Raw genomic sequence first — 144,179 nt, forward strand, 5'->3', positions numbered from 1 at the left:
ATGGGGGCTGGTGGTGCACGTGAGGGGGGTTGGAGGGAGGCGTAGCGTGTGAGGGTGGTTGGAGGGAGGCTTAGCGTGTGAGGGTGGTTGGAGGGAGGAGTAGTGTGTGAGGGGGATGGAGGGAGGTGTAGCGTGTGAGGGGGGTTGGATGGAGGCGTAGCGTGTGAGGGTGGTTGGAGGGAGGCTTAGCGTGTGAGGGGGGTTGGAGGGAGGTGTACTAGGTGACGGGGGATTGAGGGAATTGTAGCGTGTGAGGGAGGTTGGAGGAATGTTTAGAGTGTTAGTGGAGTAAGGGGGACATGTAGCGTGTGAGGGAGGTTGGTGGGAGGTGTAAAGTGTGAGGGAAGTTGGAGGTAGGTGTAGCGTGTGAGGGGGATTGGAGGGAGGAGTAGCATGTGAGGGAAGTTGGAGGGCAGTGTAGCGTGTGAGGGAGGTTGAAGGGAGGAGTAGCGTGTGAGGAGGGGTGGAGGGAGGAGTAGTGTGTGAGGAGGGGTGGAGGGAGGTGTAGCGTGTGAGGGAAGTTGGAGGGTGGTGTAGAGTGTGAAGGGGGTTGGAGGGAGAAGTATCGCGTGAGGGGGGTTGGAGGGAGAAGTAGCACGTGAGGGGGGTTGGAGGGAGGTGTAGCGTGTGAGGGGGTTGGAGGGAGGAGTAGCGTGTGAGGGGGTTGGAGGGAGGTGTACTAGGTGATGGTGGATTGAGGGAGGTGTAGCGTGTGAGGGAGGTTGGAGGAATGTTTAGAGTGTTAGCGGGGTAAGGGGGACATGTAGCGTGTGAGGGGGGTTGGAGGGAGGAGTAGCATGTGAGGGAAGTTGGAGGGAGGTGTAGATTTTGAGGGGGGTTGGAGGGAGATGTAGCGTGTGAGGGGGGTTGGAAGGAGCTGTAGTGTGTGAGGGGTTTGGAGGTAGGTGTAGTGTGTGAGGGGAGTTGGAGGGAGGAGTAGCATGTGAGGGAAGTTGGAGGGAGGTGTAGATTTTGAGGGGGGTTGGAGGGAGATGTAGCGTGTGAGGAAAGTTGGAGGGAGGTATAGCGTGTGAGAGGGGTTGGAGGGAGGAGTAGTAAGTGGGGGAAGTTGGAGACAGGTGTAGCGTGTGATGGGGTTGGAGGGAGGAGTAGCATGTGAGGGGGTTGGAGGGAGACGTAGCGTATGAGGGAGGTTGGAGGGAGGCATAGTGTGTGAGGGGGGTTGGAGGGAGGAGTAGCATGTGAGGAAAGTTAGAGGGAGGTATAGATTGTGAGGTGGGTTGGAGGGAGGTGTAGCGTGTGAGGGGGTTGGAGGGAGGAGTAGCATGTGAGGGGGGTTGGAGGGAGGTGCAGCGTGTGAGGGGAGTTGGAGGGAGTTGTAGCGTGTGAGGGGGGTTGGAGGGAGGAGTAGCGTGTGAGGGAAGTTGGAAGGCGGTGTAGCGTGTGAGGGGGGTTGGAGGGCGGTGTAGCATGTAAGGGGGGTTGAAGGGAAGAGTAGCATGTGGGGAGGTTGGATGGAGGAGTAGCATGTGAGGGGGGATGGAGGGAGGTGTAGTGTGTGAGGTTGGAGGGAGGTATAGGGTGTGAGGGGGGTTGGGAGGGAGGAGTAGCGTGTGAGGGGGGGTTGGGAGGGAGGAGTAGCGTTTGAGGGGAGTTGGGAGGGAGGTGCAGCATGAGGGGGTTCGGAGTGAGGTGTAGCATGTGAGGGGTTCGGAGTGAGGTGTAGCATGTGAGGGGGTTTGGAGGAAGGAGTAGCATGTAAGGGGGGGTTGGATGGAGGTGTAGCATGTGAGGGGGGTTGGAGGAAGTTGTAGCATGTGAGGGGGAAGGAGGGAGGTGTAGCATGTGAGAGGGATTGGCGGGAGGTGTAGCATGTGAGGGGGGTAGAGGGAGGTGTAGCGTGTGAGGGGGGTTGGAGGGAGGAGTAGTGTGTGAGGGGGAAGGAGGGAGGAGTAGCATGTGAGGGGGTTTGGAGGGATGAGTAGCATGTGAGGGGGGGAAGGAGGAAAGATTAGCGTGTGAAGAGGGTTGGAGGGAGGTGTAGCATGTAAGGGGGGGTTGGAGGGAGGAGTAGCATGTGAGGGGGGGTTGGAGGGAGGAGCAGCGTAAGGGGGGTTGGAGGGAGGTGCAGCGTGTGAGGGGGTTTGGAGGGAAGTGTAGCGTGTGAGGGGGTTTAATGGAGGCATAGCGTGTGCGCAGGTTGGAGGGAGGCATAACGTGTGAGCAGGTTGGAGGGAGGCATAGCATTTGAGGGGAGTTGGAGGAAGGTGTAGTGTGTGAAGGGGATGGAGGGAGGTGTAGCGTGTGAGGGCAGTTGGAGGGAGGTGTAGCGTGTGAGGGGGTTGGAGGGAGGAGTAGCGTGTGAGGGAAGTTAGTGGGAGATGTAGCGTGTGAGGGGGGTTGGAGTGAGGAGTAGCGTGTGAGGGGGGTTGGAGGGAGGAGTAGCGTGTGAGGGAAGTTAGAGGGAGGTGTATCATGTGAGGGGGGTTTGAGGAAGGTCCAGCGTGTGAGGGGAGTTGGAGGGAGGTGTAGCGTGAGAGGGTTGGAAGGAGGAATAGCATGTGATGTGGGTTGGTGGGCAGTGTAGCATGTGAGGGGGTTGGAGGGAGGAGTAGCATGTGAGGGGGGTTGGAGGGAGATGTAGCATGTGAGGGAAGTTGGAGGGAGGTGTAGATTTTGAGGGGGGTTGGAGGGAGATGTAGCGTGTGAGGGGGGTTGGAAGGAGCTGTAGTGTGTGAGGGGTTTGGAGGTAGGTGTAGTGTGTGAGGGGAGTTGGAGGGAGGAGTAGCATGTGAGGGAAGTTGGAGGGAGGTGTAGATTTTGAGGGGGGTTGGAGGGAGATGTAGCGTGTGAGGGGGGTTGGAAGGAGGTGTAGTGTGTGAGGGGGTTGGAGGTAGGTGTAGTGTGTGAGGGGAGTTGCAGGGAAGAGTAGCATGTGAGGGAAGTTGGAGGGAGGTGTAGATTATGAGGGGGGTTGGAGGGAGGAGTAGTGTGAGGGGGTTGGAGGGAGGAGTAGTGTAAGTGGTTTGGAGGGAGGAGTAGTATGTGAGGGAAGTTGGAGGGAGGTGTAGCGTGTGAGGGGGGGTTGGAGGGAGGTGTAGCGTGTGAGGGAAGTTGGAGGGAGGTGTAGCGTGTAAGGGAAGTTGGAGGGAGGTGTAGATTATGAGGGGGGTTGGAGTGAGGTGTAGATTATGAGGGAGGTGTAGTGTGTGTGAGGGGGGTTGGAGGGAGGTGTAGTGTGTGAGGGGGGTTGGAGGGAGGTGTAGCGTGTGAGGGAAATTGGAGGGAGGTGTAGATTGTGAGGGAAGTTGGAGGGAGGTGCAGCATGTGAGGGAAGTTGGAGGGAGGTGTAGCATGTGAGGGAAGTTGGAGGGAGGTGTAGATTGTGAGGGGGGTTAGAGGGGGGTGTAGCTTGTGAGGGGGGTTGGAGGGAGGTGTAGTGTGATGGGGGTTGGAGGGAGGAGTAGTGTGAGGGGGGTTGGAGGGAGGATTAGCGTGTGAGGGAAGTTGGAGGGAGGTGTAGATTATGAGGGGGGTTGGAGGGAGGAGTAGCGTGTGAGGGAAGTTGGAGGGAGGCGTAGATTATGAAGAGGGTTGGAGGGAGGAGTAGCGTGTGAGGGAAGTTGGAGGGAGGTGTAGATTATGAGGAGGGTTGGAGGGAGGTGTAGTGTGTGAGGGAAGTTGGAGGGAGGTGTAGATTGTGAGGGGGGTTGGAGGAGGGTGTAGCATGTGAGGGGGGTTAAAGGGAGGAGCAGCGTAAGGGGGGTTGGAGGGAGGTGCAGCGTGTGAGGGGGTTTGGAGGGAAGTGTAGCGTGTGAGCAGGTTGGAGGGAGGCATAACGTGTGAGCAGGTTGGAGGGAGGCATAGCATTTGAGGGGAGTTGGAGGAAGGTGTAGCGTGTGAAGGGGATGGAGGGAGGTGTAGCGTGTGAGTGGGTTGGAGGGTGGTGTAGCGTGTGAGGGGGTTGGAGGGTGGTGTAGCGTGTGAGGTGGTTGGAGGGAGGAGTAGCGTGAGAGTGGGTTGGAGGGAGGAGTAGCGTGTGAGGGAATTAGTGGGAGATGTAGCGTGTGAGGGGGGTTGGAGTGAGGAGTAGCGTGTGAGGGGGGTTGGAGGGAGGAGTAGCGTGTGAGGGAAGTTAGAGGGACGTGTATCATGTGAGGGGGGTTTGAGGGAAGTGCAGCGTGTTAGGAGAGTTCGAGGGAGGTGTAGCGTGTGAGGGGGTTGGAGGGAGGAGTAGCATGTGAGGGGGGTTGGTGGGCAGTGTAGCATGTGAGGGGGTTGGAGGGAGTAGCATGTGAGGGGGGATGGAGGGAGGTGTAGCGTGTGAGGGGGTTGGAGGTAGGAGTAGTGTGTGAGGGGGGTTGGGAGGAAGGAGTAGCGTGCGAGGGGGTTGGGAGGGAGGAGTAGCGTGTGAGGGAAGTTGGTGGGAGGTGCAGCGTGAGGGGGATTGGAGGGAGGTGTAGAGTGTGAGGGGGGTTGGAAGGAGGTGTAGCGTGTGAGGGGGGTTGGAGGGAGGTGTAGTGTGAAAGGGGTTGGAGGGAGGTGTAGTGTGTGAGGGGGGTTGGAGGGAGGAGTAGCCTGTGAGGGAAGTTGGAGTGAGGTATAGATTGTGAGGGAAGTTGGAGGGAGGTGTAGCGTGTGAGGGGGTTGGAGGGATGCATAGCGTGGGGGGGGGGGTTGGAGAGAGGAGTAGTGTGTGATGGGGTTTGGAGGGAGAAGTGTGTGAGGGGGTTTGGAGGGAGGTGTAGAGTGTGAGGGGGTTGGAGGGATGCATAGCGTGTGAGCGGGTTGAAGGGAGGCATAGCGTATGAGGGGTTTGGACAGAGGTGTAGTGTGTGAGGGAGGTTGGAGGGAGGCGTAGATTGTGAGGGGGTTCGAGGGAGTTGTAGCATCTGAGGGGTTGGAGGGAGGCGTAGAGTGTGAGGGGTTTGGAGGGAGGTGTAGAGTGTGAGGGGGGTTGGAAGGAGGTGTAGCGTGTGAGGGGGGTTGGAGGGAGGTGTAGCGTGAAAGGGGTTGGAGGGAGGTGTAGTGTGTGAGGGGGGTTGGAGGGAGGAGTAGCCTGTGAGGGAAGTTGGAGGGAGGTATAGATTGTGAGGGAAGTTGGAGGGAGGTGTAGCGTGTGAGGGGGTTGGAGAGAGGAGTAGTGTGTGAGGGGGTTTGGAGGGAGAAGTGTGTGAGGGGGTTTGGAGGGAGAAGTGTGTGAGGGGGTTTGGAGGGAGGTGTAGAGTGTGAGGGGGTTGGAGGGATGCATAGCGTGTGAACGGGTTGAAGGGAGACATAGCGTATGAGGGGTTTGGACGGAGGTGTAGTGTGTGAGGGAGGTTGGAGGGAGGCGTAGATTGTGAGGGGGTTCGAGGGAGTTGTAGCGTCTGAGGGGTTGGAGGGAGGCGTAGAGTGTGAGGGGTTTGGAGGGAGGTGTAGCGTGAGGGCGGTTGGAGGGAGGTGTAGCGTGAAGGGGGTTGGAGAGAGGTGTAGCGTGAAGGGGGTTGGAGGGAGGTTTAGCGTGTGAGGGAAGTTGGAGGGAGGTGTAGATTTTGAGGGGGTTGGAGGGAGATGTAGCGTATGAGGGAGGTTGGAAGGAGCTGTAGTGTGTGAGGGTGTTGGAGGTAGGTGTAGTGTGTGAGGGGAGTTAAAGGGAGGAGTAGCATGTGAGGGAAGTTGGAGGGAGGTGTAGATTTTGAGGGGGGTTGGAGGGAGATGTAGCGTGTGAGTGGGGTTAGAAGGAGGTGTAGTGTGTGAGGGGATTGGAGGTAGGTGTAGTGTGTGAGGGGAGTTGGAGGGAAGAGTAGCATGTGAGGGAAGTTGGAGGGAGGTGTAGATTATGAGGGGGGTTGGAGGGAAGAGTAGTGTGAGGGGGTTGGAGGGAGAAGTAGCATGTGAGGGAAGTTGGAGGGAGGTGTAGCGTGTGAGGGAAGTTGGAGGGAGGTGTAGATTATGAGGGGGGTTGGAGTGAGGTGTAGATTATGAGGGAGGTGTAGTGTGTGTGAGGGGGGTTGGAGGGAGGTGTAGTGTGTGAGGGGGGTTGGAGGGAGGAGTAGATTTTGAGGGGGGTTGGAGGGAGGAGTAGCGTGTGAGGTAAGTTGGAGGGAGGTGTAGTGTGAGGGGGGTTGGAGGGAGGTGTAGTGTGAGGGGGGTTGGAGGGAGGTGTAGTGTGAGGGGGGTTGGAGGGAGGTGTAGAGTGTGAGGGAAGAGTAGCGTGTGAGGGAAGTTGGAGGGAAATGTAACGTGTGAGGGGGGTTGGAGGGAGGTGTAGTGTGTGAGGGGGGTTGGAGGGAGGAGTAGCGTGTGAGGGAAGTTGGAGGGAGGTGTAACGTGTGAGGGGGGGGTTGGAGGGAGGTGTAGTGTGTGAGGGTGGTTGGAGGGAGGAGTAGCGTGTGAGGGAAGTTGTGGGAGGTGTAGTGTGAGGGGGGTTGGAGGGAGGTGTAGAGTGTGAGGGAAGTTGGAGGGAGGTGTAACGTGTGAGGGGGGTTGGAGGGAGGTGTAGTGTGTGAGGGGGGTTGGAGGGAGGAGTAGCGTGTGAGGGAAGTTGGAGGGAGGTGTAGTGTGTGAGGGAAGTTGGAGGGAGGTGTTGTGTGTGAGGGGGGTTGGAGGGAGGAGCAGCGTGTGAGGGGGGTTGGAGGGAGGAGTAGCGTGTGAGGGAAGTTGGAGGGAGGTGTAGTGTGTGAGGGAAGTTGGAGGGAGGTGTTGTGTGTGAGGGGGGTTGGAGGGAGGAGCAGCGTGTGAGGGGGGTTGGAGGGAGGTGTAGCGTGTGAGGGGGGTTGGAGGGAGGAGTAGCGTGTGAGGGGGGTTGGAGGGAGGAGTAGCGTGTGAGGGAACTTGGAGGGAGGTGTAACGTGTGAGGGGGGTTGGAGGGAGGTGTAGTGTGAGGGGGGTTGGAGGGAGGTGTAGAGTGTGAGGGAAGAGTAGCGTGTGAGGGAAGTTGGAGGGAAATGTAACGTGTGAGGGGGGTTGGAGGGAGGTGTAACGTGTGAGGGGGGTTGGAGGGAGGTGTAACGTGTGAGGGGGGTTGGAGGGAGGTGTAGTGTGTGAGGGGGGTTGGAGGGAGGTGTAGTGTGTGAGGGGGGTTGGAGGGAGGAGTAGCATGTGAGGGAAGTTGGAGGGAAATGTAACGTGTGAGGGGGGTTGGAGGGAGGTGTAGTGTGTGAGGGGGGTTGGAGGGAGGAGTAGCATGTGAGAGAAGTTGGAGGAAGGTGTAACGTGTGAGGGGGGTTGGAGGGAGGTGTAACGTGTGAGGGAAGTTGGAGGGAGGTGTAACGTGTGAGGGAAGTTGGAGGGAGGTGTAACGTGTGAGGGGGTTGGAGGGAGGTGTAACGTGTGAGGGAAGTTGGAGGGAGGTGTAACGTGTGAGGGAAGTTGGAGGGAGGTGTAGAGTGTGAGGGAAGTTGGAGGGAGGTGTAACGTGTGAGGGGGGTTGGAGGGAGGTGTAGTGTGTAAGGGGGGTTGGAGGGAGGTGTAGTGTGTGAGGGGGGTTGGAGGGAGGTGTAATGTGTGAGGGGGGTTGGAGGGAGGTGTAACGTGTGAGGGGGGTTGGAGGGAAGAGTAGCGTGTAAGGGGGGTTGGAGGGAGGTGTAACGTGTGAGGGGGGTTGGAGGGACGAGTAGCATGTGAGGGGGGTTGGAGGGAGGTGTAACGTATGAGGGGGGTTGGAGGGAGGTGTAGATTATGAGGGGGGTTGGAGGGAAGAGTAGTGTGAGGGGGTTGGAGGGAGAAGTAGCATGTGAGGGAAGTTGGAGGGAGGTGTAGCGTGTGAGGGAAGTTGGAGGGAGGTGTAGATTATGAGGGGGGTTGGAGTGAGGTGTAGATTATGAGGGAGGTATAGTGTGTGTGAGGGGGGTTGGAGGGAGGTGTAGTGTGTGAGGGGGGTTGGAGGGAGGAGTAGATTTTGAGGGGGGTTGGAGGGAGGTGTAGCGTGTGAGGGAAGTTGGAGGGAGGTGTAGATTGTGAGGGAAGTTGGAGGGAGGTGCAGCATGTGAGGGAAGTTGGAGGGAGGTGTAGATTGTGAGGGGGGTTGGAGGGAGGTGTAGCTTGTGAGGGGGGTTGGAAGGAGGTGTAGTGTGAGGGGGTTGGAGGGAGGAGTAGTGTGAGGGGGGTTGGAGGGAGGAGTAGCGTGTGAGGGAAGTTGGAGGGAGGTGTAGATTATGAAGAGGGTTGGAGGGAGGAGTAGCATGTGAGGGGGGTTGGAGGGAGGTGTAGAGTGTGAGGGAAGTTGGAGGGAGGTGTAGTGTGTGAGGGGGATTGGAGGGAGGAGTAGCATGTGAGGGAAGTTGGAGAGAGGAGTAGCGTGTGAGGGAAGTTGGAGGGAGGTGTAGTGTGAGGGGGGTTGGAGGGAGGTGTAGTGTGAGGGGGGTTGGAGGGAGGTGTAGAGTGTGAGGGAAGAGTAGCGTGTGAGGGAAGTTGGAGGGAAATGTAACGTGTGAGGGGGGTTGGAGGGAGTTGTAGTGTGTGAGGGGGGTTGGAGGGAGGAGTAGCGTGTGAGGGAAGTTGGAGGGAGGTGTAACGTGTGAGGGGGGGTTGGAGGGAGGTGTAGTGTGTGAGGGGGGTTGGAGGGAGGAGTAGCGTGTGAGGGAAGTTGTGGGAGGTGTAGTGTGAGGGGGGTTGGAGGGAGGTGTAGAGTGTGAGGGAAGTTGGAGGGAGGTGTAACGTGTGAGGGGGGTTGGAGGGAGGTGTAGTGTGTGAGGGGGGTTGGAGGGAGGAGTAGCGTGTGAGGGAAGATGGAGGGAGGTGTAGTGTGTGAGGGAAGTTGGAGGGAGGTGTTGTGTGTGAGGGGGGTTGGAGGGAGGAGCAGCGTGTGAGGGGGGTTGGAGGGAGGAGTAGCGTGTGAGGGAAGTTGGAGGGAGGTGTAGTGTGTGAGGGAAGTTGGAGGGAGGTGTTGTGTGTGAGGGGGGTTGGAGGGAGGAGCAGCGTGTGAGGGGGGTTGGAGGGAGGTGTAGTGTGTGAGGGGGGTTGGAGGGAGGAGTAGCGTGTGAGGGGGGTTGGAGGGAGGAGTAGCGTGTGAGGGAACTTGGAGGGAGGTGTAACGTGTGAGGGGGGTTGGAGGGAGGTGTAGTGTGAGGGGGGTTGGAGGGAGGTGTAGAGTGTGAGGGAAGAGTAGCGTGTGAGGGAAGTTGGAGGGAAATGTAACGTGTGAGGGGGGTTGGAGGGAGGTGTAACGTGTGAGGGGGGTTGGAGGGAGGTGTAACGTGTGAGGGGGGTTGGAGGGAGGAGTAGCGTGTGAGGGAAGTTGGAGGGAAATGTAACGTGTGAGGGGGGTTGGAGGGAGGTGTAGTGTGTGAGGGGGGTTGGAGGGAGGAGTAGCATGTGAGAGAAGTTGGAGGAAGGTGTAACGTGTGAGGGGGATGGAGGGAGGTGTAACGTGTGAGGGAAGTTGGAGGGAGGTGTAACGTGTGAGGGAAGTTGGAGGGAGGTGTAACGTGTGAGGGGGTTGGAGGGAGGTGTAACGTGTGAGGGAAGTTGGAGGGAGGTGTAACGTGTGAGGGGGTTGGAGGGAGGTGTAGTGTGTGAGGGGGGTTGGAGGGAGGAGTAGCGTGTGAGGGAAGTTGGAGGGAGGTGTAACGTGTGAGGGGGGTTGGAGGGAGGTGTAGCGTGTGAGGGGGGTTGGAGGGAGGAGTAGCGTGTGAGGGGGGTTGGAGGGAGATGTAGTGTGTGGGGGAAGTTGGAGGGAGGTGTAGTGTGTGAGGGGGGTTGGAGGGAGGTGTAGTGTGTGAGGGGGGTTGGAGGGAGGTGTAGTGTGTGAGGGAAGTTGGAGGGAGGTGCAGCATGTGAGGGAAGTTGGAGGGAGGTGTAGATTGTGAGGGGGGTTGGAGGGAGGTGTAGCTTGTGAGGGGGGTTGGAAGGAGGTGTAGTGTGAGGGGGTTGGAGGGAGGAGTAGTGTGAGGGGGGTTGGAGGGAGGAGTAGCGTGTGAGGGAAGTTGGAGGGAGGTGTAGATTATGAAGAGGGTTGGAGGGAGGAGTAGCATGTGAGGGGGGGTTGGAGGGAGGTGTAGAGTGTGAGGGAAGTTGGAGGGAGGTGTAGTGTGTGAGGGGGATTGGAGGGAGGAGTAGCGTGTGAGGGAAGTTGGAGGGAGGAGTAGCGTGTGAGGGAAGTTGGAGGGAGGTGTAGTGTGAGGGGGGTTGGAGGGAGGTGTAGTGTGAGGGGGGTTGGAGGGAGGTGTAGTGTGAGGGGGGTTGGAGGGAGGTGTAGTGTGAGGGGGGTTGGAGGGAGGTGTAGAGTGTGAGGGAAGAGTAGCGTGTGAGGGAAGTTGGAGGGAAATGTAACGTGTGAGGGGGGTTGGAGGGAGGTGTAGTGTGTGAGGGGGGTTGGAGGGAGGAGTAGCGTGTGAGGGAAGTTGGAGGGAGGTGTAACGTGTGAGGGGGGGTTGGAGGGAGGTGTAGTGTGTGAGAGTGGTTGGAGGGAGGAGTAGCGTGTGAGGGAAGTTGTGGGAGGTGTAGTGTGAGGGGGGTTGGAGGGAGGTGTAGAGTGTGAGGGAAGTTGGAGGGAGGTGTAACGTGTGAGGGGGGTTGGAGGGAGGTGTAGTGTGTGAGGGGGGTTGGAGGGAGGAGTAGCGTGTGAGGGAAGTTGGAGGGAGGTGTAGTGTGTGAGGGGGGTTGGAGGGAGGAGTAGCGTGTGAGGGAAGTTGTGGGAGGTGTAGTGTGAGGGGGGTTGGAGGGAGGTGTAGTGTGTGAGGGGGGTTGGAGGGAGGAGTAGCGTGTGAGGGAAGTTGTGGGAGGTGTAGTGTGAGGGGGGTTGGAGGGAGGTGTAGAGTGTGAGGGAAGTTGGAGGGAGGTGTAACGTGTGAGGGAAGTTGGAGGGAGGAGTAGCGTGTGAGGGAAGTTGGAGGGAGGTGTAGTGTGTGAGGGAAGTTGGAGGGAGGTGTTGTGTGTGAGGGGGGTTGGAGGGAGGAGCAGCGTGTGAGGGGGGTTGGAGGGAGGAGCAGCGTGTGAGGGGGGTTGGAGGGAGGAGTAGCGTGTGAGGGAAGTTGGAGGGAGGTGTAGTGTGTGAGGGAAGTTGGAGGGAGGTGTTGTGTGTGAGGGGGGTTGGAGGGAGGAGCAGCGTGTGAGGGGGGTTGGAGGGAGGTGTAGTGTGTGAGGGGGGTTGGAGGGAGGAGTAGCGTGTGAGGGGGGTTGGAGGGAGGAGTAGCGTGTGAGGGAACTTGGAGGGAGGTGTAACGTGTGGGGGGGGTTGGAGGGAGGTGTAGTGTGAGGGGGGTTGGAGGGAGGTGTAGAGTGTGAGGGAAGAGTAGCGTGTGAGGGAAGTTGGAGGGAAATGTAACGTGTGAGGTGGGTTGGAGGGAGGTGTAACGTGTGAGGGGGGTTGGAGGGAGGTGTAACGTGTGAGGGGGGTTGGAGGGAGGTGTAACGTGTGAGGGGGGTTGGAGGGAGGTGTAGTGTGTGAGGGGGGTTGGAGGGAGGTGTAGTGTGTGAGGGGGGTTGGAGGGAGGAGTAGCATGTGGGAAGTTGGAGGGAAATGTAACGTGTGAGGGGGGTTGGAGGGAGGTGTAGTGTGTGAGGGGGGTTGGAGGGAGGAGTAGCATGTGAGAGAAGTTGGAGGAAGGTGTAACGTGTGAGGGGGGTTGGAGGGAGGTGTAACGTGTGAGGGAAGTTGGAGGGAGGTGTAACGTGTGAGGGAAGTTGGAGGGAGGTGTAACGTGTGAGGGGGTTGGAGGGAGGTGTAACGTGTGAGGGAAGTTGGAGGGAGGTGTAACGTGTGAGGGAAGTTGGAGGGAGGTGTAGAGTGTGAGGGAAGTTGGAGGGAGGTGTAACGTGTGAGGGGGGTTGGAGGGAGGTGTAGTGTGTGAGGGGGGTTGGAGGGAGGTGTAGTGTGTGAGGGGGGTTGGAGGGAGGTGTAACGTGTGAGGGGGGTTGGAGGGAGGTGTAACGTGTGAGGGGGGTTGGGCGGAAGAGTAGCGTGTAAGGGGGGTTGGAGGGAGGTGTAACGTGTGAGGGGGGTTGGAGGGACGAGTAGCATGTGAGGGGGGTTGGAGGGAGGTGTAACGTATGAGGGGGGTTGGAGGGAGGTGTAGATTATGAGGGGGGTTGGAGGGAAGAGTAGTGTGAGGGGGTTGGAGGGAGAAGTAGCATGTGAGGGAAGTTGGAGGGAGGTGTAGCGTGTGAGGGAAGTTGGAGGGAGGTGTAGATTATGAAGGGGGTTGGAGTGAGGTGTAGATTATGAGGGAGGTATAGTGTGTGTGAGGGGGGTTGGAGGGAGGTGTAGTGTGTGAGGGGGGTTGGAGGGAGGAGTAGATTTTGAGGGGGGTTGGAGGGAGGTGTAGCGTGTGAGGGAAGTTGGAGGGAGGTGTAGATTGTGAGGGAAGTTGGAGGGAGGTGCAGCATGTGAGGGAAGTTGGAGGGAGGTGTAGATTGTGAGGGGGGTTGGAGGGAGGTGTAGCTTGTGAGGGGGGTTGGAAGGAGGTGTAGTGTGAGGGGGTTGGAGGGAGGAGTAGTGTGAGGGGGGTTGGAGGGAGGAGTAGCGTGTGAGGGAAGTTGGAGGGAGGTGTAGATTATGAAGAGGGTTGGAGGGAGGAGTAGCATGTGAGGGGGGTTGGAGGGAGGTGTAGAGTGTGAGGGAAGTTGGAGGGAGGTGTAGTGTGTGAGGGGGATTGGAGGGAGGAGTAGCATGTGAGGGAAGTTGGAGGGAGGAGTAGCGTGTGAGGGAAGTTGGAGGGAGGTGTAGTGTGAGGGGGGTTGGAGGGAGGTGTAGTGTGAGGGGGGTTGGAGGGAGGTGTAGTGTGAGGGGGGTTGGAGGGAGGTGTACAGTGTGAGGGAAGAGTAGTGTGTGAGGGGGGTTGGAGGGAGGTGTAACGTGTGAGGGGGGTTGGAGGGAGGTGTAACGTGTGAGGGGGGTTGGAGGGAAGAGTAGCGTGTGAGGGGGGTTGGAGGGAGGTGTAACGTGTGAGGGGGGTTGGAGGGAGGAGTAGCATGTGAGGGGGGTTGGAGGGAGGAGTAGCATGTGAGGGGGGTTGGAGGGAGGTGTAACGTGTGAGGGGGGTTGGAGGGAAGTGTAGTGTGTGAGGGGGGTTGGAGGGAGGAGTAGCGTGTGAGGGAAGTTGGAGGGAGGTGTAACGTGTGAGGGGGGTTGGAGGGAGGAGTAGCGTGTGAGGGAAGTTGGAGGGAGGTGTAACATGTGAGGGGGGTTGGAGGGAGGTGTAGTGTGTGAGGGGGGTTGGAGGGAGGAGTAGCGTGTGAGGGGGGTTGGAGGGAGGTGTAGTGTGTGGGGGAAGTTGGAGGGAGTTGTAGTGTGTGAGGGGGGTTGGAGGGAGGAGTAGCGTGTGAGGGAAGTTGGAGGGAGGTGTAACGTGTGAGGGGGGGTTGGAGGGAGGTGTAGTGTGTGAGGGTGGTTGGAGGGAGGAGTAGCGTGTGAGGGAAGTTGTGGGAGGTGTAGTGTGAGGGGGGTTGGAGGGAGGTGTAGAGTGTGAGGGAAGTTGGAGGGAGGTGTAACGTGTGAGGGGGGTTGGAGGGAGGTGTAGTGTGTGAGGGGGGTTGGAGGGAGGAGTAGCGTGTGAGGGAAGATGGAGGGAGGTGTAGTGTGTGAGGGAAGTTGGAGGGAGGTGTTGTGTGTGAGGGGGGTTGGAGGGAGGAGCAGCGTGTGAGGGGGGTTGGAGGGAGTAGCGTGTGAGGGAAGTTGGAGGGAGGTGTAGTGTGTGAGGGAAGTTGGAGGGAGGTGTTGTGTGTGAGGGGGGTTGGAGGGAGGAGCAGCGTGTGAGGGGGGTTGGAGGGAGGTGTAGTGTGTGAGGGGGGTTGGAGGGAGGAGTAGCGTGTGAGGGGGGTTGGAGGGAGGAGTAGCGTGTGAGGGAACTTGGAGGGAGGTGTAACGTGTGAGGGGGGGTGGAGGGAGGTGTAGTGTGAGGGGGGTTGGAGGGAGGTGTAGAGTGTGAGGGAAGAGTAGCGTGTGAGGGAAGTTGGAGGGAAATGTAACGTGTGAGGGGGGTTGGAGGGAGGTGTAACGTGTGAGGGGGGTTGGAGGGAGGTGTAACGTGTGAGGGGGGTTGGAGGGAGGTGTAGTGTGTGAGGGGGGTTGGAGGGAGGAGTAGCATGTGAGGGAAGTTGGAGGGAAATGTAACGTGTGAGGGGGGTTGGAGGGAGGTGTAGTGTGTGAGGGGGGTTGGAGGGAGGAGTAGCATGTGAAAGAAGTTGGAGGAAGGTGTAACGTGTGAGGGGGATGGAGGGAGGTGTAACGTGTGAGGGAAGTTGGAGGGAGGTGTAACGTGTGAGGGAAGTTGGAGGGAGGTGTAACGTGTGAGGGGGTTGGAGGGAGGTGTAACGTGTGAGGGAAGTTGGAGGGAGGTGTAACGTGTGAGGGAAGTTGGAGGGAGGTGTAGAGTGTGAGGGAAGTTGGAGGGAGGTGTAGAGTGTTAGGGAAGTTGGAGGGAGGTGTAACGTGTGAGGGGGGTTGGAGGGAGGTGTAGTGTGTGAGGGGGGTTGGAGGGAGGTGTAGTGTGAGGGGGGTTGGAGGGAGGTGTAGAGTGTGAGGGAAGAGTAGCGTGTGAGGGAAGTTGGAGGAGGTGTAACGTGTGAGGGGGGTTGGAGGGAGGAGTAGCGTGTGAGGGAAGTTGGAGGGAGGTGTAGTGTGTGAGGGGGGTTGGAGGGAGGTGTAGTGTGTGAGGGGGGTTGGAGGAAGGAGTAGCGTGTGAGGGAAGTTGGAGGGAGGTGTAACGTGTGAGGGGGGTTGGAGGGAGGTGTAATGTGTGAGGGGGGTTGGAGGGAGGTGTTGTGTGTGAGGGGGGTTGGAGGGAGGTGTAGTGTGTGAGGGGGGTTGGAGGGAGGTGTAACGTGTGAGGGGGGTTGGAGGGAGGTGTAACGTGTGAGGGGGGTTGGAGGGAAGAGTAGCGTGTAAGGGGGGTTGGAGGGAGGTGTAACGTGTGAGGGGGGTTGGAGGGACGAGTAACATGCGAGGGGGGTTGGAGGGAGGTGTAACGTATGAGGGGGGTTGGAGGGAGGTGTAGTGTGTGAGGGGGGTTGGAGGGAGGTGTAACGTGCGAGGGGGGTTGGAGGGAGGTGTAACGTGTGAGGGGGGTTGGAGGGAAGAGTAGCGTGTGAGGGGGGTTGGAGGGAGGTGTAACGTGTGAGGGGGGTTGGAGGGAGGAGTAGCATGTGAGGGGGGTTGGAGGGAGGAGTAGCATGTGAGGGGGGTTGGAGGGAGGTGTAACGTGTGAGGGGGGTTGGAGGGAAGTGTAGTGTGTGAGGGGGGTTGGAGGGAGGAGTAGCGTGTGAGGGAAGTTGGAGGGAGGTGTAACGTGTGAGGGGGGTTGGAGGGAGGAGTAGCGTGTGAGGGAAGTTGGAGGGAGGTGTAACGTGTGAGGGGGGTTGGAGGGAGGTGTAGTGTGTGAGGGGGGTTGGAGGGAGGAGTAGCGTGTGAGGGGGGTTGGAGGGAGGTGTAGTGTGTGGGGGAAGTTGGAGGGAGGTGTAGTGTGTGAGGGGGGTTGGAGGGAGGTGTAGTGTGTGAGGGGGGTTGGAGGGAGGTGTAGTGTGTGAGGGGGGTTGGAGGGAGGTGTAACGTGTGAGGGAAGTTGGAGGGAGGTGTAGTGTGTGAGGGGGGTTGGAGGGAGGAGTAGCGTGTGAGGGAAGTTGGAGGGAGGAGTAGTGTGTGAGGGGGGTTGGAGGGAGGAGTAGCGTGTGAGGGAAGTTGGAGGGAGGAGTAGTGTGTGAGGGGGGTTGGAGGGAGGTGTAACATGTGAGGGGGGTTGGAGGGAGGTGTAGTGTGTGAGGGGGGATGGAGGGAAGAGTATCGTGTAAGGGAACCGCCCCTATCCATAAGTTTGATGTCATAGCCACCATCATTATCAGTGCGCAATTTTCTCCTGCCCTATTCATAGTACAAGTGATCTGTATGTGAATCATTGGGTGGGAAATGCGCCCTGGTCTCCGGAGCGTGCGCAGTTGGAAAACACAAAATAGTCATGCGCATAATTGCCTTGCACTGCATCTTTCTCTCACTGCGTACATAAACACACACACATGAAATAGTGACAGCGTTCGCCCTTTAATTTAAAATGTTGCTGCTGTTTTATTCAGTGCATGCTAACATCGCGTATTGTGCGTTGGAGTTCAGGGGAGTATTAATTAAGGCAAAACAATGAGGCCACAAAGATGAAATTAAAGGAGGTATTAAAAGCTGAGTGCGTAGATAGGAAGCGGGTTATTTTTACCAAGAACAACTGCTCAATGCGCTGTACAGCTCCTTATAATTGCTCCCCTGGAAGACACGCGGTGATTATAACTGGTCGGCACCTTATCTTAGTAATAACCGACCAAAATCCACCAAAGGGATCTGAGTATTCTCATTCTGTCCCGTTACTGTGCCACATGTCCTGTGAGTGTGTGCCACCTGCTGGAGGATTGCGGGTAGTACTGCTATGCCACCTGGCCTATCTACCACACCATATATATCCTGACACAGAACTAAGGATCAAATAGGGTTGAGGTTACCGAAAGGATGAATAAGAGGAAGACCAGATGGTGGTTCTTGTCTGCCGTCACATTCTATGTTTCTATATTATCATTGTCCTTTATGTATATACTATAGCAGCAGAATATTACATAGGGTTTAAGAGGAAATAATGACATCAATCTCTGCTCCAGATATTTAGCGACGTGGAGCAGTTATGTAGGGTAGCAGATATTAACCCTCCCTGGTACTAAACGTCGTCCCTTCCTAAAGGTAGGTACCGATATGTGGAAACCTCTTGGAAACCTCAGGCAGGAAGGCCTTTGTGCGCTCCAACATTTCATTAGAGTGCAAGAACCACAAGTTCCAGAAGACATATTGTAGCATTCCTTCTATAATGGAAAAATTAACCAGTAATCCACAATTTCTATTGTAACAGATGGGTGTTCATACAGCAAGTTACATGTTATAACCGGGATGCGGTCATGTGCACAATCAATACAGTGATGATATAAATATGTAGGGGGGAATTAATGACCAGTTTTCCAGGTAGGTCTGAAATCATCATATCCAGCCCCGATCAGCTTTGTATCGCACTGTAGGAGTAAGCCCTGGGCTGCGCCCAGACTGGAAAAATCATTTGATCGTGAGGGAGTTGCGAACGGATTTGCAGATGTCCGCTGTCTGGCAAATTTTTCGGACGGCCAGAGCCGCCCATAGGCATAGGCAAACTAGGTAATTGCCTAGGGCATTTGGTATGCCTAGGGGCATCAGCAGCTTCTGCTTATTAAAATGATATGCAGCATGCCTATATTCTGTGTGTAACATTTCATATGCAGATACAGCCACAGTCTCACACAGTATATAGGCATGCTGCATACCATTTTAATCAGCAGAAGCTGCTTGTACATCGTAGCCACATAGCAATGCAAATAAGATGCATTTTCATAAAAAAAGGTGCCCAACGTTAGCATAGGCAAGATTTAGGAGGACACATCTGTATTCAAGCAGAGGCAGAGGTCACAGTGTTAGTGGCAGTGTGAGTGCTGTGTGCGGGTGGGTTGGTTGTGCAGTAGTGTTCGGAATATGTGTAGGGTGCATTATGTGTGTCATGTAAAAATGCATTAATAATGTGTAACATATGTGTAAAGGGCCACTATGTGTGTCATTATGTGTATAAGGGCATTAATAATGTGTGGCATATGTGTAACAGGGTACTACTATATGTGTGTCATTATCTGTATAGGAGCACTAATAATGTGCAGCAAATGTGTAGGGGGCAAAATGTGTCATTATGTGTATAAGGGCATTAATAATGTGCAGCATATGTGTAAGGGACATTATGTGTAAAAGGGCATTAATAAAGGTTGTCATAATGTGTAGGGGGCACTATGTGTGGCATTATGTTTATAAGGACATTAATGATGTGTCTCATATGTGTAAGGGGCATTACTGTGTGGAATTATGTGTATAAATGCATTACTAATGTGTGGCATTATGTGTACAAGGTGCTCTACTATGTGGCGTTGCATATAGAAAGGGCATTTTACTGTGTCGTCTAATGTGAATAAAGAGCAATAGGGTGTGATGTAATGTGAATAAGGAGCAATTCAGCGTGATGTAATGTGAATAAGGGGCTCTACTGTGAGGAGTAATGTTTATAAGGTAAAGTGATACTACTGTGGGATGTAATGTGAATTATGGACACTATCGCATGATCAAATGTGAATAAAGTTGCAGTACTGTGTGGCGTAATTTGAAATGGGGGTACTATTGTGTGGCCATGCCCCTTGCCAGCAAAAACACACCCCTTTTTGGGCTGTGCGCCAAATGTGCGAACTGTTCCTATTTAAAATATAGGGGGTACAAACACCAAAATAAGGACTGTTATGGGTGAGGGGTGATGGTGCTGGGAAAGAGGTGCAAGGTCAGAGGCGGAACCAGCGATGGTGCTAGGGGGCACCAGACAAAATCTTGCCTAGGGCATCATATTGGTTAGGCCTGACTCTGCGGACGGCGTACACATGCATTCGCACACTTGCACGAGGCGGGTTTTCACTATCTATGGGTGGCAGCTATCTGATCGCAGACTGCTGCAAAATCACAGAGGAGCGATCAGGTCTGAATTAACCCCCATATCCCTTCGAGTCAATTAGGTACTGTAACTTTCCATAACGAAGTCGAGTGTCTAAAATTCTTTCCACTTCAAATTCTGTAACCCTCTTGGTTTGCACTTGAGGGCCCATAGGAACCAGTGACTGGAAACAATTTAGAATTAGTGGTTTAAATAGTGAAATATGGAAGGTATTGGAGATCCGGAGAGATGGTAGGAGCAGGGGTAGATACGCCACTGGATTGACCACTTTGGAACTAGGAAACCGTCCAATAAATCTCAGAGCGAATTTCATGGACGGAACTCTCAAACACAGATTTCTGATAAACAGCCACACTTTATCACCATCCTGTAAAGAAGGTACAGCAGAAAGATTTCTTCAACGTTTGAAGGACTTTTCTCCATATTTGAGTGAAACTCTAGGCAGTTGCTTGAGCCAGTGGTACGTCCAGTGTAGAGAAAGACAAAAATTCTGGAACCTTAGGATGATGGCCATACACCACGTAGAAAGGAGTTACCTGTGATGACGAGTGGTAAGCGTTGTTGTGAGCGAACTCTGCCCAAGGAAGCAAATCTGCCCAATCAGCCTGAGCAGAGGATATATAAAGTCTTCAAAACGTCTCCAAGTCCTGATTCACTAGTTCCGTCTGGCCATTACTTGGGGATTATAGGCTGACAAGTACTTAAGTTTTGCTTGGAACGACGTACAAAGTGGTTTCAAGAAACGGGCTACAAACTGCAGAGCTGATGGAAGACCTTTTCAGGGGAATAAAGTGGGACATTTTTGAAAACCTGTCCACAATCACCCATATAGTCTTAAACCCTCTGGTACTGGTAATTCGATGATAAAGTCCATGGAGATGTTTGTTCAGGATCTCTGAGGAATTGGTAGCAGATGAAGTGGTCCCATAGGAGCTTTGTGAGATGTTTTGTGCTGGGCATACTTGGTGCAAGATGTCACAATGCAATCGTAAAGTTGGCCACCAGTATGACTGTTCAATGAATTCTAGGCTCCTTTGAGAGGGTTGCGGTTAACATGCCGGCTGTTGGGATCCCAGCATTCAGGATATTGCAGAATTATGCCGAAATCCCGACAGCCGTCAATACCGACAGCCGGAATACCGGCACAACAGGGCTATTCCCACTTGTGGGTGTCCACAACACCCACAGAGTGGGAATAGATCCTGTGGCGAGCGCTCGCCCCGCTGCCAGCACTCTGGCGGATGGGATGCCGATGTCAGGACATCGACAGAAGACATCCTGTCCACCGGCAAATCGTATGTATTCCTTTTGAGATCCCATATGTCCTGCGAAATGGGAAGCATAAGCCCACTGGATCAGTTTCTTTTGAAGTTGCAGATCTACGAAAGTCTTCCCCGGGGGAGGATTCAGAGACACTTGAGTAGATGCAAAGACCGCCGGGTTGAGGATTAAATAGACTTCTTTGGACTCTTTCTTCTCATTTTGTGAGAGATATTGAGAGGCATATGCCTTGGTATTCTGATGACCTGGACAATGGACAAGTTTAAAATCAAGTCGAGTGAAGAATTGAGAACAGTGGGCCTGGCGAGGAAACTGGCATTGACTTTAGGAATAACGGATTCTTATGACCGGTGTAGATGGTTATGGGAAACTGTGCCCCCTCTACCAAGGAGCGCCACTCCTCAAATGCTACCTTGATGGCCAGAAGCTCCTTCTCCTGTATAGGGTAATTTCTCTCTGCAGGAGCGAACTTCCTGGAGAAGAATCAGCAAGAATGGATATTGTTGTCAGAAGCCTTCTGGGATAACATGGCCCCCACACCTTCAGATGATGCATCAACTTCGACCAAGAAAGGTCTGCTGGTATCTGGTTGATGCAGTACATGGAGCGGAGATGAAAGCATGCTACAAGCTGTGGATGGCTGCTTTGGCTTCAGGAGATCATGGAGATGGGTTGGCTCCTTTGTGAGTGAGTGCAGTTATCAGCGCCACTAAGGGAGAGAATACTCGGCTGAATTTGCGATAATAGTTTGCAATGCCCAGGAACCGCTGAGTGGCTTTCAATGAGGAAGGTTCAGAGCAGGAAGTCATAGTTTTATTTTTATTCGGGATCCATCTGAAGGTTTGTACCGGACATAATATACCCCAGAAAGGTAATGGAAGGCACCTCGAACACACACTTCTCGATTTTACAAAAAAGGTGATGCGCTCTTAATCGACGGAGAACTTCCTACACATGCGGATGATGGAGAGAGACTTCAGAGGAGAAGATAAGGATATCTTCCAAGTACACTACCACGGATTGATAGAGTAGGTCCCAGAATATTTAATTTACGAAATGTTGGGAAAACAGCGAGAGCATTGCTGAGACCAAAAGGCATCAACAGATATTTGTAATGGCCATCCCTTGTATTGAATGCTGTCTTAGACTCATGTCCAGCTCTGATGCGGATTCATTTGCATGGTCCTCTGAGATACAGTTTAATAAATATTCTAGCCCCTTTGATGCGGTTGAACAGTTCCATGATTGATGGTAGTTGATATCCACTCTTGGTCGTGTCAAAGTTGAAAAATATTACAGAACACACATCACGTACAAACTGCACACACATGCCCACTGCGCGTGCACTTGTTCTGCAGTGCGTGCACATGTACGCACTTTGCGTATGGTCGCTCCCGCGGTCCTGTGCATCGGCGCGTGGTATGGGTATTTACGGCAGAGTTTGTGTATGCATGGAGGGCCATCAGAACACATTACATATTTAATCCTAATAGTGCACAATTTACACATAGTCTCCTTGCACCACATCAGAAAGTTATAGCTGTTTAAATGGTTGCAGAACAAAGGGATTCACCTTTACAGGATAAGAGGGGACAGACTAAGGTTATAAGGTGGTATTTGGTATCCAGCTGTAGGGTATTTTAAGGGCAACATTCCGGTGTTGGTCTGAGGAAGATCGCATGTTCGTGCGGATAGTTATGTGCAGAAGCAGAATATAGATATAAACTGTATTTACTGTATATTATGTATGCGGCGGGAATACAGAGGAGACCACCCACAAGAGCAGTTGAGAAAGACATCGCCCACCTATTCAAATCAACCTATGACCTCTCCTGTACTGTAAATGACCATCCCTGTGTCCAATGGACAAAGGGATTACAGTATCCATTGTATTGCTTTTGGAAGAATTGTATAAATAAAGCCTGCTGCAGCCCGGCCACACACAAGACTCACCAAGTTACCTATCAGATGACCGGGGACCGGCCGGGTTGCGCAAGCGAATCCACTCACGTATGTACATTGACTGTAGCCATTATTCTGTTATATTGTCTTGTATTGTAGTGTATAATTTGTATTGTAAACCCCCTTTCAGAAATAATCCACTGTCGGAACCCAGCGGTAAAATCACAATTGGTGTTGTGTCCTCATTGCCCTGCTGAGGTTTAAAGTGTACTATTATTGCATAGCATTGCTGTAGAAGGTTTAAAGTGTATCTCTGGGTGTGTATGCGCTGTGAGTACTTTGTACCGTCAGCGCGGCGTGTGTACGCAAAGTCCGTACACTACGGAACCCTTTAACGCTAATAGCGTAAAAGGTGCGTAGTGTGAATTAAGTATAGCTGCCGCAGCGGCTAAAGGTTTAAAGTGTATTTAAGGTGTGTTTAAGGTATAGCTTTCATTCCTGTAAAGATAATCAGCATTATCAATTGGGGGCATCATCCGGTTTTCCACATTTTTTACTGCTTAATAGGTCACAAGCAGACTTACTCTATCAGCATAAGAGTGGACAGGGATCCTACGTATCCTTTTCTTGGTCGGTGGAGACACTGAAAACCCTACTTAATTGCTGATTAGATGGAGTCTGCTCTGTATGGTTTGTAGAGATGCTGGTAGAACTCGTACGGTAAGCAGGAAAAAAGCTATTTCAAATCTGTGAAAAAATTTTTGGCGCCAAAAAGCGTACACAGCACCCATACTCTTTGCATACTCTCTCACATTGTTGCAAAACAAGTTTCAAATAAGTCATGTTGTGTTTGATTCAGACTGGATTGTTTATCTGTTAAGTAGGGTTAAAAGTACATTTAAAAGTTGCTGCATAGCATTGATATAGTTTTTATGTTTAACTCAGGCCTAAAATAACTTCAGGTGCTTGCATGGTGTGTGATTTCTTTGTGACAAAGGAAGCCGCATGGTCTGTCCTCCATTTTGGACTAACCACATGGCCTGTCCACCATTTTGTGTAACCCTCATGGATGTGGAAGGGGGAGGAGCAGCGGCCATTTTGGGAAGGTCATTTTTCTAAATGGCTGATTTTCAGTCTGCTCAAGAATAATCAGCTTTCCTTGGTCACATGAAACACGATTTATGAGTTACCAATGCATTATTTCACCCATGCCATAGTCAATTACAAATAGTTTCAATGGGGCCTAGTCAAAGTTAATAGTAAGATGAATACTTGATGTAAGAATTACACACAGATAAAAACAGTTTTTTTTTCCCTTCTGCCTCTAGGATTCAGTTAACTCTGCTTGCTATAAGATAGCCATCGAAATGCAAATTAACCTGTGTAACTGCTTTTACAGGCAGCCAAAAGCACACAGCATTGATATGCAAATTAGAAGCACTAAATGGGTAAATGAGTTTCATAGGAGACCAGTGAATTATACATATATATAATATTATAATTATGTGTATATTTATATCAGTGTATGTTCTGCAAGATAGCTATCCAATCTGAATCATATCATTTAAATGATTGATTATTGCTAGAGTAAGTAAGCGTAAAGACACAAACGCAGTTCTGCATAAAGGTTTATACAGAAAGAAACTGTGTGGCGTGTTAAGTGAGCGATTATAGTTAATATTGCTCACATTTATAGAAGTTGTGTGATCTGTTTTATTGCATACGCACATTGGTATACATGCTATGGAACGTGAGGACAGCGTACAAAAAGCCCCCCCCCAAAAAAACAAAAAAAAACCTGCACGCAGCGCAAGGCCGCACACGTGGCATAGATGTACGCACGGTTGCGTAATTACGCAAGCTTGCATAGCGTTGTGTGCGCATAATAAAACCACACGATAGTTCGTTTAGTTTAAAGGTGGGACAGTAGCCACGCTACAATAGCACAAAATTGCCCAGTTTCCAAAGTTTAGTATAAAACTATTGTTTACTGTATTGCCTCTGGGAGTAAAGCTGCTTGTCTGAATGAATGATAATTTTCTGTACAGAAAAACCAAAGTGTAATTGAGTGAGCGAACATAGGAGCGAGTGGAAATTTGAACCCCGGAATTTGGAATCTCGTTGTGTGGTACATCAAGTGAGTGGAGACTTGGTGGCGTGAGGCGGCTGACTCACGTTAGTATAACGTTTAATACGTAAGTCGTGAGGAGACTTACACAGGTGCGTGGTAGGGAATTGTGAATTATGAACTGTGTGACCCATGTAGTTTTTTTTTTTTATACGCTCCGGCTGAGGTTTCGCAGCCTGAAAATCGATTCCAGTGGTCGTACGGCAGATAAGTAACAAGTACCTATACGCTGTGCGATTGGACTGCGTGTTTGTGGGTGCGATATATAGCGCAACGTGATATCCTTTTTACGAGCTTTTGCGTAAAATCGCGGTATCATCAGCGCTGTATAGAGCATACGCAAGCGTGATTTGTGTATAATGAAGTGCATAGGGAGTTTTCGCTGGTCTCTCTCAGGAAAATCTCCAACGGACGATACTTTACTGGAAAGGGTAAGTTATTCCTAAAAACTTCCAGTAAATATAGGTCACATAGGGCCCTAAGTTGGGTACATTGCCTTCGCTATCGACAGTGTATGGTAGTACTGGCCAACGTGGGCGGTGAGCGGGTGAAGAGCGCTCTGAGAACTTTCACCGTTACCTTATATTGAGTATTTTGGTGTTTGTGGGAAAAGGCCCACAATTATGGGAGCCAGTTGCTCAAGTAAGGGACGTTTAACCAGGGTAGAGCCGCGGCCCATGGGGTCAGCGGAGTTTAAAGGAAAAAGTATTGAAGACTTTTTGTCTGAATGGGAACGTGTGACTGACAAAGATAGGGAACCATTCCCTAAGGTGGGCAGCTTTGAACCAGAGGTACTGCAGAATGTAGGCAGTAAAAACAAATTCGCAAAACAGGTTCAAGACCTAGCGGGAATGAGAACACAAACACACCAGTGTCGACACAGGTCGAAGGGGAAGAGATGGCTACAGTCAATGATATATCCGTAAACGATAGTAGTATGCAAAAACAATGTCTTAACCCTAATTTTTGCAAGATGTATCCTGTTTTGAAGTCTTTTCAAGGTTATAGGTCACAGGAAGATGAAGGATCCAGCCAAAAAGCAGCTCTCCTCCAAGCAGTCACTTTGCAGGACAATCAGGTGGGGCCTGTCCAACCAGGTAGTGCAGTAACAATATTTCCCAATGAAGGAACTGGTGAGGTCACAGCTACCGGTAAGTGTGAGACAGTTCATTGCACAGAGACAACAACACCACACAATAAACCGATTAGGAACGGAATGGTAGGATTACACCCTGTCTTGGAAATAGTAACTCCCAATAGGGGAACCGATAGTCAGGGAATAATCCTCACCAGGAATAATGCAATGTATTGCCCGTGGCCCAGAGATGAGCTGCGATCAATCATTTCAGAATTCCCCGACCCTCGGAAGCATTTAGCCAGATGTCAGAAATTTATCAGAGATCTGGGTAATGCGTATGAACCGACAAACCAACATTGGCGGATATTTTTGAAAGCGTGCCTACCCCCTAATATTGACACCCAAAAATGTATCACTGATTGTAGATTAGAGTCGGATAGTCTTATGACTGACAAACACAATCAGGAGAACTTAGAGCAAATTAACAGGCAACTAGAGTTGTATTTCCCCACAACTGTTAAGTGGAGAAGAATTTTCTCCATAAAGCAGAGGGAAAATGAAATGACATCTGAATATTTCCATCGGGCCCTGCAAATAATGGATAGATACATTGGGGTATCAGATACAGGGAACGATGCGAATTACAGGGAGGTGGCTGTCTCTGTGCTAATGGACGGACTCGATAAGACAGTAAGGGACAGAGTACAAACATCTTTGCCTAATTGGAGAGGGGTCACAGTAGCTTGCCTTAGGGGATGCAGTCAAGATGCCGCCGGCCGGAATCCCGGCGGTCGAAATACCGACGCCGGAATCCCGAACGCCACAATCCCGACATATTCTCCCTCCGTGGGTGTCCACGACACCCATAGAGGGAGAATATAATAGTGTGCCGAGCGTAGCGAGGCACCGTGCCCGCAGCGTGGCGAGCGAAGCGAGCCCCCAAGGGGCTGCGTTCCACTCGCCACCCCTGTCGGGATTGTGTGGTCGGGATACCGGCGTCGGGATTTCGACCGCCGGGATTCCGGCCGGCGGCATTTAGTACTGATCCCTGCCTTAGAGAGTGCGCAATTGTACACCACAAGAATATTGTTAGGCGTAGAAAACAACAGGAGGAGAGGCTGAGGATTGAAAGTATACAGGCTCTTACACCAAAGTCTCATCAGCCTAAACCCCAGACCCATGCTGTTTGGAAAAGACCGAGAACATGCTACATTTGTAGGAAGGAAGGGCATTTTGCCAGAGTTTGTAGGTATAGTAGAACACATAGTCAATATAGACCCCTAGACAGAGAAAACAAGCCACGTTATTAAACACATAGACGGGATCAAGGGACATATAGTAAGGAATCACGATACAGTATAGAAAAACACAGATTCGGTTAATGGGAAGAACAGAATAAATGCAACTTTACCCTTTTGACAGAACTTACTGGGGTTAGGAGGAGGCCTCTAAACTTCTGCTTCTCTCTCTAGCAGAAGTGACCTCTAAGTAACTTAACAGGAGTTTTGTTAGAGATGGTAAACATATTGAGTGCTACCACCCAGGAAGCACAAAATATGTTAGATACCCACGAAGACTAATGTTGCATTTCACTGTTTTAGATGCATGTCCATCACAGGTAGAGGAAATTATCTCAAAGATACCGGGTTCCCTATGAACTTAGAATGGACAGGACACTGGATTGATGGCTGGGATAGTCCCAGTAGAGATATAACACACATAGAATTTTTTTAAGGGGAACAGACCGATTAGGGAATCATTCCCCGTAGTGCCCAATCCAGATGTCAAACTTTGTAAAATCTTCTTGGCCTTTACAAGCTTACCTGTTACTAAACTCTATGTGATTTGTTTTCAAAGCTCCCCCTTCATTTCTTACGTTCACTGACAGGATTATAGTTCAAACGCTACATGCCTACTCAGTCTTTCAGAGCTCTGCCCAAATCCAGTATCTCACCAGCATAGGGACACCAGTATCAGTGTGCCTGGTCATGCACAAAGGGTGGAGAATGGGAATACTGGTGAAGGGAGACTGTGCATAGATACCGATATACATGATGGTGTGACAGCCTGATGGTGAACGCAAATCCGACAAATTTTCTTTTTATTATTTCCCCTCTCTTTTCACTTTCCACAGATGGTTTACTCCACACAACTGATAATACACAACAGTTAAACACAATTGAAATGCAAAATTTGTGTTCTCTCCAGGAAAAGGCGGTCTGGAGGTCAAAGGGGTAGGGCCAGGAGTCCTCAGGACTCTGGACAGGTGGACACGGTAAGCCAGTGGCCCCCAGAGCATATCTTCCAAGCTTAGCTGAGGCGGCACACGGTCTGACTCATCTGGGTAAAGAGGGTATGTGTAAGCTGGTGAGAGCCTACTGGTGTGCGCCAGGATTCTCTTCTCATGCGGGTAAGAGAGCAATGACATGTCTTACTTGCTTGAGGAAGAATATTGGAAAGTCAATACCAACAGAGCCATCCCATATCCCTCCGACAGACGGCCCTTTTCAGGTAATACAAATTGATTTCATACAGTTACCACCCTGTAGGAATTTAAAATATGTGTTAGTCTGTATTGATGTGTTTTCCAATTGGGTAGAAGCGTTCCCTGCTGCCACAAATACTGCTACGTTCACTGCAAAGAAAATTGTGCAGGAATTTGTGTGCAGATATGGTATCCCTAGAATAATTGAAAGCGATAGGGGTACCCATTTTACAGGTGAAGTCTTTCAGGTTATGTGCAAACTGATGGGAATTAATAGTAAGCTGCATACTCCGTACCGACCACAGGCGAGTGCGAAGGTGGAGAGAATGAACAGCACTATTAAGAACAAGCTGAGCAAAGTGATGGCTGAGACTGGATTGTTGTGGCCAGAAGCTTTGCCACTAGTGCTGTACAGCATCAGAACCACTCCCAGGTCCCCCCTTAACCTATCATCCTTTGAGATTCTTTTTGGCCGACAACCTCATGTAATGATTGACCCCCAGGATGATTTGAAATGCAATAACAAAGTGACTGTAAAATATTTGGTTAGGATGAGCCAGCAGCTGAGGAATCAGAATAGAAATCTAAAGCTGGTGATTCCTGACCTACCGAACAGTAATTGTCATGACATTGAACCTGGGGATTATGTAATGATTCGAAATTTTCTACGCTCAGGTTGCCTCATTGACAGGTGGGAAGGACCGTACCAAGTCTTGCTAACCAGCACGACAGCATTAAAGGTTGCCGAAAGAGAGACTTGGGTCCACTCGTCCCACTGTAAGAAGGTCGCTGACCCGGAGAGAACCCGTGACAAAGAGCAGAGTGTAGAGAACATCGTATCACTGGAGTGTCTGTTCCGGGAAGGTTGAGAGGCAGGACTGTTGAGACGGCACCTGAGCGCGGAGAACAACAAGACCAGAGGCGGTTGTCGCACCAGTTTTTTTATTTTCTCCATCCCCCACTACCCTCCTTCTCTCCTTCTTTTTCTCCCCCTTCTTGTTTCCCTTCTCTTCCCTTAACAAGATGGACTTACCCCAAGAGACTGCATTCCGGGTTCTCCTGTTAATCCTGATGTTGACCAGGACAGTCTGTTTTGGTGAGGGTCCCAGAGAGGTCAAGAAAGGATCTGGAATGGGTTCTGATGGCGAGGATGGATTTGTAGAATCTCAAGAGCAACACATCACTCGAGCAAAGGCGAGTATCAGAAAGCGATCTGGTAGTCAGGGAGCTCGGAGGCACTGTGAAGGGTTATTGTCTGAGGAAAATTGCATTTGTAGGAATTGTGAGAACATAGTCGAGGATGGGTGCATCCAAAGATGTCAGTCCAGCCTTAATATCAACATGGACCGTCATGCATTGAGTGATTACCACTCACTAGTGGGTAAGGTCTTAAACCAGACAGAATGCTGGGTGTGCTCACAAGTACCTCAAGGTCAGAGCAAGTCAGGATTAGTACCGTACCCTTTAGCAATAGATGAGGTACTCAAATTACGGGGTGGGAGACCGGTGGACAAGAAATTCAATATTTCTAGGCCCCCTAGTTTGAAGCTCCACCAGTATCATGTAGATAGATCCTTATTATGTTTCAACATTTCCAATTACCGAAAACCGGGAAACTGGGAAGTGACGTGGAATAACCAGACAATGACCTTTTCACACAGAGCTGATAGGATACCCATAGACTCTGAACTTGTACGCCAAATAGCCAACAGTGGGAGGTATTTTCGGTATAGGTATACTCGAGGATGCAAGACCATGTGGGTTGGAGAAGTATCACCAGGGTACTGTGCTCATATCATCCAGCCCGATACTTGTACTGAGCAGATGGGAGAACTAGGGATGGGGTTTTTCACTTGGAAAGTTTGTGATATGGTAATGTCATATTCTGTCCCCTATGTTCTCCCCGATGACGCCTATTTCATATGTGGGAGGAAGGCGTATAAGTGGCTTGCCCCAAACTCAGAGGGATTGTGTTATATTGGAAGAGTGTTGCCAGAGGTCATGACCATAACCCATGATAAGATGAAAGATGTTCACCGCAGTGCTCAGGCTCCTTATACTCATACTCACTATGAACACATCGTCAAGAGACACCTCATAGAGAGGACAGAGCACGTAGCCTCTGATTTGATCCACGAATCCACCGGGATTCAATTCCTTCTTGCATTAGACATCACCGTACTGCCAGAGGAATTATAAATTATAGGTACATCCATGCGCTAGCGAACTTGATAGATAATATCACTGAGATGTATGACGACACCTTCAGGTATTGGGAAGGGAGTTACAAGCTTACAAGACAGAACTGATCCAGCACAGGATGGTCCTCAATTATATCACAGCCGTGACGGGTGGGTACTGTGTCACTTTGGCAACTCAGTATGGTGTGAAGTGCTGCACGTATATTACAAACAGCACTGACGACCCCACAGAGATTATCGATCTAAAGATGGATGATATATTGCAGTTGAAGTGGGAGTTCCGGAGGAGACACAACCTTACCCTGACCGCTGTGGGTAATGAGCTGACCGGCTGGGTCTCATGGTTGAACTCACGAAATTGGTTCTCAGGATTAGGAGATTGGGCTCAAAATGTTATTATGAGTGTAGGAAAGTTTCTCCTTTGTATCCTGGGAGTCATCATAATTATTGGCTTGATATTTAGGTGTGTTCGAATTCTGACGCGGCGCAAGCACGGCACAAATTTGATGAGTTTAAGGAGCGAGGGCATTGTTACAGCAGCAGATTTAATTTACGACCCATCCATAGAGACAGTGTTATGATGAGGATTGCAAATGAATTCCATGGCCTGTTTCTTTCACCCGTTTTTCCTTTGTCTCCCCCTCTGCCCAGATACACCCATCCGGAAAAGACATCAGCCCTACCCAAGAATGTTCATGAAAATGTTATGTGAATGTATTTTAGATATGTGTCTTATCTTCATCTCTACAACCTTCAGTTAATGACACACATAGTCGACAGGTGATATCCACATATACTAGCACTCACATATGTTCCCCCCTCCATGTATCATCAACTAAATGTGCACCCCATTTGTTGGAACAAGAAGCCGAAAAGAGCTCGGTAGTGTTTGTTGGCCCACTTACAGACCCTTAATACGGGATAAGAAGGATATAATGTATACTTCGCAATACCTCAAAGCTTATCTAAAACATATACGGCACGATGATACATGCCCCTCAGACATGGATTCATACATACATGCTTTTTACTATCCCACTAGGTAATACATTTCCCGCCTACAACTCTCCTCCGACCATCCAATCGTCTGTAGATATTGTATTGAAATTTTTCTGTTTAGCGATTAGATAGTGGCAGTTATTGGTGACTGCCAAAGGGTGGACTGTCAAAGTCGAAAAATATTACAGAACACACATCACGTACAAACTGCACACACATGCCCACTGCGCGTGCACATGTACGCACTTTGCGTATGGTCGCTCCCGCGGTCCTGCGCATCGGCGCGTGGTATGGGTATTTACGGCAGAGTTTGTGTACGCATGGAGGGCCATCAGAACACATTACATATTTAATCCAAATAGTGCACAATGTACACATAGTTTCCTTGCACCACATCAGAAAGTTATAGCTGTTTAAATGGTTGCAGAACAAAGGGATTCACCTTTACAGGATAAGAGGGGACAGACTAAGGTTATAAGGTGGTATACTGTAAAAGTGCATTCCTGTGTCCAATGGACAAAGGGATTACAGTATCCATTGTACTGCTTTTGGAAGAATTGTATAAATAAAAGCCTGCTGCAGCCTGGCCACACACAAGACTCACCAAGTTACCTATCAGATGACCGGGGACCGGCCGGGTTGCGCAAGCGAATCCACTCACGTATGTACATTGACTGTAACCATTATTCTGTTATATTGTTTTGTATTGTAGTGTATAATTTGTATTGTAAACCCCCTTTCAGAAATAATCCACTGTGGTGTCGGAACCCAGCGGTAAAAATAAGATTTTACTTACCGGTAAATCTATTTCTCGTAGTCCGTAGTGGATGCCGGGGACTCCGTAAGGACCATGGGGAATAGACGGGCTCTGCAGGAGACAGGGCACTTTAAGAAAGAATTTGGATACTGGTGTGCTCTGGCTCCTCCCTCTATAACCCTCCTCCAGACCTCAGTTAGAGAAACTGTGCCCGGAAGAGCTGACAGTACAAGGAAAGGATTTTGGAATCCAGGGCAAGACTCATACCAGTCACACCAATCACACCGTAAAACTCGTGATGCAACCAACATAACCCTTATTTAAGCAATAACTATATACAAGTATTGCAGAAGAAGTCCGCACTTGGGACGGGCGCCCAGCATCCACTACGGACTACGAGAAATAGATTTACCGGTAAGTAAAATCTTATTTTCTCTAACGTCCTAGTGGATGCTGGGGACTCCGTAAGGACCATGGGGATTATACCAAAGCTCCCAAACGGGCGGGAGAGTGCAGATGACTCTGCAGCACCGAATGAGCAAACACAAGGTCCTCTTCAGCCAGGGTATCAAACTTGTAGAACTTTGCAAAGGTGTTTGAACCTGACCAAGTAGCTGCTCGGCAAAACTGTAATGCCGAGACCCCTCCAGCAGCCGCCCAAGAAGAGCCCACCTTCCTTGTGGAATGGGCCTTAACTGATTTAGGCAGCGGCAACCCAGCCGCAGAATGAGCCTGCTGAATCGTGTTACAGATCCAGCGAGCAATAGTTTGCTTTGAAGCAGGCGCCCCAAGCTTGTTGGAAGCATACAGGATAAACAAAGATTGTTTTCCTGACCCTAGCCGTTCTGGCTACATAAACCTTCAAAGCCCTGACCACATCTAGTAACTCGGAATCCTCCAAGTCACAAGTAGCCACAGGCACCACAATAGGTTGGTTCATATGAAAGGATGACACCACTTTTGGCAGAAATTGTGGACGGGTCCGCAATTCTGCCCTGTCCATATGGAAAACCAGATAGGGGCTTTTATGTGACAAAGCCGCTAATTCTGACACATGCCTAGCTGAAGCCAAGGCTAATAGCATGACCACCTTCCACGTGAGAAATTTTAACTCCACGGTTTTAAGTGGCTCAAACCAGTGTGACTTCAGGAAACTCAACAGCACGTTAAGATCCCAAGGTGCCACTGGAGGCACAAAAGGGGGCTGAATATGCAGCACTCCCTTTACAAACTTCAGGAAGAGAAGCCAGTTCTTTTTGAAAGAAAATGGATAGAGCCGAAATCTGGACCTTAATGGAACCCAATTTCAGGCCCAAAGTCACTCCCGACTGTAGGAAGTGAAGGAAACGGCCCAGCTGGAATTCCTCCGTAGGGGCATTCCTTGCCTCACACCGAGCAACATATTTTCGCCATATACGGTGATACTGTTTAGCCGTCACGTCCTTCCTAGCCTTTATCAGCGTAGGAATAACCTCATCCGGAATGCCTTTTTCTGCTAGGATCCGGCGTTCAACCGCCATGCCGTGAAACGCAGCCGCGGTAAGTCTTGGAACAGACAGGGCCCCTGTTGCAACAAGTCCTGTCTTAGAGGCAGAGGCCATGGGTCCTCTGTGAGCATTTCTTGCAGATCCGGATACCAAGTCCTTCTTGGCCAATCTGGAACAATGAGTATTGTTCTCACGCTTCTTTTTCTTATGATTCTCAGCACCTTTGTGTTAGGCGCCGAGGGTCCGCTCGTCAGTGCGGCCGGCGCCTAGCAACGGGGACGCCACTGTCGGATCGTGTTCCCCGTTGCTGGGTCTAAGTTTATATCATCACTGGTTTCCTGGCTGTGTAGCATGCAGCTGCACGGCATGTTGTAATTATCACTCATCTGTTTCCCTGGCCATGCAGCTTGTCAGCTGCATGGCATTTTATCCAATCAGCCTCCAAACAGCTGATTGGAAGACTCTCTGTTAAAAGCACTCCCAGGACTCCTCACAGACGCCGGTGATAGCTTCCTGTTTGCCTGATTCTGCTGCAGAGAGAGTTCCCAGTCCCGGTCTGTTCGTTTGTTCCTGTTCTCAGTGATCCAGTACTCGGAAGTTACCATCTGTTCCTGGAGTCTGACCGAGCACCTTTAACATCTGGTGGTGTTCGTGAGTCGCGGCGCAGCCGTGTGTTGCGGCTTGTCCGCTACTATTTATTATTGTGTTTATTTTGAGTTCTGGTGCTTTGCGGAGGATTCCGCTTCCACAAGATCCACTCTGGTGTCCAGCGGTGCCGGATAGGAGTGTCGGATCCGTGGATCCTTGGTTGTCCTTTTCCCTGGCGGCTAGTCCGCACATACCTTTTGATTTAGTTAAGTTAGCTTGTAACCCCTGGCTTGGTTGCTTAGTCAGAGGGCCCCTTGTTATCTCCCTGTCTCGGACTTCCCCTTGTCTCCCATTAAGACCTGCGGGGGCATCGGGGTTGGGCAGACATAATCCGCCCTTCGAACGCGGCTGCCATGGGCTCAAGCAACCATAGTCTCGCAGGGGATTTCTGATAACACGGGCGAGACAACGGAGTTAGGGCGCCAGGGGTTACTAGGCTCTCCAGCTCCCACAACCTGTATTTCATTCCTGTACTCAGATCTCTGCCATAAGATCTTCTCCAGTCTGGAGTACAGGAATCGTAACATTATCACCGGCCAGACAAAAGAAAAAATTTCAACAGGAGTTAATTTTTTCACTTATCCAGTAGGGAGAATTTTGTCGGCCTCATGAATCCCACCGGTGTTGGGCCAAATCCTGGCCAGTTTTTGGTTAGTCAGATTCAGGAACTTACCCAGATGGTTCAGGATCTGTCCCTCCGGGTGAGCTCACAGGAAGATCTGTTACGGACTTCCCCGAGGGTCATCCCTGAACCAAAAATGCATCTGCCTGATCGTTTTTCTGGGGATAGAAAACAGTTTTTTAATTTTAAAGAGTCTTGTAAACTGTATTTTCGTTTAAGACCAGTTTCCTCAGGTACGGAGGCTCAGCGGGTTGGAATTATAATTTCTCTGCTTCAGGGGGATCCTCAGACCTGGGCTTTTGGTTTAAAGACAGACGATCCGGCCTTATCGTCTGTAGACGCTTTTTTGAAATCTTTAGGGCTATTGTATGACGACCCTGATAGAGAGGCATCCGCAGAAAGTCAGTTGCGTGCTCTAAGACAGGGTAGGAATCCTGCAGAGAATTATTGTACGGAGTTTCGCCGTTGGTCGAACGACTGTGGCTGGAATGATCCTGCCCTGCGCAGTCAGTTTCGCCTCGGCTTATCTGAATCTATAAAAGACAGCCTCCTTCAGTATCCCGCTCCTGAGAACCTTGATAAACTCATGGAGCTCTCTATTAAAATAGATCGTCGGCTCAGAGAGCGGAGGACTGAGAAAGGGGCATCTGTAGTTTCTTTTCCCTGTTTCTTCCGTTCCGATAGACATGGAGGAGCCTATGCAGATTGGTCTCTCCAAATTGTCTCCAGAAGAAAGAACCAGGAGGCAAAATTCTGGTCTGTGTTTGTACTGCGGAGGTAAGGGACATTTTGCCCGTAGTTGCCCAAACAAGTCGGGAAACTTCCTGACCAAGTGAATAGTGAGGGGGTTCACTTTGGTCTACAGCTCATCTCCTCAAATAATTCACTATTGGTTCCTGCTAAAGTTTCTTATGACAGCCTCTGTTCCTCGGTCTCTGCTTTTGTGGACAGTGGAGCTGCAGGAAACTTTATGGACTTAACATGGGCCAAGGCCTTAGGTATTCCTCAGTTAACCTTAAGTAGGTGTATCACCATGCATGGTTTAGATGGGAGTCCCTTATCCAATGGGGTTATTTCTCTATGTACACCTCCTGTTTTGCTCTCGGTGGGAGCTCTACATTCTGAAAAGATTGAGTTTTTTCTTACCCATTGTCCAGCAGTTCCTGTGGTTCTGGGTCACCCTTGGCTGGCCTTTCATAATCCCATCATAGATTGGCAGTCTGGGGAGATTCTACAATGGAGTACCATCTGTGATAAAGAATGTATTACACTTCCTATCCGAGTAGCTGCTGCCAGGCCCGCACATATTCCTGGAGAGTACCAAGATTTTTTGGATGTGTTTTCCAAGGGCAATGCGGATATTTTGCCTCCCCATAGGCCTTATGATTGTACCATTGAGTTAATTCCTGGTGCCACGTTGCCTAAAGGAAGGTTATATGCATTGTCTGGTCCTGAAACTGTGGCCATGAATGAGTATGTGAAAGAAAGTCTTGAGAAAGGGTTTATCAGGCCATCTAAATCCCCTTTAAGTGCAGGTTTTTTCTTCGTAGAGAAGAAGGATGGTTCCCTCAGACCCTGCATTGACTTTCGAGCCCTGAATAAAATCTCAGTAAAGAATACTTACCCTCTGCCTCTGATCTCTGTCCTCTTTGATCAGCTACGTTCGGCTGTTATTTTTTCCAAGATTGACCTGAGAGGAGCATATAATCTCATTAGAATCAGATCGGGGGATGAGTGGAAAACGGCATTCAGTACTCAATCAGGTCACTATGAGTATCTGGTCATGCCTTTCGGCCTATCTAACGCTCCGGCAGTCTTTCAGGATCTCATTAATGATGTGCTCCGTGAGTTTCTGGGAAGATTCGTTGTGGTCTATTTAGACGACATTTTGATTTATTCTGACTCTATAGAACAACATGTTACCCAGGTGCGTCAGGTACTTAAGAAATTACGTGAAAATCACTTGTATGCCAAACCGGAGAAGTGTGAATTTCACGTCACGGAGGTATCCTTTTTAGGGTACATTATTTCCCCTCGGGGATTCCGAATGGAACCTAAGAAGCTCCAAGCCATCCTGAGTTGGGCGCAACCCACCAACTTAAAAGCAATTCAGCGCTTTTTAGGGTTTGCGAACTACTACAGAAGGTTTATTCACTCTTTCTCTGACATAGTTGCTCCCATTGTGGCACTCACTAAGAAGGGAGCAGATCCTACCAATTGGTCATGTGAAGCTAAAGTATCTTTTCAGGCCTTGAAACAAGCCTTTGTCTCAGCCCCTGTCCTTAGACATCCCAACCCAGAATTGCCTTTCATCGTTGAGGTAGATGCCTCGGAGGTTGGTGTAGGGGCTATCCTTTCTCAGAAGGATCCAGATTCCCTTGAGTTACATCCTTGTGCCTTTATGTCCAGGAAATTCTCATCTGCTGAATCCAACTACGATGTTGGTAATCGGGAGTTGCTGGCTATTAAATGGGCTTTTGAGGAGTGGAGACATTGGCTTGAAGGAGCGACCCATACCATTTCTGTTTTGACAGATCACAAAAATCTTCAATACATTGAATCAGCTAAGCGACTGAATGCCCGACAGGCTCGTTGGGCTTTATTTTTCACTCGTTTCAAATTCATTATCACCTTCAGACCTGGTTCCAAGAATACCAAGGCAGATGCCCTCTCACGCAGTTTTCTTCCCGCTCAAGACAACAGTCCTGTTACTCTCATACTTCCGCCTTCAGTCATTCAGGCAGGTCTCACACAGGATGTTTTTTCTCAATTGAAGCTGCTTCAACATCAAGCTCCGGGAAATACTCCTGCTGGTCGTCTTTTTGTTCCTGAGTTTTTGAGAGCAACTGTTTTGGAGGAATTTCATGATAGCAAAGTTGCAGGGCATCTGGGAGTCGCTAAAACTTTTGAATTGGTATCCCGCGCAGTGTGGTGGCCTGGTCTTTCTAAAGACATTAAAGAGTTTGTTTTTTCGTGTCAGGTCTGTGCACAGCATAAAGTTCCCCGTTCTTTGCCTATTGGTCAACTTATGCCATTGAATGTTCCTCTTAGACCATGGTCGCATATCTCCATGGATTTTGTGGTGGATCTCCCTCTGTCAGCTGGATGCACAGTCATATGGGTGGTAGTGGACCGTTTTAGTAAGATGGCTCATTTTATTGGTCTTCCCCGATTGCCATCTGCCCAGGGATTGGCAGTCTTGTTCCTCCGTCATGTTTTCAGACTCCATGGGTTACCCACTGATATTGTTTCTGACAGGGGTCCACAATTCATTGCACAGTTTTGGAAGTCTTTTTGTGCTTCGTTAAAAATGAAATTATCATTAACCTCCGGTTATCATCCACAATCAAATGGACAGACTGAGCGAGTGAACCAATCCTTAAAACAATATTTGCGTTTGTACTCGGCCAAACTCCAAAATGACTGGTCTGAGTTTCTTCCATTGGCAGAGTTTGCTTATAATAATGCCTGTCATTCCTCTACCAATGTGTCTCCATTTTTTGCAGTTTTTGGTTTCCACCCCAGAGCTAATTCATTTTTCCAACATTCCTCTGTCTCCTCTCTGGCCCTGACCTCTCATCTTAAACTTATTTGGAAAAAAGTGCACATAGCTCTCAGAAAAGCAGCTTTCAAGGAAAAAGATTTTTCGGACAGGTTCCGGCGGCCGTGCACTTTTAGAGTAGGAGACAGGGTGTGGCTGTCGACTCGCAATATCAAACTTCGACAAACCTCAGCCAGATTGGGTCCTAGATTTATTGGACCATTTCTCATTATCAAAAAAGTCAATCCAGTTGCTTTCCGGTTACAGCTACCAAAAACGTTACGAATCGGAAATACCTTCCATTGCTCTTTGCTCAAACCATATGTTTCATCTAGCAGATTTCCTCGTAAAAAACCTCAGGGGAGATCACCAGTTAATGTACAGGGTCAGCAGGAGTTCGTGGTTGAGAAGGTTCTCGATTCCAAGCTGTCCCGGGGTCGGCTTTATTTTTTGGTGCATTGGAGAGGTTATGGTCCTGAGGAAAGGTCGTGGGTCCTAGATGAGGACCTTCATGCCCCAAGGCTCAAAAGGGCATTTTTTCAAGAATTTCCTCAGAAACCCGGATTTAGGGGTTCCTTGACCCCTCCTCAAGGGGGGGGTACTGTTAGGCACCGAGGGTCCGCTCGTCAGTGCGGCCGGCGCCTAGCAACGGGGACGCCACTGTCGGATCGTGTTCCCCGTTGCTGGGTCTAAGTTTATATCATCACTGGTTTCCTGGCTGTGTAGCATGCAGCTGCACGGCATGTTGTAATTATCACTCATCTGTTTCCCTGGCCATGCAGCTTGTCAGCTGCATGGCATTTTATCCAATCAGCCTCCAAACAGCTGATTGGAAGACTCTCTGTTAAAAGCACTCCCAGGACTCCTCACAGACGCCGGTGATAGCTTCCTGTTTGCCTGATTCTGCTGCAGAGAGAGTTCCCAGTCCCGGTCTGTTCGTTTGTTCCTGTTCTCAGTGATCCAGTACTCGGAAGTTACCATCTGTTCCTGGAGTCTGACCGAGCACCTTTAACATCTGGTGGTGTTCGTGAGTCGCGGCGCAGCCGTGTGTTGCGGCTTGTCCGCTACTATTTATTATTGTGTTTATTTTGAGTTCTGGTGCTTTGCGGAGGATTCCGCTTCCACAAGATCCACTCTGGTGTCCAGCGGTGCCGGATAGGAGTGTCGGATCCGTGGATCCTTGGTTGTCCTTTTCCCTGGCGGCTAGTCCGCACATACCTTTTGATTTAGTTAAGTTAGCTTGTAACCCCTGGCTTGGTTGCTTAGTCAGAGGGCCCCTTGTTATCTCCCTGTCTCGGACTTCCCCTTGTCTCCCATTAAGACCTGCGGGGGCATCGGGGTTGGGCAGACATAATCCGCCCTTCGAACGCGGCTGCCATGGGCTCAAGCAACCATAGTCTCGCAGGGGATTTCTGATAACACGGGCGAGACAACGGAGTTAGGGCGCCAGGGGTTACTAGGCTCTCCAGCTCCCACAACCTGTATTTCATTCCTGTACTCAGATCTCTGCCATAAGATCTTCTCCAGTCTGGAGTACAGGAATCGTAACACTTTGGTATGAGAGGAAGAGGAGGAAATACATAAACCGACTGGAACACCCACGGTGTCACTAGTGCATCTACAGCTATCGCCTGAGGGTCTCTTGACCTGGCGCAATAGCTCTGTAGCTTTTTGTTGAGGCGGGATGCCATCATGTCCACCTGTGGCAGTTCCCACCGCCTTGCAATCTGCGTGAAGACTTCTTGATGAAGTCCCCACTCTCCCGGGTGGAGGTCGTGCCTGCTGAGGAAGTCTGCTTCCCAGTTGTCCACTCCCGGAATGAACACTGCCGACAGTGCTCTTACGTGATTCTCCGCCCAGCAAAGAATTCTGGTGGCTTCTACCATCGCCACCCTGCTCCTTGTGCCGCCTTGGCGGTTTACATGAGCCACTGCAGTGATATTGTCTGACTGAATCAGAACCGGTTGGTCGCGAAGCAGGGACTCCGCTTGACGTAGGGCGTTGTATATGGCCCTTAGTTCCAGGATGTTGATGTGAAGGCAAGTCTCCTGACTTGACCACAGCCCTTGGAAATTTCTTCCCTATGTGACTGCCCCCCACCCTCGGAGGCTTGCATCCGTGGTCACCAGGACCCAGTCCTGAATGCCGAATCTGCGACCTTCGAGAAGGTGAGCACTCTGCAGCCACCACAGGAGAGACACCCTGGCCCTGGGGGATAGAGTGATTAACCGATGCATCTGAAGATGTGATCCGGACCACTTGTCCAGTAAGTCCCATTGGAAGGTCCTCGCATGGAACCTGCCGAAGGGAATGGCCTCGTATGATGCCACCATTCTTCCCAGGACTCGAGTGCAGTGATGCACTGACACCTGTTTTGGTTTTAATAGATTCCTGACCAGTGTCACGAGCTCCTGAGCTCTCTCTACCGGGAGATAAACCCTTTTCTGGTCTGTGTCTAGGATCATGCCTAGGAGAGGCAGATGAGCTGTAGGAACCAACTGCGACTTTGGAATATATAGAATCCAGCCGTGTTGCCGTTACACTTCCAGAGAAAGTGATACGCTGTTCAGTCACTGCTCTCTTGATCTCGCTTTTATGAGGAGATCGTCCAAGTACGTGATAATAGTGACACCTTGCTTCCGCAGGAGCACCATCATTTCCGCCATTACCTTGGTGAACATTCTCGGGGCCGTGGAGAGACCAAACGGCAACGTCTGAAATTGGTAATGACAATCCCGTACCGCAATTCTGAGGTACGCCTGATGAGGTGGATAAATGGGGACATGAAGGTATGCATCCTTTATGTCCCGAGTCATAAAATCTCCCCCTTTCAGGCTTGCAATGACCGCTCTTAGCGATTCCATCTTGAACTTGAACCTTTCCAGGTATATGTTCAGGGATTTTAAATTCAATATGGGTCTGACCGAACCGTCCGGTTTCGGGACTACCACATGGTCGAATAATAACCCCCTCCTTGTTGAAGGAGGGGAACCTTGACCACCACCTGTTGAAGATACAATTTGTGAATTGCAGTTAACACTGTTTCCCTCTCGTGGGGGGAAGCCGGCAGGGCCGTCGGTGAGGGGGCATCTTCTCAAAGTCCAGCTTGTATCCCTGAGACACAATATCTATTGCCCAGGGATCTAACAGGGAGTGAACCCACTTGTGGCTGAACTTACGAAGGCGTGCCCCCACCGGGCCTAGCTCCGCCTGTGGAGCCCCAATGACATGCGGTGGATTTTTGTAGAGGCCGTGGAGGACTTCTGTTCCTGGGAACTAGCTGTGTTGTGCAGCTTCTTTCCTCTGCCCCCGCCTCTGGCAAGAAAGGACGCACCTCGGACTCTCTTGTTTCTTTGTTCGAAAGGTTGCATTTGATAATGTCGTGCTTTCCTAGGCTGAGCAGGAATATAAGGCAAAATATCAGAATTACCAGCTATAGCTGTGGAGACCAGGTCCGAGAACCCTTCTCCACACAATCCTCAGCCTTCCATATGCCTCTTAAGTCGGCATCATCTGTCCATTGCATATTCTACAGGACACGTCAAGCAGAAATCGACATAGCTTTGACTCTAGGACCCAGTATACTCATGTCTCTTTGGGCATGTTTATATATATATATATATATATATATATATATATATATATCTTAAGACAGCATCTTTAATATATATATATATATACTGTATCTTGAATATATATATATATATATATATCTCTATATATACACATATATATATATATATATATCTACATACTAGGGTCTCAATCTCTGCTGATAAGGTACCTGTCCACGCTGCCACAGCGCTATAAACCCATGCCGACACAATCGCCGGTCTGAGTAGTGTACCAGAATGTGCATGCTATCTGCAGGATCCCTGAGAATAGCTGTTACGTCAGGGCTACCTTTTGGGCAAACGTGACACCCTAGGGGAAGATTCCCATCATATCCTGGCCCTAGTAGGGAAAGGATACTGCCTGAGAATTCTTTGTGGGAAACTGCAGCTTCTTGTCTGGAGATTCCCGCTCTTTTTCATCATGAGAGGAGGGAAATTTACCTCAGCTTTCTTCCCCTTAAACATGTGTACCCTTGTGTCAGGGACAGATGAGTCATCAGTGATATGGAAATCATCTTTATTACAATAATCATATATTGAATACTTTTCTGCCATTTTGGCTGTAACTTTGCATTATCGTAGTCGACACTGGAGTCAGACTCCGTGTCTATTATTTTGGATAGTGATCATTGAGAGACTCTGAAAGTCTCTGCGACATAGGGACAGACATGGGTAGATTCCCTGTCTGTTCTCTAATCTTTTGTGCAATAAATTCACCTTAGCAATTACACATATCCAAACAGGTGTCGGCGTTGTCGACGGAGACACCCTCTCACACACATATTTGCTCTATCTCCTCCTTAGGGGAGCCTTTTACCTCAGACATGTCGACACACACGTACCGACACACCACACACCATCTGAAGACAATTCCCACATAAGGCCCTTTGGAGAGACCGAGAGAGAGTATGCCAGCACACACCCCAGCGCTATAAACCCAGGAATAACACAGTAACTTAATGTTAACCCAGTAGCTGCTGTTTATATTGATTTTTGCGCCTAATTATGTGCCCCCCCCTCTCCTTTTACCCTCTTCTACCGTGTATCTGCAGGGGAGAGACTGGGGAGCTTCCTCTCAGCGGTGCTGTGGAGAAAAAACATGGCGCTGGTGAGTGCTGAGGAAGAAGCCCCGCCCCCTCGACGGCAGGCTTCTGTCCCGCTTTCATGTACAATTTTGGCGGGGGCTCATACATATATACAGTGCCTAACTGTATATTATGCAAACTTTTGCCAAAGAGGTCTCTAATTGCTGCCCAGGGTGCCCCCCCCTGCGCCCTGCACCCTTACAGTGACCGGAGTATGTGGGTGTAGTGTGGGAGCAATGGCGCACAGCTGCAGTGCTGTGCGCTACCTCAGTGAAGACTGGAGTCTTCTGTCGCCGATTTCTAAGTCTTCTTGCTTCTTTCACCGGCTTCTGTCTTCCGGCTCTGCGAGGGGGACGGCGGCGCGGCTCCGGGATCGGACGAGAAAGGGTGAGATCCTGTGTACGATCCCTCTGGAGCTAATGGTGTCCAGTAGCCTAAGAAGCAGGACCTAGCTTCAGAGAGTAGGGCTGTTTCTCTCCCCTCAGTCCCACGATGCAGGGAGTCTGTTGCCAGCAGAGCTCCCTGAAAATAAAAAATCTAACAAAATACTTTCTTATAGCAAACTCAGGAGAGCTCACTAAGTAGCACCCAGCTCGTCCGGGCACAGATTCAAACTGAGGTCTGGAGGAGGGACATAGAGGGAGGAGCCAGAGCACATAAGTATCCAAATTCTTTCTTAAAGTGCCGTGTCTCCTGCGGAGCCCGTCTATTCCCCATGATCCTTACGGAGTCCCCAGCATCCACTAGGACGTTCGAGAAATCACAATTGGTGTTGTGTCCTCATTGCCCTGCTAAGGTTTAAAGTGTACTATTATTGCATAGCATTGCTGTAGAAGGTTTAAAGTGTATCTCTGGGTGTGTATGCGCTGTGAGTACTTTGTACCGTCAGCGCGGCGTGTGTACGCAAAGTCCGTACACTACGGAACCCTTTTACGCTAATAGCGTAAAAGGTGCGTAGTGTGAATTAAGTATAGCGGCCGCAGCGGCTAAAGGCTTAAAGTGTATTTAAGGTGTGTTTAAGGTATAGCTTTCATTCCTGTAAAGATAATCAGCATTATCAGTCGTGATGTCATTGAGGCCTCTGTAATCTATACATGGCCGAAAGCCTCCATCCTTCTTGACAAGACAAGCCCTCAGCGGCAGGCGAAGAAAATGGTCGAATAAACCCATTGGCTAAATTCTCTTTAATAAATTTGGACATAGCTGCAGTTTCTGGAATAGACTCACGGAGGAATCTTTCTAGGAAGCAATCGATAGGACAATCCCACTCACGGTGTGGGAGAAGTTGATCTGCGCCCACCTTGCTGAAAACATCCTGAAACTGGTCATACTGAGAGGGTAGTTTCTGAAGTAGAACTGAGCTAGAGGACCAAAGGGGAATAACCTTCTGGAGACAGGAGGAGAAACAGTCCTTGCCCCAAGCCAAGATACGCATATTAGACCAATCCAAATGGGGGTTGTGGCGCTGGAACCAGGGAAGACCCAAGACCAGACTTTCGGAATAACTGAAAAGGAGATTCTCCCTGAGTGCAATGCACTGCACTATGCCTCTCTGTATAGGTCACACTCTCTGTGCCTCTCTGTAAAGGTCACACTCTCTGTGCCTCTCTGTATAGGTCACACTCTCTGTGCCTCTCTGTATAGGTCACACTCTCTGTGCCTCTCTGTATAGGTCACACTCTCTGTGCCTCTCTGTATAGGTCACACTCTCTGTGCCTCTCTGTATAGGTCACACTCTCTGTGCCTCTCTGTATAGGTCACACTCTCTGTGCCTCTCTGTATAGGTCACACTCTCTGTGCCTCTCTGTATAGGTCACACTCTCTGTGCCTCTCTGTATAGGTCACACTCTCTGTGCCTCTCTGTATAGGTCACACTCTCTCTGCCTCTCTGTATAGGTCACACTCTCTCTGCCTCTCTGTATAGGTCACACTCTCTGTGACTCTCTGTATAGGTCACACTCTCTGTGACTCTCTGTATAGGTCACACTCTCTGTGACTCTCTGTATAGGTCACACTCTCTGTGACTCTCTGTATAGGTCACACTCTCTGTGACTCTCTGTATAGGTCACACTCTCTGTGCCTCACTGTATAGGTCACACTCCGTGCCTCTCTGTATAGGTCACACTCCGTGCCTCTCTGTATAGGTCACACTCTGTGCCTCTCTGTGTAGCTCACACTCCCTGTGCCTCTCTGTATAGGTCACACTCTCTGTGCCTCTCTGTATAGGTCACACTCTCTGTGCCTCACTGTATAGCTCACACTCCGTGCCTCTCTGTATAGGTCACACTCCGTGCCTCTCTGTGTAGCTCACACTCTCTGTGCCTCTCTGTATAGGTCACACTCTCTGTGCCTCTCTGTATAGGTCACACTCTCTGTGCCTCTCTGTATAGGTCACACTCTCTGTGCCTCTCTGTATAGGTCACACTCTCTGTGCCTCTCTGTATAGGTCACACTCTCTGTGCCTCTCTGTATAGGTCACACTCTCTGTGCCTCTCTGTATAGGTCACACTCTCTGTGCCTCTCTGTATAGGTCACACTCTCTGTGCCTCTCTGTATAGGTCACACTCTCTGTGCCTCTCTGTATAGGTCACACTCTCTGTGCCTCTCTGTATAGGTCACACTCTCTGTGCCTCTCTGTATAGGTCACACTCTCTGTGCCTCTGTATAGGTCACACGCTCTGTTCCTCTCTGTATAGGTCACACTCTCTGTGCCTCTCTGTATAGCTCACACTCTCTGTGCCTCTCTGTATAGCTCACACTCTCTGTGCCTCTCTGTATAGCTCACACTCTCTGTGCCTCTCTGTATAGCTCACACTCTCTGTGCCTCTCTGTATAGCTCACACTCTCTGTGCCTCTCTGTATAGCTCACACTCTCTGTGCCTCTCTGTATAGCTCACACTCTCTGTGCCTCTCTGTATAGCTCACACTCTCTGTGCCTCTGTATAGCTCACACTCTCTGTGCCTCTCTGTATAGCTCACACTCTCTGTGCCTCTCTGTATAGCTCACACTCTGTGCCTCTCTGTATAGCTCACACTCTCTGTGCCTCTCTGTATAGCTCACACTCTCTGTGCCTCTCTGTATAGCTCACACTCTCTGTGCCTCTCTGTATAGCTCACACTCTCTGTGCCTCTCTGTATAGCTCACACTCTCTATGCCTCTGTATAGGTCACGTTCCTCTCTGTATAGAGCACACAGCCGCCGTCCCAGTGTCTCGCTCCCTATGTTTCCACTTTCTTGCTGCCATATCTTTGTGTATAGTAATCACGCTGTAACATAAGAAATAAGATCTTTTTATTTACACCTTTCCCACTTCTCAACATGAGCGCAAGAAAGTATTTTAACCAAAGGAAATCTTAATATAAAAATATTGCTCTGGTAACAAAGTCCAATATATACATACACAGCCATATACAATTCAAGTATCCGCAGAGCGCGCACAATGCAGAACACGTCCTCCCCGTCACATTGTGCTCGCTGGAAACGCCTCGGAATGGAGATAAGAGTAAACCACGGGGGAATCGGCTGAAGCGCGGAATGAAAGCACTTTGTGTAAGGATCGGGCTACAGACGCTCAGGCCCGGAGATGACCGCTAGCTCTGACGGCTACAGAACGTTCATCTTCTCCGTGTTCCGGACCTTTCCGGATTGCTGCACTGTCGCAGACAGAAAGAAGGAGCTGCAGGTACAGAATATGCCCTTCAAGGAGAACTGGCGTCAAACCCACATATAACAGCACATGTGACGCCTACACAAGCGTGGCAGCCATGTTGTTAAGCTTTTCTATTCACCAGGAACTAGAGACATCACCGAGGCACTCGGCGGCTCATGCCTCAGCTATGTCACGGGCTCCCAGGAAATGAATAGGTCGCATTATAATGGTTAGTGGATCATCACACAAAATGCTTCAGTTGCGTTCAGCGACAGGCGCGCTCTATCGTGTATGTTACTGTACAGTTTGCGCCACTGTAAAAAGAAATTAATTAAAATTGTTTTTTTGCCTTGATTGAGGTAAATTGCAGCATTTATCTAGGTACAATGTGTTCTCGTTTACGTATGACCTGGAATACAATACTCCCCAGAGGTCAGGATATATCTGTGCTGGACAACTGCGCTTCCTGATTGCCCAGGGGAAGCGCCGTGTCCAGCACAAAGGGCGGAGGAATATAATACGGGCCGGCGATTGCCAAGCTATTCGTTTCCCTTTGCACTACTCCGCGCCAGCTCCGCGCCGCCACGTTCTCACAATGTCCCCTTATTAGACTCCTCTACATCATCGGAGGATACAGACTCGTCCTCCAGCTCATCCTCAGACGCAGGCGGCGCGGGGGGGAAGGGCTGGTCCCGGTCCAGGTTTATGTAGGTAACATTCAGATTAATGTAGTGATCTCCCCACAGGGAGTTGGAGATGACCTCCATCTCAGTGACCAGCTGGGTGAAGGACGGCCGCTCCTCGGGCTGAGGCTTCCAGCATTGCAACATGAGAGTGTAGCTGTGGGAACAGACAGATCATAGATCAGGGAACATTCATGCGAAGCACAGAAATTCTATCATTCACTGCACGGGTCTGTCTGTCCGCATGTATGTACTCTAGCAGCATCACAAAGTGCGGTACGACCAACAGCAGGACCAGTCGCAGTGTCCAGTGATTGGCGGACGCCGCGCACATCTGACGCATTTACCTGCCCTCTGCGCCGTCACAACTGGTGCTATCTGTACAACGCGGTATATAATGATTGCATCCTGCGCTACCGCCAATAATGGGGTACGACACGGTGACACTCCCCCTGCGCAGTGTAAGAGCCCTCGGGGTAAATTAGGCAGTAATCAGATACACTGTAATCCTATTACATTACTGGTATTTCCATATCCGCTCACGCTGTGTAATTCCCTAATCTACAATTTGGCTGGAAACGTTGTTATTCATTTTCTGCTGCCTTATCAAATGCACTCAGAGGAGAGCCGAATAGAGCGATGCTGCCCCACAGTGGTCATTACTGTTATAGCTCAGTATCAGCAATGCTTCCCCACAGTGGTCATTACTGTTATAGCTCAGTATCAGCAATGCTGCCCCACAGTGGTCATTACTGTTATAGCTCAGCATCAGCAATGCTGCCCCACAGTGGTCATTACTGTTATAGCACAGCGTCAGCAATACTGCCCCACAGTGGTCATTACTGTTATAGCTCAGTGTCAGCAATGCTGCCCCACAGTGGTCATTACTGTTATAGCACAGCGTCAGCAATGCTGCCCCACAGTGGTCATTACTGTTATAGCACAGCATCAGCAATGCTGCCCCACAGTGGTCATTACTGTTATAGCACAGCGTCAGCAATACTGCCCCACAGCGGTCATTACTGTTATAGCTCAGTGTCAGCAATGCTGCCCCACAGTGGTCATTACTGTTATAGCACAGCGTCAGCAATGCTGCCCCACAGTGGTCATTACTGTTATAGCTCAGTGTCAGCAATACTGCCCCACAGTGGTCATTACTGTTATAGCTCAGTATCAGCAATGCTGCCCCACAGTGGTCATTACTGTTATAGCTCAGTGTCAGCAATGCTGCCCCACAGTGGTCATTACTGTTATAGCACAGTGGTATATAGCATGATGGCGCAGTTCATGGTATGGAAACTCACAGTGGGTCCGGGCAGTACTCGGGCTGGGCGAGACGTCGCCCCCTGTACAGGTAGCGAGTGATGTCATAGGGGTCCACATCTGGATAAGGAGGGGCCCCCCGGGTCATCAGCTCCCACAGCAGTACCCCAAACGACCACTGCGGAGAAAGGGGATAAGGTGAGTAATGATTAATTTATTTATATGATATATTTTAGTACCAGTTATTTACATAGCGCACACATATGTCATAGCGCTGTACAGAGAATATTTTGGCCATTTCACATCAGTCCCTGCCCCAGTGGAGCTTACACTCTATGGGCCTAATTCAGAGTTGATCACAGCAGCAAATTTGTTAGCAGTTGGGCAAAACCATGTGCACTGCAGGGGGGGGGGGGGCAGATGTAACCTGTGCAGAGAGTTAGATTTGGGTGGGTGGGGGGGTTCAAACTGAAATCTGAATTGCAGTGTAAAAATAAAGCAGCCAGTATTTACCCTGCACAGAAACAATATAACCCACCCAAATCTAACTCTCTCTGCACATGTTACATCTGACCCCCCCCCCCCCCCCTGCAGTGCACATGGTTTTGCCCAACTGCTAACAAATTTGCTGCTGCAATCAACTCTGAATTACTCCCTATATCCCCTACCACATGTACACACAGACACATTCATGCTAGTGTTAATTTTGTTGGGAGCCAATTAACCAGTACAGTATATTTTTGGATTGTGGGAGGAAACCGGAGTACCCGCAGGAAACCCACGCAAGTACGGGGAGAATATACAAACTCCACACAGTTAGGGCCATGGTGGGAATCGAACCCATGACCTCAGTGCTGTGAGCCAGTAATACTAACCACTACCCCATCCGTGCTGCCCAATATGATGCTTAATATGAATAACTGATTAATCAGCTTTAATTTACATATATCTAAATAAACTCAGATTTCTCACAACGCTCCAATAGTCACCCTCTGACCCATCCGTCAGCCCCATCGCCCCAATCATCTCACCACGTCGCTCTTGGTGGTGAATTTCTGGGTCTGCAGGCTCTCCAGTGCCATCCACTTGACGGGGAGCCGCGCATTCTTATGACGCCGGACACTATAATACTCCTTATCGAACACATCTCGGGCCAGCCCAAAGTCTGCCACCTTCACCTGGAACGTCTCATCGAGCCTGAAACACAGAGATACAGAGGTCCGGCAAACGGCGACACACAGCGGAGGACGGCGGCAGGTACTGGCGGGCGCTACGCACTGTCTATGGTGAGAACTGACAGATAGGAGCTCATTGGTTGGTTCTTTATCTCTCTCTAAGCTGTGGTCTCTAAGCACTAAGCATTGGGGAGAGATAAAGTGGATGGAGATAAAGTGCCAACCAATCAGCTACTGTCATTTTTCAAACACAGCCTGTAACATGGCAGTAAGGAGCTGATTAGCCGGTACTTTATCTCTCTCCAAAGCTAAATACAGAGCCACGTGTGCCCCCAGCCTATAGAATGGCAGAAGCTCTCTATCACCAGGATTTGATATATAACCCCTATGTATCGGAGTAGAGGACAGGAAACCGCTATAATGAAACGCGCCGGTAGATGGCGCTCTTCCACGGATCAGGGCACGGATGGTCACTTAGATGGGGAGGACTTCTATGTAATACAGTACGGAGTGTAATAAAGTAGCCGATCACAAGACACGCATTTTATCTACAGAGATGTAATATTAGCACGTTACACATGTGTCCAGCAGGTGGCGTGCAGCTCTGGTGCCCATATAACGGGTGATACCTGATAATATGGCCGCGGGTACAGCCAGCGGGTACTCACATGCAGTTCCGGGCAGCCAAATCTCTGTGCACAAACTTCATCTGAGCCAGATACTCCATCCCCCGGGAGACCTGCAGGCCGAACCCGACCAGGTCCTTCACTGTGGGGTTCTGCAGCGGAGAGACACAAGATGGGCGTAAGTATCACCGATCGCCCTTGCTGACACCGATGCACTTCGACGGCTGGAACCCGGGCGTATGCAAGACCAGAATACAGCAAAATGCTCCTGTATGTTCCTCCTGCCCTACAGTGGCAGGATTGCGGGGGATGGCATTGTGGTGACTGGTTAGGAAGCTCTCAGGGGTCAGCACCCACTGCCGGGAAAGACTTTGGGGTTATTGTTACTGGTCCATTCAACACCAGAGTCTGCCTGCCATGGAGAGAATGCAGCACCCCGTGCAGTGGTGGTGAGGCCAGAGCTGGGTGGAGCATCTCCAGTCCCCATAAGGTGCCCGTTCTCCTGATGGGTCCTGGGTAGATGGTCCTAGGCTGTCAGAGCAGGGATGTCGGCTACAATTGTCCTGCTACTGTAGAGTGCAGGCTCTGTGGCCCGGAGAGATATATAGACGACATTTACATCGTGTTCCCGCTCTATAGACTCACCCTGTCCTCACTGCGTATGAAGTGTCGCAGGTCCCCGTGTGACATAAACGGGAGGACCACCAAGGGAAGCCCCTCGCGCGGCAGGAAGATCCCAATGAGCGACAGCACGTGGTGATGGTGGAAGCTCTTCATCAGGATCCCTTCCCGCAGAAACTCCTCCACCTCCTCCACATCCGTAATCCCTGCAAGACAAATGGTCACTCAGAGGCCGTTCCGACAGTACCGCAACCTACACGGAGTCTCCGTCTCCTACGTCCTGGCCGGGTCACCTTCACGGGGAGATTCACAAATGTAATTCCAGCATGAAGTCCGATCAGATGGACTCAGCAGAGTTACCAATATCCAAACACCTGACATGGGCCACAATGTATCGCCTCCATTATAGCGTTTCCTCCTATATTACCATATGGGCGTGCTGTGCGCTGAGGGCGGGTCTCTGAAACAATCATTTCCATTACTCATGATGCTTTATATCTACGGGTAGCAGTGACATGACTCATTAATTACAGTAACAATCATCGTTTTCCCCGCACCTCAGTGTAGCTAATGAGGAAATATAAATCAGAGAACCCGGAATATTCAGCGCAACACTTTCACATCATGCCCTGGGCGCAGAGGTTACCCACAATATCGGGGTCAGAGCTATGGGGCTCTAAGGTGGTCCATGCTGCCCGGTGACCCCGGTTACACCCAGCTGTGTCTTACGGTTGAGGGACTTGACCGCGCAGTGCGTCTGCCGCTCCTCCTCGTCTATGTACGTTCCGTGGTAAACGCTCCCAAAGTGTCCTGTCCGGGAAGAGAATGAGAAGTCACACACCAGAGCGGGAGCAGGGAGGCCGACGCTCAGTACCCCCGTGTCTGAGACCGATACACAGTCATGTCGCCATATGTGAGGAAGGGGCGGAGCCTGCAAGCAGTCTGATAGCGGTGCCCCTCCCTCGTAGCTGGGAGGTGAATAAGAAGAGTGTAAGCTCAGCGTCACACCAGGGAGAGTGCTGCTATAACGAAGCCTGTTTATATTGATTGCTGAGCACTGCGTTCTCTCTGTGCTACTGCTTGCTGTGTAACACCCCCCCGCTCTGCTGTGTAACATCCCTCCCCTCCGCTCTGCTGTGTAATGCCCCCGCTCTGCTGTGTAACACCCCCAGCACTGCGGTGTACCCATGTCCCCTACACTGCTGTGTAATACACCCCCACTGCTGTGCACCCATGTCCCCCACACTGCGGTGTAACACCCCCCCCACACACTGCTGTGTACCTATGGCCCCTACACTGCTGTGTAACACCCCCCCACACTGCTGTGTACCCATGTCCCCTACACTGCTGTGTAACGCACCCCCTGCACTGCTGTGTAACGCACCCCCGCACTGCTGTGTAACGCACCCCCTGCACTGCTGTGTAACGCACCCCCTGCACTGCTGTGTAACACGCAACACCCCCCACACTGCTGTGCAACACCCCTCCCACACTGCTGTGTACCCATGTCCCCCCACCCTGCTGTGTAACACCACCCCCCCGCACTGCTGTGTACCCATGTCCTCTACACTGCTGTGTAACGCACCCCCACACTGCTGTGTAACACCCCCCCCCCCCCCCGCATTGCTGTGTACCCATGTCCCCCCACACTGCTGTGCACCCATGTCCCTACACTTCTGTGTAACTCACTGCTGTGCACCCATGTCCTCTACACTGCTGTGTAACACGCCACCCCGCACTTCTGTGCACCCATGTCCCCTACACTGCTGTGTAACATCCCCCGCACTGCTGTGCACCCATGTCCCCCACACTGCTGTGTAACACCCCCTGCACTGCTGTGTACTCATGTCCCCCCACCCTGCTGTGTCACACCCCCACACTGCTGTGCACCCATGTCCCCTACACTGCTGTTTAACACCCCCTGCACTGCTGTGTAAAGCACCCTCATATTACTGTGTACCTATGTCTCCCACTCGCTGTGTAACGCACCCCCACCGTGCTGTGATACATCAGTCCTAAGCTGCTGTGGAATCGAACCCCTGCACTACTGTGTACCCAGGTTCCCCTGCACCCATGCCCTGCTGTGTAACGGCAACCCCCCATACTGTGGTACCACACCCCCTGCGCTGCTGTGTAACCGCACCTCTGCATGCTGTGAACCCATATCCCCTGCTCTGCTGTGTAACCGTACCTCTGCATGCTGTGCACCCATATCCCCTGCGCTGCTGTGTAACCGTACCTCTGCATGCTGTGCACCCATATCCCCTGCTCTGCTGTGTAACCGTACCTCTGCATGCTGTGCACCCATATCCCCTGCGCTGCTGTGTAACCGTACCTCTGCATGCTGTGAACCCATATCCCCTGCGCTGCTGTGTAACCGTACCTCTGCATGCTGTGCACCCATATCCCCTGCGCTGCTGTGTAACCGTACCTCTGCATGCTGTGCACCCATATCCCCTGCTCTGCTGTGTAACCGTACCTCTGCATGCTGTGCACCCATATCCCCTGCGCTGCTGTGTAACCGTACCTCTGCATGCTGTGCACCCATATCCCCTGCGCTGCTGTGTAACCGTACCTCTGCATGCTGTGAACCCATATCCCCTGCTCTGCTGTGTAACCGTACCTCTGCATGCTGTGCACCCATATCCCCTGCTCTGCTGTGTAACCGTACCTCTGCATGCTGTGCACCCATATCCCCTGCGCTGCTGTGTAACCGTACCTCTGCATGCTGTGCACCCATATCCCCTGCGCTGCTGTGTAACCGTACCTCTGCATGCTGTGAACCCATATCCCCTGCGCTGCTGTGTAACCGTACCTCTGCATGCTGTGCACCCATATCCCCTGCTCTGCTGTGTAACCGTACCTCTGCATGCTGTGAACCCATATCCCCTGCGCTGCTGTGTAACCGTACCTCTGCATGCTGTGCACCCATATCCCCTGCGCTGCTGTGTAACCGTACCTCTGCATGCTGTGCACCCATATCACCTGCGCTGCTGTGTAACCGTACCTCTGCATGCTGTACACCCATATCCCCTGCTCTGCTGTGTAACCGCACCTCTGCATGCTGTGCACCCATATCCCCTGCGCTGCTGTGTAACCGTACCTCTGCATGCTGTGCACCCATATCCCCTGCTCTGCTGTGTAACCGTACCTCTGCATGCTGTACACCCATATCCCCTGCTCTGCTGTGTAACCGCACCTCTGCATGCTGTGCACCCATATCCCCTGCGCTGCTGTGTAACCGCACCTCTGTGCACCTGTTGCTATGTTCCTGCATTCAGTCAGTGTTTGCCGGAGCTGTGGAATGTTGACCGAACTCGGGACGTTTTTTTATAGAGGCACTCAGTTACATGGAAAACACTGCTTTGAAAAAATAAATGTCCGAGTTCACCCGGTATCCCGCGCCTCCGCCAAACTCAGCCGCCATTACATCCCGCCGCATAAATGTTTTCCGTTTGGAACATCCCCGCTTCCTTCAGGTCTGATTCACAATGGCTTCCCGTTACATCCCGCCTCCCCCAGATCCCCGAGCATCCGCAGGCCATGGCACCCTAGTGAGGTGTCTCCGGTATTGTTCTGTATACCATCAGGTTCTAGGCTGTGTGTCATGTGACCGGGTGAGACCTGACCTTTCCCAATTATCCGGTCGCGGTGCGTGGTCAGGCGGCTCTCCGGAATCAGGACGTCCTTCACTTCATCCAGCAGTTCCGGCCGCAGATTGTCCAGTAGGCTGGTGAGGAGCAGCGGCATGGAACTTGCCCCAATGCTGCCGCCGGAGTAATTGCCACCGTGGAGGGACACTCCCCCAGAGCTGCTTGTAGGGACATCTGTAGGGGCAGAGAAAGCCTGGGGTCAGTGCTTTATAGCAGGGAGCCGGTGTCAGAGAGAGTGCGGGGAGAGGACGCAGACACACGCACAATGGGACGTACAACAGACAGAAGGGTTTGGTGATGAAATAAAATACTGTCCTCTTACAAGACTCTCTGTAGTCCCCAAAATGAGCGTGGATGGGGGACAAGACGGGGTCCCTGTTATTCGCCAGCAACTCCAAATTCTCCGCCACTGGAAACGAGAGAGAGACCGGTGATACGGCTGCTGTCTGGCCACCAGAAGCCGCTCACGCTTCTGTAAGGGACACTTACCTTTCTTCTTGTGAGGCCTATATCTTCTCAGGAGGACGAAGACCAAAACGGCACAGACCAACAGTGACGCCACAGTCCCCAGCACTATGCCCACCACAGGATCCAGCAGACTGACTATGACCACAAGGCCCAGATCAGTGCAGAACCCATCTACACACACCTGAGAACAAGACAGATACATGGTAAGTACACCTGAGGACAAGGTAATGTAATAGGCAGAGGTTATATACACCTGAGGACAAGGGAATGTAAAAGCCAGCATTAGGTAGCAGGTATATACACCTGAGGACAAGGTAACGCAATAAGCCTGCACTAGGCAGCAGGTATAGACACCTGAGGACAAGGTAATGCAATAAGCCAGCACTAGGCAGCAGGTTTATACACCTGAGGACAAGGTAATGCAATAAGCCAGCACTAGAAAGCAGGTATATACACCTGAGGACAAGGTAATGCAATAAGCCAGCACTAGGCAGCAGGTATATACACTAAGCAGAGGATATACACCCGAGGACAAGGTAATGCAATAAGCCAGCACTAGGCAGCAGGTATATACACCTGAGGATAAGGTAATGCACTAAGCAGAGGATATACACCCGAGGATAAGGTAATGCACTAAGCAGAGGATATACACGAGGACAAGGTAATGCAATAAGCCAGCACTAGGCAGCAGGTATGTACACCTGAGGACAAGGTAATGCAATAAGCCAGCACTAGGCAGCAGGTATATACACCTGAGGACAAGGTAATGCAATAAGCCAGCACTAGGCAGCAGGTATATACACCTGAGGACAAGGTAATGCAATAAGCCAGCACTAGGCAGCAGGTTTATACACCTGAGTACAAGGTAATGCAATAAGCCAGCACTAGGCAGCAGGTATATACACCTGAATACAAGGTAATGCAATAAGCCAGCACTATGCAGCAAGTTTATACACCTGAGGATAAGGTAATGCAATAAGCCAGCACTAGGCAGCAGGTATATACACCTGAATACAAGGTAATGCAATAAGCCAGCACTATGCAGCAAGTTTATACACCTGAGGATAAGGTAATGCAATAAGCCAGCACTAGGCAGCAGGTATATACACCTGAGGACAAGGTAATGCAATAAGCCAGCACTAAGCAGAGGATATATACCTGAGGACAAGGTAATGCAATAAGCCAGCACTAGGCAGCAGGTATATACACCTGAGGACAAGGTAATGCACTAGGCAGCAGGTATATACATCTGGGGGCAGGGCTGCAAGTGGAGGGACAGATTGGAGAGGAGCTGAGAGCAGACACAGGGGGGAGAGGAGCTGAGTGCAGACACAGGGGGGAGAGGAGCTGAGTGCAGACACAGGGGGAGAGGAGCTGAGCGCAGACACAGGGGGAGAGGAGCTGAGCGCAGACACAGGGGGGAAAGGAGCTGAGCGCAGACACGGGGGAGAGGAGCTGAGTGCAGACACAGGGGGGAGAGGAGCTGAGTGCAGACACAGGGGGGAGAGGAGCTGAGTGCAGACACAGGGGGGAGAGGAGCTGAGTGCAGACACAGGGGGGAGAGGAGCTGAGTGCAGACACAGGGGGGAGAGGAGCTGAGTGCAGACACAGGGGGGAGAGGAGCTGAGTGCAGACAGGGGGGAGAGGAGGGAGAGGAGCTAAGCGCAGACACGGGGAGAGGAGCTGAGTGCAGACACGGGGGAGAGGAGCTGAGTGCAGACACAGGGGGGAGAGGAGCTGAGTGCAGACACAGGGGGAGAGGAGCTGAGCGCAGACACAGGGGGAGAGGAGCTGAGTGCAGACACAGGGGGAGAGGAGCTGAGTGCAGACACAGGGGGGAGAGGAGCTGAGTGCAGACACAGGGGGAGGGGAGCTGAGTGCAGACACGGGGGAGAGGAGCGGAGTGCAGACACAGGGGGGAGAGGAGCTGAGTGCAGACAGTGACGACACAGGGGGAGAGGAGCTGAGTGCAGACACGGGGGAGAGGAGCGGAGTGCAGACAGTGACGACACAGGGGGAGAGGAGCTGAGTGCAGACACAGGGGGAGAGGAGCTGAGTGCAGACACAGGGGGAGAGGAGCTGAGTGCAGACACAGGGGGAGAGGAGCTGAGTGCAGACACAGGGGGAGAGGAGCTGAGTGCAGACACAGGGGGAGAGGAGCTGAGTGCAGACACAGGGGGGAGAGGAGCTGAGTGCAGACACAGGGGGAGGGGAGCTGAGTGCAGACACAGGGGGGAGAGGAGCGGAGTGCAGACACAGGGGGGAGAGGAGCGGAGTGCAGACAGTGACGACACAGGGGGAGAGGAGCTGAGTGCAGACACAGGGGGATAGGAGCGGAGTGCAGACACAGGGGGGAGAGGAGCTGAGTGCAGACACAGGGGGGAGAGGAGCTGAGTGCAGACACAGGGGGGAGAGGAGCGGAGTGCAGACACAGGGGGGAGAGGAGCGGAGTGCAGACACAGGGGGGAGAGGAGCGGAGTGCAGACACAGGGGGGAGAGGAGCGGAGTGCAGACACAGGGGGGAGAGGAGCGGAGTGCAGACACAGGGGGGAGAGGAGCGGAGTGCAGACACAGGGGGGAGAGGAGCTGAGTGCAGACACAGGGGGGAGAGGAGCTGAGTGCAGACAGGGAGAGGAGCTGAGTGCAGACACAGGGGGAGAGGAGCTGAGTGCAGACAGGGGGAGATGATACAAGTCAGGGGGGAGCAGAAGCTACAAGCACACAACGTAGGATGACATAAGGTCCGGTAGATGTATGAGACGGAGCCTGGACTCCCCAGTACCTGCACCACAGCCCCTCCTGGCGGGATCACCATGTCCTTGCTAATCTTACAGGTGATCTCATTCTGGAACAGTGTGGGGTAACAGTCTACGCCCCCGACGGTCATGGAGACATTGAAACATCTGCTGGCCAAGTCCAGGAAGTTATGCTGCATGGGGGAGAGCAGAGAATTAGCGCACAGCCAATGAGAAGCCTTCGCTCAGCGTTCCAGCGTCACAGTCACACTACTCTGTATATGATGGAAGACGAGGCAGCGGAGCGAGATTCAGTTGTCATGGCAACACACACCTGGAGTAGGAAAAGGTTAATGTATTGTTTAACCAAACCAATTTATGGCCACACGCAGGCGCAGAAGGCGGTCGTGCCAGCGCGCAGTTGGATAGGGAAACGTAGCGGAGACTCCGGACCTCAGTCACGGATGGTGAGTTACAAATAACCAGAATATAAAAAAATATTTAAACATCCACCGAAAAAAATCTGTAATTAAAATAATAAAGAATCTTTTCATTAATTTTCTGTCTTCTCATCGTTATCAAGCGCCGCATTATGAGGACAAACGGCCGCTGCGGGTGTCACAGCATGTGGCGCCAACACCACGGCCGTTCTGCATCCAGAGGGGGACAGATGTCCGTCCATCCTCATCTCTAGGATTACACAGATGCAGACAGGGGATACACGACGCGCAGCAGCCGCACTCTCCTGCAGACAGGGGATACACGACGCGCAGAAGACGCACTCTCCTGCAGACAGGGGGTACACAATGCACAGCAACCGCACTCTCCTGCAGACAGGGGGTACACAATGCACAGCAGCCGCACTCTCCTGCAGACAGGGGGTACACAATGCACAGCAACCGCACTCTCCTGCAGACAGGGGGTACACAATGCACAGCAGCCGCACTATCCTGCAGACAGGGGATACACGACGCGCAGAAGCCGCACTCTCCTGCAGACAGGGGGTACATGATGCACAGCAACCGCACTCTCCTGCAGACAGGGGGTACACAATGCACAGCAACCGCACTCTCCTGCAGACAGGGGGTACACAATGCACAGCAACCGCACTCCTGCAGACAGGGGGTACACAATGCACAGCAACCGCACTCTCCTGCAGACAGGGGGTACACGACGCGCAGCAGCCGCACTCTCCTGCAGACAGGGGGTACACGATGCACAGCAGCCGCACTATCCTGCAGACAGGGGGTACACAATGCACAGCAGCCGCACTATCCTGCAGACAGGGGACAGACAACGCGCAGCAGCTGCACTATCCTGCAGACAGGGGGTACACAATGCACAGCAGCCGCACTATCCTGCAGACAGGGGACAGACAACGCGCAGCAGCTGCACTATCCTGCAGACAGGGGGTACACGATGCACAGCAGCCGCACTATCCTGCAGACGGGATACACGAAGCGCAGATGCCGCACTCTCCTGCAGACAGGGGATACACGACGCGCAGCAGCCGCACTCTCCTGCAGACAGGGGATACACGACGAGCAGCTTCATGCTACAAGGACAGGACAGGCGCCTTCATGCTACATATAGCATGACATGAGAGAACTGTATGTTTCATGTTGTAGTGACAATAAATTATTTTTATCGTATGTTCATGTGACCTGGGCAGGACGGGCGCCTTCATGTGACCTGGGCAGGACGGGCGACTTCATGTGACCTGGGCAGGACGGGCGACTTCATGTGACCTGGGCAGGACGGGCGACTTCATGTGACCTGGGCAGGACGGGCGACTTCATGTGACCTGGGCAGGACTAGTGTATTGAGTGTTTATCCTGTTGTATTCTCCGCGTACAGCTCTACAATCACTATAATATACAGCGACGTCCCTCTATGTAGGAAGATCTCACACCCCGGCATCTTACATTCGCCTCGATCTTCGTCTCCCCTTTCTTCAGCGTGAAACGTCTTTCATCAAAAGGGTGAACAACATAATTCTGAATATAATCAAAGTTCTTAGCAGTGGTATATATATATCCATCCAGCTGCAGACTCAGCGTCCTCGGTAATCTATCTCTCTCCATGTAAGTCAACTCTGGGGTGCTGCAGACAATGCGATCACGGGAGAAAACCCCTTCACAGACCTGCGGAACAGAAGAGGTTAATTTAATGTATATATACAGTAAATGTAAACAATTGGTGGGCAAATGTGAGTCTCCCTGTATATAATGTAAGTATATGTTTCTGCACCCCCTTCTAGAGAGCGTAATAACAGGTCTTAGTGGCTGGGAAGATCTGGAGATATGGGTGGAGTAGACACCAGGGTTAAGCTAGGAAGATCTGGAGATATGGGCAGAGTAGACACCAGGGTTAAGCTATGAAGATATGGGTGCAGTAGACACCAGGGTTAAGTTGAGCAGACCTGGAGATATGGGTGAAGTACAGTAGACACCAGGATTAAGCTGGGAAGATCTAGATATATGGGTGGAGTAGACACCAGAGTTAAGCTGGGGAGATCTTGAAGATAAGGGTGGAGTAGACACCAGGGTTAAGCTAGGAAGATCTGGAGATATGGGTGGAGTAGACACCAGGGTTAAGTTGAGCATATCTGGAGATACGGGCGGAGTACAGAAGACACCAGGGTTAAACTGGGAAGATCTGGAGATATGGGTGGAGTAGACACCAGGGTCAAACTGAGAAGATCTGGAGATATGGGCGGCGTAGACACCAGGGTTAAGCTGGGAAGATATGGATGGAGTAGAAGACCAGCATTAAACTGAGAAGATCTGGAGATATGGGTGGAGTAGACACCAGGGTTTAGCTGGGAAGATCTGGAAATATGGGTTGAGTAGATCCCAGGGTTAAGCTAGGAAGATCTAGAGATATGGGTGGAGTAGACACCAGGATTAAGTTGAGCATATCTGGAGATAAGGGCGGAGCACAGTAGACACCAGGGTCGAGCTGGCTAGATTTAGAGATATGGATGGCGTAGACACCAGGGTTAAACTGAGAAGATCTGGAGATATGGGCGGAGTAGCAGGCCAGGGTATGATAAATCACATGGGGGGGGGGGCACTTGGAAAAGCAGACGCTGTGTAACTTCAGCTGCACCCGTCGGCCCAGACTCAATGTGCGTCTCCTGCTGCAATGTCCCTGAGATCATCGACCTCTGACGGCAATATACATGGCATAAAAAGTAATTGAATTGTGCATGTGCAGTACCGCTAATCACTACAGAGTAGGCAGAAAGAATTCAAGGCAACAGACTGGACACGACAGACAAAGGAATACTGACCTTCTTCATGCCTTTATACGAGACTGTTACACTGGACACTGAATCCAGGTTGGACCCCTGAATCGTGAGGGAGGATCCGCTGTAGGAAACAAGAGATGGGGGTTGTAAATAAAGATGCCGCTTTGCTCCTGCCGGAAGTTCTCTAACCAGCGATGGTTCCCCTTTCCTCTGGCATTCTCACAGTTTGGTCTGAAGGAATGTTGTCACTACAGAAATCTGATCAATTTTCCAACCCAACCAGTTCAGACATTTCCAGATATTTCAGCCTATTTAATCCAATCTAAGGGAACATATTTATCATGCTCCAACGTCTCTATAATACTTGGCAGTAGAAAATATATTACACAAGAGGAGACTGAAATCCACCTCCTCATCTGAGCTGAAGGTCCATCGCTGCCCAAACATCTATATATAGTTTATTGTGTAACAATCACATTAAACCTTTGTTTCAATAAAAAATAAATTAAAAAAAAAAAAAAAACACAACTGTGCAACTATGAAAGACAAGAAGCTAAAAAATATACAAAGTACAAAACATAAAAGTACGGATCAGAAGTATAGCAGCGATGAATGAATGAATGAATGGAGGTTATAGGCTGGTGATGGAGAGATGCCAGTACCCAGTGATACCCCAATATCTGCAGTGTACTGGTTCATGCCCTGCTGCTATTGCCATCTATGGAACACTACCATTAGTATATATCTGTTGTCTCGTCCTAATCCTTATGGGATTGTGTATACAGACCAGAGTGTGCTAGAAGCACCAGAGCAGAGAGCAATACCCAGGCAGGAAAGAAGAACTGCATGGGTTGTGACAGGTGCAGGGTGCAAGAATGAACACTGCACAGTCCGCCTATTCCTGACTCCAGCTAATGACATGTATGTGCTCAGAATATGGCTCGGAGCTTTTATTATGTGGCATGCGGTCACTGTATCTGTCCCCTCAGCACTAAGCGGCAGAGACCTGATGAAGACATCACTACGGTCAGAAACTGAGACACCTATCCCCGTCACCCAGCAGGTACACCTCTCACCGAGCCAAGCTACACAGAGGCTGGATGCTGTCAATCCGTGGGTCAGGCTTGTAAATGAACGGCTGGGGGTAGTAAGTCTGGACTCCATCCAACCACAAGGTAATATTTGTGGGTCCAAGGGAGGTGACTGGTGGCGATGCACAGCAAAGGTCGCCTTCAGGACAAGACCTGAGGGAAAAATGGATGTTTAGGTCTAGAGATCCATGTGGCTACATAGACTTACAGTGCATCCCCGATATAGCCACTGACACCTCACCACCTACATGTGATCTCCCCTTCACCGCCAACATGTGATCTCCCCCTCACCGCCTACATGTGATCTTCCCACTCACAACCCATGTGACCTCCCCCCTCACCACCCACGTGACCTTCGCCCTCACCGCCCACGTGATCTTCCCCCTCACCGCCCACATGTGATCTCCCCTTCACAGCCCACATGTGATCTCCGCCCTCAACGCCTATATGTGATCTTCCCCCTCACCGCCCACATGTGATCTTCCCCCTCACCGCCCACATGTGATCTACCCCTCACCAGCAACATATGATCTTCCCCCTCACGCCAACATGTGATCTACCCCTCCCCACCCACATGTGATCTACCCCTCACCGCCACATGTGATCTTCCCCCTCACGCCCACATGTGATATTCCTCTCCCTCACCACCCAAATGTGATCTACACCTCCCCACCCACAGGTGATCTACCCCCTCACCACCACCTACATGTGATCTACTCATCCCCACCTACATGTGATCTACTTCTCCCCACCCACGTGATCTACCCCTCACCGCCAACATGTGATCTTCCCCCTCACCACCAACATGTGATCTTCCTCCTCACCGCCAACATGTGATCTTTCCCCTCACCGCCAACATGTGATCTTTCCCCTCACCACCCACATGTGATCTCCCCCCTTACCGCCCACGTGATCTTCCCCCTCACCACCTACATGTGATCTACTCATCCCCACCCACATGTGATCTCCCCCCATACCGCCCACGTGATCTTCCCCCTCACCTCCCACATGTGATCTTCCCTTCACAGCCTACATGTGATCTTCCCATCACAGCCCACATGTGATCTTCCCATCACAGCCCACATGTGATCTTCCCCCCACAGCCCACATGTGATCTTCCCCCCACAGCCCACATGTGATCTTCCCCCCACAGCCCACATGTGATCTTCCCCCCACAGCCCACATGTGATCTTCCCCCCACAGCCCACATGTGATCTTCCCCCCACAGCCCACATGTGATCTTCCCCCCACAGCCCACATGTGATCTTCCCCCCACAGCCCACATGTGATCTTCCCCCTCACCGCCCACATGTGATCTTCCCCCCACAGCCCACATGTGATCTTCCCCCTCACCGCCCACATGTGATCTTCCCCCTCACCGCCCACGTAATCTTCCCCCTCACCGCCCACGTAATCTTCCCCCTCACTGCCCACGTAATCTTCCCCCTCACCGCCCACGTAATCTTCCCCCTCACCGCCTACATGTGATGCCCCTGCTCACCGCCACATGTGATCTTCCCCCTCACCGCCCACATGTGATCCTACCCCTCACCGCCCACATGTTATCTACCCCTCCCCAGCCACGTGATCTTCCCCCTCACCGTCCACATGTGATCTTCCCCCTCACAGCTCACATGTGATCTTTCCCTCACCACCCACATGTGATCTACCCCTCACCACCTACATGTGATCTACCCCTCACCACCTACATGTGATCCACCCCTCCCCACCCACATGTGATCCACCCCTCACCGTCAACATGTGATCTTCCCCCTCACCGTCAACATGTGATCTTCCCCCTCACCGCCCACATGTGATATTCCTCTCCCTCACCACCCACATGTGATCTACACCTCCCCACCCACATGTGATCTACCCCCTCACCACCCACATGTGATCTACCCCTCACCACCTACATGTGATCTACCCCTCACCACCTATATGTGATCTACTAATCCCCACCTACATGTGATCTACCCCTCCCCACCCACATGTGATCTACCCCTCACCGCCAACATGTGATCTTCCCCCTCACCGCCTACATGTGATCCCCCTGCTCACCGCCACATGTGATCTTCCCCCTCACCGCCCACATGTTATCTACCCCTCCCCACCCACATGTGATCTTCCCCCTCACCGTCCACATGATCTTCCCCCTCACAGCCCACATGTGATCTTTCCCTCACCACCCACATGTGATCTACCCCTCACCACCTACATGTGATCTACTCATCCCCACCTACATGTGATCTACTCATCCCCACCTACATGTGATCCACCCCTCCCCACCCACGTGATCTACCCCTCACCGCCAACATGTGATCTTCCCCCTCACCGCCCACGTGATATTCCTCTCCCTCACCACCCACATGTGATCTACACCTCCCCACCCACCTGTGATCTACCCCCTCACCACCCACATGTGATCTACCCCCTCACCACCCACATGTGATCTACCCCCTCACCACCCACATGTGATCTACCCCTCACCACCTACATGTGATCTACCCCTCACCACCTACATGTGATCTACTCATCCCCACCTACATGTGATCTACCCCTCCCCACCCACATGTGATCTACCCCTCACCGCCCACATGTGATCTACCCCTCACCGCCCACATGTGATCTTCCCCCTCACCGCCAACATGTGATCATCCCCCTCACCGCCCACATGTGATCTCCCCCCTTACCGCCCACGTGATCTTCCCCCTCACCACCTACATGTGATCTACTCATCCCCACCCACATGTGATCTCCCCCCTTACCGCCCACGTGATCTTACCCCTCACCTCCCACACGTGATCTTCCCTTCACAGCCCACATGTGATCTTCCCCCCACAGCCCACATGTGATCTTCCCCCCACAGCCCACATGTGATCTTCCCCCCACAGCCCACATGTGATCTTCCCCCCACAGCCCACATGTGATCTTCCCCCCACAGCCCACATGTGATCTTCCCCCCACAGCCCACATGTGATCTTCCCCCCACAGCCCACATGTGATCTTCCCCCCACAGCCCACATGTGATCTTCCCCCTCACCGCCCACATGTGATCTTCCCCCCTCACCGCCCACATGTGATCTTCCCCCTCACCGCCCACATGTGATCTTCCCCCCACAGCCCACATGTGATCTTCCCCCTCACCGCCCACGTGATCTTCCCTCTCACCGCCCACGTGATCTTCCCTCTCACCGCCCACGTGATCTTCCCCCTCACCGCCTACATGTGATCCCCCTGCTCACCGCCACATGTGATCTTCCCCCTCACCGCCCACATGTGATCTTACCCCTCACCGCCCACATGTTATCTACCCCTCCCCACCCACATGTGATCTTCCCCCTCACCGTCCACATGATCTTCCCCTCACAACCCACATGTGATCTTTCCCTCACCACCCACATGTGATCTACCCCTCACCACCTACATGTGATCTACTCATCCCCACCTACATGTGATCCACCCCTCCCCACCCACATGTGATCTACCCCTCACCGCCAACATGTGATCTTCCCCCTCACCGCCCACGTGATATTCCTCTCCCTCACCACCCACATGTGATCTACACCTCCCCACCCACCTGTGATCTACCCCCTCACCACCCACATGTGATCTACCCCTCACCACCTACACGTGATCTACTCATCCCCACCTACATGTGATCTACCCCTCCCCACCCACATGTGATCTACCCCTCACCTCCCACATGTGATCTTCCCCCTCACCGCCAACATGTGATCTTCCTCCTCACCGCCAACATGTGATCTTCCCCCTCACCGCCAACATGTGATCATCCCCCTCACCACCCACATGTGATCTCCCCCCTTACCGCCCACGTGATCTTCCCCCTCACCACCTACATGTGATCTACTCATCCCCACCCACATGTGATCTCCCCCCTTACCGCCCACGTGATCTTACCCCTCACCTCCCACATGTGATCTTCCCTTCACAGCCCACATGTGATCTTCCCCCCACAGCCCACATGTGATCTTCCCCCCACAGCCCACATGTGATCTTCCCCCCACAGCCCACATGTGATCTTCCCCCTCACCGCCCACATGTGATCTTCCCCCTCACCGCCCACATGTGATCTTCCCCCTCACCGCCCACATGTGATCTTCCCCCTCACCGCCCACATGTGATCTTCCCCCTCACCGCCCACATGTGATCTTCCCCCCACAGCCCACATGTGATCTTCCCCCCACAGCCCACATGTGATCTTCCCCCTCACCACCTACGTGATCTTCCCTCTCACCGCCTACATGTGATCCCCCTGCTCACCGCCACATGTGATCTTCCCCCTCACCGCCCACATGTGATCTTACCCCTCAATGCCCACATGTGATCTTACCCCTCAATGCCCACATGTGATCTTCCCCCTCACCGTCCACATGGTCTTCCCCCTCACAGCCCACATGTGATCTTTCCCTCACAGCCCACATGTGATCTACCCCTCACAGCCCACATGTGATCTTCCCCTCACAGCCCACATGTGATCTTACCCCTCACCACCCACATGTGATCTTACCCCTCACCAACCACATGTGATCTACCCCTCCCTGGCAACATGTGATCTTACCCTCCATAATCTTTCCCCTCACCGCCCACATATAATCTTCTCCTCTATGATCTTCCTCCTCACCGCCAACATGTGATCTTCCTCCTCTCCACCCACATCCTCCACCACTGCCGCAAGTGCGATGTTTCCCTATGCCACCCCCACACGTGATCTTGCCCCCACCACGCAATTTTCACCCTTCAGTACCCACAGTGTCTACTGAATATAAAGTACTCACTCATTGTCCATTCTGCATGGCAAGTTTCCTAAATACACCTGCTGGCTCTCTCCTGCAACCAGATCTCGTCCTTTCAGCGTCAGTCTAGATCCTCCAACCAAAGGACCAAACGATGGAGACACAGACATAAGAAGTGGCTCCTGCGAAGAAACACAGAGGTGACATCAGAGACACGACAAGCTCCGCGTCTCTCCTACATTACTCCTAACACGTCTGGTATCACCTCTGACACAGAACCAGGGTACACGAAGCTGCCACGTAAAGACGCGCAAGACAGGACTGTCGCCTCCAGAGCGGAACACAACAAAACGCTGGAGGAGCCAGATATATAACTGCATGTATATAGATATATAACTGCATGTATAGATATATAACGGCATGTATAGATATAGAACGGTACAGTATGTATACATCCATAACTGCATGTATAGATATATAACAGTATGTATAGATATATAACTGCATGTATACATCTATAACTGCATGTATATAGATATATAACGGTATGTATACATCCATAACTGCATGTATAGATATATAACTGCATGTATAGATATATAACTGCATGTATACATCCATAACTGCACATATAGATATATAACTGAATGTATACATCTATAACTGCATGTATATAGATATATATCTATATACATAGTTATATATCTATACATACAGTTATATATCTATACATGCAGTTATATATCTATACATGCAGTTATAGATCTATACATACCGTTATATATCTATACATAGTTATATATCTATATACATGCAGTTATAGATCTATACATGCAGTTATAGATCTATATACATACAGTTATATAATGGCATGTATAGATCTATAACAATATGTATAACAGCATGTATAGATTTATAACGGCATGTATAAATATATAACGGCATGTATAGATATATAACTGTATGTATAGATCTATCACGGCATGTATAGCTATATAACGCGGCATGTATAGATCTATAACTGTATGGGGGCTGGGGGGGGGGGGGGGGGGGCAGTAATCGCACATTCTGTATTGCATCGCCCCCTGCACCACTTTCCATTAGAGCCCTATACCCTGCCCTGCCTGGTTCCCCTCCCACTGGTGATAACTGCACAGTTTGGTTCCGTACCACGAAGTTGAAGCCACCGGCAGTGCTGCTGCCTGCGATATAGTAGTTGACGTTTCTCAGGTTCTCGTTGATTGTTATGGTGATGTTGGCAGTTGACACCGCATCCGGGGCTCCATCCGTCTGCAAGGTGCAGACCAGGCTGCAGGGAGAATAGAACCAGTCAGAGCCTGGCCGCCACCGAGCTCAGCACCTGACACGTGGCCTCTAGCCGTCACTACCTTCTGCTGCCGCTCCTCTTAGGGTCCACCACACATTCTCGAGGTCCCACCGTCACTTTGTGAGTCTGCGTGGAGATCTCCGCATTGACAGGTTCATTGTACACCTTCTGAGACTGGAAATAGGCCCCACAGATGGTGATGGAGGTAGAGCCACGTAGCGGAGCACTTCTAGGGTGAAACTGCAGCAAAGATACAGATATTACACAAGGCACGCGCTGGTGCCGCATTGCAGAACGCAGCGTGACCGGTGCCCGGCGCTGGGAGTACCATCTGACATGCGGCGTCATACACAGAGATCAGCTCATTAGCGCAGCCACACTCATTAATAGGGTCATGCTTTACGTCATGTAATGTATACACAACAGAAGAACATTACAGATCTCACGTAGAGCTGGACGTATATGGTGGGTTTTGTGTGCGCACGTATAAAGGGGACCATAAAATGGGGGACATAAAATGGGCTTCCAGTTTCTGCTGCACGATGGGGCTCCTCTCTGCTTTGGTCGATACACAACGGACTTGCTGCAGAAGGGCGTAAATATGGGGGGGAGCTTCAGCACCAGTAGTTACCTATTTAGTGCCTACACCTCCCTACTAAATCCCAGCGTCCGTGTTCCCCGACGAAACAAGAATAAGCATTCTTACCACCTGCAATGGAGTCGGACCTGGGAAAGTCTTTGGATGATGAGGATTGGCAATCTGAGCGATCACACTGAAAGGGGGAGTTGTATCAAAGCTTGGACAGAGCTAAAGCACCAACCAATCAGCTCCTAACTCCTCACAACGCCTGTAACGCAGAAGTTCGGAGCTGATAGGTTCCGGCGTAAACCTGGTGCATACGTTATTGTTGCACTTGGAGATGCTCCCAGCGCAGCACGCACGGGAATGCATCTTTTATTTCCGATGAATTTTACGCCTGCGCTTTAAAACGTGAATGCGTCCAACTCTACAAGAGCCCCGATGGCTTTACAGAAGAAGTTTTGGCCAATTATTTGGGTTATACAGGATGCATCAGAGAAACTCCTACGTCATGAATTGCTGGAGGGCAGATGCCTTGGTTCCACTCCCCTTGACATTCGTCCTCCCGAGAGCAGCCATTTTGACACCAACCACACCCCATGAAGGGCGGTGTGCGTAGGCAACGACTGCAGGTGAGGAGGTGCCGACACCCGGGGCCTGCGACATCGACCTTTGTCACCTGTAGGGACAGTCAGACATGGAAACCTGTATCCAGCATCACCCCCTTTTAGTAGACGCCCCAATATATCCCCAACTCACCTGGTTCCCGGTGACAAACAGTAAGTCGTTCCCAATGCGGGCGACCTCAGGTGACACAGACTCGTTGCGGCTCAGGGAAAAGTTGGACAGGATAAGAGGGTTGCTGTTGCGTTGCAGAATTACCTAGCAGCGGTGTGGTGAACGGAGAGGGTAACAACGTTGCAGCACTGTAGGATACACACGTATATATACACCGTCTGCTTTACGGCTCACCTGTATCATTCTCCCAGCGGAGGTGCCCAGATATCCGATGGTTAAAGGTTCCTCGGTGGTGGCGTACAGAGAGGTGAGCAGGGTACCATTCAAGCGTCCGCTAAACAAGTCCAGGCGTATCATGGGTGGGGTGACCAGCGTGGGGACATTCCAACAGCTGCGGTCCGGGACCAGCGCAGATTCATTCACCTGGGGGAAGAGATCTCTGTATAGAATAAAGATTGGCACGCAGTCGCTGCCCTACTTCTCTGCGTGCCCGGTTCAGCTAGCCGCCAGGCTACTAGGGAGCTGTGCCCGTCACTGGTGTTATCGGGATGGGTGAAGATCATCACCTGAACATCAGCGGACAGGTAACACGCGGTGCTACAGCTGGAAGCTAGCGGCTAATGGGACCAGCCCCTGAGTGTCCCTCCTATATCCTGTCATGTCACTGGATATCTGGGCATTTAGGTGACAATAGTGACTGATACCCACCTCTTATATACACTGTATATCTGGTGCATGCATTATATGTTTTACAGACGGAGTATTTCCCCAGAGAAGCCGGGGCTGACGGAGAGAAGAGCGGCCGTTATCTCTGCTATGGCGGCAATGTCTCTTATATACAATGTGTACATGATCTCCTATATCTATCCCTGTCTGACAGTCCTACCCTAGTTACCCTGAGCCTCTGCAGTCGTTCCGCCAGTCCCTCTATCTACAGGGAACTTCCTTCTCTATTCTTCTTGCTGTTTCTGGACCGGTCACCACCCACCACCACCGCCACCTAATTTTACTTATGTCTCCTGCTTTTACCCATAATGCCTTCTTCTTGGCCCTGGGCCTTACATTTTGGGGGCAGTAGGTCTCGGTTTGGTAGTAGCGAAGTCCTCTCTGGAGCTTTTCCTTGTACTCGATGCTGCAGCATTTTCTCATCCCATCCCTGATGGACAAGTCGATGAACTTCAGGGGGAAGGCGCAGAGGGCGGATTTTTTGCGGGGCGTTGCACTTTGGGGCTCACTCTGAGCAAAGGCCGCAAACAGCACAAGATTTTCAGTGCCCAGCGACAGCTCAGAAGCCAGGTTGCTCCCCACGCCCACAACGTGAGCCGCCTGCACAATGTTGAACGTTTGAGGCTCCGACCTGCGCCGGCGTTTCTGCTCAACCCGACAGTCCAGGACCAATTCCCGGTAACTAGAAGAAACCGCCCAGAGAAAAAGCCATTAATACCAGAGATGTACAGAGCGCCAGAGATTTAATGGTCAACAGGAAACCCTACAGGTCTACGGCCACCTCCTTCCACCGGCCACCATTCAGTGCTGCAGAACTTGGTGCATGGTAAAATCATTGAGGCCTACTGGTGTAGGGCCACACGTGTGTGCGTGTATGTTTGCATGTGCTCAGCTTAATGCATCCAAATTCCCAGCATACTGCTAAATAATCCTGGTCCTATCCTTCCTGGATCTTACTTTCCACCTTTACAGGGGCCGTCTAGTGGTGAAACTGATCCATAGAAATAATGCGGACCCCGGGGACTACATGGATATAACATGGACTCACCTGTTTAAACGGCAATAACAAAACGATAACTTTTTGAGATTTCAGAGAGTACAGAGCTGAACCCAAGGTGTCAGCACCAGGTTCCCTCAAACTGCAGCATCACCATCTGCGTAGCCTCGCTTACCCTTCAGTAACTCTCCGGCAAAGTCTATATCACACATTGCGCTCACCTTTTCATCTCCTCCTCCTTCGCGCTTAGACGTATCAGCCTGCTGTGGTAATTGTTGGTCTCGGTGCTCTCCTGCTGTACCGTCAGGAAGTAGACGTAGTCTGTAGTGTTGAAGGTGTACACATAATGGATGGGGTAGGTGTTCATATATGGTGGGAGGACCGTCAGCGAGTGAAAGTTGCCTGCAAAACCATCCTGAGACGAGAGGAGCCTCCTAATGGACACAGACGTGGTGCTGTAGTTCTCAGTCACGCGTGACTCTAGCGTGGAGGCCACAAAGAAATAAACATTCCGTATGTGCAGCATCACCTTGACCTTCGTCCCAAGGGGGCTAGCAATACAGTCCCTGCAGGAGGAAGGGGAATTATCCTGCCCACGGAAGAGGCAGTAGGAGTCCAGGATTTCTAAGCCTTCGATTTCATGCAGGAAGCAAAGACCACGGAGAGAGGAGCCACAGCTATACAAGATGTTTTCCACTGGGTCCACTACTAAGACTTTGCTGTCAGTATCCTCCTCCTGGTCTGGGAGGGCGCTGCCCATCCGGCATTTGGAGCAGAGGTCACACTGGGGGCTCTTGGTGGGGCCGGTGATTAGGTCCTGCATGAGTTGGAGGTCTGTGCCCCTGAGGACATAGAGGTGGTTAGTTGTGGCCAGGAAGAGCAGTGGCTCTTTGGCTGCCACATTCTGTATGGTACTTGGTGCAGTGAAGGTGGGCAACTGGTACTGGACATCTGGGTCTAGCGTAGGGTAGTATGTGACCGGGCACTGCCATGCGGAAGTCAAGGTGCCCCGTGCAAGGAGGAGGATGAAAAACAGGCCGGAATGGTTCCACATGATGGATATACAAAGAGGAAGCACAGGAAGGAGCAGCATTCACCTCAGTGGAGGGCAAAGCAGAAACCACACAGCATCCATATTGTGGTACCTGAGGAGGAAGGAACATGGTCAGTATATACGTAGAGGTTACCCATGTGTACGTACCCACACACCGTGCAGGGGCAGCAGCAGGGAAGTATCTCTAAGGCAGAGAGTAGGGAAAGTAGACAGATGAGGAGGTACAAGGAGAAGAGACGTGATAACGGGAGTGGGCGACAGACTGAGGGACAGGTGGCGAACATAAAAAACAGAGCGATAACCGGAAGAGATCCGGCAGCAGAAAGCACACGACAGCGAGTACGGAAAGATCTGAGGGTAATAACTAAGAAATGAGCGAAGTTGCTGTGAGAGCGAGGAGTAGTGACACGTGGAGGTGTTAGAGGTGAAGAGCGCCGCTGCGCAATCTACAACATGGCTCCTCCGGGGATGAGGCTTCATGCTTTTACCAAGATGGCCGCCAATACCATTATTGCCATCTTGTCACTAAGCATGAGTGATAGAGTGGGAGACTGTATTTGGATTAATATACTGTACATCTCCGCAGGCGTGTACCTGCTAAACCAGCACACTGTACGCACGTTTCCTAACAGAAGGCGTGCGCAATTTGCTGCAACATGAGCAAGATGCATCTATTATTGGGGGTAAATCAGATCTGATCGCTAGGCAGCCATTTTTGCTGTCCTGCAATCAGATAGTCGCCTCCTATAGGGGGAGTGTATTTTCGCTGTGCAAGTGTGCGATCCTATATGTTAGCAAAGCTGCTAAAAATCAGTGTGTGCGCAGCCCAGGACTTACTCCTACAGTGCGAATGAATCCTCCTGACCGAGTCCGGAACCGACGTCAGACACCCTCCCTGAAAACGGTTGCCACCCACAAACGCCCTCTTCCTGTCAATCACTTTGCGTACGCCCGTGCGAATAGATCATTCGCACCATCCCGTCGCTGACCTGCGATGCCCGTTGTAGCTATTCGGCGCGCCTGTGCATTGCGGTGCATACGCAGTTTGCACCTGATCGCCCGCTGTGTAAAAACGCCCAGCAGCGATCAGATATGAATCAACCCCATTGTCTCTCTCCGGCCACTACTCGGCTCTGGGCTGGATATAGCTTGCAGAGGAGGCTCCCGGACAAGACGCTACATGTGTGTTGGAGGCTCAGACGTCGCACCCTGCTGCATTCACTCATGCTGGAAGTGATACACATTCTTCCACGCACGGAACATGTTTACAGAGAACCTGGTTTCACAATCATGGACAAAAATAATCGTGCACTCATCATAACCTCTTACACATTAACCAGAGACCCGTCTCCCGGGAAACACGCGCCCATAGACGGCCATGTGACCAGTGGCTCACGGCCTGGGACTGTACGGGACACTATAAAGCAGGGTATTGGGGATTATATGTTCCAATCACTGCTTCATTCTGACGGCTGTAACACATCCCGGCACTGGACCATTAACTGCTGGAACATCTGGGTCCTCACCACAAATATCATGTTACACGCAACATCCCACCGCCGAGTGTGCCACAGAGATTCTGCACTTCCAACTAGGCAGCCTCTGCTCCCTGAGGGGACAACGTATGGGTGACGTAAAGCCGCCTTCACAATTCCTGTGAGATTATTATATATATAGATCTATCAGCCAGTCTAGAAGCAGTTTGTACCCCTGACCCCCAGAGCGTCGCCTCCATTCCATACTGCCGATTTGGGAAGAGAATAAAAGCCGGATCTTGCGGGATCTATAGAAACTATACTGGAAAAAGACGGATCCATACTACAGTCACACGCGCACTCACAGAAAATCCAGATCTACACTAATCTTAGGGGGATATGTACTAAGCAGTGATAAGAGTGGAGAAGTGAGCCAGTGGAGAAGTTGCCCATGGCAACCAATCAGCTGCTCTGTATAAATTTATAGCATGCAAATTATAAATGTTACTTCAATGCTGATTGGTTGCCATGGGCAACTTCTCTACTCTTTTCACTGCTTAGTACATCTCCCCCTTAGTGTGCCTGGGAGTGCGCGTGTGTAAATTTAGTGTGGCTCCGGCTTCTGCAGTAAGGCTTAGAGGGAGATTTATCAAAGATTGGAGAAAGATAAAGTGGAGAGCCACAGGTAGGCCAGGCCTGCTATAGGCCTTCCATGGCTGTGTAGGAAAGGGAGGACATTATATTGGCGGCATACTGCGTAATCCCGATATAGGCCAAGATTAAAGCGCACACAATTTCCTTCTGCTTAGCGGGAAAGTGTGGCTGGGACAGTAACGTAACGTGTCAGTAAGCATGTACCGGTTATTTGTGATAACAGTGGACAGGGTTACAGAATACCCTCCCTGGGTGTACCTCAGTGCGTGCATTTAAAATATAGATCAACTCTACTATAAACTACCAAGAGAGGAAATTAGGAACCACATAATTGGTACCACGGGCAAGGCTCCAGGTCTATGTGTAACACAACATGGCACTATGCCCGACACACTGGCAGAAATCACAGCACACCGGTTACTGTACAGGATGCACTCAGCCCCTGGGCATGAGAATATACCTGTATGGCAGACACTAGAAGTCATTCCTTACACTGCAGAGATACAGGGTCCCTGAGGGATAAGTGTGTCACATATCTCCGGCTCTGTCCCGGTGTAGACCAGCGGTGAACGTGCGCCGCACACACCTGCCAGAGTGTGCCAAGAGAAGCTACCCAGAGGTGGGGCAGTTTCCCTGCGACACACAGCGATGCCCCTAATCGTGAGAATGCCGCCATTTTGTGTGTGTTCTTGTCCTAATTTTGACCAACAAATGCTAGGAGGTGGGGTGCTATGTCATCATACAGGTTTATATAATCTCCTACTGCCTAACAATACATACACCTACAATAACCTAATTACTCTCTAAGCTACAGTAGAATTACTATCATCTTTTACTCCCTAACTAATAACACTGCAGTATTAACTAATAACTAACACTGCAGTACTACTAACTAATAACACTGCAGTACTACTAACTAATAACACTGCAGTACTAACTAATAATAACACGGTAGTACTAATAATAACACTGCAGTACTAATAACACTGTAGTACTAATAACACTGTAGTACTAATAATAACACACTGTAGCACTTACTAATAATAACTAACACGGTAGTACTAATAATAACACTATAATGCTAACTATTAGTAATACTGTAGTAGTACTAATAATAACCAACACTGTAGCACTAATAATAACTAATAACGCTGTAGCACTAACAACACTGTAGTAGTAGTAGTAGTAGTAGTAGTAGTAGTAACTAATAACACCGTAGTACTAATAATAACTAATAACACTGTAGGACTAATAACACTGCAGTAGTAGTACTAACTAATAACAACAACTAACACTGTCATACTAACTAACACTGCAGCATTAATAATAACTAATAACACTGTAGTAGTACTAACTGATAACACTGTAGTACTAATAACACTGTAGTAGTAGTAGTAGTAGTAGTAGTAGTAGTAGTAGTAGTAGTAGTAGTAGTACTACTAACTAATAACAACAACTAATAACACTGTAGTACTGATAATAACTAACACTGTAGCACTAATAACACTGTAGTACTAACTAATAATAACTAACACTGTAGTTCTAATAATAACTAACACTGTAGCACTAATAACTAACACTGTAGTAGTAGTAGTGGTGGTGGTACTAACAACTAATAACACTGTAGTAACAATAATAACTAACACTAACCAATAATAACTTATAATAACAATAATAACACTGTAGTACTACTTAGTAATAACACTGTAGTACTAAAAACTAACACTGTAGTACTTATCGATAACACTATAGTACTAACTAATAACACTGTAGTAGTATTACTAATAACACTGTAGAACTAATAACAAAAACAACACTGTAGTACTAAATAATAACTAATGACACTGTAGTACTAATAACTAGTAACATTGTAGTACTAATTAATAATAACACAACAATGTAGTAGTACTAATAATAATAATAATAATAAACAAATAACATTGTAGTACTAATTAATAATAACTAATAACACTGTAGTACTGACGAATAACATTGTAGTACTAACTAATAATAACTAACACCACTGTGGTACTAATAATAACTAATAAAACTGGAGTATTAATTATAACTAACAACAATGTTGCACCAACTAATAACACTGTAGTAGTAAGCAATGATAACTAATACTGTAGTAGTACTAATTACATTATTGTAGTACTACTACTACTAAGTAATAACACTGTAATAGTACTAATAACACTGTAGTACAAACTAATAATAACTAATAACACTGTTGTAGTAGTAGTAGTACTAATAACAGCGTAGTAGTACTGATTAATAATAACGAATAACACTGTAGTAGTACTAACTAATAACACTTTAGTCCCAATAATATCTAATACCAAATTACACTGCAGTACTAATTAATAACCAATAACACTGTAGTGGTACTAACTAACAACACTGTCCTAGTATTAGCTAATAACACTGTAGTGGTACTAACTAACAACACTGTCCTAGTACTAGCTAATAACACTGTAGTGGTACTAACTAACAACACTGTCCTAGTACTAGCTACTAACACTGTTGTGGTACTATCTAACAACACTGTCCTAGTACTAGCTAATAACACTGTGGTGGTACTAACTAACAACACTGTCCTAGTACTAGCTAATAACACTGTAGTGGTACTAACTAACAACACTGTCCTAGTACTAGCTAATAACACTGTGGTGGTACTAACTAACAACACTGTCCTAGTACTAGCTAATAACACTGTAGTGGTACTAACTAACAACACTGTCCTAGTACTAGCTAATAACACTGTGGTGGTACTAACTAACAACACTGTCCTAGTACTAGCTAATAATACTGTAGTGGTACTAACTAACAACACTGTCCTAATACTAGCTAATAACACTGTAGTGGTACTAACTAACAACACTGTCCTAGTACTAGCTAATAACACTGTGGTGGTACTAACAACACTGTCCTAGTACTAGCTAATAACACTGTAGTGGTACTAACTAACAACACTGTCCTAGTACTAGCTAATAACACTGTGGTGGTACTAACTAACAACACTGTCCTAGTACTAGCTAATAACACTGTGGTGGTACTAACTAACAACACTGTCCTAGTACTAGCTAATAACACTGTGGTGGTGGTACTAACTAACAACACTGTCCTAGTACTAGCTAATAACACTGTAGTGGTACTAACTAACTAACAACACTGTCCTAGTACTAGCTAATAACACTGTAGTGGTACTAACTAACAACACTGTCCTAGTACTAGCTAATAACACTGTAGTGGTACTAACTAACAACACTGTCCTAGTACTAGCTAATAACACTGTGGTGGTACTAACTAACAACACTGTCCTAGTACTAGCTAATAACACTGTGGTGGTACTAACAACACTGTCCTAGTACTAGCTAATAACACTGTAGTGGTACTAACTAACAACACTGTCCTAGTACTAGCTAATAACACTGTGGTGGTACTAACTAACAACACTGTCCTAGTACTAGCTAATAACACTGTGGTGGTACTAACTAACAACACTGTCCTAGTACTAGCTAATAACACTGTGGTGGTGGTGCTAACTAACAACACTGTCCTAGTACTAGCTAATAACACTGTAGTGGTACTAACTAACTAACAACACTGTCCTAGTACTAGCTAATAACACTGTAGTGGTACTAACTAACAACACTGTCCTAGTACTAGCTAATAATACTGTAGTGGTACTAACTAACAACACTGTCCTAGTACTAGCTAATAACACTGTGGTGGTACTAACTAACAACACTGTCCTAGTACTAGCTAATAACACTGTGGTGGTGGTACTAACTAACAACACTGTCCTAGTACTAGCTAATAACACTGTAGTGGTACTAACTAACTAACAACACTGTCCTAGTACTAGCTAATAACACTGTAGTGGTACTAACTAACAACACTGTCCTAGTACTAGCTAATAACACTGTAGTGGTACTAACTAACAACACTGTCCTAGTACTAGCTAATAACACTGTGGTGGTACTAACTAACAACACTGTCCTAGTACTAGCTAATAACACTGTAGTACTAACTAACAACACTGTCCTAGTACTAACTAACAACACTGTCCTAGTACTAGCTAATAACACTGTAGTACTAACTAACAACACTGTCCTAGTACTAGCTAATAACACTGTGGTGCGGAAAGTACACGGAGCCTCATATAGAAGCTGGAGCGGGGTGATTACAAGGTACAGATGATGAAAGCCAGCGATGGCTCAGGCTGGTTTAGCATTAATTCCTGTTGCAGTTTTATTACTGTCAGTCGCAGCAGCAGGGCCCTATTTTCCTGCAATGCCGGACGCCGGCTGTCTGTGCAATGGAGGCTGGACAATACTATATGGTGAAAGCCTATGCACCAGGCTTATAACCACCTCCCCATACTTCCACCTACACTGCAGCCGGCACAGCCGTGCCAGGAGTGTCAGCTGGGTGATGTCCCTGTGATCAGGAGGCCGCTGCACCATAACACGCTGCAGGAACACGGTGACAAGTCACGTCACAGGGGCTGGAACAGGCTCACACTGCAGGCTGGACACGGGTTATTGCCGGTTTGTCTCTTTGCCGGCGCTTGGAGAGGACATCTCTATGCGCCGGTGATCCAGCTCTCTGCGTACTGTTAGCATGATCCGGGTCAGATAACCGGGGGTTGCACTTTCACACTGCAGACTACCCGGGAAGCAGACCGCTGTTGTGCAAGATGGCTTGCAGTGCCCTGGACGCCGCGGTCTGATTGACACACACCCTCCAATTGGACCATTTTGGCCGGTGCAGTACCATTTTTCATTGTCTATACCAGCCAAAAAGGGCTTTGTACCGGGTTTTGTCGTCTCCCAATCCTATTCATTCCTATGAGAGCGCCGCAGGGTCAAGGCCCTTTACCCGTCGCAATGCCCCCTTTCCGCATTTAGTGGTGGGAAGAATGGATTTCTCGATTTGGATGGGGGCATTTAATGTAACAGTGGCGCCTTGGAAGGCAAATTTAAGGTGGGATGATGGGACTATATATACTTAATGCTGGATGGTTTGGAGGCTATTAATTGAATGTGGGACTGAGTTGGATGAGGAGAAGGCCTATTTATGGCATGTGAATACCCCACATCGCTACAGTACAGCCTGCTCCTCTGCACAGCTGTATTTGGTCGGGACTGTCCTGGCGTTTTGGGAACGGTTGTGAGGACTGCACAGCGGGCACAGGGATTGGCTGTACACTAGGCAGCAGCCCAGGGCACAGGCAGCAGATATATATATATATATATACACACACATACATACACACACATACAGTACATACAGGTATACACACATACATACGTTACTGGTGCTGGACGTGTAGAGTCCCATATAACAGAGAGAATTTACAGGCCAGGCATCATGGATGAATGGGAGAATTACTGTCTGGAGTCGGGAGGTTTATACTGGGATATCCTTGAACCATGTTACATCCGCAGGGTCACACTGCACCACTGTCCAGGTTCTAGGCTACATGGTAAATGGGCCACAGCTTTGTCCTGCCAGCAGTCTCGCACATTCACGCATGGCAGTCGTAGAATGATGCAATGCGAGTCGCGGCTGTGTAACGCTCCAGCTGTTTGTGCCTTTCTCATCTTCTATATTTCTGTTCCCTAAAATATTCCTTTTGTTTTCTGCACCGGTATAATAATAATAATAATAATAATAATAATAATAATGATGTAACCTCTGCCTCCCCCATCTGCTGCTGCTACACCCTGCCTGCAGGAACCCTCCCCTCTATGCACTACCTGGATGAATGGTGTCTGGTAACTGGCAGATACCCGTCACCTGCAGCTACGGCCCTTCCTGCATTCCTGGCTACTGAGCACAATAACGTTCTCGTGGCCTCAGGCTGGGGCTGGATCCTCGGGAGCTTTGGGGAACTTATCCCCCATCACAATGTTACTTCTCGCTGACAGGAACCATCAGACCTTTACACAATGGGCTGGTACACATGGGCCATTCCCAGGGCGCGCAATCACATGCCTAAACGTATGAAGTTCTGTCACTGCAGGCCTAATACGTCACAGCAACCCCCGCACCATGCCATATTTGTCCAGGAGAGTCACAAAATTCAAGAGAAGCCACCCTCCTGGATTCCGCCATAGCATCACCCCTGCTGTGTTTTGATAACAGACGTAAAATCCCACTTCCACTCGCTCCGCTGAGGTAATTTCTGCTCCAATTGTTTCATCTGGATTATTGGTTTAGATTTTTTGGACAATGTGCCTTGGTCTCGGATTTAGGAAGCAATTTGTGACCTGGTTCCCTCTGCTCCTCCAGACACCTCTATAAAGGTATTTCCCGCTATGGGGCATAGTACATAAGGAGATCTGTCATACGAGGCGCTAAAAACCTTCATCTCATCCAGTCGCTGCAACACAACGACAGATTGCTCTTATTACTGGGCACAAGATTGCAAGACCGCCGCAAAGTCCTGCGCGGAGCACGCCTGAAACAAGACAGGGGGATTCCACGCGGAGCCTACCCAGCCGCATTCTGACAGACAAACCTGCAACATCTCCGCACCCAGGCGCAAAGCCAGGGAAATTATTTGTGAATAAGTCCAGAAAATTGCTTCACCTACAGAAACTCCGTGTGTGGGCAAAATTACGGCAGGAACTGGATTACTCACGACCTACCCAGATAAGATCCAAAGTTCACAAATAGTTTATGAATAGAGGCGCTGTGTTGCTGGGATTGTACCGGCAGCAGCTCAGGGGACGCAGCCAATCACACCAACAGCAGCCGGGGACAGGTACACATTTGGGGAAAGTGAATGCTGCAGATTACCATGAATCCTGACATCACCGCTTGTTTCATGCGCAGCCTATCCAGTCACTAGGAACCAGTGACCTCACTGAGAGTGCAGCCTATCCAGTCACTAGGAACCAGGTGACCTCACTGAGAGTGCAGCCTATCCAGTCACTAAGAGCCGGAGACATCACTGAGAGTGCAGCCTATCCAGTCACTAGTAACCAGTGACAGCATTGAGAGCACAGCCTATCCAGTCACTAGTAACCAGTGACATCACTGAGATCGCAGCCTATCCAGTCACTAGGAGTCATTGACATCACTGAGAGTGCAGCCTATCCAGTCACTAGGAGCCGGTGACATCACTGAGAGCACAGCCTATCCAGTCACTAGGAACCAGTGACAGCACTGAGAGCACAGCCTATCCAGTCACTAGGAACCAGTGACCTCACTGAGAGTGCAGCCTATCCAGTCACTAGGAACCAGGTGACCTCACTGAGAGTGCAGCCTATCCAGTCACTAGGAACCAGTGACAGCACTGAGAGTGCAGCCTATCCAGTCACTAGTAACCAGTGACAGCACTGAGAGTGCAGCCTATCCAGTCACTAAGAGCCGGTGACATCACTGAGAGTGCAGCCTATCCAGTCACTAGTAACCAGTGACAGCATTGACAGCACAGCCTATCCAGTCACTAGTAACCAGTGACATCACTGAGATCGCAGCCTATCCAGTCACTAGGAGTCATTGACATCACTGAGAGTGCAGCCTATCCAGTCACTAGGAGCCGGTGACATCACTGAGAGCACAGCCTATCCAGTCACTAGGAACCAGTGACAGCACTGAGAGCACAGCCTATCCAGTCACTAGGAACCAGTGACCTCACTGAGAGCACAGCCTATCCAGTCACTAGGAACCAGTGACAGCACTGAGAGCACAGCCTATCCAGTCACTAGGAACCAGTGACCTCACTGAGAGTGCAGCCTATCCAGTCACTAGGAACCAGGTGACCTCACTGAGAGTGCAGCCTATCCAGTCACTAAGAGCCGGTGACATCACTGAGAGTGCAGCCTATCCAGTCACTAGTAACCAGTGACAGCATTGAGAGCACAGCCTATCCAGTCACTAGTAACCAGTGACATCACTGAGAGTGCAGCCTATCCAGTCACTAGGAGCCGGTGACATCACTGAGAGTGCAGCCTATCCAGTCACTAGGAGCCGGTGACATCACAGAGCACAGCCTATCCAGTCACTAGGAACCAGTGACAGCACTGAGAGCACAGCCTATCCAGTCACTAGGAACCAGTGACCTCACTGAGAGTGCAGCCTATCCAGTCACTAGGAACCAGGTGACCTCACTGAGAGTGCAGCCTATCCAGTCACTAGGAACCAGTGACAGCACTGAGAGTGCAGCCTATCCAGTCACTAGTAACCAGTGACAGCACTGAGAGTGCAGCCTATCCAGTCACTAAGAGCCGGTGACATCACTGAGAGTGCAGCCTATCCAGTCACTAGTAACCAGTGACAGCATTGACAGCACAGCCTATCCAGTCACTAGTAACCAGTGACATCACTGAGATCGCAGCCTATCCAGTCACTAGGAGTCATTGACATCACTGAGAGTGCAGCCTATCCAGTCACTAGGAGCCGGTGACAGCACTGAGAGCACAGCCTATCCAGTCACTAGGAACCAGTGACCTCACTGACAGTGCAGCCTATCCAGTCACTAGGAACCAGTGACCTCACTGAGAGTGCAGCCTATCCAGTCACTAGTAAGCAGTGACAGCGCTGAGAGCACAGCCTATCCAGTCACTAGGAGCCAGTGACATCACTGAGATCGCAGCCTATCCAGTCACTAGTAACCAGTGACAGCACTGAGAGCACAGCCTATCCAGTCACTAGTAACCAGTGACAGCACTGACAGCGCAGCCTATCCAGTCACTAGGAGCCAGTGACATCACTGAGATCGCAGCATATCCAGTCACTAAGAGCCAGTGACATCACTGAGAGTGCAGCCTATCCAGTCACTAGGAACCAGTGACGTCACTGAGAGTGCAGCCTATCCAGTCACTAGTAACCAGTGACATCACTGACAGCGCAGCCTATCCAGTCACTAGGAGCCAGTGACATCACTGGGAGCGCAGCTTATCCAGTCACTAAGAGCCAGTGACATCACTGAGACTGCAGCCTATCCAGTCACTAGGAACCAGTGACGTCACTGAGAGTGCAGCCTATCCAGTCACTAGGAACCAGTGACATCACTGAGACTGCAGCCTATCCAGTTACTAGGAGCCAGTGACATCACTGAGAGCGCAGCCTATCCAGTCACTAGTAACCAGAGACAGCACTGAGAGCACAGCCTATCCAGTCACTAGTAACCAGTGACAGCCTATCCAGTCACTAGGAGCCAGTGACATCACTGAGAGTGCAACCTATCCAGTTACTAGGAGCCAGTGACATCACTGAGATTGCAGCCTATCCAGTCACTAGGAACCAGTGACCTCACTGAGAGTGCAGCCTATCCAGTCACTAGTAACCAGTGACAGCACTGAGAGCACAGCCTATCCAGTCACTAGTAACCAGTGACAGCCTATCCAGTCACTAGGAGCCAGTGACAGCACTGAGAGCACAGCCTATCCAGTCACTAGTAACCAGTGACATCACTGAGATCGCAGCCTATCCAGTCACTAGGATCCAGAGACATCACTGAGATCGCAGCCTATCCAGTCACTAGGAACCAGTGACATCACTGAGAGTGCAGCCTATCCAGTCACTAGGAGCCAGTGACATCACTGAGAGCGCAGCCTATCCCTGAGCACCTCTATTTAGCACAGAAACCACTGTTTTATCATCATAGTGTGTAATATGCGCAGTAAGCGGTGGACGTGCACTCTAATGCATCACGCGGTATAGGTATTTCCTGTTATGTTTATAGCGTTATGTGGGTTTTTGTTGATAGTTACACAATAATAAAAATAAACGTATTCCAGATAGTGGGACTGGACAACGCACACAAGAGAAGCGAAGGCATTCCCGGGGACGTGTGTGTAATAGCTGGGCCTGTCAGCAGCCGTGTCGTCCATTGTGTGTTGTTCCTCAGGCTCAGGAAGCGTGTGTCCGTCACTGAGGTATTGCTGTAAGTGATCCCACATGTGCGGCGTGGACTCTGCACTACAGCAGACTGAACGTGATCTCTGGCCGAGGTCACTGGCAGCAGATCGTCAGACACCGCTCACGTCACGGGATTCTAGCAATCTGTGAGCACGGCGCTGACACCAGAGGCAAGAGCTGCTATAGTACAGGCGCACGGTGTCACTGGGAGGCATTTCTAGGAGCAGTAAGTGCGGATACACACAGTGGCTAAGTGAACGTAGGCTGAAGGGACACACCAGCGCCTCGGCCTAGCGATCCACGGGACTCGGCCTAGCGATTGACAGGCCTCAGCGCAGCCACCCACAGGCCTCGGCCCAGCAACTCACATATATTGTATCGCTGGTACCTGAACTGTTACTGTCTGTATATTACTGGTGTATACTGTACTGTATACTGCTGGAGCCTATGAGTGGACGATGCAGATATGGCCGTAGTGGGAGGAGATCTTGGAACGCTCTGCGTCAGAAGGAAGCCGTTATTTGTATACATACGTCAGCTGTATCATCACCCATGTGTCCCTGACACGCAAGGCCGCTTACATGCGATTCTTCCCACTGTAAAGCTCTGCCCGAGTACCGGCGTGTGGTCCTGGCGTTCATCTATGATCATTTGGTCACAGATTGCCAGCTCTTGAGCCGTGCAGTATTGCGGCCAGACCTTGCTCTATCCGTATACAATCCGACACTTCTATAAATGTCCATTTCCTCCCAGGGAAAGTACTCGCAGAGCCTGACCTCTCACTTCCTCTATCTGAGGAGTATCTCAGGGCTTATATGTCTTTCCTTTCCCCGCATGTCCATGTTTCCGCTGCTGCGGTCACTCCCTGGCCAGACACGTGCCACAGGTCTGGCGTGTACACAGCGCATGCTTCAACGCGTCAGCTGCTTGTGGAACTACAAGTCCCAGCACACTGCCAATTCCACAGCCTCGTGCAACTGCAAATTCCAAATACTCCAGCCATTCTGCTGCCTGGGAGCATTACAGTTTGACATGTGGACCGCCACAGTCAAACCCCCCCATTGGGGAACTACAAATCACAGCACACCATGCCAGTGCTGTGGAACTACAAATATCAGCACACCCCTCTGTGGAACTACAAGTCCAAGCACAACTTAGGATCTGTTTAGGAACTACAAGTGGTCCGCAAGCTGCACCTTGGCTATCCGGGCCTGCTGGGACTTGTAGTGCTGTCACAGTCTCAGTTACCTCTGCTGCACATTGCTGGGTTGCTAGGAATGCAGTGACTGTCATTATGTAATAGCCTCGGCCGCTCAGGCACTTAGCGCACAGGAAGTGGAGTCTGTCGGAGAAAGCGAGTAAATAAAGGAGTGTCTCGTTACCAGTGGGTGACAGAAATTTTATTACATAAAGCAAACAGAGCGGTCGGGAATCTCCAGGGATCTGCAATCCCGCACACTCCCCGGAAGACCCTGTGCCAGCCGGTACCAGCGACTGCACATCCCACAGCTCAGCCATGTAACAGCTGGACCCGACTGTATGTTCTGCCGTAAGATAAAGTGCTTTACTGCACTGGTGGGACTGCAAGGCCCAGCACACCCTGGCTGCTGAAGAACTCCAAGTCCTAGTACTGGTTTAACCCATTCCTAGAATTCACTTGCAGGCTCCATAGACAGCTCATTATTAGTATTATTTATTAGCAGTTTCTTATATAGCGCAGCATATTCCATTGCGCTTTATAATTAGAACAACAGTAATAGAACAAAACTGGGCAAAGACAGACATAGAGGTAGGAGGGCCCTGCTCGCAAGCTTACACTCTATAACGACACAGGGAGCTCTATATGCCCCACAGGTTATCAGACATACTCCCGGGTGTAAGGGGCAGCCCCAGGACAGGGCAACTACATAGCAGCGGCATCAATGTAATAATGGGGACCCTGCCAGCTTGCGGGGGCCCAGGAGAAGCTGCAGCCGTTACCGTCATCTTGTGTGGCCCAGAAAAATATAAACGTCTGCTCCTGTAGCCACATTGTCATGGTGCCAGTCATGTGACACGCAGGCCGTACAGCTGCCAGCGTGCCATGCAGTGTTGTCCCTTCACAGTCCAGGAGACCAGGCGCCAGCCCAGCACCAGTATACAGTAGTGCTGGGTAACACAGAGCCAATAAATATGTATTATACAGTAAACCGTCTGGAGCAGATTCACTGACCTGCAGTCACAGGGATCCGCACCCCACCCGCCTCCTGGGGCTTATTCACTTACCCGCAGGACTTACCATGGGCATTTAGCCTGGCGCTGCTGAATTATACCCCAGAGTGAGCGCCATATCCCGGCGCAGTGTGCCCCGTGTATAGGTAAGGCACAGATTCCGGGTTAAGCGCACAGAGCGATTCCATTACCGCGGGCGTCTGTTCACACCCACCTGAGGCTCAAGCTTAAACCCGCAGCAAGCGCACCCTTGGGGCTTACCGCTGCAGTAATTGAATAGCTCCGGGCACCTAACCCGCGGGAAGTCACGCGGCTGACTGAGTATTGCAGCTTAATCCCGGGAAACACCCGTTAACCACTAATATTAAATATATCCCCTGAATGTCTGTAGGAGGGGCCGCGGCAGATATCTCCTGTGATCCCGCCATTCCCGCCGGCAGCCGCATCTCCCGTAGGTTTGGATGGGGGATGCAGTGCTTCCAGATTTACCAATATGCGAAGCATTCCGGAGATTGTCCCCCACATGGTCACATGGCAGTAGCCACCCCATAGCGTATGGGGTACTCACCACAGTCTTAGCCGGCAGAGGGTTCCCTCAGATCCCGCCCTGGAAACGGCCGCTGTGTATGTGCAGAATCCCCAGCAGCAGACCTCAGAACACATCGCAGGACGGGCGCTGTCCCAGCGGGGGCTTGGTAATACATTCACGCTAATATAGCGCACTGAATATGTAATAAGTGATAAATGGGCCCCTCACAGACTCAGTGGGGTAAATTTACTAAGGTGGGAGATTTTTAGAACTGGTGATGTTGCCCATGGCAACCAATCAGATTCTACTTACCATTTATCTAGCTGCTTCTAGCAGATAATAGATATGATCTGATTGGTTGCTATGGGCAACATCACCAGTTCTAACAATCTCCCACCTTCGTAAATTTACATCAGTGTTGGAAACGTCAGTTCATTAAATTAAACAGTGAGACGGAACATTTTTCAAAAATTCTCAAGATGGGGCCCCAAAATCACAGTTTATCAGGGGCCCATCATTCTTACAAGGGGCCCTGCCTACACCTCCCCTCCTAGAACTGCAGAAATCTGTGGCAATTGTTGTAGTTTTGAGAACACATAAAACTCTGGTTAGGGGGTGATTCCCGCAATGCGCATAAGGGACAATCGCAGAATGACTGCGCCACGATCTGGGCTCAATCATCGGCGCACCCCTGGAGAGGTGCAGGAACATGAGCAAAGATTCCTCATGGTAAGGTTATCGCAGTGATTCGATGTTCTAGAGCAGCCAATCGCTATACTCTGCATTGCAAGGTTTTGCCTCACACCTCATGGAGGCACACAGTAAAAAAAACGGAGGCACATAGCAAAACATGGATGTAGGAGCTACCGTAACTGGCTTATACGTGTACAGTCCAATATATCTCAGGACCGACAGAAAGACACAGCTGCCGTCGGTACCCCAGACACCAGGGAGTACACAGGTGATATCAGCTGTCTGCAGTCCTATGGAAAGGACTTATCACATACCCCTGTCCCCTCATCACGTACCCCTGTCCCCTCATCACGTACCCTGCTCAATTATCACGTACCCCTGTCCCCTTATCACGTACCCTGCTCAATTATCACATACCCCTGTCCCCTTATCACGTACCCCTGTCCCCTTATCACGTACCCTGCTCAATTATCACGTACCCCTGTCCCCTCATCACATACCCCTGTCCCCTCATCACGTACCCCTGTCCCCTCATCACGTACCCCTGTCCCCTCATCACGTACCCCTGTCCCCTCATCACGTACCCCTGTCCCCTCATCACGTACCCCTGTCCCCTCATCACGTACCCCTGTCCCCTCATCACGTACCCCTGTCCCCTCATCACGTACCCCTGTCCCCTCATCACGTACCCCTGTCCCCTCATCACGTACCCCTGTCCCCTCATCACGTACCCCTGTCCCCTCATCACGTACCCCTGTCCCCTCATCACGTACCCCTGTCCCCTCATCACGTACCCCTGTCCCCTTATCACGTACCCTGCTCAATTATCACATACCCCTGTCCCCTTATCACGTACCCCTGTCCCCTTATCACGTACCCCTGTCCCCTTATCACGTACCCCTGTCCCCTTATCACGTACCCCTGTCCCCTTATCACGTACCCCTGTCCCCTCATCACACACCCCTGTCCCCTCATCACACCCCCCTGTCCCCTCATCACACCCCCCTGTCCCCTCATCACACACCCCTGTCCCCTCATCACACACCCGTCCCCTCATCACATACCCCTGTCCCCTCATCACGTACCCCTGTCCCCTCATCACGTACCCCTGTCCCCTTATCACGTACCCCTGTCCCCTTATCACGTACCCTGCTCAATTATCACATACCCCTGTCCCCTTATCACATACCCCTGTCCCCTTATCACGTACCCTGCTCAATTATCACATACCCCTGTCCCCTTATCACGTACCCTGCTCAATTATCACATACCCCTGTCCCCTTATCACATACCCCTGTCCCCTTATCACGTACCCTGCTCAATTATCACATACCCCTGTCCCCTTATCACGTACCCTGCTCAATTATCACATACCCCTGTCCCCTTATCACATACCCCTGTCCCCTCATCACATACCCCTGTCCCCTCATCACATACCCCTGTCCCCTCATCACATACCCCTGTCCCCTCATCACATACCCCTGTCCCCTCATCACATACCCCTGTCCCCTCATCACATACCCCTGTCCCCTCATCACATACCCCTGTCCCCTCATCACGTACCCTGCTCAATTATCACATACCCCTGTCCCCTCATCACACACCCCTGTCCCCCTTATCACATACCCGTCCCCTTATCACATACCCCTGTCCCCTTATCACATACCCCTGTCCCCTCATCACACACCCCTGTCCCCTCATCACACACCCCTGTCACCCCTGTCCCCTCATCACACACCCCTGTCCCCTCATCACATACCCCTGTCCCCTCATCACATACCCCTGCCCCCTCATCACACACCCCTGCCCCCTCATCACATACCCCTGCCCCCTCATCACATACCCCTGCCCCCTCATCACACACCCCTGCCCCCTCATCACACACCCCTGTCCCCTCATCACATAACCCTGTCCCCTTATCACATACCCCTGTCCCCTCATCACATACCCCTGTCCCCTTATCACATATCCTGTTTACTTATCACATACCCTGTCCCCTTATCACATACCCTGCTCACTTATCACATACCCTGTAGCAGGGGCAATATCCCACAGCAACAAGCCAGAGAGAAGCGCTCAGCACAGACCATGGAGGCACTTACCTGGGCAGCCCAGGTGCAGGGAGACCCGGGGTCCGGCTGCTGCTTCTCCCACTCACAGGAACTTCTGGTAGGACTGGGAGGAGATTCTTCCCTGTGGCTGCAGTGTAAGGAAAGTCTCAGCTGAGAGAGAGAGAAGCTGCTCCACCCACAGCCACAGGCAGCAGATCATAGTACATTGCTCAATCCGCCTGAGAGTCCACCTACCTGCCCCACCTATACTCCCTGCACAGTGCCTCCCTCTAGCTGTGTACTGTGTCAGTGCCTCCTCCCTATAATACATTGTATCAGTGTACAGTGCCTCACTCTATCTGTGTACTGTCTCCTATCAGTGCCTCCTTCCCTATAATACATTGTATCAATGCATAATGCCTCCCTCTATCTGTGTACTGTCTCCTAGCAGTGCCTCCTCCCTATAATAAATTATATCAGTGCACAGTGCCTCCCTCTATCTGTGTACTGTCTCCTACACTGGCGTGCGCAGCACATTTTATTAGGGGGTGCACCGTCGGAGGGGTGTGTCTAGCACCGCCTTTTGGGCGTGTCTAGCACCATCTATTGATGGTCAACGCATATAAAATATCCACCTATGTACCAATCCTAATAAAGCAGATACATTGTCAGATGTTGCGGTGTGCACCAAACAAACACCCCTGATGGCACTCACTGCAATTACAGTGCTCCTACTCAGCCTGGTCTGGCACCCCCTCTCTTTCCCCTGCAAGCTGCAACAGCTTACTTACAAGTCAGTCACTCACTGACAATGACAGTTGCAGACTAGTATTGCCGCTGCTGCTAAACGAGTGACGTGTCAATGTTGCTGCCGACTGCCTGCCAGTATTGAATTTGTCTTCCTAAGAGGAACGCTGGCTGCATGCTGCTCCTCATCAGTGGCTGGCGTTGGCACAGCATAGAAAGTGAGAGGTGTGTATGTGGTGGGTATGCAAGCAGCATGACGTAATAACGTTACATCACACTGATTTTGTACATGGAGGTGGAGCTGGGAATTTGAAAGCCGGTGTAAGTGGCACCCTTGATTAACCCAGGCGTCCGGTCGGTAATGAGGTCCTGACAGGGTGCAGCGCAGAGGGGACAGTAATCAGCCTGCTCGGCGATCGCTGCATCAGGCATGTGAGATCGGGGTGCCAGACATTAGGGGGTGCCTGTGCGCACCAGGCACCCCCCCTGCGCACACCTATGGTCTCCTATCAGTGCCTCCTTCCCTGTAATACATTGTATCAATGCATAATGCCTCCCTCTATCTGTGTACTGTCTCCTAGCAGTGCCTCCTCCCTATAATACATTGTATTAGTACACAGTGCCTCCCTCTAGCTGTGTACTGTGCCAGTGCCTCCTCCCTATAATACATTGTATCAGTGTACAGTGCCTCACTCTATCTGTGTACTGTCTCCTATCAGTGCCTCCTTCCCTATAATACATTGTATCAATGCATAATGCCTCCCTCTATCTGTGTACTGTCTCCTAGCAGTGCCTTCTCCCTATAATACATTATATCAGTGCACAGTGCCTCCCTCTATCTGTGTACTGTCTCCTATCAGTGCCTCCTTCCCTGTAATACATTGTATCAATGCATAATGCCTCCCTCTATCTGTGTACTGTCTCCTCGCAGTGCCTCCTCCCTATAATACATTGTATCAGTACACAGTGCCTCCCTCTAGCTGTGTACTGTGTCAGTGCCTCCTCCCTATAATACATTGTATCAGTGTACAGTGCCTCACTCTATCTGTGTACTGTCTCCTATCAGTGCCTCCTTCCCTATAATACATTGTATCAATGCATAATGCCTCCCTCTATCTGTGTACTGTCTCCTAGCAGTGCCTCCTCCCTATAATACATTGTATCAGTACACAGTGCCTCCCTCTAGCTGTGTACTGTGCCAGTGCCTCCTCCCTATAATACATTGTATCAGTGTACAGTGCCTCACTCTATCTGTGTACTGTCTCCTATCAGTGCCTCCTTCCCTATAATACATTGTATCAATGCATAATGCCTCCCTCTATCTGTGTACTGTCTCCTAGCAGTGCCTTCTCCCTATAATACATTATATCAGTGCACAGTGCCTCCTTCTATCTGTGTACTGTCTCCTATCAGTGCCTCCTTCCCTGTAATACATTGTATCAATGCATAATGCCTCCCTCTATCTGTGTACTGTCTCCTAGCAGTGCCTCCTCCCTATAATACATTGTATCAGTACACAGTGCCTCCCTCTAGCTGTGTACTGTGTCAGTGCCTCCTCCCTATAATACATTGTATCAGTGTACAGTGCCTCACTCTATCTGTGTACTGTCTCCTATCAGTGCCTCCTTCCCTATAATACATTGTATCAATGCATAATGCCTCCCTCTATCTGTGTACTGTCTCCTAACAGTGCCTTCTCCCTATAATACATTATATCAATGCACAGTGCCTCCCTCTATCTGTGTACTGTCTCCTATCAGTGCCTCCTTCCCTGTAATACATTGTATCAATGCATAATGCCTCCCTCTATCTGTGTACTGTCTCCTAGCAGTGCCTCCTCCCTATAATACATTGTATCAGTACACAGTGTCTCCCTCTAGCTGTGTACTGTGTCAGTGCCTCCTCCCTATAATACATTCAGTGCACAGTGCCTCCCTCTATCTGTGTACTGTCTCCTATCAGTGCCTCCTTCCCTATAATACATTATATCAGTGCACAGTGCCTCCCTCTGTGTATCACATTATCTCAGTTCCTCCTTCCTATAAATACATTGTATCAGTGCACAGTGCCTCCCTCTGTGTATCACATTATCTCAGTGCCTCCTTCCTATAAATACATTGTATCAGGTCACAGTGCCCCCCTTTTTGTATTACATTATATCAGTACACAGTGTTTCCCTCTAGCTGTGGGTCACATTATTTGAGTGCAAAGTGCCTCCCTCTATCTGTATATCACATTTACTGTATATAGTGGCAAAAAGGGTAGTTTGCCACAGACGGGATCCGGTCAGGATACCAACCCCCACAGACTAACATGGGAGAGACTTAGGTTTCCTCTCTTATACTGCAGACAGGATTCATCCTTCCTTCACATTTTTCTGCACACACACAACACAGCTTCACAGGTGGACCACATGGGTGTGATTGCTCAGTTAGTGCTTGGGAGGAGGCATAAGTAGCTGGTCATGTGTTGGAGGAGTCAGTTGGCCGGTGACTAGAGAGGTGACAGCTGTCTAGTCAGTGTCAGAGTTGCGGGAATACTTTTGTTGGTGTGATGGCCGGAACCAGAGGCTTACGTCGACTGTAACATCCTGACATCTCAATAAACCGCAGCGCTCTGGTTCAGCATGACCTGGGTGGGCATCAATTATTACTGTTTTCACCACTAGATAGATAAAAGTGCATCCGGAAAGTATTCACAGTGCTTCACTTTTTCCACATTTTGTTATGTTACAGCATTATTCCAAAATGGAATAAATTCATTTTTACCCTCAAAATTCTACACAGAATACCCCATAATGACAACGTGAAAACAGTTTTTTTGAGATTTTTGCAAATGTATTAAAAATAAAAAACTAAGAAATCACAGGTACATAAGTATTCACAGCCTTTGTCATGCAGCTCAAAATTGAGCTCAGGTGCATCCTGTTTCCGCTGATCATCCTTGAGATGTTCCTGCAGCTTAATTGGAGTCCACCTGTGGTATATTCAGTTGACTGGACATGATTTGGAAAGGCACACACCTGTCTATATAAGGTCCCACACTTGACAGTGCATGTCTGAGCACAAACCAAGCATTAAGTCAAAGGAATTGTCTGCAGACCTCCGAGGAAGGATTGTCCTGAGGCACAAATCTGGGGAAGGGTAAAGAAAAATATTTGCTGCTGTGAAAGTCCCAATGAGCACAGTGGCCTCCATCATCCATAAATGGAAGAAGTTCGGAACCACCAGGACTCCTCCTAGAGCTGGCCAGCTGTCTAAACTGAGCGATCGGGGCAGAAGGGCCCTAGTCAGGGAGGTGACCAAGAACCACATAGTCTCTCTGTCAGAGCTACAGCATTCCTCTGTGGACAGAGGAGAACCTTCCAGAAGGACAACCATCTCTGCAGCAATCCACCAATCAGGCCTGTATGGTAGAGTGGCCAGACGGAAGCCACTCCTTAGTAAAAAGCACATGGTAGCCCACCTGGAGTTTGCCAAAATGCACCTGAAGGACTCTCAGACCATGAGAAACAAAATTCTCTGGTCTGATGAGATAAAGATTGAACTCTTTGGCGTGACTGCCAGGCGTCATGTTTGGAGGAAACCAGGCACCGCTCATCACCAGGCCAATACCATCTCTACAGTGAAGCATGGTGGTGGCAGCATCATGCTGTGGGGATGTTTTTCAGCGGCAGGAACTGGGAGACTAGTCAGGATAGAGGGAAAGATGAATGCAGGAATGTACAGAGACATCCTGGATGAAACCTGCTCCAGAGCGCTCTTGACCTTAGACTAGGATGACGGCTTATCTTTCAGCAGGACAACGACCCTAAGCACACAGCCAAGATATCAATGGAGTGGCTTCATGACAACTCTGTGAATGTCCTTGAGTGGTCCAGCCAGAGCCCAGACTTGAATCTGATTGAACATCTCTGGAGAGATGTGAAAATGGCTGTGCACCGACGCTTCCCATCCAACCTGATGGAGCTTGAGAGGTGCTGCAAAGAGGAATGGGCGAAACTGCCCAAAGATAGGTGTGCCAAGCTTGTGGCATCATATTCAAAAAGACCTGAGGCTCTAATTGCTGCCAAAGGTGCATCAACAAAAGTATTGAGCAAAGGCTGTGAATACTTACGTACATGTGATTTCTTAGTTTTTTATTTTTAATAAATTTGCAAAAATCTAAAAAACAAACAAAAAAACAACAACATTTTTCACGTCATTGTATTGTGTGTAGAATTTTGAGAGGAAAAAAAATTATTTATTCCATTTGGAATAAGGCTGTAAATAACAAAATGTGGAAAAAGTGAAGCAATGTGAATACTTTCCGGATGCACTGTATATCCGCCAGCACCATCTTCTTCATTCGAAATGCACATTCAGAGTCCGGGCTGCTGTTATTCTAGGCACCAAATTTCAGGCATGAAGCTCGAGAATCATGCTGTGGCCTTTGCCTGTGGCAGTCTGCTTTCCCTTTGTGGCAAACATGATCCCCGGGTTGCTCCTGTGTATACAGTAGTACAGTCTTTTTTATCTGGGCACTGGTACATGAAATATTGTAAACACCAAACTCAATGAACAGTAAATGGAAGTAGCCACTAAGGCTAGGGAAGATGGAATGAAGACCTAAGAGGTCAGGGCAGGTAGCAAACAAGGAGTATTCAGTGACCATGGGAAAGGTCAGGGCAGGCAGCAATACAAAAGAATGTTTAGCAATTTTGCTGCATTGTGGTCATGTGACTGCTTTTTTTTTCTAAATTATAGTTTGTTTGTTTTATTTTTTTAAACAAATTAGGAAATAAAGGTACAGTATGCACAAACCATGGCATGGCATAACTGGCATTACACAGATACACAAATAACATGTCATCTCGCATCACATACATCTGAGCTGCTTCCAAACGCATAGTAACAATAGCATGTACTACTGGATAAGATCACTCAGTATGGACAGCGGGGGGTGTGCATCCCAGGCTATCGTTCATTATGGGAAATCTGTGTGGACTGTCTGGTTAATCAGTATGGAATGGAGTGAGGACTGTCCAGCTAGTGAGTATGGAACGGAGTGAGGACTGTCCAGCTAGTGAGTATGGAACGGAGTGAGGACTGTCCAGCTAGTGAGTATGGAGTGAAGTGAGGTCTATCCAGCTAGTGAGTATGGATTGGAGTGAGGTCTATCCAGCTAGTGAGTATGTAGTGGAGTGAGGACTGTCCAGCTAGTGAGTATGGATTGGAGTGAGGACTGTCCAGCTAGTGAGTATGGAGTGGAGTGAGGACTGTCCAGCTAGTGAGTATGGAGTGGAGTGAGGACTGTCCAGCTAGTGAGTATGGAGTGGAGTGAGGACTGTCCAGCTAGTGAGTATGTAGTGGAGTGAGGACTGTCCAGCTAGTGAGTATGTAGTGGAGTGAGGACTGTCCAGCTAGTGAGTATGGAGTGGAGTGAGGACTGTCCAGCTAGTGAGTATGGATTGGAGTGAGGACTGTCCAGCTAGTGAGTATGGAGTGGAGTGAGGACTGTCCAGCTAGTGAGTATGGAGTGAAGTGAGGTCTATCCAGCTAGTGAGTATGGATTGGAGTGAGGACTGTCCAGCTAGTGAGTATGGAGTGGAGTGAGGACTGTCCAGCTAGTGAGTATGGAGTGGAGTGAGGACTGTCCAGCTAGTGAGTATGGAGTGGAGTGAGGACTGTCCAGCTAGTGAGTATGGAGTGAAGTGAGGTCTATCCAGCTAGTGAGTATGGAGTGGAGTGAGGACTGTCCAGTTAGTGAGTATGGAGTGGAGTGTGAACTGTCCAGCTAGTGAGCATGGAGTGGAGTGAGGACTGTCCAGCTAGTGAGTATGGAATGGAGTGTGAACTGTCATTCTAGTGAGTATGTAGTGAGTAAGGACTGTCCAGCTAGTGAGTATGGAGTGGAGTGTGGACTGTCCAGCTAGTGAGTATGGAGTGGAGTGAGGACTGTCCAGCTAGTGAGTATGGAGTGGAGTGAGGTCTATCCAGCTAGTGAGTATGGAGTGGAGTGAGGACTTTCCAGCTGGTGAGTATGGAGTGGAGGGTGAACTGTCCAGCTAGGGAGTATGGAGTGAAGTGAGGACCGTCCAGCTAGTGAGTATGGAGTGGAGTGTTAACTGTCCAGCTAGTGAGTATGGAGTGAAGTGAGGACTGTCCAGCTAGTGTGTATGGAGTGGAGTGTGGACTGTCCAGCTAGTGAGTATGTAGTGGAGTGTGGACTGTCCAGCTAGTGAGTATGTAGTGGAGTGTGGACTGTCCAGCTAGTGAGTATGGAGTGGAGTGAGGACTGTCCAGCTAGTGAGTATGGAGTGGAGTGAGGACTGTCCAGCTAGTGACTATGGAGTGCAGTGAGGACTGTCCAGCTAGTGAGTATGGAGTGCAGTGAGGACTGTCCAGCTAGTGAGTATGGAGTGGAGTGTGAACTGTCCAGATAGTGAGTATGGAGTGAGGACTGTCCAGCTAATGAGTATGGAGTGAGTGAGGACTGTCCAGCTAGTGAGTATGGAGTGGAGTGAGGACTGTACAGCTAGTGAGTATGGAGTGGAGTGAGGACTGTCCAGCTCGTGAGTATGGAGTGGAGTGAGGACTGTGAGGACTGTCCAGCTGAGTATGGAGTGAGGACTGTCCAGCTAGTGAGTATGGAGTGGAGTGAGGACTGTCCATCTAGTGAGTATGTAGTGGAGTGAGGACTGTCCAGCTAATGAGTATGGAGTGGAGTGAGGACTGTCCATCTAGTGAGTATGTAGTGGAGTGAGGACTGTCCAGCTAGTGAGTATGGAGTGGAGTGAGGACTGTCCAGCTAGTGAGTATGGAGTGGAGTGAGGACTGTCCATCTAGTGAGTATGTAGTGGAGTGAGGACTGTCCATCTAGTGAGTATGTAGTGGAGTGAGGACTGTCCAGCTAGTGAGTATGGAGTGGAGTGAGGACTGTCCATCTAGTGAGTATGTAGTGGAGTGAGGACTGTCCATCTAGTGAGTATGGAGTGAGTGAGGACTGTCCATCTAGTGAGTATGGAGTGCAGTGAGGACTGTCCAGCTAGTGAGTATGGAGTGCAGTGAGGACTGTCCAGCTAGTGAGTATGGAGTGAGTGAGGACTGTCCAGCTAGTGAGTATAGAGTGGAGTGAGGACTGTCCTGCTAGTGAGTATGTAGTGGAGTGAGGACTGTCCAGCTAGTGAGTATGGAGTGAGTGAGGACTGTCCATCTAGTGAGTATGGAGTGCAGTGAGGACTGTCCATCTAGTGAGTATGTAGAGGAGTGAGGACTGTCCAGCTAGTGAGTATGAAGTGGAGTGAGGACTGTCCATCTAGTGAGTATGGAGTGGAGTGAGGACTGTCCAGCTAGTGAGTATGGAGTGGAGTGAGGACTGTCCAGCTAGTGAGTATGAAGTGGAGTGAGGACTGTCCAGCTAGTGAGTATGGAGTGGAGTGAGGACTGTCCAGCTAGTGAGTATGGAGTGGAGTGAGGACTGTCCAGCTAGTGAGTATGGAGTGGAGTGAGGACTGTCCAGCTAGTGAGTATGGAGTGGAGTGAGGACTGTCCAGCTAGTGAGTATGTAGAGGAGTGAGGACTGTCCAGCTAGTGAGTATGGAGTGGAGTGAGGACTGTCCAGCTAGTGAGTATGGAGTGGAGTGAGGACTGTCCAGCTAGTGAGTATGTAGTGGAGTGAGGACTGTCCAGCTAGTGAGTATGGAGTGGAGTGAGGACTGTCCAGCTAGTGAGTATGTAGTGGAGTGAGGACTGTCCAGCTAGTGAGTATGGAGTGGAGTGAGGACTGTCCAGCTAGTGAGTATGGAGTGGAGTGAGGACTGTCCATCTAGTGAGTATGGAGTGGAGTGAGGACTGTCCAGCTAGTGAGTATGGAGTGGAGTGAGGACTGTCCAGCTAGTGAGTATGTAGTGGAGTGAGGACTGTCCAGCTAGTGAGTATGGAGTGGAGTGAGGACTGTCCAGCTAGTGAGTATGTAGTGGAGTGAGGACTGTCCATCTAGTGAGTATGGAGTGGAGTGAGACTGCCCAGCTAGTGAGTATGGAGTGGAGTGAGGACTGTCCAGCTAGTGAGTATGGAGTGGAGTGAGGACTGTCCAGCTAGTGAGTATGGAGTGCAGTGAGGACTGTCCAGCTAGTGAGTATGGAGTGGAGTGAGGACTGTCCAGCTAGTGAGTATGGAGTGAGTGAGGACTGTCCAGCTAGTGAGTATGGAGTGGAGTGAGGACTGTCCAGCTAGTGAGTATGTAGAGGAGTGAGGACTGTCCAGCTAGTGAGTATGGAGTGGAGTGAGGACTGTCCAGCTAGTGAGTATGGAGTGGAGTGAGGACTGTCCAGCTAGTGAGTATGTAGTGGAGTGGGGACTGTCCAGCTAGTGAGTATGGAGTGGAGTGAGGACTGTCCAGCTAGTGAGTATGTAGAGGAGTGAGGACTGTCCAGCTAGTGAGTATGGAGTGGAGTGAGGACTGTCCAGCTAGTGAGTATGGAGTGGAGTGAGGACTGTCCAGCTAGTGAGTATGGAGTGGAGTGAGGACTGTCCAGCTAGTGAGTATGGAGTGGAGTGAGGACTGTCCATCTAGTGAGTATGGAGTGGAGTGAGGACTGTCCAGCTAGTGAGTATGGAGTGGAGTGAGGACTGTCCAGCTAGTGAGTATGGAGTGGAGTGAGGACTGTCCAGCTAGTGAGTATGGAGTGGAGTGAGGACTGTCCAGCTAGTGAGTATGTAGTGGAGTGAGGACTGTCCATCTAGTGAGTATGGAGTGGAGTGAGACTGCCCAGCTAGTGAGTATGGAGTGGAGTGAGGACTGTCCAGCTAGTGAGTATGGAGTGGAGTGAGGACTGTCCAGCTAGTGAGTATGGAGTGCAGTGAGGACTGTCCAGCTAGTGAGTATGGAGTGGAGTGAGGACTGTCCAGCTAGTGAGTATGGAGTGAGTGAGGACTGTCCAGCTAGTGAGTATGGAGTGGAGTGAGGACTGTCCAGCTAGTGAGTATGTAGAGGAGGACTGTCCAGCTAGTGAGTATGTAGTGGAGTGAGGACTGTCCAGCTAGTGAGTATGTAGTGGAGTGAGGACTGTCCAGCTAGTGAGTATGTAGTGGAGTGAGGACTGTCCAGCTAGTGAGTATGTAGTGGAGTGAGGACTGTCCATCTAGTGAGTATGTAGTGGAGTGAGGACTGTCCAGCTAGTGAGTATGGAGTGGAGTGAGGACTGTCCAGCTAGTGAGTATGTAGTGGAGTGAGGACTGTCCAGCTAGTGAGTATGGAGTGGAGTGAGGACTGTCCAGCTAGTGAGTATGTAGAGGAGTGAGGACGGTCCAGCTAGTTAGTATGTAGTGGAGTGAGGACTGTCCAGCTAGTGAGTATGTAGTGGAGTGAGGACTGTCCAGCTAGTGAGTATGGAGTGGAGTCACATAGTGCATGTGCTCTCTGACCCCTGTGTGTTTGGCAGTATTTCCTCCAGCGATCCTGAGGCAGCGTGTATTCAGCCCTGTGCTAGCGCTCCTGTTATCAGTCTGAGTCCAATACCTCTGTCACCTGTATTCAGTGCTCTGCTCTAGAGTGGAGTTCCACCTACAACCACCACTACTCCAGCCTGTTCAGTACCACATAGCCAAGTTACCTAATTAGGTGCTCAGCAAATCCTCTGAGCCTCCAAGCAACTTACTGCTTTGTCATCTAACCTGCACATTGCAGGTTCCACAAGTTACCTTACTATCTGCACCAGCAGTACTCAGCTTCTACCTTTCCTCTCAGCAAGTATACATCAGACTAATCACCAGCTTCTGAGGCTGACTATTTCACCGGACCATTGGTGGTACCATTGATGGTGGTGGTTCCTTCTCTGGGTTCCATTGATTGGTTCTTGATGCCTGTGCCTAGTCTCTGGTGGTTTGGCCAGCCCTGGGTGCTAGGGTGTATGTTCTGGGTTGTGTCCCTATATTAAGGAACATATCTAAGTTGCCCAGCATGAGCTCATGTGAAGTGCTTAACTTCTCTGGTTACAGTCTGGTTGGTTACAGTTTGTTGGATCTCCTCTGGTCCAGTTTCCTGAGTTCCTGGTAGCAGGTTCCAACTTCACGATTCTGTTGTTTAGGCCTGGAGGTGAGTTCCTCTCATTAGTTCCAGGTATTTGGGTAGAGGGTTCCAGTTACCTGGTTCAACATCTGTTGTGGTCTAGAGTCGTTCCCACTTGATGGTACCCTTTGGTCTATGGCCCTCATTCCGAGTTGTTCGCTCGCAAGCTGCTTTTAGCAGCATTGCACACGCTAAGCCGCCGCCTACTGGGAGTGAATCTTAGCTTATCAAAATTGTGAACGAAAGATTAGCAGAATTGCGAATAGACACTTCTTAGCAGTTTCTGAGTAGCTCCAGACTTACTCGGCATCTGCGATCAGTTCAGTCAGTTTCGTTCCTGATTTGACGTCACAAACACACCCAGCGTTCGCCCAGACACTCCTCCGTTTCTCCAGCCACTCCCGCGTTTTTCCCAGAAACGGTAGCGTTTTTTCACACACACCCATAAAACGACCAGTTTCCGCCCAGAAACACCCACTTCCTGTCAATCACATTACGATCACCAGAACGAAGAAAAAACCTCGTAATGCCGTGAGTAAAATACCTAACTGCATAGCAAATTTACTTGATGCAGTCGCACTGCGGACATTGCGCATGCGCATTAGCGACTAATCGCTCCGTTGCGACAAAAAAATAACGAGCTAACAACTCGGAATGACCCCCTGTGTGCAGAAGTCCTATTTAACCTCCAATGTTTCATTACTCCTTGTCAGTCTAGATTAAGGGTCCTGCCTCGGATCAGAACCCCATAACATTTGATACTGCCCAGTTAGTCAGTACGGAGTGGATTGATGACTGTCCAGATAGTCAAAATGGAGTGGGGTGAGGATTGTCCAATCAGTATGGAGTGGCGTTATGAACGTTTGGTTAATCACCATGGAGTGGAGTGAGGACTGTCCTGTTAGTTGATATGGAGTTTAGTGAAAACTGTCCGGTTAGTCAGCATGCTGTGGTGATAGGACTGTCCAATTAGTCACTATAAAGTAGAAGGAGGAACAATGTAGAGTGGAGTGCTGACTTTCTGGTTAATCAGTATGGAGTTTACCGAGGACTTGTTATGTCACAGAGACTGCACAATTGTAACTAAAGAGGATTGGGGACTTGTGGCCCTTTTACCACAGGTGGTGGTAGACTATTGGGTCTACATACCTAGAGGGGTCTATTGTGTAATTGGCAAAGTGATAAAAAGTTAATTATAATTTTAAGCTCTTCCCCCACAACGTCAGAACTTGGGGATCTGCGTGACCTCCCTCCTGGCCTATGTAGTACCAGTCAGTGCGATACAGTTTTGTGCCCTTACAATCAGATATGGTGATAACGCGCCTTTGTATGCAAAACAGCTAAAACTGATGCAGCCAAAGGGAATTAGCAGCAGCCAAAGGGAGATAGCTGCAGCCAAGGGAATAAAGCTGCAGCCAAGAAGAGGAAGCCGCAGCCAAAGGGAGGGAGCCATAGCCAAGATGAGGAAGCTGCAGACAATGGAAGAGAGCCGCAGTCAAGTGGAGGAAGCCGCAGCCAAAGGGAGAGAGCCATAGCCAAGATAAGGAAGCTGCAGCCAATGGGAGAGAGCCGCAGCCAAGGGGAGGAAGCCGCAGTCAAATGAAGAGAGCTGCATCCAAGGGGAGGGAGCTGCAGCTGAGGCGAGAGATCTGCAGCTATGGATTTGTGACTGATTACAGATTGTTAGGGTCTCCTGCCCTGTGCTGCCACGTCGTCATGGCAACCGGGAGACAAGTGCTAGCAGAGTAACCTGAGCGCAGCTGATACTCCGGTTCGGGTCTTTTGCTGTGCAGTGGTTACAGGCTCTGTGCACGGTAGGGGATCCGGTGCTGGTTTTTGTGCTCACAGTCTGTGATGTCTGAGTGGGGCGTGGACAGCACCTGCTTTATAAGGCCTCTTCTTAGGGTAAGCAGATGCTGCTGAATCTTTGTTGGTTAGTCAGTTCCTGAAAGTTAGCCAGTACTGTGTAGCTTTGTATTTGTTTGTTGCTTACTGCAAATAGGCCTGGGGATTTGGTATTACACTCTGCCAATCCAGACCTAGCAGTAAGACTGGAGCCAGTCGTTTAGCTTGCTGGGGTTCTGTTACTACTCTGTGAACTTAGCAAGTTTGCGGCTGTATTCTAAGACTTGCCTGTCTAATCCTGTCTCACTGTGCTAGGTGTCAGGGGTCAGTTTAGTGGCAGTAAGCTGAACCTGTGCACTGCAAGTGAGAATTAGGATTGTGGAGACTCTCCTTGTGTCTATCATTTCATCTCTGACCAAGGAGTTTACTGCCACACCCGTTGGTAACCCTTTAGGGTTTTGCTGTTGCCCTTAGCAACAGCATTTCGGGTTCTCTACGTATTAAAACACAACATCTTGCTTTTCTCATCTGAGCATTACTAATACAAGGGAGACACCCAGTTCCTTAGCCTCTGGGATTCTCTGTTCACTTTGTGTGTATTTTGTTACCCTATCACCTTCTGTGTACGTTATGTCATATTCCCCAGTCTGTCTGTAAGTCCATTTGTTTTGCATAACAGTTCAAACACCAGTACATTCCTGCAGGCACTGGTGTGCATAACAGAGGTGCATCTGACTTAATAAGGTCTTTCATCTACAAGGTGATGGGCCAATCTGATAAATGTGTAACGTTCATACAGGAAAGGAAGGCGGCTGCTCAGCACATAGTAGGGTATATTCCAGGCGCAGGGCGCTGATCCCGCTCCGCTAGTCGTTGCTTGGACATGAGTGGCCGGATGGCAGGAACTCCAGGGTTAGGCTGCCAGGGGTACTGTGAAACCCACCGCTTAGCTGCAGGGTTCTTAGAGAGGACTATAACAACATCTGCTGCTATGTAACGTTCATCTTACGGTGGTCCATTGCTGCGTATAACTACTCCTCTTGTAGGCGGCCAGTTAGTACACAGAGGAGCGACTACTTGCCCCTGCGCAGTGATAGAACGCGCTCTTCTCATAATAAGATGTCAGGAGACTCGTGTCTGTCACCAGCTGCTTCCACTTACGTTGTGTTCTGGGCACGTCGGCTGTAACCCTCCCTGTTTTATTTCCCACCCAGCTACAATCTGTGTTTATTCTTTATTTTTGGTGCCTCACAATAGAAATCTCTGTAAGGGGGCGTGGCATGGCTACTGAAGGCAGCAGAAGCACATTGCATGGGCTCCTTCTTCTGGAAGCCTTAAAACCCTGCTTTATTGCCTCTTTCTGCCCCTGCTTCCTATTGTGTGGATCCCAGGTTCCCCTTGACTCCCCTAGTGTGCACCTGCAAGTGCCGCGGAATCGAGGAGCACCTTTTGGAGCTCCTGCGGATTGCGGCCTTCCGGGAACGTCGGAGCTGAGCTGCGGAATCCCCTTCTGCCTCCCGGTGACGGAGCGACTGATGGGCGCTACGTGAGGCGGCCTCTTGAGACCTGCAGCCGCACTGACCCTAGGCTAGCCGGAGCCATTGGAGACCGGACGGAGCTGAGTGCCGCCCGGCGGCCATTCTGGAAGGAGGCCTTGCTCCGGGCGCGGAGCTCCTACCCCCGCTCTGCGCTTCAAGACACGCTGCCTGCGGGTCTCCGGGGACAGGACAGGTGATCATCACGGAGCTGCGCTCCTGGGCGGGAAAAAAGTGAGTCAGCACCGCTCATTTAGAGTGCCCACCCCGGTAAGGCACCTCTTCTTTGTCCCCCACATGTCCTAGAGCCCCCATACAGTAACCAACCTCCGCAGCACAACAAGGTTCACGGGCTCCCTTGTACAGAGCGCATTTGTGGGGCTGAAATATGCATGCCGGCTCCTGGAGCACTAGTTACCTCCCTGACTCCCGGGCCACTTACTGGTGGCCGGACGACCTGAAACACCGTGATTTGACCGGCTGGGAGCGGGGATTGGCCCCTAGCCGGCCTTTGCTATAACTATTCCCTTGCCACACAATATCTACGACTGCCTCCGGCTGGAGTCGGCCATTTTGTCGACATATACGGCACCTTTTTCCTGAAGTTTGCTGCAGACACAGACCGCAGCTCCGCATATAATTATGTGAAGACCTCCGGTTGTTGCCTAAACAATGATGCTGCTGGCCTGATGTTTCCTTAAAGCCACGTGAGGGGCTACTGCACGGCGACGATCCGCGTATTCTTATGTTACCTGGGAAATTTGTGAGAGTGACACACTATATCACCTTTCTTTATAAACCGATCTCATGGTGAGAGGCACGAAGAAAAATAAGGCCAAGACCAAGCCAGACGTGACTCCAAAATCTGCGGCCCGTCATTCGTCAGATCTACGTCAGTTCTTGACTACACCTATAACAGGCCCGGCCACCACTCTAGCTGTCCCTGACTCCCCAATTCTTTGTACTCCGGTGGAAGACATGTCGGCTCCTCAGACTCCGCAACCTCCATTGTCCGCCTCTTTGACAGCAGAGATTAGCGAGATTCTTTCCCATGTCAAGTCACTTCCCACGAAGCAAGATTTCTCAGCGTTAGAGACTCGCTTACTGTCTAACATCAAACGAGAGGTGACTGCACTGCAACAAGACATGTCTCAAATCGCGACCCGTGTCGACATCCTGGAACGACATGAGACGTCTAGCTTTGCTACTTTAATTTCCAAGAGGTGATTTCTCATCAGAGGAGTGATATTGCCTTTCTTAAATCCTGTGTTGAAGATATGGACAACCGTGGGAGGCGGAACAATATCAGAGTCAGGGGACTCCCGGAAAGTATCCAACAGGCTGATCTGACGAACGCACTAACAACGATATTTGGAGAGCTTATTGACTTGGATCCGAATGGGGACATTATGTTCGATAGAGCCCACCGTGCTCTCCGGCCTCGAGGCTTGCCATCGGACAGGCCAAGAGATGTGATCTGTAGGTTCCACTATTATGCTCAAAAGGAAGAGATACTAAGAAAGGCCCGTCAATTGGATAATATTGATTTCCAAGGCGACAAGGTTCAGTTATTCCCTGACCTGGCATGGTCGACCCTGCAACAACGCAGAGCCTTGAAACCCCTTACTGACTCCCTTCGGAAACTCGAACTGAAATATAGATGGGGCTTCCCTTTCTCCAGGTTTCCCATAATGGTAAGGTGGCGGTGCTCTCCAAACCGTTTGGAGAGCCTATTATACCAGCCGTGACCCCACCAGATGACATGTGGCAACAAGTGCGATCCCCGCGTGTGCCGGGGACTCCTCCTACAAGCTCACAATCTTCGGAGCCCCCATGATTGGGACCTTTTGCCAGTTTTGGTGTGTTAGTGTGTGTTAGTGCCTGTGTCTACGGATGCATATGTGGCTCTTTCTTTATGTGCTAATCCATGCTTCTAAAATATGTGATCTGTTTTGTTACGGTTCCTTCAGATAGGTGGTTTTTTGCTATAATTGTTGTGTTGTGGTTGAAACGTATTTAGGTCGCACCCTGTTTGCTTATGATTACGTTTCCACACAATACTTAGATCTCTCTTTCATGTAATTCATATAGTATTCATTATTATTCCTAGGTACATTTTTTCGTACTGAGTAAATTTTGTACCATGGGTAGTCGCCGTCCTTGGCCCCCCGCTATGCTGCATCCCCTATCTCCTTGGGTTGGGAGACGACAGGGTTCCGCTTCCATCCCCTTTGCAGCAGTTCTTTTTCTCATATTGCTGTTAACGAGGTTTACTATTGATTTATTTTGCACTGTATCTTTCCACATTGCAATTTCTTCTTCTACTTTTGCTGATTTCCTTTCCAAGCTATCGTCTTTTCTTAGTGTCCTTCTTTCTCCCCTCTATATTCCTGTGGTAGAGATGTCTATTGCCAATTTGTTGATGCTTCAGTTATAATGGGTCCGGATGATTTACGTGTAACTACCCTTAATGTAAAAGGCCTGAATATTCCTCAAATGGCTTAGAGACGAGAAAGTGGATGTTGCCCTTCTCCAAGAAACACACTTTAAGATTGGCAACGTCCCGTCGCTTAAATGTCACTACTACCCCCATGTTTTCATGGCTAACAATCCTTCCGGAAAGATGTTAGGTGTAGCCATTCTATTGGCCCGCCACCTGCCCATCCTTAATGTTTCCTTCCACAGGTTGATTGAAGGTAGGGGGTTGCTGGTTAAGTGTGATATTCATGGCCAATTGTGACAGGACGGTACTGTACGGAAGCACTCGCCGCTTGCCGCGTCCCATGTAGTGGCTTCCGAATCCTTCACCCACTTCACCACGTACTGCCGCAGCTGGGTGGCGAACTGCTCATGGGTGCTGCTAGGATTCTTGGGCAAGTCTCTGAATTTCTTCCTGTAAGACTCGGGAGTGATGAAGAATCGCTGGAGGAGGGCCTTCTCGACTTCGTCGTAGTTCCCACAGTCCTCCGTCGCCACTCCTCGATAGGCCTCCAAGGCCTCTCCATGCAGAGTGGGCACAAGGTGTCTCACCCACTCTGACTTGGGTAGATCGTGTAGTTTGCAAGTCCTTTCAAAAACTTGTAAATGTCCATCAATGTCCCCATCACTGTCTGCAAACTTGGCAAACTGAATACGTCCTGATCTGTGTACAACAGCTGACAACGGCTCCCGGGGTACCACGGCCTGTGGTGCCCGCTCATCACGCCACATCTGGATGATGATCAAGCGCTCTTGCTCCGTTGCCCTTTCCCCCAATTCCGCTAGCCGATCTGCTAGGGTATCCGGGTCGCCCCCCCTGGGACTTTGGGATCCTGGCCCTGCTAGGGATTGCTGGGAAACATTGCTGCTGTGAGAGAGGGCGGGGCTTGTGGTTCTCACCGGTTCCTTACGAAGGTCCACTGTTGGGCCGTCCTCTGCGATGCTGACGCCGTCAGTGCTTTCCACCTCCGCCCGATGAGACTCCTCCACGCTCCTGAGCGCCGCCTTCATGACGCTTCTGGACGCGTTGGAAGGGATATCCACACCCTTCCCCTGGCATACGATCTCCAGATCCTCCTTGGACATTCCGCTGAATTCCGCCATCTTGTGCGTTCTCCTGCGCTGCAGTTACTCCTCTCCTGAGTAACTCGGCTTCTCCAATCAGGTGATGAAAAGCCGCCTGGGATTATCCCACCACTATGCCACCAATTTCTGTGACAGGACGGTACCGTACGGAAGCACTCGCCGCTTGCCGCGTCCCGTTGACTGCGCACAGAATGGAAGGTCAAGCCGCACGAGGCCTGACCACATAGGGGATTCCCGCTTACCGTCAGTAACCGCCTGTTACTGACTCCACCCACTGCGCTGTGGGCGGGTTCTTGCTGCCACCACCAAACTCCTAACCTGCCGTGGCGTTTGGAACCATGGTTCTGCTCTGTATGTGCCGACGCACTGCCTTACCACAGCTGTGTGGTGTTGACGAATCCCCTCTAGCCACTTGCTAGGCCTCTACCGGTAGCTGGCGGAAGGCGGAGCTTGGAGACGTCAGGTGCTTCCCTGGACAGCCGGAGAACGGGGCTAGGTTTGGCCTAACCCTGTAGGTCACAAGATGAAGCAGTCTTGAGGCAAAGATGTTTATTGCTCAAATAACCTTTAAAAAGGCTCCTCCCTATTGCTAGGGGCAACAGCATACAATCAAGATGTTTTCAGCAGAAGAAGATGTTACAACTACCACTCTGGAGGCACGCAGGTCTCCTTTTTATGTCAGTTTTCCACACAGTACCACAGGGGGGTAAGCCCTCCCTGTCTTCTCCAACCAATCAGGTTATTTCACAAAATACCAATAAATTACATTTTACAAGGATATAAGTGCAATAAAACAATATCCTCCTTCCTGTCACCCAGACAACGTTTGGTATCAGATTAACATTCACTATTGATAAATTTATCACATATCTTCAAAATACAGATGTTTCTGGTCATTCACATCTCCAGGCAATCCCAGTGTTTAAGATTACAACAGGAATGGCTACAATACAAACAAACAGTCTTCCTTCCTTTATCTTCCATTCAGGGATCGTATATCAAATCCAAGCCCATAAACCCAATGATTAGCATCTCTCCTAAGGAACTTACACATCAAAAGGTATTGTCCTTCACACCTCTCTGATAGAACAGGGCCATTAGCATGCCACTTCCTATTTCCAGAGGATAAGAGATGCGTATTCAGACATCTATAGTAACTGCATTTTTCCTTTAAATATACACCAAGCCTGTCTTGAATATAAAATAGATACAGTTAAACATGCATTCCTGCAATAGTGCACAGAGCACTACATATGACATGTTAAAAGTAAAACACATGATTCAACAAACTTTTAAACAGTCCGAAACATGGCGCTGGGCACGAGGGTTAACCCCTTCAGTGCCGCAGACGCCATTACACGTGTGGCTGGCTAGTCTCTCCGGCCACACCAATGTTTTTCCTTTTTAAATGTTTACGCTCCCAACACTAAGCAGCCTACCTTTCTGTCTTCAGTTTTGGAAGCTGCTGAGCCTCTCTTTGATGGGGTGGTGGTCAGGGCCGGTGCAAGGCTTCTCAGCACCCTAGGCAAATCTTCAGCTGACTCCCCTCCCCCATACCCAGACCCTCAGGTAAAAAGAGTGCGAAGTCGGCATCTTATAAGTGTCACTTACAATAAATATATATATATATATATATATATATATATATATACACACACGCACATTAATGTTTTGCCATGCTATTTTGGCCATCTACAGCCAGCTGACACCTCTCAGGCACTAGAGAGGCGCTGTTGCTGCAAATCTCCTGCCGGTCACATGAATGACAGCCAGCTGAGGTGCGAGGCACTGACTGTGGTTGTCCTTCTGGTTGATGCTGTGGCTCTGGTGAGGGTGGAAAGCGGGCGGATATTGCCCTTTAAAATGCACTCGTGCACGGGGTAGAGATTGCCAGGCTTGGACTACCTGTCGCTGGTGCCTGTCAGGGCTGGCTGGGAGGGGGGGTGGCAGATCATCTGGTGTTTGACAAAGCCCTTGCCACCCTGTGTGCAGTCGTGGCCTCCTCCTCGGAGTCCAACAGCTCCCCGCAAGGCTGAGGGAGTGGATCTTCTTTCTAGTCATTGGGTTGAAGGAAGGAGGGAATGAGCACCGCAGGAGGGGGTGGGAATGGGGGGGGTGAGGGGCAGACAGGCACCGGACATGCGGCTCCAGATATATATATATATATATATATATGATGTATGCAGTCTAATTTATTTATGCACACAAGTAAATTATCAATATGCCACTCTGATCCGCCAATATGCTGCAAATCATAGCCTGCAATCTGGGGGGAGGGGGGGTCTGTTAACATAGGAGAGCCTGCAATCTTGAAGGGGGGGGGGGGGATTGTAATGTGCTGGAGTCTGCACTCATGGTGGGGGTGGCGCCGGAACTGAGTATAAGATGTAATACTTAAAAACCATTATCTAAAATTAATATTGGATGAAATACAGCAAGATAAAAAAAAAAAAAAAAAAGATCAAATGGGTTCCAGGCAAATAACCTAAATAACAGTGCCCATGTATCTCTAATAATACATAAATGCCACAATAGGAATAAGTTATTCAATACAATACTATAGAATTTTCATTATAAGTTCAGGTTTCAAGGAGGATCTGGAACTTACCAATAAATGAAACTCCTTTTACTCCAGCAACAATTTAACTTTACATATAACTTATAGATGCATAGTTCATATTTTATGGGACCATGATTTCCTCTAAGAGCCTTTGTATTCAGGTGTAGCCATGTTAGAAGTTATAACACCCGCACGGTTAAACTGCTCCAAGCAGCATTTTTCGCAAAACAACACAGATGAGTGTTCCAAAGCACACATCTGTGTTGTTTTGGGAATAAGTTATACAAAATGTACTGCAAGAAACAAGACACCCCTGGTAGGGAGCACTCTTATCTGAAGCAGAAATTGATTGACAATGTCTAATTATCTTAGATAAAATGTTAATTTTTATTAGGTATGCCTTAAAAAACAATTTTCAGTTAACATAACACATGTATATTTAAAAAGAAAGAATTGTGATCATATGTGAAAATATGTAATAATAGTAGTTATAGTGTTACCTGATTTTAACTATTCAGGAATATGTTAGGGTCCGTCAGCGCAATCACCCCCCTATATATGGAATGCGTGATCCCTTAGAAAAAGAAATTATTCTATTCTAAAGTGACCATCATCTTGTTGATATTGTAGCCCATATCTGATGTCCCAGGGCAAAATGTTTGAATCGTAGGTCACGAGTTCAAAAATATAGATTGTTAGTTTTGGTAAAATCCCCTAAAAGGAGGTATGAGGCACTTGTGCCTTAGATGCTGCTTTCTCCTAAATGAGCAGAAAACATCTATATCCGGTAGTCATGTAGTAAATATAATTACATCCAAAACAAATTAAATTAATTTAAATCACGCAATGGAGGTATGAGGCACCAGTGCCTCAAAATAGCAATATATGCCTTATGTACACATTCCTCCTAACCAAACGATGAATGTTATATCAAAATAGCAATAGATACAAGTATAGCTCTTAAATAGTAGATACTCTTATCTAGGGTACAGTTTAAGTGCCCAATTTCTGGGTTCCCAACCTCTTTTAGTCACTAATAAAGAGTTGTAATTATTTTAACATGATCCTAATTAAAAAGTATAGCAGGGAATAATGGTGGCTAGGATGCAGGTGTAACCCCCCTTCTGCTGTTCTCCCATCTTGCCTAAGTGGTATAGAACGAGGAATGAGAGAGGATGGGTTCCCCCAACCTAGCCAGGAGAAAGATAGAGACGAGGTATCAAGCAATGAGACTGAGGCAACTACCCTTTGATGTCTGATATCAGGTAGCGCAAAGGGTTAGATTGCATTCCTGTCTCCTATGCGGTACACTCCTGAGTGAGAAGGAGAAACACAAATGACAGTCTGCACGTGATGTTCTTTTTATACTGTACAAATTTCACGGAAAATAAATAACAATATGGCCGGTAAGAATCTCACCCCCTTTCCCCTATCTGTATATAATCAGATCAATACATAATGCAAGCAGGGAGAATAAGATGATATCTTGCTCTTTTCCTGCCCTCAAAAATTCATAAGGGCAACAATGAAATGACAAGTAAGGATGTTATCCCCTTACTGTGGGCCACAAACGATCTACTCTGTACCTAATATAAAGAGAATTTATCCTGTATAATAGTGGGTATTTGAACAGAGGCACAGAGATAATTGAGTGGCAATAGGATAAAGATATCACCCCCTTTCCACAGTCTATGTATGGTCAAATCAATACGTGGTATAAACAAATAAGATGTATTGATACAGTGTTATTCACTGCTATCCAACATTCACAGAAAAGATTTAGAAAGTAACAATAAAGTAACAGATGAGAACCTTCTCCCCTTGCTTCGTGTTCTCCCTATATAACTTGAACAGGATTAATCCTGTATGATGGAAAATAATTGAACAAACAGGTGTAAAGCAATTAGGGAGGACATTGGGAAGGAACAGTTAATAGCACACTGGAGCGGGGGGGGAGTAAATTACACGCTGGAGCGGGGGGGGGGGGGAGTAAATTGCACGCTGGAGCGGGGGGGGGGGAGTAAATTGCACGCTGGAGCGGGGGGGGGGGGGGGTGGTTGATTACATGCTGGGGGGGAGTTAATTACACGCTGGAGGGGGGAGTTAATTACACGCTGGAGCGGGGGGGGGGGGGTAGTTAATTACACGCTGGAGCGGGGGGGGGGGGGGGTAGTTAATTACACGCTGGGGGGGAGTTAATTACACGCTGGAGGGGGGGGGGGGTTAATTACACGCTGGAGGGGGGGAGTTAATTACACGCTGGAGGGGGGGTAGTTAATTACACGCTGGAGGGGAGGGAGTTAATTACACGCTGGAGGGGGGGGGGTAGTTAATAACACGCTGGAGCGGGGGGGGGGTGTTAATAACACGCTGGAGTCTGTCATGGTGTGGCTCAGTGGCTCGGAGTAACACGCTGGCGGCGAGAGTCTGCGCTCACGGCGGGGGCGTAAACTGCGGGAGTCTGCAATTGCGTAGGGGGTGGTGGGTGTCTAACATACGGTACCCAGCTAGACTTACCCACAGAAGTCGGCTGATAGCAGTTGAGGGCCTGCGGCATCTCTGCTCCTCGTCTATTATGGAAGAGGAGGGGCTCGGGTGAGTTAAGGGAATAATAAAGAAGTAATTCTTTCATCGGCAGTGTGCGGTGCCGCCCCCCAGTGGCCGGCGCTCATAGGCAGCTGCCTAAAGCTGCCTAATGGTAGCGCCGGCCCTGGTGGTGGTGATGGGGGGTGATTTAAACTGGACTCTCAACCCCCTTCATGATACCTCTAAGAAGATTGCCTTTCGGCCGGAGAAGGAGTATAGGAGAGTGAGACGTGCCCTGCTTGACCACCAGCTGATTGACTCATGGAGATTGACACACCCTTCTGAGGTAGATTTTTCTTTTTATTCACATCCCCATCAGACATATTCCAGAATCGACTATCTATTTCTAAGTCATCGACATTTACATTTGATTTCTGACTCTTCAATAGGGCAAATTGTTTGGTCTGACCATGCTCCGGTTAATCTTACAATATGTCTACCATCTGGTACACTACGTCAATGGTCATGGCGCTTTAATTATACTTTATTGCAAGACGTGATTTGTCACTCACAACTTGACTCGGCCTTAGATTCCTACATTAGTACTAACGACACGGAGGATATTTCTAAAATCTCTGTGTGGGAGGCACATAAATGCGTCCTAAGAGGGGTCTGTATCCAGTTGGGCTCAGTTCGTAAAAAACAGAGGGAAAAACTGATGGATGACTTATTATCGAATATAAAATCCCTAGAACCCCTACATAAACCCCCCCAACACTATTCTGATCTTGAGGCCGCTCGGGCCGATTTAAATAAATTACTCTCTGACAGGGTTAAGTTTTCTTATCGGAAGTGCCGAAGCAGATATTACCAATGGGGCAACAAACCCGGGAAACTGTTGGCTAAGGCTCTTCGCGAGCAACGCACACTTACCTTTATTCATTCAATTAAGGACGATGTGGGCCAGCCCCAACACGAGACTGTTAAAATTGCTAAAGCCTTTCAGGATTATTATTCCACTTTATATAATCTTTCTGGGCCGACTGGGCGGGCGGATAAACTATCCCATCAAGCAGGTATATCTGCTTATCTGAGATCCCTAAATTTCCCGACATTGTCCAAAGAAGATGCAGACGGCTTAGATGCCCCTTTCTCCACTGAGGAAGTCATGAAAGCCATTGATTCTTTGCCCAATGGTAAAAGCCCGGGCCTTGATGGGTTTACTACTGCCTACTATAAAGCTCTCAAAGAGAAGTTGACCCCTCTCCTTATGAGAGCCTTCAACACCATCCAGTGGCGGATCCAGGGGGGGGGGCACTCGGGCCCGTGCCCCCCCTGTCATTTGTGGCCCCATCTGTCCCCCCCTCGCTTGTATCACTGAGACACGCTGCCGCTCAGTCCGGCGGCAGCGTGTCTCAGCTGTCAGGAGGAGAGCGCGGCTATCTGTCGGCGTGTTGCGGACTTCAAACCAGCCGCCGGTTCGTGAGCCAATCAGAGCTCGCGGACCGGCAGCCAATCAGGAGCCGCCGGTCCGCGAGCTCTGATTGGCTCACGAACTGGCGGCTAGTTTGAAGTCCTACACGCCGCCAGACATAGCTGCGCTCTCCTACTGACACCCTCAGAGCCAGCCGGGCAGAGAAGCAGCAGCAGCAGCGGTAAGCAGCTGCAGAACTGCTGTGGGGGCATTTGTATACCTGCTGTGGGGGCATTTGTATACCTGCTGTGGGGGCATTTGTATACCTGCTGTGGGGGCATTTGTATACCTGGCACTGTGAGGGCAATTGTATACCTGGCACTGTGGGGGCAATTGTTTACCTGGCACTGTTAGGGCAATTGTTTACCTGGCACTGTGGGGGCATTTGTATACCTGACACTGTGGGGGCATTTTTGGATCTGGCACTGTGGGGGCATTTGTATACCTGACACTGTGGGGGCATTTTTGGATCTGGCACTGTAGGGGCATTTTTGGATCTGGCACTGTGGGGGCATTTTTGGATCTGGCACTGTGGGGGCATTTTTGGATCTGGCACTGTGGGGGCATTTTTGGATCTGGCACTGTGGGGGCATTTGTGGATCTGGCACTGTGGGGGAAATTGTGGATCTGCCACTGTGGGGGCAATTCTGGATCTGGCACTGTGGGGGCAATTGTGGATTTGGCACTGCACTATTGGGGGCATATGTCTGTGTATCACGTCTCATTTTAATTGGCCACACTCACTATATGACTGCGGGCATTACTACAGGCAACATTACTACTGGGGGCAATAGGGGCATTGCATAAGGGGCACCACTACTATGGGGTCTATATAAGGGGCACTACCAGTACAGTGGACATTGCATAATGAGCGCTACAACTGTGGGCATTGTATAAGAAGCGCCACCTCACATGCACCGAAGCCGCACGCAAATGTACTTCCCCTTCCATGGTGCCCCCCCTATAATTTTCTTCTGGATCCGCCCCTGACACCATCTCTGACACGTCACATTTCTCCTCTCAATCCCTCGAAGCTCATGTCACAGTTTTACCTAAAGAGGGTAAAGATCCCAGTCCCGATGCTAGTTACCGGCCGATTTCGCTGCTGAACATAGATATAAAACTTTTTGCTAAACTAGTTGCAAATCGTCTTAAGCTATTGTTGCCGGATTTGATTCATGGAGACCAGGCGGGTTTTGTCTTAGGTCGTGAGGCCAGAGATAACACATCTAAGATGCTTAGTATGATCCACTATGCCAACCAATCCACGTCCCACTCAATCCTGTTATCGACTGATGCTGAAAAAGCATTCGATAGGGTGGACTAGGATTTCTTGTTTGGTATTTTGAAGCATCTGGGGCTGGGCAACGCATGTCTCCATAGAATTTTGTCTCTCTATGCTACCCCTTCCGCCAGAATTAAAATGAATGGCTCCTTATCAGACTCCTTCACTATTTCAAACGGCACAAGGCAGGGCTGTCCATTATCCCCACTACTTTTTGTTTTGTGTATGGAAGCTTTAGCTAGAAGTATAAGGGCTAATCAAAATATTTCTGGTCTGCTAGTGAGAGGGAACGAATACAAATTGGCCCTATATGCTGATGATTTACTCGCTCTAATTTCGAACCCGGTCACCTCACTCCCTAACCTGATGTCGGACTTTGATAGGTTCGGAGCCCTTTCTAATTTCAAGATTAAGTATTCTAAATCCATTGCACTGAACTTGACTACCTCCCCTACTGTGGTCGCAGGTTTGAAATACTCCTTCCCTTTCACTTGGCATGATCATAAGTTAAAATACTTGGGAGTTATGCTTTCTAACGATCTGTCTAAATTATTTCCCCTAAACTTTAGCCCCTTATTGAACATGCTCCGCATAGACTTTCAAAAGTGGAGGAAACTACGATTATCTTGGTTTGGTAGAATTAATGTAGTCAAAATGAATGCCCTGCCTAGGATACTGTTTTTTTCTCCAAACCCTCCCCATGCGTATCCCTCCCCAATGGTTTTCGAGACATTCAGAATCTTATCCAAGCTTTTGTTTGGGGCAGCAACACACCTAGATTCAAACACGACACACTATTTCGGGGAAAACATCAGGGGGGACAGCAGCTTCCACACATCCCCATGCTGTACATTTAAATAGAATTTTGGAATGTACACGGGCAAAAGACTGTAAACAATGGGTACTTCTGGAAGAGGGATGCCTTCCACACTATATAGAAATCACGCCGTGGCTTCCCAACCTCCCGAAGGTTTCCCACCCCAGTCTCCCCCACGCTTAAATTGTGGAACACACTTAGTTTGAGGGGTCACATATCCTCCAAATGGTCACCTTTGACTTCTTTTCTCTCTAACTCTGAATTTATTCCAGGTCTCCATGGAACGGCCTTCACCTCATGGGCAGGGGTGGGGCTTTTCAGAGTTGGTCAGCTGGTGAGTTCGGGCAGGGTGCGTTCATTTTCAGATATACAATCTCTTTGGAATATACCGAATCCCGATTTTTGGAAATTTCTCCAGGTTCATCATTTCGTAACATCCTCCAAGAATCTCTCTGACATAACTAGAAATCTTACTGCTTTTGAAAAAAACAAGATTTTACTTACCGATAAATCTATTTCTCGTAGTGGATGCTGGGGACTCCGTCAGGACCATGGGGAATAGCGGCTCCGCAGGAGACAGGGCACAAAGGCAAGCTTTTAGGATCACATGGTGTGTACTGGCTCCTCCCCCCATGACCCTCCTCCAAGCCTCAGTTAGGTACTGTGCCCGGACGAGCGTACACAATAAGGAAGGATCTTGAATCCCGGGTAAGACCCAAACCAGCCACACCAATCACACCGTACAACTTGTGATCTGAACCCAGTTAACAGTATGATAACAATGAAGTAGCCTCTAAAAAAGATGGCTCACAACAATAATAACCCGATTTTTGTAACAATAACTATGTACAAGTAATGCAGACAATCCGCACTTGGGATGGGCGCCCAGCATCCACTACGGACTACGAGAAATAGATTTATCGGTAAGTAAAATCTTATTTTCTCTAACGTCCTAGTGGATGCTGGGGACTCCGTCAGGACCATGGGGATTATACCAAAGCTCCCAAACGGGCGGGAGAGTGCGGGTGACTCTGCAGCACCGAATGAGAGAACTCCAGGTCCTCCTCAGCCAGGGTATCAAATTTGTAGAATTTTACAAACGTGTTCCCCCCTGACCACGTAGCTGCTCGGCAAAATTTTAAAGCCGAGACCCCCTCGGGCATCCGCCCAAGATGAGCCCACCTTCCTTGTGGAATGGGCATTGACAGATTTTGGCTGTGGCAGGCCTGCCACAGACTGTGCAAGCTGAATTGTACTACAAATCCAACGAGCAATAGTCTGCTTAGAAGCAGGAGCACCCCTCTTTTGGGGTGCATACAATATAAACAGCAAGTCAGACTTTCTGACTCCAGCCGTCCTGGAAATATATATATATATATATATATATCTATTTTTAGGGCCCCGACAACGTCTAGCAACTTGGAGTCCTCCAAGTCCCTAGTAGCCGCAGGCACCACAATATGTTGTTTCAGGCGAAACGCTGACACCACCTTAGGAAGAAACTGGGGACGAGTCCGCAGTTCTGCCCTGTCCGAATGGAAAAACAAATATGAGCTTTTTTTAAGACAAAGCCCCCAATTCTGACAATCGCCTGGCCGAGGCCAGGGCCACAACATGGTCCCTTTCCATGTGAGATATTTCAAATCCACAGATTTGATCGGTTCAAACCAATATGATTTGAGGAATCCCAACACTACGTTGAGATCCCACGGTGCCACTGGAGGCACACAAGGGGCTGTATATGCAATACTCCCTTGACAAACGTCTGGACTTCAGGAATTGAAGCCAATTTTTTCTGGAAGAAAATCTACAGGGCCGAAACTTGAACCTTAATGGACCCCAATTTGAGGCTCATAGACACTCCTGTTTTCAGGAAGTGCAGAAATCGACCTAGTTGAAATTTTTTCGTGGGGCCTTCCTGGCCTCACCCACGCAACATATTTTCACCACATGTGGTGATAACGTTGTGCGGTCACCTCCTTCCTGGCTTTGACCAGGGTAGGTATGACCTCTTCCGGAATGCCTTTTCCCTTAGGATCCGGTGTTCAACCGCCATGCCGTCAAACGCAGTCGCGGTAAGTCTTGGAACAGACAAGGTCCCTGCTGGAGCAGGTCCTTTCTTAGAGGCAGATGCCACGGTTCCTCTTGGAACAGACATGGTTCTTGCTGAAAGCAAATCCCATCTTAGCTCCCGAGGCCATTAGTCCTCTGTGAGCATCTCTTGAAGTTCCGGGTACCAAGTCCCTCTTGGCCAATCCGGAGCCACGAGTATAGTTCTTACTCCTCTACGTCTTATAATTCTCAATACCTTGGTTATGAGAAGCAGAAGAGGGAACACATACACCGACTGTTACACCCACGGTGTTACCAGGACGTCCACAGCTATCGCCTGAAGGTCTCGTGACCTGGCGCAATACCTGTCCCGTTTTTTGTTCGGGCGGGACGCCATCATTTCCACCTTTGGTCTTTCCCAACGGTTCACAATCATGCGGAAAACTTCCCGATGAAGTTCCCACTCTCCCGGGTGGAGGTCGTGCCTGCTGAGGAAGTCTGCTTCCCAGTCGTCCACTCCCGGAATGAACACTGCTGACAGTGCTATCACATGATTTTCCGTCTAGCGAAAAATCCTTGCAGTTTTGACCACTGCCCTCCTGCTTCTTGTGCCGCCCTATCTGTTTACGTGGGCGACTGCCGTGATGTTATCCCACTGGATCAATACCGGCTGACCTTGAAGCAGAGGCCTTGCTAAGCTTATAGCATTACAAATTTGCTCTTAGCTCCAGTATATTTATGTGGAGAGAATTCTCCAGACTTGATCACACTCCCTGGAAATTTTTTCCCTGTGTGACTGCTCCCCAGCCTCTCAGGCTGGCCTCCGTGGTTACCAGCATCCAATCCTGAATGCCGAATCTGCGGCCCTCTAGAAGATGAGCACTCTGTAATCACCACAGGAGAGACACCCTTGTCCTTGGATATAGGGTTATCCGCTGATGCATCTGAAGATGCGATCCGGACCATTTGTCCAGCAGATCCCACTGAAGAGTTCTTGCGTGAAATCTGCCGAATGGAAGCGCTTCGTAATAAGCCACCATTTTTTACCAGGACTCTTGTGCAATGATGCACTGACACTTTTCCTGGTTTTAGGAGGATCCCGATTAGCTCGGATAACTCCCTGGCTTTCTCCTCTGGGAGAAACACCCTTTTCCTGGACTGTGTCCAGAATCATCCCTAGGACCAGCAGACGTGTCGTCGGAACAACTGCGGTTTTGGAATATTTAGAATCCACCCGTGCTGTCGTAGAACTACTTGAGATAGTGCTACTCCGACCTCCAACTGTTCTCTGGACCTTGTTCTTATCAGGAGGTCGTCCATTTTCTTTGAAGACGAATCCTCATTTCGGTCATTACCTTGGTAAAGACCCGGGGTGCCTTGGACACTCCAACGGCATCGTCTGAAACTGATAGTGACAGTTCTGTACCACGAACCTGAGGTACCCTTGGTGAGAAAAGCAAATTTTGGGACATGGAGGTAAGCATCCCTGATGTCCCGGGACACCATATAGTCCCCTTGTTCCCAGTTCGCTATCACTGCTCTGAGTGACTCCCTCTGGATTTGAACCCTTGTAAGTGTTCAAATTTTTCAGATTTAGAATCGGTCTCACCTAGCCTTCTGGCTTCAGTACCACCCTATAGTGTGGAACAATACCCCTTTCCTTGTTGTAGGAGGGGTAATTTTATTATCACCTGCTGGGAATACAGCTTGTGAATTGTTTTCAATACTGCCTCCCTGTCGGAGGGGGACATTGGTACAGCAGACTACAGGAACCTGCGAGGGGGGAAACGCCTCGACATTCCAATCTGTGCCCCTTTGATACTACTTGTAGGATCCAGGGGTCCTGTACGGTCCCAGCGTCATGCTGAGAACTTAGTAGAAGCGGTGGAGGGCTTCTGTTACTGGGAATGGACTGCCTGCTGCAGTCTTCTTCCCTTTCCTCTATCCCTGGGCAGATATCTTATAGGGACGAAAAGACTGAGGCTGAAAAGACGGTGTCTTTTTCTGCAGAGATGTGACTTAGGGTAAAAAACGGTGGATCTTCCAGCAGTTGCCGTGGCCACCAGGTCCCATGGACCGACCCCAAATAACTCCTCCCCTTTTATACGGCAATACATCTTTGTGCCGTTTGGAATCTGCATCCCCTGACCACTGTCGTGTCCATAAACATCTTCTTGCAGATATGGACATCGCATTTACTCTTGATGCCAGAGTGCAAATATCCCTCTGCGCATCTCGTATATATAGAAATGCATCCTTTAAATGCTCTATAGTCAATAAAATACTGTCCCTGTCAAGGGTATCAATATTTTTAGTCAGGGAATCCGACCAAGCCACCTCAGCTCTGCACATCCAGGCTGAGGCGATCGCTGGTCACAGTATAACACCAGCATGTGTGTGTATACTTTTTAGGATATTTTTCTGATAAGCATGTGAGCGCCTTATCCACCCTGAGGGGTGTTTCCCAATGCGCCTTAACTTCTGGCGGGAAAGGGTATACCGCCAATAATTTTCTATCGGGGGAAACCCACGCATCATCACACACTTCATTTAATTTATCTGATTCAGGAAAAACTACAGGTAGTTTTTTCACCTCACACATAATACCCTTCTTTGTGGTACTTGGAGTATCAGAAATATGTAACACCTCCTTCATTGCCCTTAACGTGTGGCCCTAAAGGAAAATACGTTTGTTTCTTCACCGTCGACACTGAAATCAGTGTCCGTGTCTGGGTCTATGTCGACCGACTGAGGTAAATGGGCGTTTTTACAAGCCCCTGACGGTGTCTGAGACGCCTGGACCGGTACTAATTTGTTCGCCGGCCGTCTCATGTCGTCAACCCACTTGCAGCGTGTTGACATTATCACGTAATTCCATAAGTAAGCCATCCATTCCGGTGTCGACTCCCTAGAGAGTGACATCACCATTACAGGCAATTTGCTCCGCCTCCTCACCAACATTTTCCTCATACATGTCGACACACACGTACCGACATACAGCACACACATAGGGAATGCTCTGATAGAGGACAGGACCCACTAGCCCTTTGGGGAGACAGAGGGAGAGTTTGCCAGCACACACCAAAATGCTATAATTATACAGGGACAACCCTTATATAAGTGTTCCTCCCATATAGCATTTAATATATATGTATATCGCCAAATCAGTGCCCCCCCTCTCTGTTTTAACCCTGTTTCTGTAGTGCAGTGCAGGGGAGAGCCTGGGAGCCTTCCCCTCAGCCTTTCTGTGAGGGAAAATGGCGCTGTGTGCTGAGGAGAATAGGCCCCGCCCCCTTTTCGGCGGGCTTCTTCTCCGGAGATTGTGAAGTCTGGCAGGGGTTAAATACATCCATATAGCCTCAAGGGCTATATGTGATGTATTTTTCGCCATACAGGTATTCTACATTGCTGCCAGGGCGCCCCCCCCCGCGCCCTGCACCCTCCGTGATCGCTGTGGGAAGTGTGCTGACAGACAATGGCGCACAGCTGCAGTGCTGTGCGCTACCTGAGGAAGACTGAAAAGTCTTCTGCCGCCTGGTTCCGGACCTCTTCAATCTTCAGCATCTGCAAGGGGGTCGGCGGCGCGGCTCCGGGACGAACCCCAGGGCGAGACCTGTGTTCCGACTCCCTCTGAAGCTAATGGTGTCCAGTAGCCTAAGAATCCAATCCATCCTGCACGCAGGTGAGTTGAAATTCTCTCCCCTAAGTCCCTCGATGCAGTGAGCCTGTTGCCAGCAGGACTCACTGAAAATAAAGAACCTAAAAACTTTTTCTAAGCAACTCTTTAAGAGAGCCACCTAGATTGCACCCTTCTCGGACGGGCACAAAAACCTAACTGAGGCTTGGAGGAGGGTCATAGGGGGAGGAGCCAGTACACACCATGTGATCCTAAAAGCTTGCTTTTGTGCCCTGTCTCCTGCGGAGCCGCTATTCCCCATGGTCCTGACGGAGTCCCCAGCATCCACTAGGACGTTAGAGAAATGTGCGTTTCTCCTCAACCTCCCACACAACATATCCCAAATCTATTGGATTATCATGGAGGACCTCTTCCCACAACCCCCTACTTTCATGAGTACTTGGGAGCAGGTCCGTTTCTAGACAATTTGGCTCCCAGTGCGAGATTTCAAAATGCGCCCCCCCCCCCATTGCTATAAAAAAAAATTTTGCGTGCCCCCCCATATAGCCAGAAAAAAAGCATGCGCTCCCGACAAGGCTGTGTGGCCTGATTAAAATGGGCGTGGTCTCATTACAGTGGGCGTGGCCTCGTCTGATATCACACCCACCACAGGGGGAAAGAATAAAAATAAAAAAGTCCCCTTTTTACACATTACACCAGGCAAGTGTCCCCATATTACACAGCGCGGCAGGCAGGTGTCCCCATTTACAAAGTGTGGCAGGCAGGTGTCCCCATTTTACAAAGTGCGGCAGGCAGGTGTCCCCATTTTACAAAGTGCGGCAGGCAGGTGTCCCCATTTAACAAAGTGCGGCAGGCAGGTGTCCCCATTTAACAAAGTGCGGCAGGCAGGTGTCCCCATTTAACAAAGTGCGGCAGGCAGGTGTCCCCATTTTACAGAGTACAGTAAGCAGATATCCCCATTTTACAAAGTACGCAGGCAGATATCCCCATTTTACACAGTACGCAGGCAGGTGTCCCCATTTTACACAGTACGCAGGCACGTGCCCCCATTTTACACAGTATGCAGGCAGGTATCCCCATTTTACACAGTGCGACAGGTATCCCCATTTTACACAGTACGCAGGCATGTGTCCCCATTTTACACAGTGCGGCAGGTATCCCCATTTTACACAGTACGCAGGCATGTGTCCCCATTTTACACAGTGCGGTAGATATCCCCATTTTACACAGTGCGGCAGGTATCCCCATTTTACACAGTGCGGCAGGTATCCCCATTTTACACAGTGCGGCAGATATCCCCATTTTACACAGTGCGGCAGGTATCCCCATTTTACACAGTGCGGCAGGTATCCCCATTTTACACAGTACGCAGGCAGGTGTCCCCATTTTACACAGTGCGGCAGGTGTCCCCATTTTACACAGTGCGGCAGGTATCCCCATTTTACACAGTACGCAGGCAGGTGTCCCCATTTTACACAGTACGGTAAGCAGATATCCCCATTTTACACAGTACGCAGGCAGATATCCCCATTTTACACAGTACGCAGGCACGTGCCCCCATTTTACACAGTATGCAGGCAGGTGTCCCCATTTTACACAGTGCGACAGGTATCCCCATTTTACACAGTACGCAGGCATGTGTCCCCATTTTACACAGTGCGGCAGGTATCCCCATTTTACACAGTACGCAGGCATGTGTCCCCATTTTACACAGTGCGGTAGATATCCCCATTTTACACAGTGCGGCAGGTATCCCCATTTTACACCGTGCGGCAGGTATCCCCATTTTACACAGTGCGGTAGATATCCCCATTTTACACAGTGCGGCAGGTATCCCCATTTTACACAGTGCGGCAGGTATCCCCATTTTACACAGTGCGGCAGGTATCCCCATTTTACACAGTACGCAGGCAGGTGTCCCCATTTTACACAGTGCGGCAGGTGTCCCCATTTTACAAGGTGCGGAAGGTATCCCCATTTTACACAGTACGCAGGCAGGTATCCCCATTTTAAACAGTGTGGCAGGTATCCCCATTTTATACAGTGCGGCAGGTATCCCCATTTTATACAGTGCGGCAGGTGCCCCCATTTTACACAGTGCGGCAGGTGCCCCCATTTTAAACAGTGCGGCAGGTATCCCCATTTTAAACAGTGCGGAAGGTATCCACATTTTAAACAGTGCGGCAGGTATCCCCATTTTAAACAGTGCGGAAGGTATCCACATTTTAAACAGTGCGGCAGGTATCCCCATTTTAAACAGTGCGGCAGGTGCCCCCATTTTACACAGTGCGGGAGGTGCCCCCATTTTACACAGTGCGGCAGGTGCCCCCATTTTACACAGTGTGGCAGGTATCCCCATTTTACACAGTGCGGCAGATGCCCCCATTTTACACAGTGCGGCAGGTGCCCCCATTTTACACAGTGCGGCAGGTGCCCCCTGTCACAACTGAGGGCCTGAGCTGACGGGAGGCAGCCTCAGTTGTAGGGGCTGAGATGTACCGGAACCTGGGAGGTTGTATCAGACCCCTGGACATGTAAGTAACATGAATAATAACTGCCCGAAGGCGTGACCACGACAACTTGGATAAAAGTCAATGATGTTTATTATGACAACTCCGCAACACAGCAGCAGTAAAAGAAAACGTAAAAGTCAGCAAAGAATAAATACAGTTCCTGGGTACTACAGGATGGCAGGAGCCACAGGGCACTGGTAGTGTGAGATAGTTCTTATGATCTTCTAGATGGAAAGTCCTTACCAGGCCCGACTGTAGCAATGGAGATAACCCAGGATTGTGCCAGCTGGTGTTCCAGGAAAAGCTGGGTTGCTGAAGATAAAACAGCTGCTGTGGATACTGGCTGGAACCAGACTGTTGTTAGCACGGAGTGGATACTGGCTGGAACCAGTTAAATAATAAATGAACTTGGGAGCGATGAAATATGAACTGAAATGTAGAACTTGAGAGCGGAGAAATAATACCGGTGGAGAGTGGTAAAGTGTAGAAAGGACACCGGCCCTTTAAGGGAAGCTGTACTCTGCTGGAAGCTGAGCTGGAAGCAGGTAATGTTGTAGCTGGAAACAGATGAATCCACAATGGATTGGAGAGTCAGGCTACACCGCAGGTGGAATGCTGGTGCGGGTCTCTATGGTGGAAGTCTTGAGACAGGAGCTGGAACCTGGAAGACAATCACAGGAGAGAGACAAACAGGAACTAGGTTTGACAACCAAAGCACTGACGCCTTCCTTGCTCAGGCACAGTGTATTTATACCTGCAGCAAGGAAGGGATTGGCTAGGCAATTATGCAGATTATCAATACTGAGAACAGATTGGTGGAAATGATCAGCTGACAGAATCCAAGATGGCTGCGCCCATGCAGACACTTGGAGGGAAGTTTGGTTTGTAATCCATGTGGTAATGAAAACAGTAATGGCGGCGCCGGCCACCGGAGACAGGAGGCGCCAGGCTGACAGATGCACATCCAACCACGCGGACACAGCGGAGGCCGCGGCTGACGTAATCGCCACTCAGACACTCTGCATGCAGAAGTTCAGGGACGGCGGCGGAGGCCGCGGGAGACGCCATGCCAGGTGTAATATGGCGTTTACTGTGACAGCGTCCCAGAGTGACAGGAGAGGATACAGGAATGTACACATCAGGATAACAGATGGGATCCGGTCCTGGAGCGCTGAGCCAGCCTTAGGAGGCATCTGATGGGTAAGAAATGGCGTCCAGATACCCGGATCGTGACAGCACCCCCCCCTTTAGGAGTGGCCCCAGGACACTTCTTTGGCTTTTGAGGAAACTTGGAATGGAATCTCCGGACCAAGGCAGGAGCATGGACATCAGAAGCATTGGTCCATGAACGTTCCTCAGGACCATAACCCTTCCAGTCAATAAGATATTGTAGTTGACCGTAACGGTGACGTGAGTCCAGGATCTTGGCCACTTCATACTCAACGCCTCGTTGAGTTTGGACTTTCGGAGTTGGAGGAAGTGAGGAATGAAACCGATTCAAGATCAGCGGTTTCAACAGGGAAACATGGAATGTCCTGGGTATTTTTAAGAAGGGAGGCAACTGGAGTCTGTAAGCAACAGGATTGATGACTTGTTCAATCTTGAAAGGACCGATATAGCGAGGTGCAAACTTCATACTGGGAACTCTTAACCTCAAATTCTTCGTGGATAACCATACCCGATCACCCACCTTGAGAGCAGGAACTGCTCGACGCTTCTTATCCGCAAACTTCTTGTACCTGAACGATGCCTTGAGCAGAGCTGATCGTACGCTCTTCCAGATATTGGCAAACTGATGCAAGGTGATATCCACTGCGGGAACAGAAGTTGCTGGAAGCGGTTGGAACTCAGGGACTTTAGGGTGGAATCCAAAGTTAGTGAAGAATGGTGTTGAAGCAGATGAAGAATGATACTGGTTGTTATGACAGAACTCGGCCCAGGGAAGTAATTGAACCCAGTCATCTTGAGAGGAGGACACATAGATGCGGAGGAAGGCCTCCAAGTCCTGATTCACCCTCTCGGTTTGACCATTGGTCTGAGGATGGTAAGCCGTGGAAAACTTTAGCTTGACTTGGAGGACTTGACATAAACTTCGCCAGAATTTGGCTGTGAATTGAACTCCTCGATCTGAGATAATTTCTTCAGGAAGACCGTGGAGTCGGAAGATCTCTTGTATGAATACTTGAGCCAACTTGGAAGCTGACGGAAGACCGGTGAGAGGAATGAAGTGTGCCATCTTGGTGAACCGGTCAACTACCACCCAGATGGTATTGAACTTGTTGCACATGGGTAAGTCTGTAATGAAATCCATCGACAAGTGGGTCCATGGTCGACGGGGAACGGATAGTGGAACCAGTTGCCCCGCAGGCGACTGGCGGGATACTTTATGTTGGGCACACTTTGGGCAAGATGCAATAAACTCCAAGACGTCCTTTTTCAGAGTTGGCCACCAGTAGGACCTAGAGATAAACTCCAGGGTTTTTTGGATACCTGTATGTCCGGCAAAACGGGAAGCATGGGCCCAATGCATGAGCTTCTTCCTTAGCATCGGCTTCACAAAACTTTCCCCTGATGGGGGCGTAGAGTCCATCCCTACCGTGGAGAATGCCAACGGATTTATAATAGGATGCTTGTCTGAAGACTCTGACTCATTTTCTTGCTCCCATGAGCGGGAAAGGGCATCGGCCTTGCGATTCTGAGAGCCCGGACAGAACTGGAGTTTAAAGTCGAACCTGGAAAAGAAAAGTGCCCATCTGGCCTGACGAGGGTTGAGACATTGTGCGCCCTTCAGGTATAAAAGGTTCTTGTGGTCTGTAAGTATGGTGATTGAATGAGAAGCTCCCTCCAACAGATACCTCCACTCTTCTAGAGCGAGCTTGATGGCTAGCAACTCCTGGTCGCCAATGGCATAGTTGCGCTCAGCTGGGGAGAACTTCCGGGAGAAGAAACTGCAAGGGTGTAAATGGCCATCTTTAGCCCTCTGAGATAACACCGCTCCTACTCCAACGGAGGAGGCATCCACCTCTAAGATGAAAGGAGAGTCGATGTCAGGCTGTTTCAGAACAGGCGCAGAGGTGAACCTTTGTTTTAAAAGATGAAATGCTTGCATGGCTTCTTCAGACCACTTGGACGGGTTAGCACCCTTCTTAGTGAAAGCAGTAATAGGCGCCACAATGGTGGAAAAGTCTCGTATAAACTTTCGGTAATAGGTGGCGAACCCTAAGAACCTCTGGACCCCTTTGAGGGTTAAGGATACCGGCCAATTTTGGATTGCTTGTAGTTTCTCAGGATCCATCTCTAGTCCGGAACCGGACACAATGTACCCTAGAAACGGAATGGACTTGACTTCAAAGACGCATTTTTCTAATTTGCAATAGAGATGATTGACACGGAGACGGGACAGAACCTCTTTAACCCAAAAACGATGTTCCTCTAAATCGTTGGCAAAAATGAGGATATCGTCTAGATAGACCACGACATGACGGTATAGAATGTCTCTGAAGATCTCATTGACAAAATGCTGGAAGACAGCTGGAGCATTGCTCAATCCGAAGGGCATGACGAGGTACTCATAATGTCCGTCACGGGTGTTAAAGGCGGTCTTCCACTCGTCACCCTCACGGATCCGGATGAGATTGTATGCACCTCGCAAGTCCAGCTTTGTAAAGATGGTAGCTCCGCTAACTCTGTCAAAGAGCTCAGTAATCAGGGGTAAAGGATAACGGTTCTTGATGGTAATGTCGTTCAAACCTCTGTAGTCGATGCACGGCCGCAGACCACCATCTTTCTTTTTTACAAAAAAGAAGCCTGCGCCGGCTGGAGAAGAAGAAGGTCGAATGAACCCCTTTGCTAGGTTCTCTTTAATATATTCCTCCATAGAATGCGTCTCAGGCAGAGACAACGGATAAGTTCGGCCTCGAGGTGGAACCTTCCCTGGAACGAGATCAATCGGACAGTCCCATTCTCTATGAGGAGGAAGGATATCAGCAGAAGCTTTACTGAACACATCCTTGAAATCTTGATATGGAGGAGGTGGAACATCAGACGACCTGGGGGAGGAAGAACAGACAGGCAATACTTTAAACAAACATGTCTCAGCACAGGAGGAACCCCATGCCAGGATTTGCGTAGTCGTCCAATCAATTGTAGGATTGTGAAGACGGAGCCATGGAAGGCCCAGGACCACAGGATGTGTGGCTCTTGGAATCACTAAAAAAGAAATAAGTTCGGAATGAAGAACTCCCACTCTCAGACGAACTGGTAGAGTCCTTAAAGAAATAACTGCATCAAAAATTTTGCTGCCATCCACGGCAGTTAAAGAAATGGACGAAGGAAGTCTCTCGGTGGGTAGGGACCACCGTTTAACATAGGCTTCGGAAATAAAGTTCCCAGCTGCTCCGGAATCAAGGAGGGCAATGACGTTCCGATAACGTTGAGCAACTTGAAGCGAGACTGGGAGATTACAATCTTGAGGAGATGGAGAGGAGATCATTACTCCTAGCCGGCCCTCTCCTTGGCGAGCTAGGATTTGGAGTTTCCCGGACGTTTGGGACAGGCATTAATGGTGTGAGACGGAGCTGCACAATAGAGACAGAGAAACTCGGAGAGACGTCTTCGGCGCTCAGCAGGAGTTAAACGGGAACGGCCAAGTTGCATGGGCTCATCTTTAGATGGTGACAGTTGACGAGGAGGAGGAGCAGAAGATTTTGGAGCAGATGATCTTCCACGCTCAGTTGCTCTCTCTCTGAAACGTAAATCAACTTTCGTGCAGAGTGAGATTAGCTCATCTAACTTAGAAGGTAAGTCTCTGGTAGCTAACTCATCTTTAATATGCTCAGATAAGCCATGCCAGAATGCAGCATACAGGGCCTCGTCGTTCCATGCCAGTTCGGATGCCAGGATCTGGAACTGTATCAGATATTGTCCTACAGTACGTGACCCCTGGCGTAAACGGAGAATCTCGGATGAAGCTGAGGTTACCCGGCCTGGCTCGTCGAAGATGCGCCTGAATGTTGACACGAAGGCAGTGTAGGAAGATAGCAGGGTGTCGGACCTCTCCCATAACGGTGATGCCCAATCAAGGGCTGAGCCACTGAGAAGAGAAATAATGTAGGCAATTTTTGTACGGTCACTGGGAAATTTGCCAGGTTGTAGCTCAAACTGAATCTCACACTGGTTGAGAAATCCCCTGCAGAATCTTGGAGATCCGTCAAATTTTGCTGGCGTTGGAAGATGAAGACGTGGAGCAGAAATGGGTAAGGTGGGTGGGGTTATAGCTGGAGTCACTGTGGTTGACGCACCAGACGCGCCTGATCCACGGAGAGTTGTCTGAATCCCATCCAGCCAAGTAGAGAGATCCTGGAGACAGCGGATGATGTGGCCCTGTGCAGCCTCCTGATGTTCTAGTCGGGCTGCCAGTTCTTGCATCGGCCTGGCCGCTTGATCCTGGTCTCCGGCTGGATTCATTAGGTCAGTGCTTACTGTCACAACTGAGGGCCTGAGCTGACGGGAGGCAGCCTCAGTTGTAGGGGCTGAGATGTACCGGAACCTGGGAGGTTGTATCAGACCCCTGGACATGTAAGTAACATGAATAATAACTGCCCGAAGGCGTGACCACGACAACTTGGATAAAAGTCAATGATGTTTATTATGACAACTCCGCAACACAGCAGCAGTAAAAGAAAACGTAAAAGTCAGCAAAGAATAAATACAGTTCCTGGGTACTACAGGATGGCAGGAGCCACAGGGCACTGGTAGTGTGAGATAGTTCTTATGATCTTCTAGATGGAAAGTCCTTACCAGGCCCGACTGTAGCAATGGAGATAACCCAGGATTGTGCCAGCTGGTGTTCCAGGAAAAGCTGGGTTGCTGAAGATAAAACAGCTGCTGTGGATACTGGCTGGCACCAGACTGTTGTTAGCACGGAGTGGATACTGGCTGGAACCAGTTAAATAATAAATGAACTTGGGAGCGATGAAATATGAACTGAAATGTAGAACTTGAGAGCGGAGAAATAATAATACCGGTGGAGAGTGGTAAAGTGTAGAAAGGACACCGGCCCTTTAAGGGAAGCTGTACTCTGCTGGAAGCCGAGCTGGAAGCAGGTAATGTTGTAGCTGGAAACAGATGAATCCACAATGGATTGGAGAGTCAGGCTACACCGCAGGTGGAATGCTGGTGCGGGTCTCTATGGTGGAAGTCTTGAGACAGGAGCTGGAACCTGGAAGACAATCACAGGAGAGAGACAAACAGGAACTAGGTTTGACAACCAAAGCACTGACGCCTTCCTTGCTCAGGCACAGTGTATTTATACCTGCAGCAAGGAAGGGATTGGCTAGGCAATTATGCAGATTATCAATACTGAGAACAGATTGGTGGAAATGATCAGCTGACAGAATCCAAGATGGCTGCGCCCATGCAGACACTTGGAGGGAAGTTTGGTTTGTAATCCATGTGGTAATGAAAACAGTAATGGCGGCGCCGGCCACCGGAGACAGGAGGCGCCAGGCTGACAGATGCACATCCAACCACGCGGACACAGCGGAGGCCGCGGCTGACGTAATCGCCACTCAGACACTCTGCATGCAGAAGTTCAGGGACGGCGGCGGAGGCCGCGGGAGACGCCATGCCAGGTGTAATATGGCGTTTACTGTGACAGCGTCCCAGAGTGACAGGAGAGGATACAGGAATGTACACATCAGGATAACAGATGGGATCCGGTCCTGGAGCGCTGAGCCAGCCTTAGGAGGCATCTGATGGGTAAGAAATGGCGTCCAGATACCCGGATCGTGACACCCCCATTTTACACAGTGTGGCAGGTATCCCCATTTTACACAGTGCGGAAGGTGCCCCCATTTTACACAGTGCGGCAGGTATCCCCATTTTACACAGTGCGGCAGGTGCCCCCATTTTACACAGTGCGGCAGGTATCCCCATTTTACACAGTGCGGCAGGTGCCCCCATTTTACACAGTGCGGCAGGTATCCCCATTTTACACAGTGCGGAAGGTATCCCCATTTTACACAGTGCGGCAGGTGCCCCCATTTTGCACAGTGCGGCAGGTATCCCCATCTTACACAGTGCGGCAGGTGTCAAGTGGGGGGAGAGAGAGAGAGAGAGAGAATACTTACAACTTGCCGCTCTTCGGGTCCCGCGCGCCGGCCGCCTCCTCCTTCGATGGTTATCTCCAGTCCTCTCCTCCCTCTCTCTTCCACCCGAGCGCTCCTGCTCGGGGGGCGGGGCTTCGTGGAATGACGCGTTTGCGTCGTGACGTCACGACGCAAACGCGTCATTCAGCGAAGCCCCGCCCCCCGAGCAGGAGCGCTCGGGTGGAAGAGAGAGGGAGGAGAGGAGTAGTCACAAAGTGCCGCGGCGGGCGCCCCGTGCGGTTGCACGGCTCGCCCGCCGCTAGAAACGGCACTGCTTGGGAGAAGGAAATGCCGAAGTTGGCGATACAATCTAATTGGGAATCTATATTCCGCAATACCCAGGCAAGCTCTTTATGTTTGTCAACAATGGAAACTCTTTATAAACTCATATATAGATGGTACAGGACCCCTTTGGTGCTTAATAAGATGTTTCCTACTCTCTCGAACCTATGTTGGTGATGTAGGGGAGCCCCAGGTAGCTTTTTACATATATGGTGGGACTGTCCTCTTATAATTTCCTTTTGGAGGGAAGTGTTAAAATGTTCAGAATTGATATTGGGAGATGCAGTCCTTAAAGACCCGGAGTTTTGGCTCCTCAGCCTCACCTCTGTAGGCTCACACACCTATAAGAGCTCACTACTGAGACATCTTAGCAATGCGGCCAAGGCCATTATACCGATTCTCTGGAGGTCAACCTCACCTTATTCGATCAAACAATGGTTTAACAGGATTGATTACTTTTTAGATATGGAGGATCTTATTTCCTTCTCATTGGGAAGATCCACTGATTTTACAGCCATTTGGTTTCCCAGGTATGACTTTAAGGAGTCACCTGTGTATAGGACTTACATGTCTATTTAGACTCTCTCCTACTATTGATCCTGATAATTTCTTAGCATATATCAGACCACCTGCCAGTTGTACCCTTCCTCTAATCTACTGTGAGGCCCGTTTGGGCATTTAGGCAAACTCACCTATTTCTAATTTTTGCATCTCTCCCCTCTCTCCCCCCTCTTTTCTATCCGTTCCTCCTTCTTTCTTTTCTTTTCTTAGCCTCTCTTTTTATACTGTTTTATCATAATGTTATCTCTATATATTTGTTTGAGACTGAAAACAGACAATGTTTTTTCATATTTTAGAAGACCTAGGGGTATATTTACTAAGGTCCCGATTTTGACCGAGATGCCGTTTTTTCTTCAAAGTGTCATTTCGGTAATTTACTAAGCAAAAATCTCGGCAGTGATGAGGGCATTCGTAATATTTTGGAAGTCCTAGGAAAAAATCACGAATCAATACACCATCGGTCAAATACGCCTGCAATTTGGTAGAAATCGTTAATTTACTAAAGAGTGCAAATCACAAACACTGCCGACAATAGCCAAACACTGCCGTGCAGAAATACAATTCGTAAAAAAGTGCTAAAAAAAAACAGACCTGCTTTTTTATCCCGTGTTTGGATAGGCATGCAGGGATCCATGAGATCCGTGCATGTTTATCAGTGGGAAGGGGATGGGAAAGTGTTCATTTTTAGAAAAAAAATTGCGTGGGGTCCCCCATCCTAAGCAAAACTTGAGCCGGTCCTGGTTGCAAAAATATGGGAATTTTTTTTATAGAGGTTCTCCCATATTGAAACAACCAGCACCGGGCTCTGCGCCTGGTCCTGGTTCCAAAAATACGGGGGACAAAAAGCGTAGGGGTCCCCCGTATTTCTGAAACCAGCACCGGGCTCCACTAGCCAGATACATAATGCCACAGCCGGGGGACACTTTTATATAGCTCCCGGCGGCCCTGGCATTACATAACCAACTAGTCACCCCTGGCCAGGGTACCCTGGAGGAGTGGGGACCCCTTCAATCAAGGGGTCCCCCCCCTCCAGCCACCCAAGGACCAGGGGTGAAGCCCGAGGCTGTCCCCCCATCCATGGGCTGCGGATGGGAGGCTGATAGCCATTGTGTAAAAAAATAAGAATTTACTTACCGATAATTCTATTTCTCGTAGTCCGTAGTGGATGCTGGGGACTCCGTCAGGACCATGGGGGATTAGCGGCTCCGCAGGAGACAGGGCACAAAAGTAAAAGCTTTAGGATCAGGTGGTGTGCACTGGCTCCTCCCCCTACGACCCTCCTCCAAGCCTCAGTTAGGATACTGTGCCCGGACGAGCGTACACAATAAGGAAGGATTTTGAATCCCGGGTAAGACTCATACCAGCCACACCAATCACACTGTACAACCTGTGATCTGAACCCAGTTAACAGCATGATAACAGCGGAGCCTCTGAAAAGATGGCTCACAACAATAATAACCCGATTTTTGTAACAATAACTACTATGTACAAGTATTGCAGACAATCCGCACTTGGGATGGGCGCCCAGCATCCACTACGGACTACGAGAAATAGAATTATCGGTAAGTAAATTCTTATTTTCTCTGACGTCCTAAGTGGATGCTGGGGACTCCGTCAGGACCATGGGGATTATACCAAAGCTCCCAAACGGGCGGGAGAGTGCGGATGACTCTGCAGCACCGAATGAGAGAACTCCAGGTCCTCCTCAGTCAGGGTGTGCCCCTGACCAAGTAGCAGCTCGGCAAAGTTGTAAAGCCGAGACCCCTCGGGCAGCCGCCCAAGATGAGCCCACCTTCCTTGTGGAATGGGCATTTACATATTTTGGCTGTGGCAGGCCTGCCACAGAATGTGCAAGCTGAATTGTACTACACATCCAACTAGCAATCGTCTGCTTAGAAGCAAGAGCACCCAGTTTGTTGGGTGCATACAGAATAACAGCAAGTCAGTTTTCCTGACTCCAGCCGTCCTGGAAACCTATATTTTCAGGGCCCTGACAACATCTAGCAACTTGGAGTCCTCCAAGTCCCTAGTAGCCGCAGGTACCACAATAAGCTGGTTCAGGTGAAACGCTGACACCACCTTAGGGAGAAACTGGGGACGAGTCCGCAGCTCTGCCCTGTCCGAATGGACAATCAGATATGGGCTTTTGTGAGACAAAGCCGCCAATTCTGACACTCGCCTGGCCGAGGCCAGGGCCAACATCATGGTCACTTTTCATGTGAAATATTTCAAATCCACAGATTTGAGCGGTTTAAACCAATGTGATTTGAGGAATCCCAGAACTACGTTGAGATCCCACAGTGCCACTGGAGGCACAAAAGGGGGTTGTATATGCAGTACTCCCTTGACAAACTTCTGGACTTCAGGAACTGAAGCCAATTCTTTCTGGAAGAAAATCGACAGGGCCGAAATTTGAACCTTAATGGACCCCTATTTGAGACCCATAGACACTCCTGCTTGCAGGAAATGCAGGAATCGACCGAGTTGAAATTTCTTCGTGGGGCCTTCCTGGCCTCACACCACGCAACATATTTTTGCCACATGTGGTGATAATGTTGTGCGGTCACCTCCTTCCTGGCTTTGACCAGGGTAGGAATGACCTCTTCCGGAATGCCTTTTTCCCTTAGGATCCGGCGTTCAACCGCCATGCCGTCAAACGCAGCCGCGGTAAGTCTTGGAACAGACATGGTACTTGCTGAAGCAAGTCCCTTCTTAGCGGCAGAGGCCATGAGTCTTCTGTGAGCATCTCTTGAAGTTCCGGGTACCAAGTCCTTCTTGGCCAATCCGGAGCCACGAGTATAGTTCTTACTCCTCTACGCCTTATAATTCTCAGTACCTTAGGTATGAGAAGCAGAGGAGGGAACACATACACCGACTGGTACACCCACGGTGTTACCAGAACGTCCACAGCTATTGCCTGAGGGTCTCTTGACCTGGCGCAATACCTGTCCAGTTTTTTGTTCAGGCGGGACGCCATCATGTCCACCTTTGGTCTTTCCCAACGGTTCACAATCATGTGGAAGACTTCCCGATGAAGTCCCCACTCTCCCGGGTGGAGGTCGTGCTGAGGAAGTCTGCTTCCTAGTTGTCCACTCCCGGAATGAACACTGCTGACAGTGCTAACACATGATTTTCCGCCCAGCGAAGAATCCTTGCAGTTTCTGCCATTGCCCTCCTGCTTCTTGTGCCGCCCAGTCTGTTTACGTGGGCGACTGCCGTGATGTTGTCCCACTGGATCAATACCGGCTGACCTTGAAGCAGAGGTCTTGCTAAGCTTAGAGCATTGTAAATTGCTCTTAGCTCCAGTATATTTATGTGGAGAGAAGTCTCCAGACTTGATCACACTCCTTGGAAATTTTTTCCTTGTGTGACTGCTCCCCAGCCGTTCAGGCTGGCATCCGTGGTCACCAGGACCCAGTCCTGAATGCCGAATCTGTGGCCCTTTAGTAGATGAGCACTCTGCAGCCACCACAGAAGAGACACCCTTGTCTTTGGAGACAGGGTTATCCGCTGATGCATCTGAAGATGCGATCCGGACCATTTTTCCAGCAGATCCCACTGAAAAGTTCTTGCGTGAAATCTGCCGAATGGAATCGCTTCGTAAGAAGCCACCATTTTACCCAGGACCCTTGTGCAATGATGCACTGACACTTTTCCTGGTTTTAGGAGGTTCCTGACTAGCTCGGATAACTCCCTGGCTTTCTCCTCCGGGAGAAACACCTTTTTCTGGACTGTGTCCAGAATCATCCCTAGGAACAGCAGACGTGTCGTCGGAGACAGCTGCGATTTTGGAATATTTAGAATCCACCCGTGCTGTCGTAGAACTACTTGAGATAGTGCTACTCCGACCTCTAACTGTTCTCTGGACCTTGCCCTTATCAGGAGATCGTCCAAGTAAGGGATAATTAAGACGCCTTTTCTTTGAAGAAGAATCATCATTTCGGCCATTACCTTGGTAAAGACCCGGGGTGCCGTGGACAATCCAAACGGCAGCGTCTGATAGTGACAGTTTTGTACCACGAACCTGAGGTACCCTTGGTGAGAAGGGCAAATTGGGACATGGAGGTAAGCATCCTTGATGTCCAGGGACACCATATAGTCCCCTTCTTCCTGGTTCGCTATCACTGCTCTGAGTGACTCCATCTTGATTTGAACCTTTGTATGTAAGTGTTCAAATATTTCAGATTTAGAATAGGTCTCACCGAGCCGTCTGGCTTCAGTACCACAATATAGTGTGGAATAATACCCCTTTCCTTGTTGTAGGAGGGGTACTTTGATTATCACCTGCTGGGAATACAGCTTGTGAATTGTTTCCAATACTGCCTCCCTGTCGGAGGGAGACGTTGGTAAAGCAGACTTCAGGAACCTGCGAGGGGGAGACGTCTCGAACTTCCAATCTGTACCCCTGGGATACTACTTGTAGGATCCAGGGGTCCACTTGCGAGTGAGCCCACTGCGCGCTGAAACTCTTGAGACGACCCCCCACCGCAGCTGAGTCCGCTTGTACGGCCCCAGCGTCATGCTGAGGACCTGGCAAAAGCGGTGGAGGGCTTCTGTTCCTGGGAATGGGCTGCCTGCTGCAGTCTTCTTCCCTTTCCTCTATCCCTGGGCAGATATGACTGGCCTTTTGCCTGCTTGCCCTTATGGGGACGAAAGGACTGAGGCTGAAAAGACGGTGTCTTTTTCTGCTGAGATGTGACTTGGGGTAAAAAAGGTGGATTTTCCAGCTGTTGCCGTGGCCACCAGGTCCGATGGACCGACCCCAAATAACTCCTCCCCTTTATACGGCAATACTTCCATGTGCCGTTTGGAATCTGCATCACCTGACCACTGTCGTGTCCATAAACATCTTCTGGCAGATATGGACATCGCACTTACTCTTGATGCCAGAGTGCAAATATCCCTCTGTGCATCTCGCATATATAGAAATGCATCTTTAAATGCTCTATAGTCAATAAAATACTGTCCCTGTCAAGGGTATCAATATTTTCAGTCAGGGAATCCGACCAAGCCACCCCAGCGCTGCACATCCAGGCTGAGGCGATCGCTGGTCGCAGTATAACACCAGTATGTGTGTATATACTTTTTTGGATATTTTCCAGCCTCCTATCAGCTGGCTCCTTGAGGGCGGCCGTATCTGGAGACGGTAACGCCACTTGTTTTGATAAGCGTGTGAGCGCCTTATCCACCCTAAGGGGTGTTTCCCAACGCGCCCTAACTTCTGGCGGGAAAGGGTATAACGCCAATAATTTTCTATCGGGGAAAACCCACGCATCATCACACACTTCATTTAATTTATCTGATTCAGGAAAAACTACAGGTAGTTTTTTCACACCCCACATAATACCCTCTTTTGTGGTACTTGTAGTATCAGAAATATGTAACACCTCCTTCATTGCCCTTAACATGTAACGTGTGGCCCAAATGGAAAATACGTTTGTTTCTTCACCGTCGACACTGGAGTCAGTGTCCGTGTCTGTGTCGACCGACTGAGGCAAATGGGCGTTTTAAAAGCCCCTGACGGTGTTTGAGACGCCTGGACAGGTACTAATTGGTTTGCCGGCCGTCTCATGTCGTCAACCGACCTTGCAGCGTGTTGACATTATCACGTAATTCCCTAAATAAGCCATCCATTCCGGTGTCGACTCCCTAGAGAGTGACATCACCATTACAGGCAATTGCTCCGCCTCCTCACCAACATCGTCCTCATACATGTCGACACACACGTACCGACACACAGCACACACACAGGGAATGCTCTGATAGAGGACAGGACCCCACTAGCCCTTTGGGGAGACAGAGGGAGAGTTTGCCAGCACACACCAAAACGCTATAATTATACAGGGACAACCTTTATATAAGTGTTTTTCCCTTATAGCATCTTAATATATATAATCATATCGCCAAATAAGTGCCCCCCCCTCTCTGTTTTAACCCTGTTTCTGTAGTGCAGTGCAGGGGAGAGCCTGGGAGCCTTCCCACCAGCATTTCTGTGAGGGAAAATGGCGCTGTGTGCTGAGGAGAATAGGCTCCGCCCCCTTTTCGGCGGGCTTCTTCTCCCGTTTTTCTGAGACCTGGCAGGGGTTAAATACATCCATATAGCCCCAGGGGCTATATGTGATGTATCTTTTAGCCAGTATAGGTATTTCATTGCTGCCCAGGGCGCCCCCCCCAGCGCCCTGCACCCTCAGTGACCGCTGGTGTGAAGTGTGCTGACAACAATGGCGCACAGCTGCAGTGCTGTGCGCTACCTCATGAAGACTGAAAAGTCTTCTGCCGCCGGTTTCTGGACCTCTTCACTCTTCGGCATCTGCAAGGGGGTCGGCGGCGCGGCTCTGGGACCGGACTCCATGGCTGGGCCTGTGTTCGATCCCTCTGGAGCTAATGGTGTCCAGTAGCCTAAGAAGCCAATCCATCCTGCACGCAGGTGAGTTCACTTCTTCTCCCCTAAGTCCCTCGATGCAGTGAGCCTGTTGCCAGCAGGACTCACTGAAAATAAAAAACCTAACAAAACTTTTACTCTAAGCAGCTCTTTAGGAGAGCCACCTAGATTGCACCCTTCTCGGCCGGGCACAAAAATCTAACTGAGGCTTGGAGGAGGGTCATAGGGGGAGGAGCCAGTGCACACCACCTGATCCTAAAGCTTTTACTTTTGTGCCCTGTCTCCTGCGGAGCCGCTAATCCCCCATGGTCCTGACGGAGTCCCCAGCATCCACTTAGGACATCAGAGAAAATGAATATTGTTTTTAGTAGCAGTACTACAAGTCCCAGCAAGCCTCCCCCGCAAGCTGGTACTTGGAGAACCACAAGTACCAGCATGCGGAGGAAAACCGGGCCCGCTGGTACCTGTAGTACTACTACTAAAAAAATACCCCAATAAAAACATAAGACACACACCTTGAAAGTATAACTTTAATACATACATACACACCTCCATATACACATACTTACCTATGTTCACACGAGGGTCGGTCCTCTTCTCCATGTAGAATCCATGGTGTACCTGTGGAAAAAATTATACTCACATACTCCAGTGTAGAAGCCTCTTCTTCTTTTAATCCATTTGTAATCCAGGTACTTGTCAAAATAAAAAAACGGACACCCGACCTCGCACTGAAAGGGGCCCCATGTTTTCACATGGGACCCCTTTCCCCGAATGCCAGAAACCCCCTCTGACTTAAGTCTAAGAGGGTTCCATCAGCCAATCAGGGAGCGCCACGTTGTGGCATCCTCCTGATTGGCTGTGTGCTCCTGTACTGTATGACAGGCGGCACACGGCAGTGTTACAATGTAGCGCCTATGCGCTCCATTGTAACCAATGGTGGGAACTTTGTGGTCAGCGGTTGACCGAAAGTAACCTCACCGCTGACCACAAAGTTCCCACCATTGGTTATAATGGAGCGCATAGGCGCTACATTGTAACACTGCCGTGTGCCGCCTGTCAGACAGTACAGGAGCACACAGCCGATCAGGAGGGTGCCACAACGTGGCGTTCCCTGATTGGCTGATGGAACCCTCTTAGACATAAGTCAGAGGGGGTTTCTGGCATTCGGGGAAAGGGGTCCCATGTGAAAACATGGGGCCCCTTTCAGTGCGAGGTCGGGTGTCCGTTTTTTTATTTTGACAAGTACCTGGATTACAAATGGATTACAAGAGGAGCCTTCTACCCTGGATTTTGTGAGTATAATTTTTTCCACAGGTACACCATGGATTCTACATGGAGAAGAGGACCGACCCTCGTGTGAACATAAGGTAAGTATGTGTATATGGAGGTGTGGATGTATGCATTAAAGTTATACTTTCAAGGTGTGTGTCTTATGTTTTTATTGGGGTATTTTTTTAGTAGTAGTACTACAGGTACCAGCGGGCCCGGTTTTCCTCCGCATGCTGGTACTTGTGGTTCTCCAAGTACCAGCTTGCGGGGGAGGCTTGCTGGGACTTGTAGTACTGCTACTAAAAACAATATTCATTTTTTTACACAATGGCTATCAGCCTCCCATCCGCAGCCCATGGATGGGGGGGGGCAGCCTCGGGCTTCACCCCTGGTCCTTGGGTGGCTGGAGGGGGGGACCCCTTGATTGAAGGGGTCCCCACTCCTCCAGGGTACCCCGGCCAGGGGTGACTAGTTGGTTATGTAATGCCAGGGCCGCCGGGAGCTATATAAAAGTGTCCCCCGGCTGTGGCATTATCTGTCCAGCTAGTGGAGCCCGGTGCTGGTTTCAGAAATACGGGGGACCCCTACGCTTTTTGTCCCCCGTATTTTTGGAACCAGGACCAGGCGCAGAGCCCGGTGCTGGTTGTTGAAATATGGGGGAACCTCTATCATTTTACCCCCCATATTTTTGCAACCAGGGCCGGCTCAAAGAGCCCGAGGCTGGTTTTGCTTAGCAGGGGGGACCCCACGCATTTTTTTTTTTTAAATTTAACACTGATTTTTTTTTTTTTTAAAGTGCACAATGAAGCCCAGCACAGATCTCTCAGATCCGGCCGAGATTCATTGTATTAAAGTCGGCAGTGTTTTACAAGTCACTCACGTAAAACACTGCCAAAAAAACCGAATGACATCGACATCGGTAAAACAGAAAATGCAGAATACGACAGCTTAGTAAATTAGCCGTAATATATTCAAAAAGTTGCAAATTTACACTTGCGATGTCATTCGTGATTGAACTTTGACCTCAAACGGGAAAATACGAATCTTAGTAAATTTACCCCCTAGTTGTGATTTATTGCTATGTTTGCTCTGCAATGATTCTGTTTTCTATTATCAGACATTTGTTGTTTAACTTGTAAGTCTATTGTCGCAATAAAAACAGTTTACATTAAAAAAAAGAAATCTCCGTAAGAGCCGCCTCTCTCTGCCGGTTAATCCCCTAATGTCTCCTCTCTGAGGTTTGCTGTATAACCGCAGAGGATCAGACATTGCTGTGTGCAGTAAGCCTTGCGTGATGTATTAACCCCACGTCCTCTGCCTGTGACGTCACCCTGCGTTCTGCTTTCTGTCACTACCACACACTAATTCACAGTTTTATACAGACACTATTTTTAGCTGTTAAAAACCGCGTTGCTATTTATTTTAGCTGCATCCCCCCCGAGACTGAGAAATAGAAAATTGATTTGATAAATCAACAAATGTTGTTGCAGCGGGAATGGGGGTCTGAGAAGCCCCCAACAGCTGTAGCCCCGCTTCTGCAGTCCAGCTATAGAGAGGTATAGTGTGAAGAAAACTCAGCAACAGGTCGTTAACAAACTGAAGGTCCCCACCTTTGAATGACCTCAAGAAGCGCCCCCTATAAATGCCAGGACAGACCCGGCTTATGTCTGAAGGGGGTGACTCAGGAATTACCTGGGTCTGAGGTGTAGTGTGAAGGTGTCTCAGAGCATAGGCCCGGGGGGATCGGTGGTTTTTCCGTGGCGTGCGTCTGGAAGGGGCATTAATGTGTAGTAGGATTAGTATTATTAGTGGAACCGTAAGAAAATAATTCTCTGTGTAGAAGTAAACACAGGGCTTCCTGTTACCGTCAGCTGCACTGTGTCAGACATGTCACACTGTAAACATCGCTCTGTAACATTAATATCAAAACAGATTTGTTTAGAAGATAATTTAGGGGCAAATTCAGTAAAAATCGCAAGTAGCGATTCGCACGGAATTTTTGCTGAGGTGGGGGGGGCCACAGAAAATGTTTTTGCCTCCGCCTGTCAATCAGGCAGAGGCGGTGGAGGGGCGGGAGGGGGGCGGCAACTCTCCATTTTCTGGGAGGAAACGGAGCGTTGCGGGGGCGTGCCAGCCGAATCGGTGGGCTGGTACGTGCGAACGGGGGCGTGTCGGGGGTGCAGTCGTGGCGGCTGCATGACGTCACACGAAGCCGCTGTGACAGGAAAAATGCTAAGCTGCGCCGGCAGGAGTCATCCTTAATTTCTGCAAGCAAGCAGAAATTGCGAAGCAAAAGCAATTTCTGCTTGTAGCAGGGGGGGAGGCGCCAGTCAGCATGCGTGCTAAAGGATAGCAAATTCTGCTGATTAGCAGCATCCGCTATCCTTACTGAATTGGCCCCATAGTCGTCAGTGGAATATATTGAAGTAGATCCCAATCCCGGGAGGTTCCGGCACCAAATGTCGCTCCTGCATAAGGGAGAACAGGGCTGGTGCTAGGGCATTCGGCGCCCCCCTGCAAACTGTACACTTGCACCCTCATATTTGGAAATGTAACGTGCAATATATTGTAAATAAGTGAGGGGGCCCATTTATTATTAATTGCATTTGCAAAATGATCTGGGCGCAACTTGGCGGCCAGAAACACATAGTAAAATGCGATTACATCTGTGAAACACCCACAGGGTCTCGGGCTCCATTCCTGCGATGTGCTCAGTGTGGAAGCAAGGCTACTGGGCTGACCACACAGAGTCTAATTCAGACCTGATCGCTAGCAGGCGATTTTTGCACTGCTGCAATCAGATAGTCGCCGCCCATAGGGGAGTGTATTTTCTCTGTGTAAGTGTGCGATCGCATATGTAGCAGAGCTGTACAAACAGATTTTGTGCAGTCTCTGCGCAGCCCAGGACTTACTCAGCCGCTGCGATCACTTCAGTCTGTCCGGTACCGGAATTGACGTCAGACACCTGCCCTGCAAACGCATGGACACACCTACGTTTTTCCAACCCCTTCCTGAAAACGGTCAGTTGCCACCCACAAACACCCTCTTCCTGTCAATCTCCTTGCAAACGCCCATGCAAACGGAGCCATTACACAAAACCATCGCTGAGTAGCAATACGCTTTGTACCCGTGCAACGCGCCTGCGCATTGCAGTGCATACGCAGTTCAGACCTGATCGCAGGCTGTGAGAAAACGCACCCTAGCGATCAGGTCTGAATTACCCACATAGAGTATAGAGTATAGCGTGCAGGGTTAGAGGGTAAGTGTGCAGTATAGAGCGCAGGGTTAGAGGGTAAGTGTGCAGTATAGCGTGCAGGGTTAGAGGGTAAGTGTGCAGTATAGCGTGCAGGGTTAGGGGGTAAGTGTGCAGTATAGAGCGCAGGGTTAGAGGGTAAGTGTGCAGTATAGCATGCAGGGTTAGGGGGTAAGTGTGCAGTATAGAGTGCAGGGTTAGCGGGTATGTGTCCACTATAGAGTGCAGGGTTAGCGGGTAAGTGTCCAGTATAGAGTGCAGGGTTAGGGTGTGTGTGCAGTATAGAGCGCAGGGTTAGAGGGTAAGTGTGCAGTATAGAGTGCAGGGTTAGGGGGTAAGTGTGCAGTATAGAGCGCAGGGTTAGGGGGTAAGTGTCCAGTATATGTGCAGGGTTAGGGGATAAGTGTGCAGGGTTAGCGGGTAAGTGTCCAGTATAGAGCGCAGGGTTAGGGGGTAAGTGTGCAGTATAGAGCGCAGGGTTAGGGGGTAAGTGTGCAGTATAGAGCGCAGGGTTAGGGGGTAAGTGTGCAGTATAGAGTGCAGGGTTAGGGGGTAAGTGTCCAGTATAGAGTGCAGGGTTAGGGGGTAAGTGTGCAGTACAGAGCGCAGGGTTAGGAGGCAAGTGTGCAGTACAGAGCGCAGGGTTAGTGGGTAAGTGTGCAGTATAGAGCGCAGGGTTAGGTGGTAAGTGTACAGTATAGAGCGCAGGGTTAGCGGGTAAGTGTCCAGTATAGAGTGCAGGGTTAGTGGGTAAGTGTCCAGTATATAGCGCAGGGTTAGCGGGTAAGTGTCCAGTATAGAGTGCAGGGTTAGTGGGTAAGTGTCCAGTATATAGCGCAGGGTTAGCGGGTAAGTGTCCAGTATAGAGTGCAGGGTTAGTGGGTAAGTGTGCAGTATATAGCGCAGGATTAGCGGGTAAGTGTCCAGTATAGAGCGCAGGGTTAGTGGGTAAGTGTGCAGTATAGAGCGCAGGGTTAGTGGGTAAGTGTCCAGTATAGAGCGCAGGGTTAGTGGGTAAGTGTGCAGTATAGAGCGCAGGGTTAGGGGGTAAGTGTGCAGTATAGAGCGCAGGGTTAGGGGGTAAGTGTGCAGTATAGAGCGCAGGGTTAGGGGGTAAGTGTCCAGTATAGAGTGCAGGGTTAGGGGGTAAGTGTCAAGTATAGAGTGCAGGGTTAGGGGGTAAGTGTGCAGTATAGAGTGCAGGGTTAGGGGGTAAGTGTCCAGTATAGAGTGCAGGGTTAGGGGGTAAGTGTGCAGTATATAGTGCAGGGTTAGTGGGTAAGTGTCCAGTATATAGTGCAGGGTTAAAGGGTAAGTGTGCAGTATAGAGCGCAGGGTTAGCGGGTAAGTGTGCAGTATAGAGCGCAGGGATAGCGGGTAAGTGTGCAGTATAGAGCGCAGGGTTAGCGGGTAAGTGTGCAGTATGGAGCGCAGGGTTAGCGGGTAAGTGTGCAGAATAGAGCGCAGGGTTAGCGGGTAAGTGTGCAGAATAGAGCGCAGGGTTAGCGGGTAAGTGTGCAGTATAGAGCGCAGGGTTAGC

General features: G+C 50.0%; 1 protein-coding gene across 2 annotated transcripts; it reads right to left on the bottom strand.

Moving 5' to 3' along the window:
- Positions 1-45,519: 45,519 nt before the first annotated feature.
- On the bottom strand, positions 45,520-112,029 carry MST1R (macrophage stimulating 1 receptor). 2 transcript variants are annotated; one of them, XM_063941415.1, is made up of 22 exons: positions 111,955-112,029; positions 70,809-71,732; positions 69,927-70,272; positions 69,099-69,287; positions 68,886-69,008; positions 68,635-68,805; positions 67,608-67,786; positions 67,390-67,528; positions 66,262-66,401; positions 61,448-61,615; positions 60,414-60,492; positions 59,044-59,262; positions 57,166-57,312; positions 54,405-54,564; positions 54,238-54,324; positions 53,892-54,089; positions 50,992-51,072; positions 50,287-50,468; positions 49,684-49,793; positions 48,872-49,037; positions 47,882-48,018; positions 45,520-46,734 (listed from the first exon to the last, which is right to left on the bottom strand). In XM_063941415.1, the coding sequence occupies exons 2-22, from the start codon at positions 71,678-71,680 to the stop codon at positions 46,485-46,487; spliced, it is 4,143 nt and encodes a 1,380-aa protein (XP_063797485.1). In that variant the 5' UTR covers positions 71,681-71,732; positions 111,955-112,029; the 3' UTR covers positions 45,520-46,484. The 2 variants fall into 2 exon arrangements, with proteins under 2 accessions (XP_063797485.1, XP_063797484.1); XM_063941414.1 differs by lacking the exon at positions 111,955-112,029 and adding an exon at positions 89,188-89,624.
- Between the last annotated feature and the right edge of the window lie 32,150 nt (positions 112,030-144,179).

This window comes from Pseudophryne corroboree, chromosome 9, assembly GCF_028390025.1.
Source record: "Pseudophryne corroboree isolate aPseCor3 chromosome 9, aPseCor3.hap2, whole genome shotgun sequence".
Lineage (NCBI taxonomy): Eukaryota > Metazoa > Chordata > Amphibia > Anura > Myobatrachidae > Pseudophryne > Pseudophryne corroboree.

What these genes read in the sequence shown, in the direction of transcription:
- MST1R (XM_063941415.1), bottom strand. Translation starts at nt 71,680, where the DNA reads ATGCTGCTCCTTCCTGTGCTTCCTCTTTGTATATCCATCATGTGGAAC. An exon ending in CGCGGTCAAGTCCCTCAACC is followed by an intron (nt 50,469 to 50,991) that starts GTAAGACACAGC and finishes TTTGTCTTGCAG; the next exon opens with GGATTACGGATGTGGAGGAG. An exon ending in GAGTACTGCCCGGACCCACT is followed by an intron (nt 46,735 to 47,881) that starts GTGAGTTTCCAT and finishes CTGTTCCCACAG; the next exon opens with CTACACTCTCATGTTGCAAT.